The sequence below is a fragment of the Ambystoma mexicanum genome, chromosome 13 (genome assembly GCF_040938575.1).
Source record: "Ambystoma mexicanum isolate Mex_15411 chromosome 13, UKY_AmexF1_1, whole genome shotgun sequence".
NCBI classification, from domain to species: domain Eukaryota; kingdom Metazoa; phylum Chordata; class Amphibia; order Caudata; family Ambystomatidae; genus Ambystoma; species Ambystoma mexicanum.
Genome location: NC_090938.1, coordinates 715,882,977 through 716,027,155, shown reverse-complemented (window position 1 = coordinate 716,027,155; position 144,179 = coordinate 715,882,977). Strand labels below are relative to the sequence as shown.

Sequence of the window (144,179 nt, the reverse complement as noted above, 5' to 3'; positions counted from 1 at the left end):
GGTGTAAGTACTGGCCCTGAGCTCTGTATGTTAGAAATTGGAATGTCCTTCAGTCTTCGGCCTTGGTCTAGGTTCTCACTCTTACCACTACACTATCCGGTATACAGCACTCAATCAAACAATGCTCTTATGAAAAGGCACCTTACCCTAGGGCTGCCTCCACTCCCAGTTAGTGCCCAATTTGTAACTTATTTCTTATTGAAATGAAACCCAGATCTTCAATAAATACGAATAGTATTTTTAATATGTGCAAGAATATCCATGTTGAAGGCCAAAGCTGGATTATCTGTGGTATATAAATCTTGCAAGAAGTTGGTTGGTTCTTGGTTGCCCAGACCACCGGTAGGGCTGCTCCTGCTTCAGAGAGCGTGCCACTTGAATACTGGCTTGAAGATTGCCTGTTGCAATTTGTTTTATATTGCATGTTTTACGACTCCTTGGGGGGGCTGCCAAATTTTATGTTTTAATACTTATTTTAGCTGGGCTTTTAAGTTTGTTGATACCTCTTTGCCGCATACGGAAGTATTTCTTCTGTGTCTACTCGCCCCAGGTCCTCCTCGTGACTCTCTGCACTTATGTGCTGGAGTCAGTGGCCGCAAGATTAGACCACCGGTAAGGCTGCTCCTGCTTCAGAGAGCGTGCCGCTTGAATATCGGCTTATTTAAAGATTGCCTGTTGCGATTGTTTTATATTGCATATTTTAGGACACCTTGGGGGGCTGCCGCATTTTATGTTTTAATACTTATATTAGCTGGTCTTTTAAGTTTGTGGATATCTCTGCGCCGCAGACGGAAGTATTTCTTCCGTGTCTACTCGCCCCAGGCCCTTCTCCTCGTGACTCTCTGCACATATGTGCTGGAGTCAGTGGCTACGCAGTGCCACGATCCGTAGGATGCGTCCCTTTTGGACTTCCTGGTCCTTGACACAACGGGGCTTGTGCTCCTTAGTACTTCCAACATGGCCGTCTAACGTAGAACGCTTTCCACCAGCTTCCAAATCAGACGTAGCACATTCTATAAAGAGACCACGCCCCGCAGCCCCGCGCGTCTCAACGCTACCGCTTGCAGTGGCTAGACGTGTGCTCCGTAGTTCGCCGTAGCTAAACTCTTGTTTCCTGGTTCCCGGACCCTTGATTCCCCCCTCTTCCTTTCCTTCCTCCTTGTTCTACCTGGTATCCCGGATCTCGTGTACCGCCCCCGAGTACACCTCTTCGTTTCCTGGGCTTCCCAGAGATTCCAAGTATCCCTGGATGTAGAACGCTGAACGCACGCTGGAACCAGAAGACGCTCGCTCGGGGTTGTACAAAACCCAAACCGTACGCAAGAAGACTCCTTCCAAGAATTCCAGCAAACATCGAAGTCAGGTGAGAAAGGGGGAAATCTGTGACAGATTGAGACGCCAACCAACTGAAGTCGATACGGACATGGAGGCGGCCGTTCAAGATCTCATGCATGTTATGCAAGAATTAACGACTGAAGTACAGAATCTGAAAGCGGAGAATGCCACATTAAAACAATTAGTTTTGTCCCGTGATTCTGCTACAAAGGAAAGCGTACTATTGGGCGGCATAGTTGATAAATACGATGGGTCTGCAAAAACCCTTCGTGGATTCCTTGACTCCTGTTTAGACCATTTTACCTTTAAGCCCTACTACTTTTCTACCACCAGGGCCAAAGTGGGCTTTATAATTTCGCACCTTTCCGGGAATGCATTAACCTGGGCCACACCTTTAGTTAATTCCGGAGATGCCCTCCTGGATGACTACGATGGATTCATACATGCTCTTAAAACCATGTTTGACCACCCAGAACAGGTCTATAGCGCCCAGGAACGTCTACCTGATTTCCAACAAGGCTCTCAGGACATCCTCACATATGTAACATGCTTTAAACAATTGGCTAAAGAAGCGGATTGGTCCTCAGAAGCATGCTTTACTCTTTTTCGCAGAGGGCTAAATGAAGATATCAAAGATGAACTAGCCAGAGTGGCTCGCCCAGGTTCATTCAAGGCCCTTATGGATCTCGCTATGCAGATAGACTTTCGTATCCAGGAAAGGAAGGCAGAGAAGAAGAAAACCAAGATGCCCTTCCAGAAAATTCCTATAGAGACCTCCTCGAAGTCTGATCCTACTCCTGCCCCTGTTAATGAGCCAGAACCCATGCAACTAGGGGCTTTCCGTGGACCCATATCCCCGCAAGAAAGGATGCGAAGGATCCATACGGGGTTATGTATGTATTGTGCCTCGGATAAACATTTAGTGAGAGAGTCTCCTCTAGCCCCACCACGGCATTCGGGAAACGCCAGCTCCCGATCCTAGATGGAGCACGGCTTCGGGAGAGAGATGTTTGCTCCACATCTATTCCATCCTTGAACTCTCTGGGACAAAACAATCTAGTGATATTACAGGCCTTTCTATCGCCATCCAAGAATGAAACCTACCCCATTTTGGCTTTGTTGGATTGTGGAGCCATGGGGATATTCATAGATCAAGATTGGGTCTTTAACCATCACATTCCATATGAACCTCGAGGCATCATGCAACCTGTAGAGGCTATCGATGGAAGAACTCTCTCTTCAGGACCCATAACCCTACAAACCAAAGAGGTCTAGCTCTCGATAAACCATCATCGAGAGGTGATCAAATTTGACATCATAAAGTCAGCTCATTACCCAATGGTACTGGGTAAGCCCTGGCTACAGAAGCAGAAGCACAATCCATACATCAACTGGGCAGCAGGATCTTTGTTTCTTGGTTCAGAGCATTGCATGTCTCACTGTCTATCCCTGGATTCCTCATTGACATCTTCCGAAAGTACGCTGACAGACCAGCAAGGCCCATTCATGGTTTCAAATGTCATCCAGGTTCCTAGGGCCTATCAGGATTACACTGGCGTGTTTTCAACTGCCATAGTTCAGGCCCTACCCCCTCACAGACCTGAAGACTGCGCTATTGATACTGAACCCTCAGCAGTAATTCCTTTTGGAAGGATGTTCATTTTATCCGAATCAGAAAAAAGGGCCCTCCGAGAATACTTGGATACCAACCTTGAAAATGGCACCAAAAGACCATCCAAATCTCCAGCTGGACCTTTGTTGTTTTTTGTTCCCAAGAAAGATACTAAGGAGTTTAGGGCTTGTCTTGATTATCATGGTTTAAATCAATGCACCCTCAAGGACCGCTACCCATTGCCCTTAATCTCAGATATCCTGGAAGCGGTGAGAGGAGCTGCAGTTTTCACGAAATTGGATCTCAGGGGTGCCTCCCATCTGATCCGTATTAGGGAAGGTGACAAATGGAAAACAGCCTTTAGAACACCCTTTGGTCACTTTGAATACCTGGTCATGCCCTTCGGACTCGCTAATGCCCCAGCTGTCTTCCAACGTTTCATGGACCGGGTGTTTTCCGATATGCTGTTCCTCTTCGTCATAGTTTACCTGGACGATATTCTGATATACTCCAAGGACCATCTTAAGCATGAAGAACATGTTAAGGCAGTTTTACAACGGCTACATGAACACAAGCTCCTGGCTAAAACAGAGAAATGCCTTTTCCATGTCTCTACTGTTAACTATCTAGGATTTGTCCTTAGTCCAGAAGGAATTGGGATGGACCACTCAAAAGTAAAAGCCATACTATCCTGGCCTGTTCCAACTAACGTGAAACAGATTCAATCCTTCCTGGGACTTGCCAACTTTTACTGGAAATTATACCTTCCTTTTCTGAGATAGTTCAACTGATCATTACATTGCTGAAAAAAGATACTCCCTTTCTCTGGACAACAGCCCAAGATGAAGCGTTCCAACGATTGAAGGCAGAGTTTACACAAGCCCCCATCCTGGCTCAACCTGATATTAATCGACCTTTGCTAGTGGAGACGGATGCCTCTAACTACGCCATAGGAGCAGTTCTAAAGCAGGAATTCGAGGTCAACTTAGAACATCCCATTGCTTATCTTTCACGAACCCTGACTCCCAGCGAGACTCATTATTCCGTTTTGGAAAAGGAGCTGTTAGCCATCCGTCAAGCCTTCACAGAGTGGCGTCATCTACTCCTGGGAGCAAAACATCCTGTTCAGGTTCGTACGGACCATCGGAATGTGCACGTTTTACAATCTCTGGAATGTAGGAATAGTCGTCAAGCCCGTTGGGCCTTTTTCTTTGCCCAGTACCAGTTCCAGATCCATCATGTCCCTGGATCACAGAACATAATTGCTGATGCCTTATCCCGACGTCCCGACTACGAAACTCTTGAAGATCGGTCCTTTCCAAAGATGTTTCCCCACACAATTTTTGTAGCCCAAGCAATCAGCCTCCTGGAAGACATTCGGATGCAAACCCAGTCCTCCGAGATCTGGAAGGACTTTATGGGGAAGAATCGATGGAGTCTTAGAACAAAGGACAGGTATCTGTTCAAGGATAATGGCCTGGTCATTCCCACACAGAAACTACAACAACAGATTATAAATCTCTGTCACGATACACTTCACTCAGGACATCGTGGCATCACCAACACCTTCCGTCTAATACAAAGACAATTTTGGTGGCCAAAAATTTAAATTGACGTTCAACTATACATTCAAGCCTATGCAGTCTGCAATCAAAACAAGCATGATAACAAGAGACTGGCGGGTCTCCTACTTCAACCTACGCTACCGACAAGGCCCTGGGAATTCACCGCTACAGACTTTATTGTGGAATTACCACCTTCCAGAGGATACACGACTATCATGGTCACCATTGATTTATTCACTCATATGGCTCATTTTACACCATTGTACAATTTACCATCATCTTCAGAACTAACTGGCATCTTCCTGGAACACATATTTCAAATTCATGGACTCCCTTCCAAGATCATATCAGACAGAGGACCTCAATACATCTCTCAATTCTGGAAACATTTATGCCGTATACTAGGAATCCAACGTGCCCTCTGTTCAGGTTATCATCCACAGACTAACGGAGCTACTGAACGTGTGAACCAAACCCTGGAGCAATATCTTCACTGTTTCACCACCAAGGTACAGGACGATTGGTCACTGTTAATAACTGTGGCTGAGTTCACCTACAACAATTCTGATCACTCGGCTGTCAAGACCAGCCCTTTTTTTGCAGCCAAGGATTCCATCCTTTGGTTCTACCTTCCATTCTCCCACATCCTACACCAGTACCTACAGTCGACTCCTGGATTGAAACTCTCATCAACGTACACAAGGAAGCCAAAGAACACTTAGAAAGGGCCCGAATTAACACCAAGCATTATGCAGACTCCAAGAGAAGACCAGGACCTTCCTATGCAGTGGGTGATAAAGTCTGGCTGTCCTCAAAACTACTGCCTCGACATTTACGACCGAACAAGTTGGCTCCCCGGTACTATGGCCCCTTTTCCATAAAGGAAATCATAAACCCAGTGGCCTTCCGACTCAAACTACCAGAATCCTGGAAGAAGATTCATCCAGTTTTTCACACTTCTTTAATAAAACCTTACATCCAGTCCTCCCGGAAGTCCTTCAGACCCAACCCCATGGTTGTGGATGACCAACTGGAATATGAAGTATCCAGAATATGCGACACCAGGTATAAAGAGGGTCAACTTCAATACCTGGTTGAGTGGAAAGGATATCCTCCTAGTGAACGTACCTGGGAACCATTCTCAAATCTGAATACCCCCCGATTACTCAGAAGGTATCATCTCATACACCTGGGCAAACCTGGTGGGACAGGTTTTCGGAGGAGGCATGCTGTCATGATCCGTAGGACGCGTCCCTTTTGGACTTCCTGGTCCTTGACACAACGGGGCTTGCACTCCTTAGTACTTCCAACATGGCCGTCTAACGTAGAACGCTTTCCACCAGCCTCCAGGTCAGACGTAGCACATTCTATAAAGAGACCAGGCCCCTGCGGCCCGTGCGTCTCAGCGCTACCGCTTGCCGTGGCTAGACGTGTGCTCCGTAGTTCACCATAGCTAAACTCTTGTTTCCTGGTTTCCGGACCCTTGATTCCCCCTCTTCCTTTCCTTCCTCCTTATTGTACCTGGTATCCCAGATCTCGTGTACCGCCTCCGAGTACACCTCCTTTGTTTCCTGGGCTTCCCAGAGATTCCAAGTATTCCTGGACGTAGAACTCTGAATGCACGCTGGAACCAGAAGACGCTTGCTCGGGGTTGTACAAAACCCGAACTGTACGCAAGAAGACTCCTTCCAAGAATTCCAGCAAACATCGAAGTAAGGTGAGAAAGGGGGAAATCTGTGACAGGCAGCGGACGTGTGCAGCAGTCGTACGCAGCAGTCGTGCTGGCAACATGCCTAAGACAAGCCCGTCTGTGCCCATCCGGGCTCTGGTTGGCCCAACCATGTACAATATTGGCCACGCCTGGAGCAGATTCACGTGAAGCACTATGCACCTTGGTCTCCGGTAATACTCACTGGCCGGATAAATAGAGATTCCTTCCACCGGCCACTAACATGGCTTCTAAGCAAGAAACATCTCCCCTTATGGGGCTACTGAGCAATGCACGTTCTCTGGTACACGATACATTGGATGTATAGGATCTGCCTAGGGAAACAGCCCCAACATATTAGGCATTATGGAAACCTGCTCACGGCGAACTCGGTTCCTCGCATCTATCATGCTATTCCAGAAGCTTATTCTATTTTACATAAAGACAGGGACGCTGCTCACCAAGGGGGCAGTGTTGCTCTGGTCTTTAAGAAAACCTTGAAATATTTGCCCATACCCATTAAGCATAACTTGAAGATGGAGTCTCTGTTGTAGGACTCTCCTTCGCCTCCACAGTGACTATTGATACATAAATAATCTACCGGCCCCTTCTCTTATGATGCATCTTTTCCTGTACCCTACTCCAATTTCTCTGCAGCTTTACAACACCAGTACCCTCAGCTGATTGACCTAGGAGATTGTAACCTCTTGTTTGATGACCCACCTGATTTGCTTGCTGCCAACCTACTGGCCTTAATGTCTGATATTCACTTGGAACAGATGGCATCTGCTTCTACCTACTCCCATGGCCACACGTTGGACCTTATTCTTTCAGCCTCTGGGAGTGTTACTACTCACTCAGCCCGTCAAGTGGAATGGTCAGACCAACCATTCACGCTTTCTGTAGCATCAACTCAGATCATGCGGGACCACGCCGTAGACCCATTGCTTGCTTTTGACACTGCTTGTGCGGATGCTGCGGAGGATCTGGCGGCAGAAATAAATCACACTAAGTCAGCAAAGAGATCCGCCCCCTGGTTCTGCCCTGAGTTACATGAGATGAAACTTCCGTACAAGCAGGCTGAACGCCACTGGCGTCATGCAGAGGCGTTGCTAGGGGGGTGCTGAGGGGGCTTAGGGGACTATAGCCCTGGGTCTTTTGGTTGTAGCCTCGAATAGAAGCTCTGGGGCTACAACCAAAAGGCTATAGCTAGCCCTGAATCCCGCAAGTCCCGACATTAGTGTAGCCCCCTGATCTTTTCCAGACCTAGCAACACCCCTGGCGTCATGCCTACCTGGTAGAGGACAAAGTACGTCTCAAAGCAGCCAGACTCAAATATTACAAAGCTATAAAAAAAAGCAAAGGTTTATATTTTTCTAATCGCATCTCCACAGCAGGGAATTGTTCTAAAGAACTCTTTGCTGTAGTCTGTGAGCTCTCCTCTCCAGCAGCTGTTGCTTTAGCTATACCTGCATCGCAGCCCACATGTGATTCTTTATATATTTATAATAAGATTGTCATGATTAGTGCTAATATTTCTGCCTTCTCTGTGGACCCCATAGAGCAGGATGCTGTCCGAACCCCAGCTTTGTCTGGGGCAACCTCAGGTTTTTGGCTTTCTCGATTGCCACTGAGGACAAGGTCCTTAAGATTGTAATGCAAATGAAATCTTCTTCCCAGAGAGATCCTGTACCCCTAAAGATGATAAAGTGTGGTGAGCCACTTGCTCCGACTCTTACTGGGGCTGTGAAATTCTCTCTGTCTACGGCGTTTATCTCCCCTGCACTTAAGTGCGCCATGGTTTCCCCCCTGCTGTGCTGTCTCGTTTTTGGCCGTTCTCGTTGCTGGGCTTTCCTATGAAAGTGCTGGAGGCAATAGTAACTCCTCCACTGAGGGATTTTCTCGAACAATCAGATGTTCTAGATGTCTTTCAATCTGGCTTCCGTCCTTTAATGGGTACAGAATCTGCACTGATCTCTGTTTTGGATGACTTTTCCATGATCTTTGATCAGGGCAGCATAGGGCATCTGATCTTATTGGATCTCTCGGCAGGATTTGATACGATTGACCACGCTATACTATGTCGATGTCTTAAGGAGATCGGGATTAGTGGAGCTGCTCTTGACTGGTTTGGGTTGTTTCTGCAGGACAGAACGCACATTCTTCCCCTTCCCCCTTTTTCCGCTGCCTCTACCACTTTGACATGTGGGGTCCCACATAGCTCGGCTATCTCCCCTTTTGTTGTTTAATGTCTATGTCCTTCCACTGGTTAAACTCATTCACGCCTCTATGCATATGCAGATGACACACCGCTGATCCTCTGGATTGATCATAACTGTGATTCTGTGTCATCTCGTTTGAGAAATTGTCTCACGGCTATTGGGAATTGGATGAATGTCAATTGGCTCAAGTTAAACTCTGAAAAGACAGAAATTATGAATCTGATCAAATCCCCTACTGAGTCTTCCCTGGGGACAGATTACTTCTGGCCTATTTCAACCACAGTTTCAATCGCCAGTAACCTGGAAGTGAAAATCTCTTCTTCACTCTCCATGGTTCCGGAAGTCAGTGCCAGGTGTAGCACAGGCTTCTTTAAACTAAAAACCTTGAGGAGAATTCTTCCCTACATTCTTGAGAGTCTCAGGTGCCAGGTGGTTGCTGTTACCATATCTGGCACTCTGGACTACTGCAATGCGCTGTTCCTGTCTCAGCCAATTCAACATCTACAGGTCCTACAGAACTCTGCGGCCGGCCTGGCGTTGGACCTGCCCAAGTTTGTCCACACTTCCCAGGTGTTACGCGCGCTTCATTGGCTCCCTGTGGAAGCAAGAGTCAAATTTAAATCCATCTGCATTGTTCACAGGGTGTTCTATGGCTCTGGCGCTGTGTACTTGCAGGAAAAGTTTGTTAAGTATCTTCCATCTCGTAATCTTCGCTCAGCTGACTATCTGCTCCTGAGTGTTTTCCTCTAGTTGTCAGGAGCACTATTGGTGGGCAGGCTTTTTCTGTTGCTGCGTCAGCCCTTCGGCAGTCTCTCCCGCTCTCTTTAAGGACGACAGCTGACCACCTTTTTTTAGAAAAAGACTTAAGACTCCCTTATTTGTCCAGAGTGTGGACTACACGGCACCTCCCTCCAGCAGAAGGCTCCTTCCTGGTGATTAGTGGTTCTTCAGCACCAAGATGCCCTCTGGTCTTTGCTGCACTCTATAAAAATGTTTAACATTTTGGATGTGGAGGGTGAGGTGATCCGCCCAATTGCCTGGGCTGGCGTTGTTTTGGTCTTCAGTTCATCATTGATGGTGAAGGACCTGATCCATCAAAGAGATTGTACGATTTCCACTTCTTGTGTCAAACAAATTGAGTCGTGCTGTCGCCACTCTAGCGGGTGGGTGACTATCCTAGCTGGTTGGAGCCCAGGTGTGCAGGCCACCCTTGAAGGATTCCCTGGCCATAGGTGTTAAAGGGATCATCTATGTAGATGTTAATGTCTCTCTTGTGGAAGCGATTATAAAATGGAGTGTTCATGTCCTACTGGAAGGTCAAATTTTGGGGGGGGTGTGCTTTTAGACTGTGTGACATATGAAAGAGGAGAATGAACAGCTGATACATGTTACTCAGATATTTAAAAGTTTGCAATTGTGGCCGCGTTTTACACCACACGATAGCGTGTCAGCGAAAAGGAGTGCTATAGCACCAAATAGGCTCTTCAGTCATATCTGTTGTTACTAAGTTACTTGTGATTGTTTGAATGCATGCCTGCCTCACAGAAGCTTAAGAGTCTTCGATACAGGTTTCGGGGCCAGGAAATCAAGATGGTGGAGTTGCGCATGTGAGCAGCGTTTTGATGGCTAGTTTTGCATTTGATGAAGGCACACCGGTTTGATTTTCAATGCCTCAAATGGCTCTTGTAGGTAGTTGTTAGTGAGATAGTCAAGAGTAGTAAGGAGGCCATCTCGAGGGATCGAGGAATAGGGGTTGGACTGCCCAGGGTGGGATATGAATGTAAAAGTGGCAGACGATGGAGATAATGTGGCCTGATTGGGCTGAGTCCGTCAAAACCATGGTGATGCGCGGGATAGGCATAGTTGGCAGTTTTTCGTGTGACAAACATGCCTATTGGGTGTTCGTCAGATTTAAGGTGTAGTGGTCAGCAGGATGTACCATGATGGCTTTTAGATATTTCATACAGAGCAGTGTTTTTTTCATTGGGTGATTTTTTCAAAATTAATTTTGACCATCATACATATAGTTCAAGCCTGAAAGGTTGACCTAGTTTTACCATTGTTACAAAGGATGCCAACGGGAAGGGGTGCTCTGAGCCTGCTGATGTGGCTGCTAACTTGCTTCCAATGGGGATGAATTGTGGCAGGGAAAATGGGGGTGTTTGTCTGAACATCCAATCCTAGGAGGAGGCGTCAGTTGGGAAGAACAAGAGGTCAGTATTTGCTGTGCCATTTTTAGAATCTGCAAGTTTTGACTACCAAGGTATATGGTGTAGATTTCATATTTAATCTTGAAGTTTTTCCCTTTCTTTTTCAACATTGATGATGGCGCGCCGTTATTCCGGAATTAGCTAGACTAAATCTGATAAGTTATTGTTAAGGAAGGTGGGAGAGGCATGAGCCTGATCGGTGTGGAGGGGGTAGTACGGATCAGTGGATCGACAAAGGACTCAAGGTGGCAACAGTAAAGTGACAGAACTAGTAGGTTTTATAATCCTAGACAGATTGGTGTAGTAGCAACAAGTGAAAATCGTGTTCCTCCCCATGCTCCTCTCTACACTCTGCCCCACTCGTCCAAACTCCCATACTAGCCTCAGCGTGTGGTCCCTTTTATATTCAGGATGGTAGGTAATTAGTTGCACTAATGGTTGTATTGAATGCAACTAGGGGACTCAAATTTCTAGATCTGTGATTGGTCGGTCATTCGTCACCGCACTCTACCCAGGTACCATTAATGAGCTTCATATTGACACAACCGGATCAGTCAAAAACATAATTGTTGTTGCCTGATTCTAAAATGGTCTCCTCTCTTCTACCTCGGTACTGCTGACTGTTTGTGGGTGGATCCCCAGTTTAGTTGTCTGGGAGTTTGAGATAAGCAGTATGTCTGAGAAAGATAGTTTTCCTAAAGTCAACTGAAAAGAATTTCTGAAATCGCGAGAGAGGCACTATTCACAAATGTCCCAATTGCACATTTTGCTCGCTGCCTTGATGAAAACAGGATGCCTCTGTAAAATGCGAGGTGTAAATAAATGCACGTGTAGCTGAGCACATTTTCAACAGAGTTAAAATGAATCCCAAAAACTGAGACCATTCCTTAGGCCTTCCAATTGGATTTAGAGACGGGCTTGTCAGTGCTGAAGACATGCAGAGAATTGTGTGTATTTGGGTTGAAACATTCTACATATAAGCAAAAAGGCCCGATGTCATGCTTAAAAGAAACAAATGGAAATCACACTGTATTCAACTATTGCCTCATTAATAAGTAAACACATGTGGAAAATTGCATGGAAGTTGGAACTTTTGTCACATGTATAAAGGGAAAGCCCACAATTGTGTAATGTATTTACATCAAAAGGAATTTGACAGTCCTCAGAACATAACCCATCTATAAAGTTCTGGGATGTCATCACCGTGATGTCTTAGGTCCCAATCACAGAGAAATGAAATGACGTTTGTATATTATGAAACCTGTATTAATTTTCAATGACTGTAGGGCTTGATAGCTCAGAGGTAACTCTCTGTCTTGTAAAAAAGACTAAATTGAGCAGCACGGGTTCGGAGCCTAGTCCCGGTACTGCGCTTAGAGGCTGGAGTTCATCATGAAGCAAAATCTAAGAAACCGATTTCATTTTTTTTTGTACTTGCTATCTATTTTGTTTCATCAAAATAATATGAAGTGTAATGTAGAACTGAAGTCTCATTCATATTACTAGTGCCTTTTGCCATGTATTCACCTCACTCTGAGTAACACTATGGAATATTTAAACTCAAAGTGAAACATGCCTGAACATATTGCTGGATGAACCTTGGGGATAACTTGAACTGACTGAAAATTCACATTTCTAAAGCTGAACCCCAGTCAGGAATTCACATCACAAGGCATGAGGCCAAACAGCACTATTAGATTCACTGTCTATTAGATTTGTCTATTAGATTCATTGTTTATTAGATTAATTGTCTATTAGATTCATTGTCTATTAGATTAATCGTCTATTAGATTCATTGTCTATTAGATACATCGTCTATTAGATTCATTGGGCCTCATTCCGAGGTTGGTGCTAGTCCTGGCGCTATTAGCGCCATGACTAGCACCATTACCGGTACCGTGTCCTCCATGGTTCGATGGGGACTTACCGGTCTAGTCCGACCTTTGCGGGACCGGTAAGTCCCCAATGAAAATGTCAAATCCCATTCCCATTTGAGCCCCCATAGTGCTCAATGGGAATGGGGATGCGGCTAATAAGGGTCCCGTAAATTACGGTACCGTTATTAGCTCTGAAGTCCCTTTGCGGTTCCCGTCCATAACGCCTGGTAAAAGCAGGCGTTAAGGACGGGGCCGCAAAGGGACCTCGGAATAGGGCGCAAAGGGATTACCAGCACCGGTCTCCTTACCGGTACCGGTAATCACTTTGCGCCCACCTCGGAATGAGGCCCATTGTGTAGAAACTGGTTGTGAAACTTAGGCAAATAAAGCACTGCCAGGTGGCTTTAGAACGACAAACTTCAAAGGGGCCTATCACATTCATCATTTCAGACCCCCTCATAAAAACCACTAGCTGAAGTCATAGGACAGCTTAATTGACCTCCATGACATATATTCATATCAGCAAGGTGAAAGTGCAGGGGATGTATCAACAGTGACATATGTTGGCTGAAGTCAGCATTTCTTCAATTTCAAATCTGAATAGAACACTAATGGATGGAATTTTAAATCACAAATGTAATCATTAAAAAAATTATATTATCTCTATGATGAAAGGCCTGACCAGCCTGGCACCAACTCCAGTTTATAGCTAAAAAGTGTGTCTTTCATCCCATACAAAGTGTGCCTGGGACATGATGGAACATTCTGGAGATAAATGGGAAAGATGATTATGATCAAAGGTAAGCATGCACTGACCTGGTCTTCGCTTCAGGTTGTGTAGCACATACTGACAGCACAAAAAACGCTTGAGGCACTGGATAAAACAGAGACTCGAGAGCAACCCGGGATGTCAGCAAGGAAAAAACCCTCTTGGGGAAGAAAATACCCTTGTAGACGTAGGTGGCGTAGTCCTGGTGAATGTGGAAGACTTGCGTCGAGTAGATGCTTCAGGATGAGGTTTAGCCGGATAGCTCGAAGTTCTTCTGAGAAGGAAAACCGGCAGGTATTCTTGACGCAAACCAGTAGGCAGGAGTGATGACACGCTGCAGGAGCAGCGAAGCAAAAGGCACCAAGGAGACTGAGCAGGGGGGGAAATAGGAAGAGGAGAGCTGCAGGAGACTTGAGCGAACACCAACGGGATCCCGTAAGAAGACCCGAACTACGGAGGGCTAGCGATGGGTCTAAGCAAGGCGAGAGGGCTACCGGGTGCTAATAAAACTAACCATGCTGATCAAGCAGAGAGGGTAGGCACTGGCAAAAACAGCAGAGCCGAACGGAGACGGGAGCTTCTGAGACGGGAACTCAGAACACCAAGAGCAATGCAATATCGTAGTAGGAGGAGGGTCTCAGAACCGAGAAGAGACTTGGAAGTAGAGAAAACAAGGAAAAATAGAGAAACTGGAGTTAAACAGTGTCTATGCTTACAAGTGAGAAGCAACACATCTGCTTACTGTTTCACCGCTCCTGATATGCTGTCACTGCCTTCCGGAAGGCTGTGATCGGATACACCATCTTGGGGAAAGACTAGAGTATTGCTACCAGAATGGAATTGTGGTGTTGCAGAGCGCCAACTTGTAGAGGACAGAACAGCACAAACATGATACTTCTTCCACCTGTGCCACAGAGTCCATGAGGTGTAAGGCTGTTACCTGACAATGATCTTTGGAAATACTCAAGTCACAATGACATTCTGCGTCTTAAATTGTTCCTTCTAATTTAAAGATTATAGTTATATTCATTTTATGCAACTCACACGTTCACATCTAGAGTTATTTAGAATATGCGTAAAGAAAATATGAATGAATAATAGTGAAGAATACTTGGGAGACCACTGGAACTGTAGATGGCAGGGGTGAACTGAGACCTGTAGAAAGGACCCATTTTCAGAGATGAGCAGGCCAGAGGGAGACTGAATGTCAGGCAGCCAGATGTAAAAGGATGTTGCTAAATGCAACAGCTCCAGAATGGAGGGTCCAAGCTGATTTTCCCCAATTGAGAAGCCACATTTAATGAGTAAAGGCAACCGTTTGGGCTTTTGTATAGGCACAGGAAAGGCACTTGCCAGGCACTGTGATAATGATACTACCTATCCATAAGGCTGCAACAGCTCGAAATGCCATGAGTACCGGAGCATATGGTAGCAGTTCATGACTAATGCCTATACACAAGTCAAAGCTTCTGGTGTTGCCAATGCTTGTTATTAACAGTACTTCAGATTCTTGTTTTTAATAGGACTTCAGATGCAAAGACAAACCTACTGTTTATAAATCAAGTGGCCAATGGCACACCCGGTTAAGACATTTTTACTACACTAGTAGCACACTTAGAGCTTCAATTAAACCAATAACTAACAGAAGGCTCTCTTTAAATAACACTCATGATCAATATTATGGAGGGTTTGAAAAAAGCAATAAACTAGCCCTTCAACCTGCAATGTGATAGTAGAATAGGTAATTTCAGCTAAGGAGCCTTCCCACACATCCAAAGAACCATTGTAACTCATCACTGGACGTTCACGTCCAGATTCAAGCCACCCAGTAATGCACTACGGCTATGCAAATTTACTGAAAAACATGCTTTTTGTTTCATGTGACTAAATTGTGATTTTATTATAGGACAGTGCTATTTTATACATTGCTTTGTAACACAAGACTGACAGGTCTCAATGATTCAACAACCATCACATAATACTCACAGGCCCTCCACCAAACAAAGTCTAATATTACTGCTTGCTAGAGCCAGCTCCAAGAGATCCCATGTTTTGGGTGGGGATGGTCAGGAAATGAGAGGGACTGGCCATAAAGACTAGCATGGCCATGGATGGATTGATCACCAAACAGCACCAACAGGAGGTCAGTCATCTCACCTCTCTCTTATCTTCATTTCCCATGACAATAGTTTCAGCTTATAGAAAGCAGTTTCAGTGCCACCTAGTAGCCAAAAACAAAAAACAAAGAAAGTGTGGACTCGCTTGAGAATGGGTTTCCCAAAATCCTATGTATGTGAATAAGTGAACTGGAAAAACTCCACCACACAAGTGGAATAAAGAAAACTTCTGATATGAACGCAAGGTAGCTACTTAGGATCCTATTAGGGGGGCGCAGACTGCAGTCAAAGCAAAACACTAGTCAAAATGTGTTTAGATAATGGAAATAACCAAATGAATGTGTCTTGATGCAATAATATGCAGACATGTAAAATACAATGGACCTCATTTCGTGTATGGTGGTGATTTTTTGGTAAATCCACTGAATTGCTGCCATAATCGGTTATCGTTAGCACAGCTGGGTCCTGTGGGTTTACTGCAGGATTATAAGTGGGGCGATGTTAGTCCCCATTTCTGTAGTCCATTGGACTCCATGGGGATTTTGGTGGAAATGACCCCGGTTTTTGGCATGATGCTGGAGGAAAATCCTCGACTTCAACGTCAAACTCGGGATTTTGGTGGTGCAGTAGAAACAGCTGTAATTCCGTTACCATCAGGAAATGTGGCGGGTATGGAATTACCACCACTATTTTACGGCACCACCAAACTCGGAAAAAGGACCAATGTAAAAGAATTTACTATTTTTTTAAAAGATACCTCGGGGCATGCGACTAATAAACAGCGTGCATATTACTTGAGATGTCCAACATTTAAAAAGTGCACCTTTCAAGCAGTATATAAATCACTTGATTGGAAATGAAGCAGGAATTTGTTATATCAATATTGCAAACACACGCACTATTTAAATGAAAGGGGAAGATATTAAAATTGCATATTTAGTTGCTAAAAGGACTGTATTATATGTTGTGTCATCAAGAACACTTTCTGCTCTTCGGGCTCAAAATATTGTACTTCTCAATGGACACATTTAGTTAAGAAGTTAGCAAAGTTTGTTAAAGGGACCCTCTAGGGAAAACAAATCTTTGCAATGACCTGCAGTGTGATCATTGTGGAATGACCCTTTGATGAGGAACGGTTGCTTTTCTAGACACCTTCTGGCAGCCACTGGGTCCACACACAGGAGGGCGGAGACCGCTTCCAAGGTGAAGATACAATGAGCACCATTGCATTGGCACAATACCAAAATGTGTTCACATGCCAGTAAAGCCACAGCGGGGGAGAGCGCCATTTGAACGTGGCTTCAGCAGAGTTAAGCTGGTTGTCTTTTGACTTGGGCTCAGCATGTTCTGTCGAGATCAATAGGCTTTAGGGCTTTTGAGATATTCACAGCCATCATGCTGCACATCAGTGCCTATTTGTTGTTCCTAAACATCATACCCCACTGATTATTATTTTGCATTTGATGGTTGTGTCCATTCAAAAGGATGTTTCAAGACACACATGAATTGGCACCAAATGCAAAATGAAAATAATCAATGTTATGTATGTACTGACACTAGATAAGTCATTTAGCGGAATGCAGATTTAATGAGGCTATATTTGCTTCCTGGCCTGCTCTTGCAGCAGGTGTACCATCAACCACCAGGCTTAAGCGCAAAAGCACTGCTAAGTGAAGCTCTGTTTTTTGCATTTGTTTCAAATGAATACCAACAGCAAATAAACCTGTTATTTTTCTCTGTCTTTATATTTTATATAAATGTGCACACATACATAGGACTTCAGACGCTTGTTCCTAACAAGACTTCAGGTGCAAAGACACACACGGTTTATAAATCAAGTGGCTGAACAAGACTTGGTTAAGACATTTGTATGACACCAGTAAGCATTATCAGCTGCAATTAAGCCATTAACTCTCAGAATTCTGATTGCAATAATACTTGTAGGCCCTTCAAAGAACAAATTCTGATGTTACAGCTTGATAAAGCAGCTCAAAGAGATCCCCCCAGTGGGATGTGTTTTGGTCGGGAAGGGAACGTATTGGGTTGAAATGCCATAGGGATCAGCATGGCCAAAGGCAGTGAATGGGTGGGTAAATAACCAGACAACGCCCAAAGGTGGTGAGTCCCTCCTCACATGTCATCCCTCTCCTAACTTCACTTTCCATGACAATAGTTTCAGTTTGCAGGCAGTGCTTTCAGCGCCACCTAACAGCCCAAACTAAAAATGGATTATAAATAGAACTTGAGATAACCCAAATGGTCTGTATCTTATCCATGGTAAACCACTGGGAATCAAAGGGGCTGGGAATTAAAGGGAAATCCTAATTAGACAAAGATACAGGTGCAGTGTTAAATATGGTGCCCTGTGTCTCCATTTATATGGAGCATAAAGTGGGATGCCATTTTATTAAAAGCCGATGCATTATTGGATAGAAAAGCGCAGTTTAAAACTGATAGCATTTTGTGCTTTTAAATGCATGTTGCTTTTTTAAAATTATACTAAGTCAAAATAGAATCCTGGGCTGAAACCGGTGTATAATCATCACACTATTGTCTGATGTGATATCCTGCAAAAGTGTGGCTGCTGTGGATCTAGTCTTAAATTCGATGTTTGTGCAGCCAAAATTAGCACAGAGAATTCATTCTATTCATAAAAATGTATGCAAAGTGGTAAACCTCTGCAGTCTCTTATCTTGAAATGCACCGGTAGACCTAGGTGTAAGGGCCGAGGTGTTTTAACATGGTATCCGTTACTGGAGTATATTGCATATCCAGCCTACAACACGTGATTGAAAAGTGCCTATATATTGTGAGGAGTAAGAAATGCGAGACAGACACGTAGATGGAGTTTTCGCTCGTCACCATTTTATTTAAATAATAAAGGGTGAGATGAACGCCTATCTTTCCCTAGCCTAATAAGGGTTTCCCTACCTAACAAACCAAGGCTAAATGAAAATGCCTAATGTCCAAAAATAACTGTCCCTCACACTAATACACATAAAAAAAGCACACAGGAATCACTTGCCAATTTAAACTTCACAAAATAACATGTACATTCACACACAAAAGTTATAAACAGGAATCCTTGTGATCAGGGTTGGATCCCCTTTCCCCTGGATCAGTTCAGGTTTTTTCAAACCAACTGTTACGTTTGGGAAAGTTCTTTTCACTAGCCAAGTTCCACTCTGGATAGAATAAACAGTTCTAATATGTCTTTCACTTGGCAAAGTGACTAATTCAGTTCCAAAAAGGGTCCTTCATTCTTGAGCCAATTGTTAAAGCTTTCTGCTTGGCAAACCAAAGAGAATCTCTCTTCATAAATCAAGTCAAAATCTACGTAAATGTCCTTTGCTCTGAAGACCAACCACTTTTATATCACATTGCATTTCTTCTTCATAAAACAATATATTGTCAGGATGGTTATACAACACTTCATCAAATCACAGTAGTGGAATTATCACTTCATGTTTTATGGGTAGAAATACCGAAAATAAACAAATATGAGGATAACTAATATACATTTTAGTGTTGGGATTATTTACCTAATTTCCAGATGAGGTAAAGCAGCAAGGGTGCTATTTCTAAGTAGATCAAAAGGTTTTTCTTCTACGCATGATGCTTCTTCAAGACTTAAACTGTAAGCAAAAACATAAAACAAAGATGGCCGGGTCTAGTGTAACAAGTATCTATCAATTGTACATGGAATTTACAACCATTTTAAATAACAAATACCAAAAGAAAAAAAAGAAAAATCTGGTTAATAAAAGTTAAAGGGCAAAAACGTTTGGTGATTTGGGATTTATATGTTATGTTATGTTATGTTATTTTGCATTTATATAGCGCCTTATATACCATTGGTATGGTCGGAAGGCGCTGGTAGGTTGAACGCCCTTGGGAACCGAAGTTCGGGTCAGTAGAGAGAGTAGGGGGGAGTCAAAAAGTGCGTGTGCGCACTATGTATGTGTGCAGCTGGTGCGAAGACAAGTGGTAGCTGCTTCTTAGCTGTAGGTGTGGTGGTTGAGAGATCAGGAGTATGTGTTCGCTCTGGTCGGCTTTATCCGGAACGAGTGTGGCTGCGTTAGGCCTGAGAGGAACGCCTGGCTGGGTGGTGAGAAACCAGCAATGTTTACTTAGAGTGATGTGGAGTAAGCGGGAGATGTAGATATGAGAACAGTTATACCGAATGGTGTCATAGTATCTCTGTGTTCCAGATGAGTGGTGGTGTAAGGGAGAGAGTAAGCGTGGGGTGTGGCGTGATGTATGTTTTCAAGAATTTCCTTCATTCCAAGGCATGTTAAGTATCGTCCGTTGCATATAATCGCCCGTTCCTCATGCTCGACCGCTCCACACATTCGTCCAGTCCGCACCCTACGTTTGGTTCGCACCCTCGTCCAGACCGCACACTTCGTCAGGTCTAGACACTTGTCGAGACTATATGCTCGTGTAGTTTATTCACTCGTCCAGTCTATATACTGGTCGAGGTAGGACACTCGTTCAGTCCATAATCAGTCGTGCGCTCCCCACACTCATGCGCTCCCCACACTCATGCGTTCCCCACACTCATCTACTCTCAAAATCATCCGCTCTCCACTCTCATCCACTCTCACTCTCGTTCGCTCTCCACTGTCAAACCGCTCTCCGCACACTCACCCGATCTCCACTCTCACCCGGTCTCCACTCTCACCCGATCTCCACTCTCACCCGATCTCCGCTCTCACCCGATCTCCGCTCTCACCCGATCTCCGCTCTCACCCGATCTCCATACTTATCCGCTCTCCATAGTCCTCTGCTCACCACAGTCCTACGCTCTCTAGAGTTCTCCGTTCTCCACCCGCTCTCCACAGTCCTCCGCTCTCCACAGTCCTCCGCTCTCCACAGTCCTTCGCTCTTTTCGGTTCCTCATACTAAGCCGCTCAATACACTCAACCGTTTTCCGCACTCAACCGTACTCCGCGCTCAACCGCGCTCATCCGCTCCTCACAACTCGTCCGCTCACACACACTCATGCGCTCTCCACACTTATGCACTATCCGCACTCCCCACACTCATCCGCTCCCCAGACTCATCCGCTCCCCAGACTCATCCACTCTCCACGCTCATCCTCTCTTCACACTCACCCGCTCAACCACACTCACCCGCTCAACCACACTCACCACACTCGCCCGCTCTCTACACTCACCCGCTTTCCACACTCACCCACTCACCACACTCACCCGCTCACCACACTCACCACACTCACCCGCTCTCTACACTCACCCGCTATATAAACAAAACAGTTTGTGAGCACCCAGCATTTGTTAGGAAATATGTTCCTGAACTCATGTTCACAATGGTGGGAGAAAACAGACACCTAACTGCAAAATGTGATAATTTAGTATGGATTGGTGAGCATAAAATGGTGTGTGTCAGCTGTTTCTCCGTCATTGTTTGCTTCTATATTTTCTTGTCTCCGAAAGCCCTCCTTTTTAGTGCCAGGACATGTGGCTGTTGTAACTAAACATAGAATGTATACAATTATTGGGCTTAGTGACTACTGCTTAATTGCACACACTCCATGCTGCTAGTGCAGTAACATTGCTTAATATTAGAGACTAGCAATCAACAGCTGTTCTGGCAGGCAGGTGAGAACCAGTGGTCGAAGTGTACGAAAAGAAGTAGTGGAACTATGTTCCCTACTGACCTGCCCCAGTTCTCCAAAAAGCCCATTGCCACGTCCCCTCCCACGCACAATACAACACCCGAAACACATGCACCTGGTATTTAAGAGAACGTTCAGTGCAGTGCACTGAAAGTACATGTTTCAACTGCTTCCTGTACTTTTATTTTAAAACAAAACCATTCCGGAACAGTTTTGTTTTAAAATAAAACTATAGGAACAGCAAAACACAATAAAAAGAAGTAGAGGAGCACCGCTCCCAACCGCTTCCGCTCACTTCGACCACTGGTGAGAACTGAAGCTTAAGATCAACAGTATTCTGTGTTTCATATTTATATGAGACGACCGTCCGCGTTGTTGTTCCTCCGAGATACAAGTATGATATGATATGATAGTTTATTTATATAGCGCCTATACACAATGTGTTTCAAAGCGATTCAAGGCAAGGGAGGGAACAAGGGAAAATACAATGACATTCTTACAGGCCATGAACAGTAAGGATGTGAAATTAACTATCGTAAAAGAGCTAAGACATAGATAAGGAAGGGAGGGGGAGAGTGGGAAGGAAATGGAAACAGACAGGCGACTACTGTACTAGGGCTGACGACATTTCTGGTAGATCCGGAGAAAAACAAAAGGTGAGGGAGACGGGTGCAGAAAGGTAGGGGAGGAACAAAACAAGCGACTATCATACTAGGCCTGACGACATTTCAGATAGTGCTGGAGGGGGCGGTGGGGAGGAAAAAAACAGTATGGGGAGGGGGAGGAGACAGACAAGGCTGCTATCATACTAGGTCCAGGTGCAATTCTGATAGAGTAAGTGCATAGAAGAAAGTAAGGGGAGGAGATAGGAAAAGGGTGAAGGGAAAGGAGGAGAGAACAGAGAGTTAGCAGTCAAAAGAATGGAGAAGCAAGAGGGGAGAGTGAATAAAATTGCAGAAGTCAGTAGTAACACATAATGTTGCAAGCCAGGATACAAGATGAAGATGGGAATATCATAATTCAGGGCCACCAGTACAAGATGCAACGGAAGTTCAGCATGTGAGTTGAGAAAGGGTGACCCACCGTGAATGAATGAAGTCCATAAAAGTCAAATCCAGCATTGGCCACAAGACGGTGATGGTGAAACCAGAATTTATCAGGACAGACTCCTGCAGAAGTAGGCTTGAGGGGGTTCAGGGGTGAACAGGGTAGAAGAATCAAGCAAAACAGGCAACACATGTGTGCGGGAATGGTGAGGTCACAAGGGAACATCACGGGGGGACCAGAAGGGGTAGGGATGGCCTGTGGGGACAGAGGGAGTAACACATGTTGGTGCATGCTTACCTGCTGTCTGAGCAGGGCGTCGGACCCTGGGTCGTAGAGACTTGCATGTGCATAAATAATCTCTATTATTCAGATTTGGGGACACCATCTCCTGATATATTGCATCCGCCATGTTACAGCAGACATCTGCGATCATTGCTTGACCAAACAATGACAAACCTTTGGGCAAATCTCCAGGCAAATATTGAATGTATGGTTAATCCGTTCAAGTGGATGAAAGTTATGCAGAGTTTTGTAGGCTAACCACAGAGATTATATACATTTTGGGAATTCTAATGCCAATTTTGTTTCATGCCAGTCCTAATGGAGCAGCCAGTGGGGCGTATTGTAGGAAATTATTATTCCTAGCTCTAGCATTCTGGGTTATGTTCGTATTATTAATGCTGAAGAATGTGTAGACTGTGATTGTCAGAAGAATAAATAATGTCCATTTTACAGGTTCTAAAGTCACCATCTCCCTGTCTCCAATTTCATATTGCATCTACGATGTTCGATCGAGCATCAGAGCTAATTATTAATAGGGTAATGATAAAGACTTAAAATGAATTATCAAGTGCATATTTTCAGGTGGTGTTAGAAAGATGATGTGGAGAAAAGCGGTGCAAATTTGTTTCCCTCCAAACTTTGTAAAGAACTGCACCACGCAGAGGCCTCCCTCCAAACCTTGTGAATACGTGCTGTCGTCCATGATGGTTTCTATAGAAAAAGGGGCCTATTTAAGGGCACAATGTCCCAATGCAGGTCTGGCCATTTTATAGTTTTAAAACATCAATTTGAAGACCTATTTTTGCAGGGAGTGGATCTACAATACCAAAACAATAATACAAACAAAACACACATTGCTTTTGATATGTGTTATCACTTCACAAATACAGAACATAAATGAGAATGTTGTATTGTCATGGAAAGTCTTTGATCCCTCTCATAATATCGGAAGTATGTATCTGCAAATGTCTCAATTTCTTGAAAGTGATTTAGTCCACATACTATTGCTTGTAGCTTGTATATCCATCATAATTCTCATTATCTGGGTTATAAAGCCCTGTCACCACCTCCTCCACATGTTCAAAGTCCAGATGTTGATTTTGTTTAATCTACTTTCATGTGCCACAGATCCCAAAGCATGGCTGTGGCAGATCTGGTGACAACTGCATAAATGTGCTCCAGTATGCATTATTATAAAGGTCTCGTCTACGTCACAAAACCTTTTCTGCATTATATAAAAGAATGAATCGTGTACCTGAAAAGTGAGTTGAAGTTGAAAATCCTTTGCTTGTAAAGTATATTGGCATGCCCTGCACTTTCTGTATTTGTAGAATCTGTTTGGTGTGGTGTATAACCATGTTTCCTGGGTTTCACCTACACTTGTTACAAAGCTGGGCCTGTGATTGCAGCTGATGTTAGTTTGTGGAGATGCTTTGCAGTGCAGAGAGGCATCTGCCAGCAGGACACAGCTGCCAGAACTTCATCACGGCTTTGGGACAACCCTCCCCCAGAGGGTAGGCAGCATAACCCAGCCTCTTCCAAACAGCGTCCGCTTTCCTCCTACACCCCAAACTCCCTCCCATAATTAAGGAAGTAGGGGTAAACACTACCATCCACCACGTTTTTTTAACATTCACTACCGTCCGGTGCAATGGTGGAAGCAGTGGCCACCATTTCCCGAAAACTTAGCATACAGTGCAAGAACCTCCACTGACCTTTTTTCTGCCACTCAGCCAATGGGGCCAGCAACCAATATCCCATCCACCAGCAAAGACTGTGGTGTCTCTATTCTCATCCTCCGCCCCTCCCCCAATCTTCACCCAGAAAGTAAGCAGATACACTGTTCTTCTCCCATGATCACTAACCAAGCTGTGGGAGCACTCAAGAACCAGCTGCCTCTCCAATCAACTTCCACTCAAACTGTGAGGGCATAAGCGGTTTACCTCCTACCCCAACCTTCAGCAAGATTGAGCTAGCTTCCTACCCAGATTTAAAACCCCCATGAGGCGGACCTGATAGAATGGGAGATGGTGCCCTACCTGGGGGTATTTGTTGGTATGTTTTGTTTTTTGAAAATGAATAAAAAGAAGTTTAAAGAATAGAAAAGGACAATGCCCTCTCCCTTCTAAGTGCTAAGGGCGTGTATGTTCGTCCTGAATTCCCATAAGAAATCATTGTAGGCTCCACCCACTCCTGCAGTTAATCGTTCTGCCCCTTTGTACCTGCAGGTAGTCCCTGCCATTCTCAGTCCTGTCCAGTTCCAGTGAGGATCCGCAAGGCCCCTGAATTCATGCCTCCAGTGTTGAGTTGAGGACCAAAGAGAGGCCGCAGGGTGCAGGCGAAGGGTGCCCCTGAGAAGGTGAAGAGCAGAGCCCGGTCCTGCGCATCGTACACTGAAAGTCTGCCAGCCTCATAGTCCAGGAATAGGCCCAGGACCCTGGGCTTTGCCTGTAAGTTTAGAGGGGTCCGGGAGCAAGTGAGAGCCCAGTATTTACCATTCATGAGCCGCACCACCCAGAGGCCTCCCTCGGGTGATAGTGTGAGCTCCCCGTTCCTACTCACGGATTCATCACACGCCCCCAGGTCCCAGGCTGTCTTGCCCCCCACTTCCACCTCCCAGTAATGTCTTCCAGAGGTGAGTCTCTCCCTCCCCAGGGCCATAACATATTTAGTAAATCTCTGGAGCGTGTCTGGCAGATCCTGTTTATGGTCACCCAGGCTCACGCTTCTCCCGTCCCCAGACAGGATGAGCCAGGGATGGGCAGTGTCAGGATCCAGAGTCACCTCACCTACAAGATGGAGAGAAGCACAGCTCAGAAACCAGCCAATCACAATGCTCCAAAGCCAACCAATCACAGAACTCAAACCAGTCAATCACAGCAGCAATAACAGCACAGAAAGTAACAGCATTTCTCTGATGATGCGTATATAAATATATAATACATTGCAGACGGCAATACCCGTATAAAGCCTGCAAATAATGTTCTCATTGCAGGCTAGTTGGGGCATCACTACTGACCTGTAATAAGAAAATGACATCACCACTGCTCTGTAATAAGTTATTACAATTCAGCTGTGGTGTCACGTGGTCTGCTGCTTGAGCCAGCACTCAGCTGAATTCCAGCTGCCACTGCAGCACTCAATTAAAGCAATGGGAAATGTTTCAAATTCTTTCTGTGATACTTTATATCCATTACTTGATAAGAAACAATTTTTTGTAGTATGTTTTTTGTACTGATAAACTATGTATAGGTGTATGTTTTTTAACAAGAGAGTAATAATGTGCATGTTATCATTTTCAAGGACCAAATTAAATCTTTTTTAAATGCAGTTTTATTAAACTACTACAAATAATTTTCTCAAACTGGTATTTCTTGTAAAGTAATTGAAAATTATGTTTCATTTGTTGTTATTAATCTGTATTTGTTAAGCCTGTTTGTTTTCAAAAATAGTTTTTTATTCATCTTCATATTCATTTGTTTATATCGATGATATTGTAATTTTTAAGATTTATTGTTTTTTGTGAATTTTATATTGTATATGAGTAATTTTGTAAAGGTTTCTTTTTAACCATAAACAAATTAAAAAATATATTAGTTTAAAAAGAAAATCCAAACAGATTCTAAATTGATAACTTGTATCAGCAGCTGGAAGATCTCTTATGTTACAATAAGTAAGAGGCCGGGTATTAAAGGTGATGGCAGGGTATGGTTATGTATTATAAGGAATTCAATATCCCCTACCACATGGAAAAAGGATATTGCAATTCGCCAGCGGGTTCTGTGACCTTATAAAGGAACTTATCCTTCGGCCTCATTCTTCTATTTGGTCACGGAACTCCTCCGTAACTTGCAATATTACCTTGTAATGTAAGGTAGGGGGCCCTTTATTCGATGTATTTTGTATTTGTTTCACATAAAATACATTTTTAAATCTAAGTTTTTATTAATCAACAATGAAATTATATGCTGAAAACTACACTGTTTGTTCACATTTTCAAAATAATGTGTTTGGGGAACTCCTTTTCCATCCGCCCTCTGCTCCTGATGCTCCCTCCTTCACTTCTCCTCTCTCCTCCTCTCTTACTCCTCCTTGCACCTCCACTGATGTTTTGCTCACTCACTTTCTCCCTGCCGCATCCACCATGCACTAATCTCCAGCTCGCTATCCATACTCTTGACACGCAAATAGTCAGTCTGCTCTCCTATTATCCCCCCTGCGGTGTGTCTAATTGTTCAAGGGTGCAGAGCTGTGAAGGACACCTGAGCGTGCGTAGAGGTCACGCCTTCTCTTTTGGACCACAGGTTCTGCAGGTGTCTGTAATTGGTTAGTGACCTTCATCACGGTTCTGCTAGCCAGCCTAATGAAGCATACATCCGCCATCTTGGATTTATTGCCCTGGCAGCCAAGGCTTCGGCTGGCACTAGGGTTCTGAGTCTCAGGTACTCAGTACTCTGTATGTATGTGATGTTTCAGTTGGCTGTTATGTTTCGGTCCGCATGGGCGAAAGCCTGCAAGGACCGCAAACATCCCTGTGAGCAGCGCTCACCGACTTTATCTGTGCAGTAAACTAGGCATGTCCATCTGTACAGAAAGGTTTGTGGGGCCTCTGCAAACCACATAATCCTTTGCCATCTCTATATTGTGCTTCCCATGATACACCAACTTCCCACACTACCAGAGTGAACTCAGTGGTTGCTATTACGCTAGGGAGGAGCCTTTGGGTCAGGTGTGACAATACCAAGAAGTTTGTGTTGTTTGTTTGTCTTTTAGTCCTTTTGTTCTGTGCAAGGTTGGGGCCCAGGAACTGTTACTATGCAGGACTACACAAAACAGAGCTTCAAGGTGATCTTCTGGAATCTAAATGGGATTAACAATCCCAACAAAAGAGAGCACATTTCAGACCATCTTGATGAACTGAAAGCGGATGTCGCCATCCTACAGGAAACTCATTTATTGGATAAAGATGCTGACAAATGAAGGAGAGGATGGGTTGGGTTCCTGATGGCTTAGCATAAAATCAAAGCACATATTTGGGAACCTAAGAGTAACCATGCATCTTTATCATTGGGAAATATGGCAGTGATCAATTGTTATATGCTGGCGAAGGTAGAAACGAAAGGGATATAACCACACCAAAAGGGAAGAAGAAGTCTTCCGTGGTAGCCGATGGTGGATGGTCAAAATAAAACACGTGGCCTCTATCAAGAAGGACTGAGAGACAAAGCCCATATTCACGGGACTTTGCTGCATGGTATACCCGATGGCAGCGAACAGCAAGGGATGCCACCGGTCGGCAAGGGGAGCAACTGGAGGACCCCAACATACGGGACCATAAGGTATGGCCATATGGCAGAAGGTGGCAAATAACGGTAATACGCCGGGGGGGTGTATGTGGGGACACAGAAAAGCCTCCCCACAATAGCGCAAATCTGCAAAGAAGAGAGTTACAGCCAGTCCTGGCCAGGGGAGTGAACCCAGGCTGGTAGCAGCTTGTCAATACTGAGAGGGAGCGACTTGGGAGTAATAGGGGTAGTCGAAAATAATAGATAGCAGACACTCCTGGCCTGTGATGATGCAAACAGACCGGTTAGAAATATTTGAGAGGTCTTTTTCGTCCAGATTAGCTCCGGGAGAACAAAGCTGAGCACCTCTGAGATGATATCAAAGAAAGACTAAAACTATAAATGTACACCAGAAAGAAAGACCTGGGAAGAGGATTGTCCCCTTGGCAAACTGGGGTGGGTTTCTCACTGGGAAGAAAGATACTGCCAGGAAAGTGAAATTACCCAAAACGAAAGACAGGAAAGTCCAAGAAAGAGGATTGTCCCCTTGGCATCATAGAATAGGAATATCGCGGGATGGAAGACATCCCTTCAGGCACCACTGTGAACTATAAGGAGAGATTATGGAGGGATTACCTAAAGATAATCAATGCTCCCTTGGTTAAATTTAGTTAAGTTCTTGCATTGATACTGATCTTAAATGTGGATTCTTCTGCCCCTGATCTTACTTTGGCCATAACGATGCCAAGGACCGTCTGTGTGACCTCACACATATCCCTTTCTCCCCATAAGCCTAAATGCACCCTGATTTCTGCCTAGGATAACTTGTGTCCCCTCAGGTTTCTCGCTGTATGTAGAGCGTCTGTGAAAAGAATTTCACTCAAGAGTTTCAGTGTAATCTGATCTCTAACACCGACTCTGATCTCTAACACCGACACACTGTGTGACCTTGAACATGTCCTTTTCCACTTCTGGATTCAATTACAGCAGCTTGATTGATCAGCCTCTTTCCCGATTTCACATTACTCTGCTTCAATCCCGGATCTGTAGATGGTTTTCAGGTTAACCCCAGAAAACAACTGTTCCCCCGTGTTATCGAAACTTCTCCTTGCTCTGCCACTCACTGTGACCCTAGGTGTGTCATATCACCTCACCTACCTACCTGCCCCCCTGGCAAGTCATCCCACATCCCAGTGAATCTTTGTGACCGCCGCCCAAGGTGACTCCTGCCACCCAGTGAAACTGATGAACCCCAGGTAAGCAATGCCCTCTCTGGAGATGTCAGGGGAATCAGGTCACCGCCCTGTAGAGCTGTGTGCGCCCCTTACTGACTCATGTCCCCTTCATGTGGCCAAGTATGACCCCAGTGACACATATCCCCTTTCCATGACTAATCGAGTCGGGGAGAAGCAGCAGCCACCATGGTCCGTCCTTGGCTCTAAGAACAAAGTAGCGACAGAGACATTAACACAGCCGGTGAGTTGGGGAGACTGATACAAGACCGGTCTGTGTTGGAGATGTCAGGAGATGTCTCTCTGGAGATGTCAGGGGAATCAGGTCACCGCCCTGTAGAGCTGTGTGCGCCCCTTACTGATACAAGACCGGTCTGTGTTGGAGATGTCAGGAGATGTCTCTCTGGAGATGTCAGGGGAATCAGGTCACCGCCCTGTAGAGCTGTGTGCGCCCCTTACTGACTCATGTCCCCTTCATGTGGCCAAGTATGACCCCAGTGACACATATCCCCTTTCCATGACTCTTGAGTTCGAGGAAGCTCCAGGGCAGGTCAGAGTTTGGGATTGGTGACCTGGGTCACATGTACTCACGTTCACAGGATTTCACGTATCTCCACTCTGAAAGTAACAGGAAAATTGAGGGTTTGTAAAATCTAATGATCAAGCAAGACAATGAAGTAAGCTCAATAAAGATATTTAATACCATGAATCAAACTTACCCAGTTCTGCAGGAAATGTGTCTGTATCAAAACAAAAAAAAAGTACATCAGATTCCAAATGTTCTACTGTCAAGTCATAAATGCAATCTACTGTTGATTAAAACACATTTGTAACCCACACTCCCTGGCCTTCACCCCACACCTCCTCTTTGCCCTCCACCCCTTTACCACCAACAACTCGGGTGTCCAGTTGTGTTGTTTTGGCTCACGCCCCCCATGGGAGGATGCACACCCAATACACTTTCGGATCTTTACATTATCAGCATATAGAAGAGAGCTGTGGAAAAGATAAGCAGTACCAGTGGTTTGGGTATGTTTGACCGAATTCTATTTGGTCGTGGCAAACTGACCATGAATCAATTTGGTTGGTGCCCAATTTAAACACACATGCAATTTATTTGGCCCCCTGTCTCCATTTTAAGGAAGCGGGGAACACCTCTGCACCCCCAAAATGGCAAATTATCAACCCTGGATGGTGGGGGCACCCCCGCTCTCCAGGGTTGGTATTTTGCAATATATGCGACCAAATTGTCCTGAAGGCCAAATTACCCATGTAAAATTCGACCAAATTGGTCATTAGGTCAATTGTTTTTGGTCAGATAGGCTAATACCCTACCAGTAAGGGTCACTTTAAATCACATCCATGAAGCACTTCCGCCAAAATACCCATGATTCTACCTGAAGAAGCATATGATACTGATACTGTGAAGAAGAAAAATGAAAGAGTAATACAGATCACTCAACTGTCTGGAAAAGACATTGTGAAGAAGAAGAGTGAAAGAGTGATACAGATCACTCAACTATCTGGTATGGACAATACTGTGAAGAAGAATGAACGAGTGAATGAGAGCACTCAACTGAAAGAGACAGAGGTCTATAATCCTCTGCTGGGGAGTGCGAGAAACCAGAAGGTGTCTCAGCTACTAGTCCCCAGGGAGTTGTCATCCAGGTGGCCAGGACACGGCCATTACTTTTGGTGCAGAAGGATCACCTGGGTGAGGGGTCTTCGGAGGGTGGGAGTGGGACACCGGATGGGGAGACGCGGTATCCCCATCACTGTAACACCTTTACCACATCCTACCAGGTAGGATACATAGAAACTCTACCCTCCCCCCTTTTCCTACACAAACACGTTCACACAGACAGACTGCTCTGGAAAAAAACAGACTAACGCCTGAGCAGTATACAATGGTCAGGCAAGGTCAGGCAATTATTGACCATCACATACACCTGACTTCCATTGAGCATCCCCACACGGATAAAAAGCGGAACACTAAAGCACACTCTGAGCGAGGCAAACCCCACTTGGAAACAGCAGTTTAGAGACAGCAGCTGAATGAGGACCGAAAGACGGTGAACTACTAGGGGTTTGCAAGGAGGGAAATTCCCCTGAACTTTCCGGCAAGAAACCGTTACTTTCAAGGGACCTCGAGATTGGACAGCTTAAGGCCCGGAGACAAGTCTGAAGAATCCTGCATTATGTGTCGGAGGTACCTCCGCTCCACCTACATGACTAATCGAGTCGGGGAGAAGCAGCAGCCACCATGGTCCGTCCTTGGCTCTAAGAACAAAGTAGCGACAGAGACATTAACACAGCCGGTGAGTTGGGGAGACTGATACAAGACCGGTCTGTGTTGAAGCCAAGGTTTCAAAAGGCAACATTGTATAACAAGTGCTGGAACGAACATTGTTAAAATGCGTGTGATGAAAGACGTGAGAAAAGTTAACCTGCTGATGAATGCTTCATCTTTGAAAGGAAAAGATATGATACCGTTAACAGAGTGGGCCGGCACCGCGTGTGTCTCAATCAAAGGTCTATGTAAGGTATCCGGCCGAGAAGTGGCAGAAGTGAAAGTTAAAGAGTTGTAAGGAAAAACAGTTTGTGAATTGAAGTGGTCCTGCGACGGGTCAAGCAAAATCCTACTCACAGTCGAAAGTCTTCGATTTTTGATACAGAAAAGTAAAGATTGAAAAGGAGATAAAGTGGTCTGAGCCCGATAGAGGGAGACCAATTGAGAACATTGTGTTAAAGTGGGTCTGAGCCCGATGGAGTGGGACCCGGGGTGAACAGTGAATCAGCCGAAAAAGTGTACTAAAGGAGAATAAATAAGTGAGAATCAGCATTGGCATAATAATACTCGTCCCGGTGGCAGTGGGGAGTATAGAGCAAGTGATCTTTGTTGGAAGAATCCTGTATGTTGTGATACTAGAGAGAGTTTCAAGAAATTGAGAAGTTGGTTAAGAGTGTTGTTGTCTGGCCCAGTCCAGGAAAGAAAGTGGACACTATATGTCAAGAAAGAATAAAGAGTATATTGATTAAAGAGAGGCATTTCAAAAGGGAAAAACCAAGAGTTGAAGTCAAGCTTGAAGAGCTTGAAACCCCCATTTGGGAACTTTATGAACTCATTAAACTAGTGACCAGCTACGATTATTGAAGTAACTTTTGCTCAGAAGCAGAGTACAGGAGAAGGGAGTAAGTCTCCTCTACCTTTGTTGTTTTGAATAGTGGTTTGGACAGAGCAGATTAGAGTTAGACAGAAGATGGTTATTATTTTTGAGACTCAACGATGACAGACGCGCACCCAATTTAACTTTTCTTAGGTAGGGAAAAGACTTAGCTTAGGGATCCATTTAAATAAAGTCAGTAAAATGGTTGTACCTCGACCTGCCACACCTTCATACAAGTGATTTAAAATGAGTATTAGTGTCATAGATAGGTTGTCATATCTATGCCAGTAATGGTCACTTTAAATTATAGGCATGAAGTGCTTTAGCCTTTATGCATGTGATTTAAAGTGACCATTGGTGGTATAGAAAGGGTGTGGGAAGGGGTGGCTCGTCCATAACGGGCATAGGGGCCCCGAGCCACCAGAACCTTTGCCCATGGAGGATCTGCGCTAGCCCAGATTTGCTTCCTCAGATGCTTGTTGTGAGGTAGAGCTCCTGGGCTTGCTTAAACTGTCTAATTGAAACCCGGTTTCCCTTTGACTGTTCATTCCCCAGCTGCACATTCCAATGGGCCATGCAAGGCTGGGGGCTTTTTGCTTACCCAAAGGCAGGGAGGATAGCTCAGGGGCAATGTGTGTGTCTTGGAAGCAAGGTAACACATAGCAACACAGGTCTGAATCCCGGGCTCGCGCTTAGAAACTGGTCTCCAGTATTAAGTTTGTTATCAAAGTATAATTATATACATAATTGTATGGCCTTTTGGGGATGTGGGTTGGGGTACTGCATGTTTGTGCAAGGGTGTACTCCTGCACCTCCACATACAAACAAACGGCGCGGGCGCCAGGTCATCTGTTGTCCGGCTCCTGCATGCATGTGCAGGAACCAGGAAGCACATTTCTTCGTTCCTGTTCATATTGCGTGAGAATTGGGGATGCATGCAGGTAGTATTACGTGTGTCAATGAGTGAGCGTATGACGTATGGATGTGCCTGCAAATGTCTTGTGTTAATGTGTATGCACGTGTGTGTTTGTGCTAGGGGAGTGGATATCTGGGGTAGGGGCGCGTTAACAACACATTTTGTAAAGGGCAACTATCTTAGATGCAGAGTAAAAAATCATCATCCTTTTATCATCTAGCAGTTGCTAAAAGAAAGAATGTTGTGTTATTACTGGGCTAAACTGTCATTTTGGTGCAGGGTAAAGCAAACATGATACGTGTTAGTAAGTGTCTAGACTGGAATACATTGTGCAGCCAGTTTGGACATATTTTCTTATTGTGGCATGCTATTTTTAAAGACAAAGCCAACAGGAGTGTATTGTTTTGTTGGGATGTTGCCATAACTGGGCAGAGCGAGTGGTGACATGTTTTCTTACAGTGGCATTACTGGCAATATGTGCAAAGCAAACAGGAGTATGTTCTTATATAGGAATGCTGGAAAATATTGGTGCGTCCAGCATGCAAATGTATGGGCAGAGCCAGTGTGAACATGTTTTTTTTTTAACCAGTTATATTCAAGTACCAAGAAACTATTCACACTGTATACAATTCATCATCAAACACATAGAACATCATAGCACATTCCCATAGTGAAAACTGATAAAACAATTGGTCTCCTAGATAAACAAACCCCCCCAGTTTTCATCGCTAGACAGAGTCTGAGTACAATGTACACATTTGCCAATTAAATTGATGTACATAATCATTAATACCTGACATAGAGTAAGTAAATGCCTTGACATCTCTAAAACTGAGGATCGACATAGAAGCGTTCGCTCCTGGGGATACAGAGTCTAGGACCCACCACCATCAATGAAGGCAATTGATTACATTTCAATAAAGTGATCAAACCACACAATCTGTAATTACAGGTCGCTAAAAGATACCTTTGCGGTTGCAAAAGCAGAATTCATTTCTAGTGAACTCCATCAAAGATGTTTTAGTTGCAAGATAATCTGAGTTGGCGCCAGCTTTAATTAATTGTGGCTTTTCCAAAGGGCCAAACTGAGCACGAATTCAGTGTGAAAAGCTGTACAAGATTTAGCAAATAAGTTCAATATATTTTGGTTACATATCAGTTGTGTTAGCAAATTTTCCACTAAGCTTAATAACGTTTCACCAGAAGACCAGTACATCTTAGAATAGTGAACACTGTCTGATTTTCAGCATAGTATTTAGAGAACTCAAACCCAGTTCAAGTCTAATGACCTGGATTGGAAAGGTGTTTGAAGTACCCCTAAAGTTGTCCTCCACAGTTTCCCTTCTAGGATGTCCAAACATTTAAGGTTATTACTCATATATGTATCCAGGCTGCATAACATGCCAGGGACAATACTAGAGGTATAGATCTTAATAACGCCTTTTATTGAGACCCCACCAGAACTGCATAGACATTTTTTGCCTGCATACAAATTTACTGAGCGCTTTGCTGGTAATACCTTTGCACAAAAACAGGTCCTGTTTTTTACTGCAGATAAAAGCACCTAGGTAGTTGTAACTATTGCTACACTCAACTCAAGCCGCTGTCCATTTACAGAGCAGTTCCAAGAAGAGACGATAGGAAATTTGCCAAAAGACATCACTTTTGCAAGTTGATACGCAAATGATTAGCAACAGAATACAAATGGACGGCGTCAAGAAAACGTTGTGGGACTACTCCAGTACGGTGTCCAGACATTTGGTCGACCTAAAACTGGTCGAATGACATTTGGTCGATGCAATTTGGTCGAAAACCAAATGGTCGATTTTTTTTAAAAATTATATATTTATTTTTCGGGTTTTCGTTTTTTAAAAAAATGGGTTTTTAGAAAAAAAAGGTGGTTGCGGGGGGACCCCCCCAAAAAAAAAAAAAAAGGTGAAAATAAAAAAAAAAAAATTCGACTATTTGGTTTTCGACCAAATTGGTTCGACCATTTGTCTGGTCGACCGATTTTTTTCGACCAAATGTCTGGTAACCCTCCAGTACAACCTATGAAAACAATATCGTCCGCGTACCTTCACCATCCAATGTGAATATCACCCAACTTTGGTGGAAAGGAATGCGCGGCAGAGATGGTCTTATGTATATCAGCAATTTATAAATCAAATGACGGGGTGCACGTTTCTGGCCTCTGTGGAGCTACCCTACAAACCCCATTGCCAACTGGTTTGGCTTTTTACCCACATTTCCACAGAAAGTGTGCTGTGCAATGTACTATTTGAACCCACTATTATACCGTCTCCCCCAAACTCCCAGGGTTGGTACAGGCCCCCTCGCTATGCTTGGGGGCTCTGGCATATTTGTGGGAAATATTTACGCCTCTCCAATAAAAAAATTAACAAGCCCCCACTGGTTGTGACACTAGCTTCATGCGAGCACGCATGACGTCCTTCAACCTTTGTGTGTGTTTTAAAGTGACCGTTATTGGCATAGACTACTTGTCCTCCCTTACCTTTGGAAGTGAAGTGAAAAGAAGAGAGAACGCCCCACCATTTTCCTGACCCTGTGTGAACCCAAACAAAAATCCAGGTCCCATTCCTACATCTTACTTGGAAAGGTCGGGTAAGAGAAGGCCTCTGGGCCTCATCTCCTTGATATCATAGTGAGCGTAATAAAATATGAGACAAAATTCACATAAAGGAAGGCAGGGCCAGAAGCACAACCAGGACTGGACCAATGCTTTAGAGTGAAGGCTCTGTGCAAAGCAGTCTATGACCGATCCGGAGATCTCTTATGGCATCAGTGGGACAGGGCAAAAACAGAGGTACCCTAATGAAGCGGAAGCTTCTAGACATGCATGGGTGCACAAGGACGGATGAAGATGGCGGACGGGCTGCGGAGCCAACCCCAGATTAAAGGCATGAGGGAGACAATGCACTCAAGTCTGAATTCACATAGAACCAATGTAGATATAATTAACAATTACATCCTCCACAGTGTGTAATTTTAGGTACAGGTGTGCATTATGGTACAACTCAGTGCCCAGAATGTTAAAGAGTTAAGGAGCCTAAATAACAGAGAGCAGTGCGTGACCCTGCAACCCCGCAGAAAATACAAACAAATAGATCTTTTTGGATTGGATGGCAGAATTAAAAGCAGATAGAAATGGATTTTATTACTTACGTCTTGGGAGCGTCTGCTAAAAGCAATAACCAACCTGGCAGCAATGTTGAGATGTGGTGTACATGGGTACGGTTATCCTCCTAAAGCAGTGGTGGCCAATATGTCACCCCGCATCCCCCAGAGGGTTTGGCCTACACTTCCCATCATCCCCAGCATGCATAGTCAGTGGTGAGGGATTGTGGGAGATGTAGACCAAAACATGTGGAGAGTGTCAGGTTGGCTGCTCCTGTCCTAAACTATCAATCCCCTGGAAGCCCATTGGAACACCGTTCCACCCCCGCCCCACCCCCTATTCTTGTGACATGATGATCCCCTCATGTGCCTCTCTGCACCCTCAAACACAGATCACCACACCCCATAGTGTGGTTTTTCCTGAGGCCAACATGTAAGCACATCTCAGTAAACCTTTGATCCGCCTTCTTGATACAACACACTGTATGTGACACTCTCCCCTTATTCCTCTCCTCCATGTGTCCTCCTGATCAAATCCCTTCTAGTCCCCTGAAACACCACACAATGCACCCCCTGGACAGTTTACAGAGAACCTAAACACAACACAACTTTCCAAGCAAGCTTTAAAATGTAACCAACCTAGTAGTGAACCAAGAGCACATAACAATCCTTTGATGTCTGACTCGATCAGACCCCAACACACCCCCGCAAACTCTATCTGCCAACCAAGAAGCCACACACCCAAAAAATCTCAAAAGGAGCCACGCAGTTGGCATAAAATACAGCTGATGAGATCTTTTGCAATAAGGACCTGGTGATTACACCCTCCTCTGGCATATGTATGTGTGGCCACCTCCCATTCCGTTCAGTACCCGGGCACGAGAATGCACCAGCAATGCACCGAGGGCTTGAAAGTGCTGCAACTTGGATGAAGTCAAGGACACAATAGACAAAACCACACTAATCCCAGACCCCAAACATCAGATAGAGCCAAGAATGTGGGCTTCACACATTGCAACACCAGATGCTGACAGCCCTGGACAAGCGCATACTTCAGAGAAACCTCAAACCAATAGTGAAATGGTATGCGACAAGATAAGTGACTAGTGAGCTACATTCTCTAAAGAGAACAACATGAGACATGACTGAACCTGGAGGGAAAATTGCATCAAGAATGACAAAAAACAGGTACTGCAGGGCAATGGCACAGGGAGCAAAGAAGGAACCCTACGCAACATGCATAGCACAACCTGGTTTGAGAACCCAGGAGCCTGCAATAACACACCCATTCCATCTCCAAACCAATGCAAAACCATCACAAGACATTGGGGGTCATTCCGAGTATGGCGGTAGCCATGGAGCAATTAGCTCCATGGCTGCCTCCCATACCGGTACTGAGTCCGGTGTTGTTCAATGGGGACTTACCCGTCCATTCTGACCCTGGAGGGACCAGTAAATCCCCATTGAACAAACCATTCCCCATTCCCATTTGAGCCCACATAGGGCACAATGGGAATGGGGAGGGCGCAAATCGCGGACTCGCGAATGTGAAGCCCGTTATTTGCGCCCTGGTCCCTTAGCGGGACCCGTAAAGGACGTGTGGTCCGACCACACGTCCATTACGGTTCCCGCTAAGGGACCTCGGAATTGGGCGGTAGGGGATTACCGGCACCCGTCTCCTTATCGGTGCCCGGTATCCCCTACCGCCCAACTCGGAATGACCCCCATTGTGATTCCGAAGCAGGAATGACCCACTGCGACCTGGATCAAAAAACAACAGCCACGGAACCTTAAACAGGGGGGACCAAAGGACACCCACAGCAAAGACCCCATCAAGGAACATTTTCAAGCCGAACACCAGACCAGACCAGACTTTGCAAACCTTGTGATAAAAAGCAACCCAGTAGGGCCCGCTAGGGGATTGGCACCTCCTGGATACAAAACACCCTCTCGTGGAAAACTCCTGTAAGCAGGTTCAAGGATCTTCTTGCTCCGGCAAGGGATAGTACCCCTAGTTTTCAAGACAGGTTTCATCAAGCCCCTCAAGATGAACGTCAAGGGAAACCCAGAAAATCCAGCCAACCACTGACCTTTATCCAACATCCTCTGCCCAACCAACGTACTGGAGAGGGTGGGCTAGCATCAGCCTTTCAAGCACAAAGAAACAACCAAGATACTGGATCAAGCACGATATAATTCGGGCACATCGGAGGAATGGGCCCGGTCCTGCTTTCAATCTTTACTGACCAGAAGAAAAGTCCAGACACAGACAACCATTGTGCTCTCCTCCTCTTGGACATCTCAGTGGCATTTGATACAATTCCGGAAAGGATTAAGAAATGGGGCTGTCCAGCACAGCACTCCAGTGGATATCGTTCTGCGTCTGCGACGGGCAGAGATCACATGTTTGCCTCCTTTCCAATCAGCTCCACCCATCACCACCTGCAGAATCTCAAAAGGATCCAGCCTGTGCCCACTCCTGTTGAACACGGAATGGTGACGCTCACGAGAATCATTCGAGATCACAACCCGACATGCTACAACTTCAGAGATGACACCCACACCATTCCCAAGCTCACAGGTGGCAATCAGGATGCACACAAATAATTACACAGCTGTCTCACAGCAGTGGACGGCTGGATGACACGAAATAAGCTCACACTTGTTACCAACAAAACAGATGTAGTAATGTGGTTCACCAAAAAAAATCAAACCTCACAACCATCCGATGGCCAGGATAGATATGTACCTGCTGCCAGATGTCAAAAGTCGTTCAGAAGCTGGGAATGTCGACTGACACCCACCCCACACTGGAGCCTCAAATCAACGTGAGAAAGCTCTTCTTCTGCCTCAAACCATTTAGCCATACAATGCCTTTCCTCAACATTCCCACAAATGATGCTGGCCACCATCGACCTTTTCCCTCAAGCCTAGACTATGTAACATCATCCTGCTAGTTCTTTCAGAATACCTGTGAGATAGCTTCAAGAGGTACAAAACATTGTCGTGATTACACTACTACGATTGGACATGGGGGAACACACAGCACCAGAACTTTGTGCACTACAATGGCTTGCCGTCAGATGAAGGATCCCCTTTAAGGCAATATTTATATCCCAGGGTAAGAAGAAAACCCCAACATTAGGAACCAAGAAGCACACTGAGCCTCTCTAAGGCTGCCTGACTCCAGGTGCCATCATACAACAGAACAAGTCAAGGATGTTCCTCTTTGCTAAACTGTGGCTCTCCACAGCTGAGGATTTAGGCCACTCCCACTTCAGAACATCACTTAAAGGGCCTCATTACACGGAAGGCGGTGAGCCATGGTGCTATTAGCGCCATGGCTCATGCCGGTAAAATACCGGCACCGCCTTGGCGGAAAGGGGATTTACCGCCCCATTCCAAGGTTGGAGGGGCGGTAAATCCCCCTTCCGCCATTGCCCTTCCCCATTCCCATTTCTGCCCCATAGGGCTCTATGGGAATGGGGAAGGCGCTAATTACGGCACCGCAATTTTGCGGTGCCGTAATTAGCTCCGAGGTCCCTTAGCGGGTTGGTTTTTAACGCCTGCAAAAAGCAGGCGTTAAAGCACCAACCCGCTGAGGGACCTTGTAGTAAGGCGGTAATGGTTAACGGTCACCATTACCATTAACGGTGGCCGTTAACCATTACCGCCTTCCGTGTAATGAGGCCCAAAGTGTGTTATTCACAAGAGCAGCTAAAGACGCTAAAACCCCAAGGAGAAAATCCTAGCAGACGGCTCTGAACAAGGTGACATAATGGAAAACAAAATCGACCAATCAAGCCTAGAAAATCAGCTACAAGAAGCCCAACAGAGAAGCATAGGCTGCACAGCACTGCACTTATGCCAATATCCAAAACACCAACAGACACAGCTCCTTACACCGCAAGGGATTACCCCGGTGCCCGAGACACACATCTAGACACTGATTACACCACCATCAATCCAAAAGAGCACAGCCTGGACACTGCAGACACCAGGGCCCCCATGTACCCTCTGCACACAAATGTAGTGCTTTAGTGTAAATAGATCTGATGCACCATAATACCAACACTAACACCATAAAGGACACAGCTGCTTAACCTGGGAACAATCCACCTAAGACAAACTCCATCCCCTTCATCGCCACAAGCACGACACTAACCAATCACTCACTTCTCCCCCAACCCAACCTTCTACCTACTGCCACCACCCAGAAAAACTGAGCAACAACCAGCAACACTCCCTGTAAGGATCCACTGTCAAACACCTCCCATGATCTGCAGTAAACAAACACTATGCCACATTCTAAGTTATGCGCTGCCTTAATTGCAGATGCTATGCCACGCTGCACTGTTTGTTATACCAAGCTATGCTGCAATATGAATCACGGTGTGTCGCGGACAAGCACACTGACCAAACACCTATGCGTGGTGAGAAGCTAGCATCCCAGGCTGTGCTATTCAAGGTATGCCTCTTTACTCTATGGTAAATATCTAACTCCCAACCTTCTGTCCTCCCTCCAAACCCCTCTACACTAGCACACTCCCCCAAATTTCCATCCACATGCAACATGTTTCACACACATCAAGCCCTCACCAATGACAACTCCTGGCATCCAACATCTGACTCCCAGCCTGCCCCACACAGCGAAACACATATACACTTGTGTGTTGCCCCTCTGTAGCGGCTCCATGCCTGCTGCAATCTCTTGATCTCACTCTACACTCTTTCACCCTACATGTCCCTAATGATCACTCCCAATAGTGGGTGCATTTAGGTGCATCGGGAGGATAGCTCAAGGGGCAACGTGCTCCTCTTGGAAGCAAGACGACACGGAGCACCACAGGTTCGATCCCCGGGACCACGCTTAGAAACCTCTGGGTATGAAGCGCGTTATAAATAACCTATCATATCATATCAATAGATTGATAACAGCACTCATGCCCACCTTCCTCCACCATGGACCATTCTTAATTACCTAGACACGATCCCACAATCCGAGGGCTGCTTTTACCTTTTAATTCCAGGAGCTTGTCCTGTAGGTAGGTGTGCGATCCCACCCTCTGTGGGCAATGCCCCATTCCAACAGCATCTTCATATGGCGTCAGAAACTTTGCATGTGCACACCTGAAAATTAGACAATAATTTTAGATGCAAATTAGGGGAAAAACAAAGAGGAACAAATGCCCTTCACACCTCCCTTGGCCCTTAGTAAAGATATAAAGGGAAGTTTCCAAACTGATACACATGCGAGGAGTGAGGGGTGCGTCTCCAGGAGCGCAGGGGGAGCAGAGTGTCACCCGGGTGAGATACATGTGAATGAGACATCACCAGAAGCAGAGATGGGCACAGGGGAGCATGCTGTGTGCTGTTTGATGGGAGTGAGTCATCTCTCAAGGGGTAAGAATAGTTGTGAGACAGGCATGGTATCAAGAGATGACACAGACAACAGATGTAACAGTTTTGGAAACCTTTATTAAAATGTCAGGATGAGTGTCACGCCTAACTTGCCCTATGGCTATGGTGGGGATTACCCTACCTAACAAAACTAAGGAAAGTCTATGCCCAGAAGTCGAAAACAAAAGTCTGTCTGTGTCAAAACCCTTGCTTGCCCTCACGGCTAATACCTAAATGTAGTGCATAGGATATTCTAACTCAAAATAGTGTCCAATTTAAAGTCTGGAGCAATCTCTAGTTCGCTTCCTCGAGTTCAGGATACAGTTCAAATAGATAATGTTCTCAAAAGAAGCTTGGGGGTCTTTCCCCAAGCTGCAGGTACTAGCTCATCAAAACAAAGTTCCAATGGAGCTTGGGGTTCCATTCCCCAAGCTTTAAGCATGGATTCATAACACAATGTTCAGAAGGTGGTGTTCTCAAGAAGCTCAGGATCCCCTTGCCCAAGCTTCAAGCACTGGTCACAACACAATGTTCCAAAAAGGGCTCAGGGTTCCTCCCCCAAGTATGTAACCTTGCTTCACCAATATTCTCACAGAGTTCAGTAGGATCTTAGGTTTCTCTTTTTTTTAAATATGGATTTGCAACACAATGTTCTCAAGGTGGTGTTCTCAGGAAGCTCAGGATTCCCTTGACAAAGCTTCAAGCACTGGGCACAACACAACGTTCCAAGAAGAGGTCAGGGTTCCTCCCTAAACTTGTAATCTGGCTTCAAACGCAATATTCCGCTCTTTCTAGTTTCTCGGTTGATTGCACAGTTCCTTTTTTATTGGTTGGGGCTTGCTGGTCTAGGCGCAGTTGGCAAACCACACGGTTCACCCACTAGAGGTCATGCAACCAGTGGCCCTTACTCTGGCACTTTATCCCCGTAATTTAGGATTGTGGGGTTATGAACACTTGGAAGATTTAAATGCAGCTTAAGCTTTCAATTCAATATTTTGCTCACACTTCACTGCTCTCGTCGGCTGCTCACTTGCAGAAAACTATTTCTTATGATTTCACCAGCTTGTGTTGTTTTACAATTGCCCTTTAATTGTTCAGAGTCTTCTGAACACTTATTCTTCCTTAAACGTAACCACTCTGAAACATTGTTATTCATTAGCCCACTGTTGGCCTTGCATTCATCTATTTCACCATTCGGTTTTCATCAGAGGCTTTGGAGAACGTGCTGCCCGCACGCGACCCCGCCGATACAATGAAGCTTCACTACTCTTCAAACGCGCACCAGGTTTCTTCCACTCAATGACACTGACCGGTCGCGTAACGCTTCTTTCCCAGCTTCTTGGTTCACACGACCAATATCTATCTGCCTGCCCCGCAGATACCCTTAGTCTGTTGCCTCCTGTCGGGGAACAAGCAGCATTCGGCCACAGCATAGGGACTGCCTTCTTCCACGGCTCTCCTTCTCTTGCGTTTCTCAGCTCCTTGGAGACATGGCTCCCTCGCCACGTAATGACACTCTGCTGTACTGTGCCTTTCTCCAGCGTCTTGTTCTCCTCCGGTTTCCCGTGGGATGTGCTGGCCTTCCTGCTCCTCCCTCAGGCCACAGGCTTCTCGCTCTCTCCTTGCACCGGCTTCTCCTTCCTCTTCTGTTTGTGGACTTGACCTTTTATACACCTGTGAGTCTTTAACAGGCTGCAGGTGTTAAGTCCCAGGTTCAATTGCCTGACCACAGTCAGCACAATTAACAGGACATGCCTGGCCTTCAGTTCTCTAGCCTTCAGGCACCCTATTCTTCGTCTCAGTACTATAGTGATGTTTCGGTAGTCTTCATTACTCATGGGGCTAGTTTCTTTTTCTCAGTACTTGATCTAACTTCAGGGGGAAACGTAGGATCTGAATAGCAATATCCTATAAAGGCTGAGGGAGGGTAAAATGAATCACTGTCAGGAAATGGGGGATACTGTGTCTCGCCCTCTGGCTCCCTCTCCCCAATCTCCAAGGACCCACTGCCCAGTGATCCTCCTTCGCTAGTCCACCGCTAGGGTCGGGATCCAAAAGCGATGGCCCTTCCCTGGCCACCTGAACAGAAGATCCCTGGGGCGTAGGTGTGAGAGTGCCTTCAGGTTTCTCACATAGTCCAGGGACCCTGTACTGCAATGTGGCACCTCCCAGGGGGAGGAATTTGGGATCCCATCTGCCGCATGCAGTGTTATCTGTGTGTGGTGCACCGATCTGCATTAGTACCTCTCACCATCCTTTTCTTGTTCAACCTTTCATTTTCCCATTTCCCTTTCAATGTTATTGTGATCTCAAGGCCCTGATACTCAGCAACCAGTTGTTCCCCACATGCCATGCTCTTTTGGGAGAGAGTGCGTGTGCGTGTGTGTGATAGCTTCCTCAATTGGAGGTTGTGGTGTGGATGCTAATGTCTAAATGACTGGGGATTGCGCTACTCCAACACCACTCCAGACTTTACTGTAGGGTGACTCCTGGGGACAGATGCCTGGCCTCTTCTTTCTGAGATTGTGCCCTATTATGAAAGGGACCAACCACTGAAGAGTCTTCATCCGAGATGGATTTCCTGAGCTTGTGACTTTGATACGCCTGCTCGTGCATTGTGTATTTTGTAAGGATAGGTTTGGAGTCTATACTGAGAAGTAAAAAAGAAGAGCAAAAGACATTACAGCATAAGGATGGGTCTAGAGTTCATAGTTAGACCTCCAAGGGTACGGATGGGACAGGGAGTATCCTACGGGGTCTGGACGTGGGGAATGACCCCTACTCTGAGTAACATAATGGAGTAGGACACATTACTTGCGTTAAAGATAAAACATGATTACTATTTATAATAATTCACAAGACCAAGAAACCTCCCAGGAGTGAACACAGAGCGGGGTCTCTAACGTAACATACATGTGAGGAATGGAAGCCCTCTCAGGGGATAAGTCTGGGTACATGAGTGTAGAAGGGGAACATACCGGACCAAAACGCTCTTCACATCCTATGGAGAGAAAGAAAAAGGAAAAGGTCACTATTCACCCCTCATCATTCTAAGTCTTGCTTTCCATTCTAAGGAGGCCCTGGCATGTGATTGGAGAATGTTATATGTGCATTTCCAGAGCTTGGAATCAGATGGTCCCCTGGAAATCGCCAAATCTTGCACAGACAGTCTCCAGTCAGTCATTGACCCGCCAGCGACATGGGTCTTTTGACAGATGGAAGTATAGTCTTGCCCCATTATAGCGGAATTGCAAGGCAGTCAAAGAGGTGACACTAGAGGTGACTGTAAACAGATGGGCTGCCTGATCTATAAACCTAGTTGCCATTAATACCCGGCGAGGGGGGTGTGGTGGCCTCCCAGCCAATCAGGAGACTCAGAATGGGGGCTTTACCACACAGGAAAATCCCTGCTCCGAGCCACCTCGGAGCTGGAGGTCGCCATCTTCCCTCACTGGGAATCAGGTAAGTGCGCTCCCCCGCTACCCCTTCCCCTCACCCCCCTTTTACACATCTCCAATCCCCCCACCCCACTTACCTTGCACTGCCTTGTCCCTCGCCGGCACCGGGAACACTAGTGTACATGATGGTAACCGTCAAATAAAGTTTTTAAAAAACAACTCTGCTGTAGTACCATCATGTTGCAAAATCTGACAATGCTTAGCAATAACTTGTTTAAATCAATTACTCTGCCTAGAGTATGTGTAGACATACACCAATTGATTCTGTTCGGTTTTACGTTGCTCTTGTAATAAATGACATCTCTGAAGACTGTGGGCCTCATTACGAGTATGGAGGCAGCCATGCCCTTAACAAGGGCATGGCTGCCTCCATACCGGGTTCCAGTACCGGGTTCCTCCAATGAGGATTTACCGGGCTATTCCAACCTTGGTGGACCTGGTAAATCCTCATTGGAAAAACCCTTCCCCATTCCCATTTGAGCCCCCACAAGGCTCAATGGGAATGGGGAGGGAGCTAATAACGGGCCCATTAATAACGGGCCCGTTATTAGCTCCCTGGTCCCCACGCGGGAACTGCTAAGGACGCCTGGTTTTACTGGGCATCCTTCCCGGGTCCCGCAAAGGGAACCTCGTAATAGGGCATCCCGTAATGAAGGGTGCCGGTCCCGGCCCACACCCTTCATTACGGGAGCACCAGCCTCGTAATGAGGCCATGTCTGCTTTATTTTTAGCCAACTGTAAAGTTGATGCATCGTGATGTCTCACTTTGAACTTTTGTAGCATAGTCTGGCATTGTCTTTCGTACTCTATTGGATCTGAGATAATCCGTCGTAGACTAACCAATTGACTAAAGGGTAGTCCTTTGATCCTACTACGCGAATGAAAACCTTTAGCATGTAGGGAGCTGTTTTTATCTGTTGGTTTTGTAAACAGGTTGGTGACACTTCCATAAATATTTTTATATTAATTGAACATTTGTGAATTGGAAGTTATTGGAATTTACGAGTGCAGTCCCCATTTGCCCATTTCTAGCCTCCCACAATGCTCCAGGGGACACAGTGATTTGTACACTTTGCTGAGAATCTCCTTTTCATTTCATCACTTCCCCTTTCCTTCCTTGGCTCCTGCCAGGGAGGCAGGCGGGTTAGTCATGAATGTATTGGAGGTGGCCATGGTGGAGAAGTAGGGTTACAAGTACTGTATGGAAGGCTTCCTTTTCTTTCATTTAATGCTCATTTATATTAGTAAGCATTGAAATGAATAGACCAGAGAGGGTAGACTACGAAGGAAAAACAAGTCAAGGAGAATTACTTAAGCAGGTCCCTCAGAGAGGCCTTTCCCAGTTGGGCATCTGCAAGACCTTCTCAATCCAGGCGATAATGAGCTGCTCAGGTGTGGACTGGCCTCCACGGGGCGGCTTTATGTATTTCTGAAATGTTTCTTTCTTTATTCATCTTTTGTAGCATCTTATATGCAAGCATTGCAGATGGTGAGGTATGGAATACAGAATGTGTAGGGAGAATGTGGAATCTGGAAGGTTGAGGTAGAGAGTTATGTTATGAGCAGTTGGAAGGAGGAAGTGTAGCAGACCTGTGGGGCATGATTAGATCTGGAGATATATGTAATAAAATATATTACAACTACAATCAGCGTGTTGGAGAATCTTAGATCTTTATTCGGCCAAAGGCTGTAAAAGCAGTCCATACGTAAGTACAATAAGTAGAAAATAACATACATTAGTATCCGGCACGCGCCGTGCACCGGGAATAAGTATGGATTGGCTCTTTTCCGAGCCATTACACACGGTATTCCCGTGTATGTTAGTGCGTGCCGGGTACTCTGTTCCTGGCGAGGTGTGTGGCAGCCCCTTAGCCAATGAAGAGGCTCGAAACAGGGCAATCCCTGCTCCGAGCCTCCCCATGGCTGGAGGCTGCCTTTGTCCCCCGCCGGGGACTCAGGTACATTTTTTCCCCCACCCCCCCTGCAAACTATCCCCTCCCCACCCTCCCAACCCCACTTACCTTCTTTTTTCTTCTTTTCTTGGGAGCAAACGTGCTGGAAACACTTGTTGCCAGCGTGTCCGCTCCGGATGGCCGCCATGGAAAGGTAAAACAGACTACGTGGCCGGGGTACTAATGGCTATAAGACACTCGGCGTCGGGCCAATACCACCCACGGTAATGCCCCTGGGGCTCCGTTAAGGCCCTCGCTACGCTCGGGCATGTAACTACGTCCCCGGGGGCATTACCTGGGGCAGTATTGGCCCGCCGCCTTGCGTCTTATTGCCACAATATTTCTTATATTACAACAAAAGGCTATTGTTTCCTTTTGCTGTCATGTGCCTGTACTAAGATGGAAAGTTCTCCCACTATCTGGATAAACATTCCAGATGGCCTCTCGTTTTGCTATCATGGGCCAAGTCATTGGGCCTCATTACAGGTCTGGGGGTAACCCTGCCGGTGTTAGTGGCGGGTTGCCGTTGGGCCCATAAATATTTACCAGCACCAGACTTCCCATTGCCACCGGGAGATTACAACCCTGGTGGCCCGGAAAGTCAGGCGCCAGTAAAATGTAAGTCCCCATTCCCATAGAGTCCCGTAACGGTGCTGGTGTTTCTGTGACCAGTCTGCCTACCGTGGTCGCTGTGCCCGGCAGGATCAGACCTGTCGGGCAGGCCGGCTCCGGCAGGCAGACCTGTAATATGCCGGACCGGAAACAAGGGTGCGGGTAAGCTTACCGGCACCCTTGTTTCCGGACCGGCAGGATCATAATGAGGTCCACTGTCTTTAGCATTCATTGACCAGCACTATTTAAGGGAAGGGCAGAGGTTAAACTCCAATGCAGCTTCAGGCACTAGTCATGGGTCCTGCGTCACTAACATGATTGACAGTATTTACAAACGGTCATGGATGTTCAGACAGAAGGCCGGAACTCTCTGCTCTAGTGCATTCGTTGTATCATCAGAGAGCTAAAGCTCTTTACAGCCAGACCTTAAAACATAGCTTTCTTTTAACATCAAGTGGTGTGGCCCTTCCAACTTTGGCGATTATCGGGAGTAGAGTTCTGAGTGGGCCTGTGATGTGTAGCATCTCTGCAAATACATGGATTGCGCCTGGATTTCCAGCCCACGCAAACACCATGCACAGTCCATGTCATTACATACAGCAGGGCTCAACACTGGCACACGCCACTGGCAAGTGATCATTCACTCTTGGCAAGAAAGTATTTGTGGCAAGGGGCAAGTGATGCCTGGCTAGTAGACTTCACCCTGGCATGGAGAAAGCAGTAGCGGGGGGTTGCAGAGGTCTGCTGTGTGCCTAAGCAGAGATCATGTTTGTAATAAGCAACTGATGCGTCTCCACCAGTCCTGGAGATGGACCGCAATGGACTGAAAGAGCCTGCACAAGCAGAGTAGTAGCATACCACATTTCCCTATACTTCAAATGCACCACTGGACCACAAAGGTTCAAAACAGCACCGAGGGCACTGCCAACCAAACAAGCAGTTCTTCTGAAAGGAGTGTGCATATTTGCTACAGTCATTGGTTCAGGAGCCTCAGAATGGTGGTGTGACGTCACTGTACAGCATGCCCACTGTGAAAAGTGATCCCTCACCACTGATCCCACAGCCGTGACAGGGCTGCAGAGCTGTCTGGGTGTTGGCCGATGTTTGGGAGGGGGCTGGCTGTGCTGTCACTTGCTGTGTGCTGCCAGATCCTGTGATGTACTGTACCATTGATTGCTCTTTTGCTGTACTCACTCCTCACTCTGTGCTTAGACTCTATCCCCAATTGTATCATCTTCCTATGCGAATGTGTTGTACATTGAAATGCTGTTTCTTTTGTGTTGCTTTTTAGCTGGTGGTGTTGAAATGTCTCTCTCTTTCTTTTGAAAGGTGAAAGTGATGCTCCAAATGTCGTCTCTCCCTATTGTGTATGTATGTATGTATGATTGTATGTATGTATTGTGAGAAACCTGAATGCAATCTCACACCTACGCCCCAGGGGTCTTCTGTTCAGGTGGCCTGGGAAGGGCCATCATTTTTGGATCCCGACCCTTGGGGTGGACTAGCGAGGGAGGATCACCTGAGCAGAGGGTCCTTTGGGATTGGGGAGAGGGTGCCAGAGGGTGAAACATAGTATCCCCCCTTTTCTGACATTGACTCACCCTCCCTCAGCCGTTGCGGGATATTGTTGTCCATATCCTAATATCCCCCCTGAAATTACCCACAACTAAGAGGAGGAAGATGCCTCAAAGAGTAATGCAGATTACCTATAGGAAACACCAGGGACGAAGAAGTGGAATCAAACCAGGCAAAGGTGCCACATCTGAATCCCCTTGGTAGGGTTCGGGTGTATAAACGGTGGAGTAAAAGTGAGCAAGAGAGGAACAGGAAGGCCAGCACAGCGTGCGAGAAGCCGCAGGAGAACGGCATGCCAAGACGCTGAAGGAAGGTGCAGTGTAGTAGAGTGTCATTGCGTGGCGAGGGAGCTGTGTCTCCATGGAGTCGGAGAAGGCGGGAGAAGGGAGTGTGGTCCCTTCACCGTGGTCTAGAGGCACTCATTCCCCTGAATGGAAGAGCCATCCAGGGGTGTCTGAGGAGCAGGCGGTGAGACCCTGACCTCAATTCTCAGAAGGTAGCTGAATAAAGAAACTGAAGAAAGGAACACTGCGACCGGTAAGTTTCATAGAAATGCAAGGAAACCTGCTGAGTGTATGAAATTGAAGGGATTACGTTGTATCGGAGTGTTCGCGTGCAATCAGCATGCTCTCGAAAGCCTCCGATTGAAATGGAAGAGTGAACTGAAATGAAGGCAAGGTTTGAAAAGAACTTTGAAGAAACATTATTTCAGACTGGTCACGTTTAAGCGGTACGTCCTCAAAAGTCTTTGATTTGCCCTGAACATTAAGAACGTAAAATTAATGGATTTCTGTGAATAAAAAGCTGAAAGCTGTGAATGAGCAGCCAAGGGGATACAGCGAAGTATGAGCAAAATACTGAATGGGCAAAACGACATTAATAAGCAGAGTGAAGGCTTTACAGGAAAGCCGCCAAAGTAAATTAGAGAAAAGAAAGCCTGAGATGAACTTGCAAATCTGTGTGGATCGCAAAGATGGCAGAAAGCTGGACAAGGGCTACTGGTTGCGTGACCTGTAATGGGTGGGCCGTGCAGCCTGTTAACTGTGCCTAGAACAGGAGAAGGGTGAAAGTAAATCCTGAAACAAGATTAAGTTGAACATTGTGAGACTGTTGTGTGATCCAACGCTTGAAGCTTGGGGAAGGGAACCCCAAGCTCCTTTGGAACGTTGTTTTGTGAACCAGTGCTTGAAGATTGGGGAAAGGAACCCCAAGCTCCTTTGTAACGTTGTTTTGTGAACCACTGCTTGAAGCTTGGGGAAGGGAACCCCGAGCTCCTTTGGAATGTTGTTTTGTGAACCAGTGCTTGAAGCTTGGGGAAGGGAACCCCGAGCTCCTTTGGAACGTTGTTTTGTGAACCAGTGCTTGAAGCTTGGGGAAGGGAACCCCGAGCTCCTTTGGAACATTGTTTTGTGGACCAGTGCTTGAAGCTTCGGTAAGGGAACCCCGAGCTCCTTTGGAATGTTGTTTTGTGAACCAATGCTTGGAGCTTGGGGAAGGGAACCCTGAGCTCCTTTTGAACATTGTTTTGTGAATCAGTGCTTGAATCTTGGGGAAGGGCCCTGAGCTTTTTTGGAACATTTGAAACCTATAATTATTGGAACTGAATCCTGAACTTGCGAAGGGAGCTAGAGGCTGCTCCAGACTTTATTTTGAACACTATTTGATTTAGAATATCCCTATGCTACATTTCTGTATTAGACGTGAGGGCACGCATAGGTTCTGAAACAGATAGACTCTTGATTTGGACTTACAGACGTAGGGGGTCATTCCGAGTTTGGAGGTAGCCATGGTGCTATTAGCACCATGGCTGTCTCCAAACCCGGGTCCAGTGTCTCTGAATGGGGATTTACCGGGTCATTCAACCTTGGAGGACCTGGTAAGTCCCCATTCAGAAAACCTTTTCCCATTCCCATTTGAGCCCCCGTCAGACCAGCCGTTCCTGGTGGGACCTGCTAAGGGACCTCGGAATAGGGTGGTAGGGGGTTACCGGCACCGGTAAGGATGCCCTTACCGCCCAACTCGGAATGACCCCCATAGACTTTCCTACTTAATCTTACTTAATAAACATTCCATTGTTGAAGTCACACTCCGTTCTCTGAGCCATCTCTTTATACCAGGCCTGTCACACAGTATCTATGGGATTTATAGAGTGCAAACCTAGCTGGGAAGCAGTGGAGCACTGTACAGAGGGGACACACCCAGGGGTTACAGGTGAGGTCCATGGGTGGAAGTAGGGTTGGGATGGATAGGGCAGCAGGGGAAAAGGGGAGACTCCAGAGTGGAGAAAGGGTTGAATGGGGCTGTCAGTGATTGGTGAGATGTTCTTTGAAGAGTAGGGACTACAGGTTCTTCCTGAAGTGTAGGATGGAGTGTACAGTCTTATCTGACTTGATAACATGTTCAGGAGACAGTGTGCATAGCAGGAAAAGGACTGTTTCCTGATTTTATTCTCTCTTGAAGTTCTTTGTTTCCATCCTGGCGATGTTATGGCTTCTGGTGGTAAATCGGCCCCAGGAGATGGTGCCTTTCTCGATGTTGAGGTGTTGGCAGATGGTGTTGGGATGAGGTCTTTGATCTCCTCAAGAAAGGCCTTGTTGGTTTGGGATGTTCTATAGATCAGGTGGAACATAGCTGTCTGAGCGTGGGTGAGTGGGACGTGGCAAGTGAGGAGTGTCACGGAAGCAGGCGTGGTGAGCTCGGGCATGTGGATAAGAGTAAGCCCTCCACCAGTGTTCAATTGGCAGGCCTTGTTTTGGATGCTGTAACCCGTGTGGATGAGGACATCCAGGATGTATGTAGAGGTTGGAAGTGAACCGTATCTCCCTGATAAAGAGCGCATCTAGGTTGTGAGTGGTGAGGTCAGCAATGTCCGCTGCATGCAGTACTGCTGAGCGAGCATTGATGAGTATGAGGGTGTGTGTGTTTGAGTTGGCATGTGAGTGTTAATGAGAGGGATGTGGATGAGGTTTTGTGGGTTGGAAGAGCGTGGGAGCAGGATGTGAAATGAGTTTGCACTTGGGCAGTGGCTAGTGCGGTGTTATGCATATAATAATAATAATTTGTTTTTTTTTTAAACGTGTTTATTTTAACAGGCAGGTTATAACAGTACAGAGCTTAATCATTGTGACATGGAGCATAAAATAATACATTTGTCACCCTTCCCTCCCTTCCCCCCGAGTCTTAAGTTCCTTCTTCCCGTCCCCGCTGGGGATCCCCCCATCTTGTACAGTTCTTGTAGCTAATTGGGGCTTGTATGCCAGGGCTGGAAAGTTGTGGTCAAAGTCTAAGACCGGGCCCCAAATGTTGTGAAAGTGGTGTAGGAGGCCTGCCCCAGCAGCTGTCACCCTCTCAGCGATCAAGATGTCCCAGAGTTTCACCCACCAGAATGGCATAAGGGGGCCTTCCGCCATTTTCCAGGTACGGCCTATCACATCCCTGCCCGCCAGTAAGCATTGAGATAATAGTTTGGCTTTGGGTCCAGACTTTGGGTAGATTCCAGGAATCGGAGCTCCAAGAAGAATGGGTTCGGGGTCTACGAGCAGCCACATCTGGGTAATGTCTGCAATCGTCGCTAGGCATTGTTTCCAAAAGGTTTGAGCCTTAGGGCAGGACCACCACATATGAAGGAAGGGCCCTATTTGGCCGCATTGTCTCCAGCATTTTGGGTCGAGTGTGGGATTCATATGATGAACTCTTAGGGGAGGGTAATACCAACGGAGGAGGATCTTGTAGGCGCATTCCCTATTCGTGATGCAAGATGAGGAGGTGTGGGCCCGGGACCAGATATCAACCCATAGTTGGTCCTCAATAGGGTGGCCCAGGTCCACTTCCCATTGGGCCATATACCGGGTCTTGGAGATTAAGAAATCCTTTTGGAGGCGTTTGTATAGAGTAGAGATTCTCCCTCGGACCAGGCGCTCATTAAGGGTCAGTTCAATAGCTGTGGGGGGGGGCGGGTAGCTGCTTGGCGGGTCTGTGGGTGAGTGCACCAGTGGCGAAGCTGGATGTATGTGAATCTATCCTGTTCCTGAATCTTGAAGAGTTCTTTACATCGCTCAAAGGTACAGGGTTGGCCCCCTTCGAAGAGTTGTCCCAGGGTCTCCAGGCCTCCCGCAATCCAGGGCCTAAAGTTCCGGGTGGACAGTCCAGGTGAAAAAGTAGGGTTCATGAACACTGGGGAGAAGGGGCTGAGTCCCACCGGGATCCTCTTTTGTTTCAGCGCTTTGTCCCAGACAGAGATGGTATGTTTGGTGGTCGCCAGAAGTTCCTGCCACTGTCGCCGTTCCGGCGGAGGGATATGTGAGAGAAAGCGTAGCGGGAGAGGTAGCTGCGCCTGTTCAAGATCCACCCATCTGGGGCGGTTAGTGTGTATCTGCCATGATTGGATACAGGCCAGCTGAGCCGCCATCTGATATTTCTGTAGATCTGGGACCCTGAGGTCCCCGAGCTTTCCGTTGCCCAGCATCGTGGCCTATGGGATTCTAGCTTTTTCTCCCCTCCAAATGAACTGCAACATTTTCTTCTGTAAGTTTTGGAGGGCTGGCGCCGGAATTGGTACCGGAAGTGAGGAGCAGGCATATAGAAATCTCGGCAGCAAGTTCATTTTACAGGCCGTGATACGGCCCATCAGCGAGATCTCTTGTGCTGCCCAACGCTTTAAGTCTGCCTCCAGGTCCGTGAATAGTGGAGGAAAGTTTGCCCGATAGACCTCGCTTGGGTTCGCTGGGATCTGGACTCCTAAGTAGTTGATTCCCCTGGTCATCCATTGTACTGGGCATAGCGGAGTCAGGGCCTCTCGGTCCTCCGGGGATAGACCCACCCCCATGGCAGCCGACTTCCGGAAGCTGATGGCAAAGCCCATGACCTTTCCATAGCTCACTATCTCAGCCAGGACCTGAGGGAGGGAGGTACGGGGCTCCGTGTTGGTCAGAAGGACATTGTCTGGATAGAGGGCCAATTTATGGTGCGCTGTGCCCGATTGAAAGCCTCTGATTGCAGGGTTCAGCCTGATCCGTTGGGCGAACGGTTCTATAATTAGTGCGAAGAGGAGCGGTGACAAACGACATCCTTGCCTAGTTCTGCAGGTTAGGTTGATAGGGGAGGAAAGGGTGCCATTAACTCTGAGAAGGGTTTTGGGCGCTTTATAATTAGCCAGAGTCATAGTGCAGAATTTCCGGGCCAAATCCAAAGGCCTCGAGGGTGAGCCTCATAAAGGTCCAGTCCACTCTGTCGAATGCCTTGATTGTGTCCAGGGCCAGAAGCACCAACTCCCGGGTGTCTCGGGAGGCAAGTTCCACCAGGTTCAGAGCTCTATGGATGTTGTCGGCCGTGGAGAGGTGTTTGAGGAAGCCACTCTGATCAGTGCCGATTATCTCCGGCAAAAACTGGGACAGTCATGTTGCTAGAATTTTAGAGTATATATTAACATATATATTGAGCAGGGTGATGGGTCTATATGATGCAGGGTTCTTCGGGTCGCCTCCAGGTTTAGGCAGCAAGACCGTAATGGACTCTTGCATGGACGGAGTTATAGTGCCCGTGGACCTGAATGAGTTAAACAGCTGTACCAGAGGCGCCAATAATTGGGGTTTGAAAATCTTATAGAACCTGGTTGTGTATCCATCCGGGGCGGGTATCAGGATTTAAGGGCTTTTATCGCCTCATCCACTTCCTCGTCGGTAATTGGCACCTCCAGAGAGTCACGGGCTGCTTTCTTTAGTCAGGGAAGCGCTGCTTTCCGTAGGTATTCCCTCTGTTCCTTCATGTCTCGTACCGGAGCGGTCATCACCTGGGTTAGGTGGGCCGTCGCGAGCCGTAGTTTATCTTGGTCAGCGTATTGGGTTTTGCCATGCTGATCCCGCAGGCCCACGATCGTATTATTCTTTTTCGTCTTGGCAAGTTTGGCCACCAGTAGTTTGTTTGCTTTTTATTCTTAGCATAGTAAAACTGTTTAGCTTTTACAATTTGGTGGGCCGTATGTTCGGCATAGTGGGCCTCGATCTTCTTTTACGCTATCCGGATAGCTCGCTGTGTTTTAGGGGTCCAGCCCTTTTCCTTATGGATCCTTTCTGCTTTCTCGAGTTCCTCCTCAAGGCTCTGACGAGTTTGTCGTTTATGCCTGTGATAGGCCATTCCTTGGACGATAAGTTCCCCCCGCACCACTGCCTTCATTGCGTCCCAGTTGTTGGCGGAGGAGGTGTCTTCGCTAGGGTTTTCCCTATAGAAATTTCTGATCGTGGTTGCGATCGCGTCTCTGAGTGGCATCTCGTTAAGGATCGGGTCATATAGCGTCCATCTGCGTTGTTGGGGATTGGGAGGTCCCTGCACTTGGATTGCCAGGGTCACCGGGGCATGGTCGGACAGGATTCTGGAGCCAATTGTCACATCATTGGTGAATGTAAAGATTTGTGGAGATACTAGGAGAAGATCTATTCTGGAGAACGTTCTGTGGACATAAGAATAGAAAGAAAAGTATTTTTCGGACGGGTGAAGTATCCTCCATGAGTCCACTACCCCTAGAGTTCTGAATAATTGCAGGAGAGCCAGGGCTGTAGTGAGGTCTCCGGCAGAGGGTGGGTGCGACTGGTCTTTCACGGGGTCCGGGACTCCATTAAAATCACTGCCAATTACTATCTGGCCCTCCAGGAAGTGAGAGAGAGTCGTACTTAGCGACTCATAAAAGAGTGCTTGGCCCGAGTTTGGGGCGTATACTGAGACTATGGAGTATAATTGCCCCAGCAGCAGAAATTTCACTGCTATGAACCGCCCCTCCGGGCAGCTAATGGAGTCTAGAATTTGAGGGTTCAGCCCCTTCCTGAATAGAATTGCCGTACCGCCCCTCTTGGAGTTCCCAGATGCGAAGAGTTGCTTCGGAAAGTTTCGGGAGCGTAGGCGGCCGAGGTCCGCCAGCAGTAGGTGGGTCTCCTGTAGCAAAGCCACTGCCGCATTGTCATTCTGATGTTTCTGTAGGATTGACTTGCGTTTAGCTGGTGAATTCAGTCCCTTAACATTCAGGGAGACGAACCTCAGAGTCTGATGTTCCGGGGCCAGGTCTGGAGTCGCCAAGAAGGTCTGAGGAAGGGGGGAGATGCAGACGGATCAGCCATCATGTCGTGGGATGCATGACCATTTATTAACCTGCCTTTGGGGTTTGTGCTCGGGCTGCCAACGGGACGTCCGAGATTTAACTGGGGGTTGCGGATCTTTTGCGGGTCTACAACCCCTCCTGGCCAACGGGGCCATAGAACAGTGTGTAGCCAACATGGCCAAAATTACAAACATTCTTGGTGGATCGCTCCAAGGACTCATAGGTGGATTGTGCCTTGGAACTGGGCATGGGCCGTGAGGTAAGGCCCGCTGCATTAGCCATGGAGCTCATCTGTGTTCCTGTAGGTGATAGTCGGCTCCAGGGAGCCCGGCTGGCGAGCCGGAAGTGCCGGCGACTCCATCATGGAACCGTGCCCGGCTATTTCCTCTTCCGGAATCTCGGAACCCTCGACCACGGGTTTTGTTTGGGTTTAGGGGAGGCCATAGGGTCTGAGTCAGCCGCCGCCTCAGTGGTTGGTGGAGGCAAAGACCTAGAGGCCTCTGGGTGCATAATGTTTTCAGCATCATCCAGGTGGCTAATTTTCCTTGGTGTGCCCTTGTAGGAAACTTGCAAGGCTGTGGGGAAGAGCTTTTATATAGCGCTTTAATCTAAAGCACTTTACATAGGACATATTTACATACATTACTGTTATTACCCAATCGAAATTAGTACTCATTTATTGACCTCAGAAGGATAAAAGGCTGAGTTGGCTTTGCTGGGATCCCAACCTGCGACCTGCAGATTGCACACAGATCACAGCAACAAACGTTGAACTGGCTGGGCCATTTTACCGGCCCACAGGGCCCATCTTACCCGCCATGCTGCTGGTCATGGCTTTACAGACCCTAACTCAATTTGCCTTTTTCTTCTTCTGCCCTATTAAAAGGTGAACGTGTTGCTCCAAACACGTGCTCTCTCGTTCTCTCTCCAGGCTCCAAATGCTACATCTCTGTTCTGCTTCTGAATTTTCACAGTGTTGCTCCAAACAACATCTCTTATGTGCGTATGACGGAGTAGGACATTTCGGCACAGGCAGTTTGGCACAGGCCGAGCAGGACATTTCGGCACAGGCAGTTTGGTACAGGCCGAGCAGGACATTTCGGCACGGGCAGTTTGGCACAGGTCGAGCAGGACATTTCGGCACGGGCAGTTTGGTACGGGCCGATTTGGCACGGCTAGTTTGCTGCAGGAGCCGGTTTGGCACAGACGGTTTGGCATGGCCGGTTCGGCGTGATTTCTCACTGAAACAGTGTCAGTGTAGCATCCGGTGCAATTTCTGCGACCATGCTTACTGCTATTGTTTGCATACTTTCAAATGTGTACTTTCCATTAAGATCGAGCAGGATAATTGTACCAATTGCACCACACAAGGAGATCAACCAAGCCATGTATAAATAGGGATGAGAATTGTTACGCATAATCTGGGGAGTCCAAGTTTCCGAAATGTCACAATCTCAACAAACGAGACTCGCGTTTTTTTTGTAGCATTGTTATACGCGCTGACTGTTGCCTTTTTAAAGCACCTACCAATAAAATTATTAGCATTTTGTTATTTTTCAGATACTTTCATAATAAAATGAACCTGCGATTGTACTTTTACCTGGGTTATATCGGGGTATTTTAGATATACGCATTACTTCCTCAGTTGAGATTGTGGCCGCTTCGCCTGCAGTGTGGGATGTTTCATGGGGAAGTTCTACGCTTGCAATTCAATGGTCGACATGAGACACGCAACATATTTGCTGCTGTCATTTTATTCACAACTGCCCACTGAGCAGCAGAAACCTTTATCACGTGTGCCCATGGGCAGGAATGTACCGCCGAAACACGCTGGCGCCAAAACATCCCTGCGCCGAACTGGCCACCAGATCGGCCCGCGTCGAAATGGGGTGTACCATGCGTTTGATGCTCGCTAGCGGTGGGGTGCTACTTTGCTGCCATCTAGTGGCAAAAGTCTGAAATGACTTTGCACGAACATCCCAGATCATATGTACAAGATTATATCGTTTTAGAAGGTGCCTTATTTTCCAATACAACACAGGAAAATGGGCGAAGATTGAAGGCTGGCGTTGTGATGCTACTTTTCTGTCATCTAGTGGCAAAAGTCTGAAATGACTTTGCACGAACATCCCAGATCATATGTACAAGATGATATCGTTTTAGAAGGTGCCTTATTTTCCAATACAACACAGGAAAATGGGCGAAGATTGAAGGCTGGCGTTGTGATGCTACTTTTCTGCCATCGAGTGGCAAAAGTCTGAAATGACTTTGCACGAACATCCCAGATCATATGTACAAGATTATATCGTTTTAGAAGGTGCCTTATTTTCCAATACAACACAGGAAAATGGGCGAAGATTGAAGGCTGGCGTTGTGATGCTACTTTTCTGCCATCTAGTGGCAAAAGTCTGAAATGACTTTGCACGAACATCCCAGATCATATGTACAAGATTATATCGTTTTAGAAGGTGCCTTATTTTCCAATACAACACAGGAAAATGGGCGAAGATTGAAGGCTGGCGTTGTGATGCTACTTTTCTGCCATCTAGTGGCAAAAGTCTGAAATGACTTTGCACGAACATCCCAGATCATATGTACAAGATGATATCGTTTTAGAAGGTGCCTTATTTTCCAATACAACACAGGAAAATGGGCGAAGATTGAAGGCTGGCGTTGTGATGCTACTTTTCTGCCATCTAGTGGCAAAAGTCTGAAATGACTTTGCACGAACATCCCAGATCATATGTACAAGATTATATGTCTTAGAAGGTGCCTTATTTTCCAATACAGCACAGGACAATGGGTGCAGAAGGCTGGAGTTGTGCTGCTACTTTGCTGCCATCTAGTGGCAAAAGTCTGAAATTACTTTGCACGAACATCCCAGATCATGTGCGCCACATCTAGATAGAACTGTGAATGTTAGAAAGCACCATACTTGGATGAAACTGTAAATGTTAGCATGTGCCACACTTAGAATTGAGAACATTAGCCTGTGCCGTATCTAGATAGGATTATGAATGTTAGCGTGAGCCACACTTAGACGGAATTCCTAACTTTAGCCTGCGTCTCATCTAGATAGAATTGTGAATGTTAGCATATGCCACACCTAGATGGAACTTGAATGTTAGCATGTGCCACACTTAGAATTGAGAACATTAGCCTGTGCCGTATCTAGATAGGATTATGAATGTTAGCATGAGCCACACTTAGACGGAATTCCTAACTTTAGCCTGCGTCTCATCTAGATAGAATTGTGAATGTTAGCATATGCCACACCTAGATGGAACTTGAATGTTAGCATGTGCCACACTTAGAATTGAGAACATTAGCCTGCACCGTACCTAGATAGGATTGTGAAGGTTAGCGAGTGCCACACTTAGACGGAATTCCTAACTTTAGCCTGCGTCTCATCTAGATAGAATTGTGAATGTTAGCATATGCCACACCTAGATGGAACTTGAATGTTAGCATGTGCCACACTTAGAATTGAGAACATTAGCCTGCACCGTACCTAGATAGGATTGTGAAGGTTAGCGAGTGCCACACTTAGACAGAACTGTGAATGCTTAAATGTTAAATGTCATATAATCCACTAACCAATATAAACTCAAACTCCCTGCATATTCATCTAAAAAACAAAACTCACACAACCATCTCTCGCACAACAAGCAGCACACACTTCACCACACTGCAAGAACACATAAGCCTCATCAACAGCACACGCGGACTGACACCGAGACAATACTTGCACCAAAGCTGTGCACCCGGTGTCTACCGAGTTGAAGCTGCCAACAGTACACCACTCCTCTCACTATCCTACTCCCTCTTCACCTTACTAACCTATCCCACCTTCTCGTTTACAGATCCGCCAGAGCGCCTGGGGACCAATTCCATTGGTGACGGTGCGCTATATAAGTACCTTTAACATAACATAACATAACATAACATATGTACAAGATGATATTGTCTTAGAAGGTGCCTTATTTTCCAATACAACACAGGACAATGGGCGCAGAAGGCTAGTGTTGTGGTGCTACTTTGCTGCCATCTAGTGACAAACGTCTGAAATGACTTTGCACGAACATCCCACATCATATATACAAGATGATATTGTTATTGTTATTGTTATTTTGCACTTATATAGCGCCTTATATACCATTGGTATGGTCTGAAGGCGCTGGTAGGTTGAGCGCCCTTGGGAACCGAAGTTCAGATCAGTAGAGAGAGTAGGGAGAGTCAAAAGGTGCGTGTGAGCACCGGATATGTGTGCAGCTTGTGCGGTACACGTGTAATAGCTGCTTCTTATCGGTAGGTGTGGTGGTTGAGAGATCAGGAGAATGTGTTCGTTCTGGCAGGATTTATCCGGAACGGATGTGGCTGCGTTAGGCCTGAGGAAAACGCCTGGCTGGGGATGTGGGACCAGCAGTGTTTACATAGAGTGATGTGGAGTAAGCGGTGGATGTTCGTATGAGAACAGTTCTACCGAATGGTGTCATAGTATCTCTGTGTTCTAGTTGAGTGGTGATGTAAGGAGAGAGAAAGCGTGGGGTGTGGTGTGATGGGTTATATGCTCTTTCAGTGTGCAAACTTCTAAAAGCAACTTTCCCAGAGAGGGAACTGGGCGAACTTCTAAGTACAATTTTCCATACAGAGTCTATTGGGAACAGTTCTAAAATCATTTCATCAGAGAGGGTATTGGACTCGTATCCGCAGTCATCCGCCCTCCGCAGCCATCCGCCCTCCGCGGCCATCCGCCCTCTGCAGCCATCCGCCCTCCGCAGCCATCCGCCCTCTGCAGCCGTCCGCCCTCCGCAGCCGTCCGCCCTCCGCAGCCGTCCGCCCTCCGCAGCCGTCCGCCCTCCGCAGCCGTCCGCTCTCTACAGTCGTCCGCCCTCTACAGTCGTCCGCCCTCCATAGTCGTCCGCTTTCACGGTCAGCCGCCATCCACACTCATCTTCCAAAGGTATCCGCCCTCCACAGACAACCGCCCACCACAGACAACCGCCCACCACAGACATCCGCCTTGGACAGTCATCCGCCTTGCACCGTCATCCGCCTTGCACAGTCATCCGCCCTCTATGGTCATCCGCCTTCCACACTCATCTTCCACAGGCATCCGCCCTCCACACACATCTTTCCCAGGCAACCGCTCTCCACAGTCTTCCTCCATCCATACCCCTTTTCCAAAGGCATTCGCCCTTCACAGTCGTCCGCCTTCCCAGTTATCTGTCTTCCATGGTCATCCGCCCTCCACAGTCATCCGCCCTCCACCGTCATCCGCCCTCCACCGTCATCCGCCCTCCACCATCATCCGCCCTCCACCGTCATCCGCTCTCCACAGATTACCGCTTTCCAGCGGACATCCGCCCTCCACAGTCATCTTCCACAGGCATACACCCTCCACAGGCACACACCCTCCGCAGTCGTCCGCCCTGCCCAGTCGTCCGCCCTACCCAGTCATCCGCCCTACCCAGTCATCCGCCCTACCCAGTCATCCGCCCTACCCAGTCATCCGCCCTACCCAGTCATCCGCCCTCCACGGTCATCCGCCCTCCACGGTCATCCGCCCTCCATGGTCATCCGCCCTCCACGGTCATCCGCCCTCCACGGTCATCCGCCCTCCACAGTTATCCGCCTTCCACAGTTATCCGCCTTCCACAGTCATCCGCCTTCCACAGTCATCCGCCTACCACAGTCATCCGCCTTCCACAGTCATCCGCCTTCCACAGTCATCCGCCATTCCATAGTCATCCGCCCTCCGTAATCATCTGTCAGCAGCATTCATCTTCCACGCGCATTCCACTCGTCGGTGCTCAGTCGGTCTCCCACTTCCGGCCTCTCACCCTACACATTCCTGTGCTTTCGACATTCTTCCGCTCTTCCACACCCTGTCGCTCCCCCATTTAGTCGCCGATACTTTTCTCTATTCATTGTGCGCATCTGCTCTAGACGTTCTTCTGCTCTGTATGCTCTCTTCGATCAACAAGCTCTTTCGCTCTGTATGCTCTTCCAATTCTCCACCTTCCTCCACTTTCTACACATAGCCGTCTTAGAAGGTTCCTTATTTTCCAATACAACACAGGACAATGGGCGCAGAAGGCTGGTGTTGTGGTGCTACTTTGTTGCCATCTAGTGGCAAAAGTCTGAAATGACTTTGCACGAACATCCCAGATCATATGTACAAGATGATATCGTTTTAGAAGGTGCCTTATTTTCCAATACAACACAGGAAAATGGGCGAAGATTGAAGGCTGGCGTTGTGATGCTACTTTTCTGCCATCTAGTGGCAAAAGTCTGAAATGACTTTGCACGAACATCCCAGATCATATGTACAAGATGATATCGTTTTAGAAGGTGCCTTATTTTCCAATACAACACAGGAAAATGGGCGAAGATTGAAGGCTGGCGTTGTGATGCTACTTTTCTGCCATCTAGTGGCAAAAGTCTGAAATGACTTTGCACGAACATCCCAGATCATATGTACAAGATTATATGTCTTAGAAGGTGCCTTATTTTCCAATACAGCACAGGACAATGGGTGCAGAAGGCTGGAGTTGTGCTGCTACTTTGCTGCCATCTAGTGGCAAAAGTCTGAAATTACTTTGCACGAACATCCCAGATCATGTGCGCCACATCTAGATAGAATTGTGAATGTTAGCAAGCAGCATACTTAGATGAAACTGTAAATTTTAGCACGTGCAACAGTTAGACAGAGTTCCTAACTTTGGCCTGCGCCACATCTAGATAGAACTGTGAATGTTAGAAAGCACCATACTTGGATGAAACTGTAAATGTTAGCATGTGCCACACTTAGAATTGAGAACATTAGCCTGTGCCGTATCTAGATAGGATTATGAATGTTAGCGTGAGCCACACTTAGACGGAATTCCTAACTTTAGCCTGCGTCTCATCTAGATAGAATTGTGAATGTAAGCATATGCCACACCTAGATGGAACTTGAATGTTAGCATGTGCCACACTTAGAATTGAGAACATTAGCCTGCGCCGTACCTAGATAGGATTGTGAAGGTTAGCGAGTGCCACACTTAGACAGAACTGTGAATGCTTAAATGTTAAATGTCATATAATCCACTAACCAATATAAACTCAAACTCCCTGCATATTCATCTAAAAAACAAAACTCACACAACCATCTCTCGCACAACAAGCAGCACACACTTCACGACACTGCAAGAACACATAAGCCTCATCAACAGCACACGCGGACTGGCACCGAGACAATACTTGCACCAAAGCTGTGCCCCCGGTGTCTACCGAGTTGAAGCTGCCAACAGTACACCACTCCTCTCACGATCCTACTCCCTCTTCACCTTACTAACCCATCCCACCTTCTCGTTTACAGATCCGCCAGAGCGCCTGGGGACCAATTCCATTGGTGACGGTGCGCTATATAAGTACCTTTAACATAACATAACATAACATAACATACCATAACATAACATAACATATGTACAAGATGATATTGTCTTAGAAGGTGCCTTATTTTCCAATACAACACAGGACAATGGGCGCAGAAGGCTAGTGTTGTGGTGCTACTTTGCTGCCATCTAGTGACAAACGTCTGAAATGACTTTGCACGAACATCCCACATCATATATACAAGATGATATCGTCTTAGAAGGTGCCTTATTTTCCAATACAACACAGGACAATGGGCGCAGAAGGCTGGTGTTGTGGTGCTACTTTGTTGCCATCTAGTGGCAAAAGTCTGAAATGACTTTGCACGAACATCCCAGATCATATGTACAAGATGATATCGTTTTAGAAGGTGCCTTATTTTCCAATACAACACAGGAAAATGGGCGAAGATTGAACGCTGGCGTTGTGATGCTACTTTTCTGCCATCTAGTGGCAAAAGTCTGAAATGACTTTGCACGAACATCCCAGATCATATGTACAAGATTATATGTCTTAGAAGGTGCCTTATTTTCCAATACAGCACAGGACAATGGGTGCAGAAGGCTGGAGTTGTGCTGCTACTTTGCTGCCATCTAGTGGCAAAAGTCTGAAATTACGTTGCACGAACATCCCAGATCATTTGCGCCACATCTAGATAGAATTGTGAATGTTAGCACGCACCATACTTGGATGAAACTGTAAATGTTAGCATGTGTCACACTTAGAATTGAGGACATTAGCCTGTGCCATATCTAGATAGGATTATGAATGTTAGCGTGAGCCACACTTAGACGGAATTCCTAACTTTAGCCTGCGTCTCATCTAGATAGAATTGTGAATGTTAGCATATGCCACACCTAGATGGAACTTGAATGTTAGCATGTGCCACACTTAGAATTGAGAACATTAGCCTGTGCCGTATCTAGATAGGATTATGAATGTTAGCGTGAGCCACACTTAGACGGAATTCCTAACTTTAGCCTGCGTCTCATCTAGATAGAATTGTGAATGTTAGCATATGCCATACCTAGATGGAACTTGAATGTTAGCATGTGCCACACTTAGAATTGAGAACATTAGTCTGCGCCGTACCTAGATAGGATTGTGAAGGTTAGCGAGTGCCACACTTAGACAAAACTGTGAATGCTTAAATGTTAAATGTCATATAATCCACTAACCAATATAAACTCAAACTCCCTGCATATTCATCTAAAAAACAAAACTCACACAACCATCTCTTGCACAACAAGCAGCACACACTTCACCACACTGCAAGAACACATAAGCCTCATCAACAGCACACGCGGACTGACACCGAGACAATACTTGCACCAAAGCTGTGCACCCGGTGTCTACCGAGTTGAAGCTGCCAACAGTACACCACTCCTCTCACTATCCTACTCCCTCTTCACCTTACTAACCCATCCCACTTTCTCGTTTACAGATCCGCCAGAGCGCCTGGGGACCAATTCCATTGGTGACGGTGCGCTATATAAGTACCTTTAACATAACATAACATAACATAACATAACATAACATAACATAACATAACATAACATAACATATGTACAAGATGATATTGTCTTAGAAGGTGCCTTATTTTCCAATACAACACAGGACAATGGGCGCAGAAGGCTAGTGTTGTGGTGCTACTTTGCTGCCATCTAGTGACAAACATCTGAAATGACTTTGCACGAACATCCCACATCATATATACAAGATGATATCGTCTTAGAAGGTGCCTTATTTTCCAATACAACACAGGACAATGGGCGAAGATTGAAGGCTGGCGTTGTGATGCTACTTTTCTGCCATCTAGTGGCAAAAGTCTGAAATGACTTTGCACGAACATCTCAGATCATATGTACAAGATGATATCGTTTTAGAAGGTGCCTTATTTTCCAATACAACACAGGAAAATGGGCGAAGATTGAAGGCTGGCGTTGTGATGCTACTTTTCTGCCATCTAGTGGCAAAAGTCTGAAATGACTTTGCACGAACATCCCAGATCATATGTACAAGATTATATCGTTTTAGAAGGTGCCTTATTTTCCAATACAACACAGGAAAATGGGCGAAGATTGAAGGCTGGCGTTGTGATGCTACTTTTCTGCCATCTAGTGGCAAAAGTCTGAAATGACTTTGCACGAACATCCCAGATCATATGTACAAGATGATATCGTTTTAGAAGGTGCCTTATTTTCCAATACAACACAGGAAAATGGGCGAAGATTGAAGGCTGGCGTTGTGATGCTACTTTTCTGCCATCTAGTGGCAAAAGTCTGAAATGACTTTGCACGAACATCCCAGATCATATGTACAAGATTATATGTCTTAGAAGGTGCCTTATTTTCCAATACAGCACAGGACAATGGGTGCAGAAGGCTGGAGTTGTGCTGCTACTTTGCTGCCATCTAGTGGCAAAAGTCTGAAATTACTTTGCACGAACATCCCAGATCATGTGCGCCACATCTAGATAGAACTGTGAATGTTAGAAAGCACCATACTTGGATGAAACTGTAAATGTTAGCATGTGCCACACTTAGAATTGAGAACATTAGCCTGTGCCGTATCTAGATAGGATTATGAATGTTAGCGTGAGCCACACTTAGACGGAATTCCTAACTTTAGCCTGCGTCTCATCTAGATAGAATTGTGAATGTTAGCATATGCCACACCTAGATGGAACTTGAATGTTAGCATGTGCCACACTTAGAATTGAGAACATTAGCCTGTGCCGTATCTAGATAGGATTATGAATGTTAGCGTGAGCCACACTTAGACGGAATTCCTAACTTTAGCCTGCGTCTCATCTAGATAGAATTGTGAATGTTAGCATATGCCACACCTAGATGGAACTTGAATGTTAGCATGTGCCACACTTAGAATTGAGAACATTAGCCTGCACCGTACCTAGATAGGATTGTGAAGGTTAGCGAGTGCCACACTTAGACAGAACTGTGAATGCTTAAATGTTAAATGTCATATAATCCACTAACCAATATAAACTCAAACTCCCTGCATATTCATCTAAAAAACAAAACTCACAAACCATCTCTCGCACAACAAGCAGCACACACTTCACCACACTGCAAGAACACATAAGCCTCATCAACAGCACACGCGGACTGACACCGAGACAATATATGCACCAAAGCTGTGCACCCGGTGTCTACCGAGTTGAAGCTGCCAACAGTACACCACTCCTCTCACTATCCTACTCCCTCTTCACCTTACTAACCCATCCCACCTTCTCGTTTACAGATCTGCCAGAGCGCCTGGGGACCAATTCCATTGGTGACGGTGCGCTATATAAGTACCTTTAACATAACATAACATAACATAACATAACATAACATAACATAACATAACATAACATAACATATGTACAAGATGATATTGTCTTAGAAGGTGCCTTATTTTCCAATACAACACAGGACAATGGGCGCAGAAGGCTAGTGTTGTGGTGCTACTTTGTTGCCATCTAGTGGCAAAAGTCTGAAATGACTTTGCACGAACATCCCAGATCATATGTACAAGATTATATGTCTTAGAAGGTGCCTTATTTTCCAATACAGCACAGGACAATGGGTGCAGAAGGCTGGAGTTGTGCTGCTACTTTGCTGCCATCTAGTGGCAAAAGTCTGAAATGACTTTGCACGAACATCCCAGATCATGTGCGCCACATCTAGATAGAATTGTGAATGTTAGCAAGCAGCATACTTAGATGAAACTGTAAATTTTAGCACGTGCAACAGTTAGACAGAGTTCCTAACTTTGGCCTGCGCCACATCTAGATAGAACTGTGAATGTTAGAAAGCACCATACTTGGATGAAACTGTAAATGTTAGCATGTGCCACACTTAGAATTGAGAACATTAGCCTGTGCCGTATCTAGATAGGATTATGAATGTTAGCGTGAGCCACACTTAGACGGAATTCCTAACTTTAGCCTGCGTCTCATCTAGATAGAATTGTGAATGTTAGCATATGCCACACCTAGATGGAACTTGAATGTTAGCATGTGCCACACTTAGAATTGAGAACATTAGCCTGCGCCGTACCTAGATAGGATTGTGAAGGTTAGCGAGTGCCACACTTAGACAAAACTGTGAATGCTTAAATGTTAAATGTCATATAATCCACTAACCAATATAAACTCAAACTCCCTGCATATTCATCTAAAAAACAAAACTCACACAACCATCTCTCGCACAACAAGCAGCACACACTTCACCACACTGCAAGAACACATAAGCCTCATCAACAGCACACGCGGACTGACACCGAGACAATACTTGCACCAAAGCTGTGCACCCGGTGTCTACCGAGTTGAAGCTGCCAACAGTACACCACTCCTCTCACTATCCTACTCCCTCTTCACCTTACTAACCCATCCCACCTTCTCGTTTACAGATCCGCCAGAGCGCCTGGGGACCAATTCCATTGGTGATGGTGCGCTATATAAGTACCTTTAACATAACATAACATAACATAACATAACATAACATAACATAACATAACATAACATAACATAACATAACATAACATATGTACAAGATGATATTGTCTTAGAAGGTGCCTTATTTTCCAATACAACACAGGACAATGGGCGCAGAAGGCTAGTGTTGTGGTGCTACTTTGCTGCCATCTAGTGACAAACATCTGAAATGACTTTGCACGAACATCCCACATCATATATACAAGATGATATCGTCTTAGAAGGTGCCTTATTTTCCAATACAACACAGGACAATGGGCGCAGAAGGCTGGTGTTGTGGTGCTACTTTGTTGCCATCTAGTGGCAAAAGTCTGAAATGACTTTGCACGAACATCCCAGATCATATGTACAAGATGATATCGTTTTAGAAGGTGCCTTATTTTCCAATACAACACAGGAAAATGGGCGAAGATTGAAGGCTGGCGTTGTGATGCTACTTTTCTGCCATCTAGTGGCAAAAGTCTGAAATGACTTTGCACGAACATCCCAGATCATATGTACAAGATTATATGTCTTAGAAGGTGCCTTATTTTCCAATACAGCACAGGACAATGGGTGCAGAAGGCTGGAGTTGTGCTGCTACTTTGCTGCCATCTAGTGGCAAAAGTCTGAAATTACGTTGCACGAACATCCCAGATCATTTGCGCCACATCTAGATAGAATTGTGAATGTTAGCACGCACCATACTTGGATGAAACTGTAAATGTTAGCATGTGTCACACTTAGAATTGAGGACATTAGCCTGTGCCATATCTAGATAGGATTATGAATGTTAGCGTGAGCCACACTTAGACGGAATTCCTAACTTTAGCCTGCGTCTCATCTAGATAGAATTGTGAATGTTAGCATATGCCACACCTAGATGGAACTTGAATGTTAGCATGTGCCACACTTAGAATTGAGAACATTAGCCTGTGCCGTATCTAGATAGGATTATGAATGTTAGCGTGAGCCACACTTAGACGGAATTCCTAACTTTAGCCTGCGTCTCATCTAGATAGAATTGTGAATGTTAGCATATGCCATACCTAGATGGAACTTGAATGTTAGCATGTGCCACACTTAGAATTGAGAACATTAGTCTGCGCCGTACCTAGATAGGATTGTGAAGGTTAGCGAGTGCCACACTTAGACAAAACTGTGAATGCTTAAATGTTAAATGTCATATAATCCACTAACCAATATAAACTCAAACTCCCTGCATATTCATCTAAAAAACAAAACTCACACAACCATCTCTCGCACAACAAGCAGCACACACTTCACCACACTGCAAGAACACATAAGCCGCATCAACAGCACACGCGGACTGACACCGAGACAATACTTGCACCAAAGCTGTGCACCCGGTGTCTACCGAGTTGAAGCTGCCAACAGTACACCACTCCTCTCACTATCCTACTCCCTCTTCACCTTACTAACCCATCCCACCTTCTCGTTTACAGATCCGCCAGAGCGCCTGGGGACCAATTCCATTGGTGACGGTGCGCTATATAAGTACTTTTAACATAACATAACATAACATAACATAACATAACATAACATAACATAACATAACATAACATAACATAACATATGTACTTGATGATATTGTCTTAGAAGGTGCCTTATTTTCGAATACAACACAGGACAATGGGCGCAGAAGGCTAGTGTTGTGGTGCTACTTTGCTGCCATCTAGTGACAAACGTCTGAAATGACTTTGCACGAACATCCCACATCATATATACAAGATGATATCGTCTTAGAAGGTGCCTTATTTTCCAATACAACACAGGACAATGGGCGAAGATTGAAGGCTGGCGTTGTGATGCTACTTTTCTGCCATCTAGTGGCAAAAGTCTGAAATGACTTTGCACGAACATCCCAGATCATATGTACAAGATTATATGGTTTTAGAAGGTGCCTTATTTTCCAATACAACACAGGAAAATGGGCGAAGATTGAAGGCTGGCGTTGTGATGCTACTTTTCTGCCATCTAGTGGCAAAAGTCTGAAATGACTTTGCACGAACATCCCAGATCATATGTACAAGATGATATCGTTTTAGAAGGTGCCTTATTTTCCAATACAACACAGGAAAATGGGCGAAGATTGAAGGCTGGCGTTGTGATGCTACTTTTCTGCCATCTAGTGGCAAAAGTCTGAAATGACTTTGCACGAACATCCCAGATCATATGTACAAGATTATATGTCTTAGAAGGTGCCTTATTTTCCAATACAGCACAGGACAATGGGTGCAGAAGGCTGGAGTTGTGCTGCTACTTTGCTGCCATCTAGTGGCAAAAGTCTGAAATTACTTTGCACGAACATCCCAGATCATGTGCGCCACATCTAGATAGAACTGTGAATGTTAGAAAGCACCATACTTGGATGAAACTGTAAATGTTAGCATGTGCCACACTTAGAATTGAGAACATTAGCCTGTGCCGTATCTAGATAGGATTATGAATGTTAGCGTGAGCCACACTTAGACGGAATTCCTAACTTTAGCCTGCGTCTCATCTAGATAGAATTGTGAATGTTAGCATATGCCACACCTAGATGGAACTTGAATGTTAGCATGTGCCACACTTAGAATTGAGAACATTAGCCTGTGCCGTATCTAGATAGGATTATGAATGTTAGCGTGAGCCACACTTAGACGGAATTCCTAACTTTAGCCTGCGTCTCATCTAGATAGAATTGTGAATGTTAGCATATGCCATACCTAGATGGAACTTGAATGTTAGCATGTGCCACACTTAGAATTGAGAACATTAGTCTGCGCCGTACCTAGATAGGATTGTGAAGGTTAGCGAGTGACACACTTAGACAAAACTGTGAATGCTTAAATGTTAAATGTCATATAATCCACTAACCAATATAAACTCAAACTCCCTGCATATTCATCTAAAAAACAAAACTCACACAACCATCTCTCGCACAACAAGCAGCACACACTTCACCACACTGCAAGAACACATAAGCCTCATCAACAGCACACGCGGACTGACACCGAGACAATACTTGCACCAAAGCTGTGCACCCGGTGTCTACCGAGTTGAAGCTGCCAACAGTACACCACTCCTCTCACTATCCTACTCCCTCTTCACCTTACTAACCCATCCCACCTTCTCGTTTACAGATCCGCCAGAGCGCCTGGGGACCAATTCCATTGGTGACGGTGCGCTATATAAGTACCTTTAACATAACATAACATAACATAACATAACATAACATAACATAACATAACATAACATAACATATGTACTTGATGATATTGTCTTAGAAGGTGCCTTATTTTCGAATACAACACAGGACAATGGGCGCAGAAGGCTAGTGTTGTGGTGCTACTTTGCTGCCATCTAGTGACAAACATCTGAAATTACTTTGCACGAACATCCCACATCATATATACAAGATGATATCGTCTTAGAAGGTGCCTTATTTTCCAATACAACACAGGACAATGGGCGAAGATTGAAGGCTGGCGTTGTGATGCTACTTTTCTGCCATCTAGTGGCAAAAGTCTGAAATGACTTTGCACGAACATCCCAGATCATATGTACAAGATGATATCGTTTTAGAAGGTGCCTTATTTTCCAATACAACACAGGAAAATGGGCGAAGATTGAAGGCTGGCGTTGTGATGCTACTTTTCTGCCATCTAGTGGCAAAAGTCTGAAATGACTTTGCACGAACATCCCAGATCATATGTACAAGATTATATGGTTTTAGAAGGTGCCTTATTTTCCAATACAACACAGGAAAATGGGCGAAGATTGAAGGCTGGCGTTGTGATGCTACTTTTCTGCCATCTAGTGGCAAAAGTCTGAAATGACTTTGCACGAACATCCCAGATCATATGTACAAGATGATATCGTTTTAGAAGGTGCCTTATTTTCCAATACAACACAGGAAAATGGGCGAAGATTGAAGGCTGGCGTTGTGATGCTACTTTTCTGCCATCTAGTGGCAAAAGTCTGAAATGACTTTGCACGAACATCCCAGATCATATGTACAAGATTATATGTCTTAGAAGGTGCCTTATTTTCCAATACAGCACAGGACAATGGGTGCAGAAGGCTGGAGTTGTGCTGCTACTTTGCTGCCATCTAGTGGCAAAAGTCTGAAATTACTTTGCACGAACATCCCAGATCATGTGCGCCACATCTAGATAGAACTGTGAATGTTAGAAAGCACCATACTTGGATGAAACTGTAAATGTTAGCATGTGCCACACTTAGAATTGAGAACATTAGCCTGTGCCGTATCTAGATAGGATTATGAATGTTAGCGTGAGCCACACTTAGACGGAATTCCTAACTTTAGCCTGCGTCTCATCTAGATAGAATTGTGAATGTTAGCATATGCCACACCTAGATGGAACTTGAATGTTAGCATGTGCCACACTTAGAATTGAGAACATTAGCCTGTGCCGTATCTAGATAGGATTATGAATGTTAGCGTGAGCCACGCTTAGACGGAATTCCTAACTTTAGCCTGCGTCTCATCTAGATAGAATTGTGAATGTTAGCATATGCCACACCTAGATGGAACTTGAATGTTAGCATGTGCCACACTTAGAATTGAGAACATTAGCCTGCACCGTACCTAGATAGGATTGTGAAGGTTAGCGAGTGCCACACTTAGACAGAACTGTGAATGCTTAAATGTTAAATGTCATATAATCCACTAACCAATATAAACTCAAACTCCCTGCATATTCATCTAAAAAACAAAACTCACACAACCATCTCTCGCACAACAAGCAGCACACACTTCACCACACTGCAAGAACACATAAGCCTCATCAACAGCACACGCGGACTGACACCGAGACAATACTTGCACCAAAGCTGTGCACCCGGTGTCTACCGAGTTGAAGCTGCCAACAGTACACCACTCCTCTCACTATCCTACTCCCTCTTCACCTTACTAACCCATCCCACCTTCTCGTTTACAGATCTGCCAGAGCGCCTGGGGACCAATTCCATTGGTGACGGTGCGCTATATAAGTACCTTTAACATAACATAACATAACATAACATAACATAACATAACATAACATAACATAACATAACATAACATAACATAACATAACATAACATAACATAACATAACATAACATATGTACAAGATGATATTGTCTTAGAAGGTGCCTTATTTTCCAATACAACACAGGACAATGGGCGCAGAAGGCTAGTGTTGTGGTGCTACTTTGTTGCCATCTAGTGGCAAAAGTCTGAAATGACTTTGCACGAACATCCCAGATCATATGTACAAGATTATATGTCTTAGAAGGTGCCTTATTTTCCAATACAGCACAGGACAATGGGTGCAGAAGGCTGGAGTTGTGCTGCTACTTTGCTGCCATCTAGTGGCAAAAGTCTGAAATGACTTTGCACGAACATCCCAGATCATGTGCGCCACATCTAGATAGAATTGTGAATGTTAGCAAGCAGCATACTTAGATGAAACTGTAAATTTTAGCACGTGCAACAGTTAGACAGAGTTCCTAACATTGGCCTGCGCCACATCTAGATAGAACTGTGAATGTTAGAAAGCACCATACTTGGATGAAACTGTAAATGTTAGCATGTGCCACACTTAGAATTGAGAACATTAGCCTGTGCCGTATCTAGATAGGATTATGAATGTTAGCGTGAGCCACACTTAGACGGAATTCCTAACTTTAGCCTGCGTCTCATCTAGATAGAATTGTGAATGTTAGCATATGCCACACCTAGATGGAACTTGAATGTTAGCATGTGCCACACTTAGAATTGAGAACATTAGCCTGCGCCGTACCTAGATAGGATTGTGAAGGTTAGCGAGTGCCACACTTAGACAAAACTGTGAATGCTTAAATGTTAAATGTCGTATAATCCACTAACCAATATAAACTCAAACTCCCTGCATATTCATCTAAAAAACAAAACTCACACAACCATCTCTCGCACAACAAGCAGCACACACTTCACCACACTGCAAGAACACATAAGCCTCATCAACAGCACACGCGGACTGACACCGAGACAATACTTGCACCAAAGCTGTGCACCCGGTGTCTACCGAGTTGAAGCTGCCAACAGTACACCACTCCTCTCACTATCCTACTCCCTCTTCACCTTACTAACCCATCCCACCTTCTCGTTTACAGATCCGCCAGAGCGCCTGGGGACCAATTCCATTCGTGACGGTGCGCTATATAAGTACCTTTAACATAACATAACATAACATAACATAACATAACATATGTACAAGATGATATTGTCTTAGAAGGTGCCTTATTTTCCAATACAACACAGGACAATGGGCGCAGAAGGCTAGTGTTGTGGTGCTACTTTGCTGCTATCTAGTGACAAACGTCTGAAATGACTTTGCACGAACATCCCACATCATATATACAAGATGATATCATCTTAGAAGGTGCCTTATTTTCCAATACAACACAGGACAATGGGCACAGAAGGCTGGTGTTGTGGTGCTACTTTGTTGCCATCTAGTGGCAAAAGTCTGAAATGACTTTGCACGAACATCCCAGATCATATGTACAAGATGATATCGTTTTAGAAGGTGCCTTATTTTCCAATACAACACAGGAAAATGGGCGAAGATTGAAGGCTGGCGTTGTGATGCTACTTTTCTGCCATCTAGTGGCAAAAGTCTGAAATGACTTTGCACGAACATCCCAGATCATATGTACAAGATGATATCGTTTTAGAAGGTGCCTTATTTTCCAATACAACACAGGAAAATGGGCGAAGATTGAAGGCTGGCGTTGTGATGCTACTTTTCTGCCATCTAGTGGCAAAAGTCTGAAATGACTTTGCACGAACATCCCAGATCATATGTACAAGATTATATGTCTTAGAAGGTGCCTTATTTTCCAATACAGCACGGGACAATGGGTGCAGAAGGCTGGAGTTGTGCTGCTACTTTGCTGCCATCTAGTAGCAAAAGTCTGAAATTACTTTGCACGAACATCCCAGATCATGTGCGCCACATCTAGATAGAATTGTGAATGTTAGCAAGCAGCATACTTAGATGAAACTGTACATTTTAGCACGTGCAACAGTTAGACAGAGTTCCTAACTTTGGCCTGCACCACATCTAGATAGAACTGTGAATGTTAGAAAGCACCATACTTGGATGAAACTGTAAATGTTAGCATGTGCCACACTTAGAATTGAGAACATTAGCCTGTGCCGTATCTAGATAGGATTATGAATGTTAGCGTGAGCCACACTTAGACGGAATTCCTAACTTTAGCCTGCGTCTCATCTAGATAGAATTGTGAATGTTAGCATATGCCACACCTAGATGGAACTTGAATGTTAGCATGTGCCACACTTAGAATTGAGAACATTAGCCTGCGCCGTACCTAGATAGGATTGTGAAGGTTAGCGAGTGCCACACTTAGACAAAACTGTGAATGCTTAAATGTTAAATGTCATATAATCCACTAACCAATATAAACGCAAACTCCCTGCATATTCATCTAAAAAACAAAACTCACACAACCATCTCTCGCACAACAAGCAGCACACACTTCACCACACTGCAAGAACACATAAGCCTCATCAACAGCACACGCGGACTGACACCGAGACAATACTTGCACCAAAGCTGTGCACCCGGTGTCTACCGAGTTGAAGCTGCCAACAGTACACCACTCCTCTCACTATCCTACTCCCTCTTCACCTTACTAACCCATCCCACCTTCTCGTTTACAGATCCGCCAGAGCGCCTGGGGACCAATTCCATTGGTGACGGTGCGCTATATAAGTACCTTTAACATAACATAACATTACATAACATAACATAACATAACATAACATAACATAACATAACATAACATAACATAACATAACATATGTACAAGATGATATTGTCTTAGAAGGTGCCTTATTTTCCAATACAACACAGGACAATGGGCGCAGAAGGCTAGTGTTGTGGTGCTACTTTGCTGCCATCTAGTGACAAACGTCTGAAATGACTTTGCACGAACATCCCACATCATATATACAAGATGATATCGTCTTAGAAGGTGCCTTATTTTCCAATACAACACAGGACAATGGGCACAGAAGGCTGGTGTTGTGGTGCTACTTTGTTGCCATCTAGTGGCAAAAGTCTGAAATAACTTTGCACGAACATCCCAGATCATATGTACAAGATGATATCGTTTTAGAAGGTGCCTTATTTTCCAATACAACACAGGAAAATGGGCGAAGATTGAAGGCTGGCGTTGTGATGCTACTTTTCTGCCATCTAGTGGCAAAAGTCTGAAATGACTTTGCACGAACATCCCAGATCATATGTACAAGATGATATCGTTTTAGAAGGTGCCTTATTTTCCAATACAACACAGGAAAATGGGCGAAGATTGAAGGCTGGCGTTGTGATGCTACTTTTCTGCCATCTAGTGGCAAAAGTCTGAAATGACTTTGCACGAACATCCCAGATCATATGTACAAGATTATATGTCTTAGAAGGTGCCTTATTTTCCAATACAGCACAGGACAATGGGTGCAGAAGGCTGGAGTTGTGCTGCTACTTTGCTGCCATCTAGTGGCAAAAGTCTGAAATGACTTTGCACGAACATCCCAGATCATGTGCGCCACATCTAGATAGAATTGTGAATGTTAGCAAGCAGCATACTTAGATGAAACTGTAAATTTTAGCACGTGCAACAGTTAGACAGAGTTCCTAACTTTGGCCTGCGCCACATCTAGATAGAACTGTGAATGTTAGAAAGCACCATACTTGGATGAAACTGTAAATGTTAGCATGTGCCACACTTAGAATTGAGAACATTAGCCTGTGCCGTATCTAGATAGGATTATGAATGTTAGCGTGAGCCACACTTAGATGGAATTCCTAACTTTAGCCTGCGTCTCATCTAGATAGAATTGTGAATGTTAGCATATGCCACACCTAGATGGAACTTGAATGTTAGCATGTGCCACACTTAGAATTGAGAACATTAGCCTGCGCCGTACCTAGATAGGATTGTGAAGGTTAGCGAGTGCCACACTTAGACAGAACTGTGAATGCTTAAATGTTAAATGTCATATAATCCACTAACCAATATAAACTCAAACTCCCTGCATATTCATCCAAAAAAAAAACCTCACACAACCATCTCTCGCACAACAAGCAGCACACACTTCACCACACTGCAAGAACACATAAGCCTCATCAACAGCACACGCGGACTGACACCGAGACAATACTTGCACCAAAGCTGTGCACCCGGTGTCTACCGAGTTGAAGCTGCCAACAGTACACCACTCCTCTCACTATCCTACTCCCTCTTCACCTTACTAACCCATCCCACCTTCTCGTTTACAGATCCGCCAGAGCGCCTGGGGACCAATTGCATTGGTGACGGTGCGCTATATAAGTACCTTTAACATAACATAACATAACATAACATAACATAACATAACATAACATAACATAACATATGTACAAGATGATATTGTCTTAGAAGGTGCCTTATTTTCCAATACAACACAGGACAATGGGCGCAGAAGGCTAGTGTTGTGGTGCTACTTTGCTGCCATCTAGTGACAAACGTCTGAAATGACTTTGCACGAACATCCCCCATCATATATACAAGATGATATCGTCTTAGAAGGTGCCTTATTTTCCAATACAACACAGGACAATGGGCGCAGAAGGCTGGTGTTGTGGTGCTACTTTGTTGCCATCTAGTGGCAAAAGTCTGAAATGACTTTGCACGAACATCCCAGATCATATGTACAAGATGATATCGTTTTAGAAGGTGCCTTATTTTCCAATACAACACAGGAAAATGGGCGAAGATTGAAGGCTGGCGTTGTGATGCTACTTTTCTGCCATCTAGTGGCAAAAGTCTGAAATGACTTTGCACGAACATCCCAGATCATATGTACAAGATGATATCGTTTTAGAAGGTGCCTTATTTTCCAATACAACACAGGAAAATGGGCGAAGATTGAAGGCTGGCGTTGTGATGCTACTTTTCTGCCATCTAGTGGCAAAAGTCTGAAATGACTTTGCACGAACATCCCAGATCATATGTACAAGATTATATGTCTTAGAAGGTGCCTTATTTTCCAATACAGCACAGGACAATGGGTGCAGAAGGCTGGAGTTGTGCTGCTACTTTGCTGCAATCTAGTGGCAAAAGTCTGAAATGACTTTGCACGAACATCCCAGATCATGTGCGCCACATCTAGATAGAATTGTTAATGTTAGCAAGCAGCATACTTAGATGAAACTGTAAATTTTAGCACGTGCAACAGTTAGACAGAGTTCCTAACTTTGGCCTGCGCCACATCTAGATAGAACTGTGAATGTTAGAAAGCACCATACTTGGATGAAACTGTAAATGTTAGCATGTGCCACACTTAGAATTGAGAACATTAGCCTGTGCCGTATCTAGATAGGATTATGAATGTTAGCGTGAGCCACACTTAGACGGAATTCCTAACTTTAGCCTGCGTCTCATCTAGATAGAATTGTGAATGTTAGCATATGCCACACCTAGATGGAACTTGAATGTTAGCATGTGCCACACTTAGAATTAAGAACATTAGCCTGCGCCGTACCTAGATAGGATTGTGAAGGTTAGCGAGTGCCACACTTAGACAGAACTGTGCATGCTTAAATGTTAAATGTCACATAATCCACTAACCAATATAAACTCAAACTCCCTGCATATTCATCTAAAAAAAAAAACTCACACAACCATCTCTCGCACAACAAGCAGCACACACTTCACCACACTGCAAGAACACATAAGCCTCATCAACAGCACACGCGGACTGACACCGAGACAATAGTTGCACCAAAGCTGTGCACCCGGTGTCTACCGAGTTGAAGCTGCCAACAGTACACCACTCCTCTCACTATCCTACTCCCTCTTCACCTTACTAACCCATCCCACCTTCTCGTTTACAGATCCGCCAGAGCGCCTGGGGACCAATTCCATTGGTGACGGTGCGCTATATAAGTACCTTTAACATAACATAACATAACATAACATAACATAACATAACATAACATATGTACAAGATGATATTGTCTTAGAAGGTGCCTTATTTTCCAATACAACACAGGACAATGGGCGCAGAAGGCTAGTGTTGTGGTGCTACTTTGCTGCCATCTAGTGACAAACGTCTGAAATGACTTTGCACGAACATCCCACATCATATATACAAGATGATATCGTCTTAGAAGGTGCCTTATTTTCCAATACAACACAGGACAATGGGCGCAGAAGGCTGGTGTTGTGGTGCTACTTTGTTGCCATCTAGTGGCAAAAGTCTGAAATGACTTTGCACGAACATCCCAGATCATATGTACAAGATGATATCGTTTTAGAAGGTGCCTTATTTTCCAATACAACACAGGAAAATGGGCAAAGATTGAAGGCTGGCGTTGTGATGCTACTTTTCTGCCATCTAGTGGCAAAAGTCTGAAATGACTTTGCACGAACATCCCAGATCATATGTACAAGATGATATCGTTTTAGAAGGTGCCTTATTTTCCAATACAACACAGGAAAATGGGCGAAGATTGAAGGCTGGCGTTGTGATGCTACTTTTCTGCCATCTAGTGGCAAAAGTCTGAAATGACTTTGCACGAACATCCCAGATCATATGTACAAGATTATATGTCTTAGAAGGTGCCTTATTTTCCAATACAGCACAGGACAATGGGTGCAGAAGGCTGGAGTTGTGCTGCTACTTTGCTGCCATCTAGTGGCAAAAGTCTGAAATTACTTTGCACGAACATCCCAGATCATGTGCGCCACATCTAGATAGAATTGTGAATGTTAGCAAGCAGCATACTTAGATGAAACTGTAAATTTTAGCACGTGCAACAGTTAGACAGAGTTCCTAACTTTGGCCTGCGCCACATCTAGATAGAACTGTGAATGTTAGAAAGCACCATACTTGGATGAAACTGTAAATGTTAGCATGTGCCACACTTAGAATTGAGAACATTAGCCTGTGCCGTATCTAGATAGGATTATGAATGTTAGCCTGAGCCACACTTAGACGGAATTCCTAACTTTAGCCTGCGTCTCATCTAGATAGAATTGTGAATGTTAGCATATGCCACACCTAGATGGAACTTGAATGTTAGCATGTGCCACACTTAGAATTGAGAACATTAGCCTGCGCCGTACCTAGATAGGATTGTGAAGGTTAGCGAGTGCCACACTTAGACAAAACTGTGAATGCTTAAATGTTCAATGTCATATAATCCACTAACCAATATAAACTCAAACTCCCTGCATATTCATCTAAAAAACAAAACTCACACAACCATCTCTCGCACAACAAGCAGCACACACTTCACCACACTGCAAGAACACATAAGCCTCATCAACAGCACACGCGGACTGACACCGAGACAATACTTGCACCAAAGCTGTGCACCCGGTGTCTACCGAGTTGAAGCTGCCAACAGTACACCACTCCTCTCACTATCCTACTCCCTCTTCACCTTACTAACCCATCCCACCTTCTCGTTTACAGATCCGCCAGAGCGCCTGGGGACCAATTCCATTGGTGACGGTGCGCTATATAAGTACCTTTAACATAACATAACATAACATAACATAACATAACATAACATAACATAACATAACATATGTACAAGATGATATTGTCTTAGAAGGTTTCTTATTTTCCAATACAACACAGGACAATGGGCGCAGAAGGCTAGTGTTGTGGTGCTACTTTGCTGCCATCTAGTGACAAACGTCTGAAATGACTTTGCACGAACATCCCACATCATATATACAAGATGATATCGTCTTAGAAGGTGCCTTATTTTCCAATACAACACAGGACAATGGGCACAGAAGGCTGGTGTTGTGGTGCTACTTTGTTGCCATCTAGTGGCAAAAGTCTGAAATGACTTTGCACGAACATCCCAGATCATATGTACAAGATGATATCGTTTTAGAAGGTGCCTTATTTTCCAATACAACACAGGAAAATGGGCGAAGATTGAAGGCTTGCGTTGTGATGCTACTTTTCTGCCATCTAGTGGCAAAAGTCTGAAATGACATTGCACGAACATCCCAGATCATATGTACAAGATGATATCGTTTTAGAAGGTGCCTTATTTTCCAATACAACACAGGAAAATGGGCGAAGATTGAAGGCTGGCGTTGTGATGCTACTTTTCTGCCATCTAGTGGCAAAAGTCTGAAATGACTTTGCACGAACATCCCAGATCATATGTACAAGATTATATGTCTTAGAAGGTGCCTTATTTTCCAATACAGCACAGGACAATGGGTGCAGAAGGCTGGAGTTGTGCTGCTACTTTGCTGCCATCTAGTGGCAAAAGTCTGAAATGACTTTGCACGAACATCCCAGATCATGTGCGCCACATCTAGATAGAATTGTGAATGTTAGCAAGCAGCATACTTAGATGAAACTGTAAATTTTAGCACGTGCAACAGTTAGACAGAGTTCCTAACTTTGGCCTGCGCCACATCTAGATAGAACTGTGAATGTTAGAAAGCACCATACTTGGATGAAACTGTAAATGTTAGCATGTGCCACACTTAGAATTGAGAACATTAGCCTGTGCCGTATCTAGATAGGATTATGAATGTTAGCGTGAGCCACACTTAGACGGAATTCCTAACTTTAGCCTGCGTCTCATCTAGATAGAATTGTGAATGTTAGCATATGCCACACCTAGATGGAACTTGAATGTTAGCATGTGCCACACTTAGAATTGAGAACATTAGCCTGCGCCGTACCTAGATAGGATTGTGAAGGTTAGCGAGTGCCACACTTAGACAAAACTGTGAATGCTTAAATGTTAAATGTCATATAATCCACTAACCAATATAAACTCAAACTCCCTGCATATTCATCTAAAAATAAAAACTCACACAACCATCTCTCGCACAACAAGCAGCACACACTTCACCACACTGCAAGAACACATAAGCCTCATCAACAGCACACGCGGACTGACACCGAGACAATACTTGCACCAAAGCTGTGCACCCGGTGTCTACCGAGTTGAAGCTGCCAACAGTACACCACTCCTCTCACTATCCTACTCCCTCTTCACCTTACTAACCCATTCCACCTTCTCGTTTACAGATCCGCCAGAGCGCCTGGGGACCAATTGCATTGGTGACGGTGCGCTATATAAGTACCTTTAACATAACATAACATAACATAACATAACATATGTACAAGATGATATTGTCTTAGAAGGTGCCTTATTTTCCAATACAACACAGGACAATGGGCGCAGAAGGCTAGTGTTGTGGTGCTACTTTGCTGCCATCTAGTGACAAACGTCTGAAATGACTTTGCACGAACATCCCACATCATATATACAAGATGATATCGTCTTAGAAGGTGCCTTATTTTCCAATACAACACAGGACAATGGGCGCAGAAGGCTGGTGTTGTGGTGCTACTTTGTTGCCATCTAGTGGCAAAAGTCTGAAATGACTTTGCACGAACATCCCAGATCATATGTACAAGATGATATCGTTTTAGAAGGTGCCTTATTTTCCAATACAACACAGGAAAATGGGCGAAGATTGAAGGCTGGCGTTGTGATGCTACTTTTCTGCCATCTAGTGGCAAAAGTCTGAAATGACTTTGCACGAACATCCCAGATCATATGTACAAGATGATATCGTTTTAGAAGGTGCCTTATTTTCCAATACAACACAGGAAAATGGGCGAAGATTGAAGGCTGGCGTTGTGATGCTACTTTTCTGCCATCTAGTGGCAAAAGTCTGAAATGACTTTGCACGAACATCCCAGATCATATGTACAAGATTATATGTCTTAGAAGGTGCCTTATTTTCCAATACAGCACAGGACAATGGGTGCAGAAGGCTGGAGTTGTGCTGCTACTTTGCTGCCATCTAGTGGCAAAAGTCTGAAATTACTTTGCACGAACATCCCAGATCATGTGCGCCACATCTAGATAGAATTGTGAATGTTAGCAAGCAGCATACTTAGATGAAACTGTAAATTTTAGCACATGCAACAGTTAGACAGAGTTCCTAACTTTGGCCTGCGCCACATCTAGATAGAACTGTGAATGTTAGAAAGCACCATACTTGGATGAAACTGTAAATGTTAGCATGTGCCACACTTAGAATTGAGAACATTAGCCTGTGCCGTATCTAGATAGGATTATGAATGTTAGCGTGAGCCACACTTAGACGGAATTCCTAACTTTAGCCTGCGTCTCATCTAGATAGAATTGTGAATGTTAGCATATGCCACACCTAGATGGAACTTGAATGTTAGCATGTGCCACACTTAGAATTGAGAACATTAGCCTGCGCCGTACCTAGATAGGATTGTGAAGGTTAGCGAGTGCCACACTTAGACAAAACTGTGAATGCTTAAATGTTAAATGTCATATAATCCACTAACCAATATAAACTCAAACTCCCTGCATATTCATCTAAAAAACAAAACTCACACAACCATCTCTCGCACAACAAGCAGCACACACTTCACCACACTGCAAGAACACATAAGCCTCATCAACAGCACACGCGGACTGACACCGAGACAATACTTGCACCAAAGCTGTGCACCCGGTGTCTACCGAGTTGAAGCTGCCAACAGTACACCACTCCTCTCACTATCCTACTCCCTCTTCACCTTACTAACCCATCCCACCTTCTCGTTTACAGATCCGCCAGAGCGCCTGGGGACCAATTCCATTGGTGATGGTGCGCTATATAAGTACCTTTAACATAACATAACATAACATAACATAACATAACATAACATAACATAACATATGTACAAGATGATATTGTCTTAGAAGGTGCCTTATTTTCCAATACAACACAGGACAATGGGCGCAGAAGGCTAGTGTTGTGGTGCTACTTTGCTGCCATCTAGTGACAAACATCTGAAATGACTTTGCACGAACATCCCACATCATATATACAAGATGATATCGTCTTAGAAGGTGCCTTATTTTCCAATACAACACAGGACAATGGGCGCAGAAGGCTGGTGTTGTGGTGCTACTTTGTTGCCATCTAGTGGCAAAAGTCTGAAATGACTTTGCACGAACATCCCAGATCATATGTACAAGATGATATCGTTTTAGAAGGTGCCTTATTTTCCAATACAACACAGGAAAATGGGCGAAGATTGAAGGCTGGCGTTGTGATGCTACTTTTCTGCCATCTAGTGGCAAAAGTCTGAAATGACTTTGCACGAACATCCCAGATCATATGTACAAGATGATATCGTTTTAGACGGTGCCTTATTTTCCAATACAACACAGGAAAATGGGCGAAGATTGAAGGCTGGCGTTGTGATGCTACTTTTCTGCCATCTAGTGGCAAAAGTCTGAAATGACTTTGCACGAACATCCCAGATCATATGTACAAGATTATATGTCTTAGAAGGTGCCTTATTTTCCAATACAGCACAGGACAATGGGTGCAGAAGGCTGGAGTTGTGCTGCTACTTTGCTGCCATCTAGTGGCAAAAGTCTGAAATTACTTTGCACGAACATCCCAGATCATTTGCGCCACATCTAGATAGAATTGTGAATGTTAGCAAGCAGCATACTTAGATGAAACTGTAAATTTTAGCATGTGCAACAGTTAGACAGAGTTCCTAACTTTGGCCTGCGCCACATCTAGATAGAACTGTGAATGTTAGAAAGCACCATACTTGGATGAAACTGTAAATGTTAGCATGTGTCACACTTAGAATTGAGAACATTAGCCTGTGCCGTATCTAGATAGGATTATGAATGTTAGCGTGAGCCACACTTAGACGGAATTCCTAACTTTAGCCTGCGTCTCATCTAGATAGAATTGTGAATGTTAGCATATGCCACACCTAGATGGAACTTGAATGTTAGCATGTGCCACACTTAGAATTGAGAACATTAGCCTGTGCCGTATCTAGATAGGATTATGAATGTTAGCGTGAGCCACACTTAGACGGAATTCCTAACTTTAGCCTGCGTCTCATCTAGATAGAATTGTGAATGTTAGCATATGCCATACCTAGATGGAACTTGAATGTTAGCATGTGCCACACTTAGAATTGAGAACATTAGTCTGCGCCGTACCTAGATAGGATTGTGAAGGTTAGCGAGTGCCACACTTAGACAAAACTGTGAATGCTTAAATGTTAAATGTCATATAATCCACTAACCAATATAAACTCAAACTCCCTGCATATTCATCTAAAAAACAAAACTCACACAACCATCTCTCGCACAACAAGCAGCACACACTTCACCACACTGCAAGAACACATAAGCCTCATCAACAGCACACGCGGACTGACACCGAGACAATACTTGCACCAAAGCTGTGCACCCGGTGTCTACCGAGTTGAAGCTGCCAACAGTACACCACTCCTCTCACTATCCTACTCCCTCTTCACCTTACTAACCCATCCCACCTTCTCGTTTACAGATCCGCCAGAGCGCCTGGGGACCAATTCCATTGGTGACGGTGCGCTATATAAGTACTTTTAACATAACATAACATAACATAACATAACATAACATAACATAACATAACATAACATAACATAACATAACATATGTACTTGATGATATTGTCTTAGAAGGTGCCTTATTTTCGAATACAACACAGGACAATGGGCGCAGAAGGCTAGTGTTGTGGTGCTACTTTGCTGCCATCTAGTGACAAACGTCTGAAATGACTTTGCACGAACATCCCACATCATATATACAAGATGATATCGTCTTAGAAGGTGCCTTATTTTCCAATACAACACAGGACAATGGGCGAAGATTGAAGGCTGGCGTTGTGATGCTACTTTTCTGCCATCTAGTGGCAAAAGTCTGAAATGACTTTGCACGAACATCCCAGATCATATGTACAAGATGATATCGTTTTAGAAGGTGCCTTATTTTCCAATACAACACAGGAAAATGGGCGAAGATTGAAGGCTGGCGTTGTGATGCTACTTTTCTGCCATCTAGTGGCAAAAGTCTGAAATGACTTTGCACGAACATCCCAGATCATATGTACAAGATTATATGGTTTTAGAAGGTGCCTTATTTTCCAATACAACACAGGAAAATGGGCGAAGATTGAAGGCTGGCGTTGTGATGCTACTTTTCTGCCATCTAGTGGCAAAAGTCTGAAATGACTTTGCACGAACATCCCAGATCATATGTACAAGATGATATCGTTTTAGAAGGTGCCTTATTTTCCAATACAACACAGGAAAATGGGCGAAGATTGAAGGCTGGCGTTGTGATGCTACTTTTCTGCCATCTAGTGGCAAAAGTCTGAAATGACTTTGCACGAACATCCCAGATCATATGTACAAGATTATATGTCTTAGAAGGTGCCTTATTTTCCAATACAGCACAGGACAATGGGTGCAGAAGGCTGGAGTTGTGCTGCTACTTTGCTGCCATCTAGTGGCAAAAGTCTGAAATTACTTTGCACGAACATCCCAGATCATGTGCGCCACATCTAGATAGAACTGTGAATGTTAGAAAGCACCATACTTGGATGAAACTGTAAATGTTAGCATGTGCCACACTTAGAATTGAGAACATTAGCCTGTGCCGTATCTAGATAGGATTATGAATGTTAGCGTGAGCCACACTTAGACGGAATTCCTAACTTTAGCCTGCGTCTCATCTAGATAGAATTGTGAATGTTAGCATATGCCACACCTAGATGGAACTTGAATGTTAGCATGTGCCACACTTAGAATTGAGAACATTAGCCTGTGCCGTATCTAGATAGGATTATGAATGTTAGCGTGAGCCACACTTAGACGGAATTCCTAACTTTAGCCTGCGTCTCATCTAGATAGAATTGTGAATGTTAGCATATGCCATACCTAGATGGAACTTGAATGTTAGCATGTGCCACACTTAGAATTGAGAACATTAGTCTGCGCCGTACCTAGATAGGATTGTGAAGGTTAGCGAGTGCCACACTTAGACAAAACTGTGAATGCTTAAATGTTAAATGTCATATAATCCACTAACCAATATAAACTCAAACTCCCTGCATATTCATCTAAAAAACAAAACTCACACAACCATCTCTCGCACAACAAGCAGCACACACTTCACCACACTGCAAGAACACATAAGCCTCATCAACAGCACACGCGGACTGACACCGAGACAATACTTGCACCAAAGCTGTGCACCCGGTGTCTACCGAGTTGAAGCTGCCAACAGTACACCACTCCTCTCACTATCCTACTCCCTCTTCACCTTACTAACCCATCCCACCTTCTCGTTTACAGATCCGCCAGAGCGCCTGGGGACCAATTCCATTGGTGACGGTGCGCTATATAAGTACCTTTAACATAACATAACATAACATAACATAACATAACATAACATAACATAACATAACATAACATATGTACTTGATGATATTGTCTTAGAAGGTGCCTTATTTTCGAATACAACACAGGACAATGGGCGCAGAAGGCTAGTGTTGTGGTGCTACTTTGCTGCCATCTAGTGACAAACATCTGAAATGACTTTGCACGAACATCCCACATCATATATACAAGATGATATCGTCTTAGAAGGTGCCTTATTTTCCAATACAACACAGGACAATGGGCGAAGATTGAAGGCTGGCGTTGTGATGCTACTTTTCTGCCATCTAGTGGCAAAAGTCTGAAATGACTTTGCACGAACATCCCAGATCATATGTACAAGATGATATCGTTTTAGAAGGTGCCTTATTTTCCAATACAACACAGGAAAATGGGCGAAGATTGAAGGCTGGCGTTGTGATGCTACTTTTCTGCCATCTAGTGGCAAAAGTCTGAAATGACTTTGCACGAACATCCCAGATCATATGTACAAGATTATATGGTTTTAGAAGGTGCCTTATTTTCCAATACAACACAGGAAAATGGGCGAAGATTGAAGGCTGGCGTTGTGATGCTACTTTTCTGCCATCTAGTGGCAAAAGTCTGAAATGACTTTGCACGAACATCCCAGATCATATGTACAAGATGATATCGTTTTAGAAGGTGCCTTATTTTCCAATACAACACAGGAAAATGGGCGAAGATTGAAGGCTGGCGTTGTGATGCTACTTTTCTGCCATCTAGTGGCAAAAGTCTGAAATGACTTTGCACGAACATCCCAGATCATATGTACAAGATTATATGTCTTAGAAGGTGCCTTATTTTCCAATACAGCACAGGACAATGGGTGCAGAAGGCTGGAGTTGTGCTGCTACTTTGCTGCCATCTAGTGGCAAAAGTCTGAAATTACTTTGCACGAACATCCCAGATCATGTGCGCCACATCTAGATAGAACTGTGAATGTTAGAAAGCACCATACTTGGATGAAACTGTAAATGTTAGCATGTGCCACACTTAGAATTGAGAACATTAGCCTGTGCCGTATCTAGATAGGATTATGAATGTTAGCGTGAGCCACACTTAGACGGAATTCCTAACTTTAGCCTGCGTCTCATCTAGATAGAATTGTGAATGTTAGCATATGCCACACCTAGATGGAACTTGAATGTTAGCATGTGCCACACTTAGAATTGAGAACATTAGCCTGTGCCGTATCTAGATAGGATTATGAATGTTAGCGTGAGCCACACTTAGACGGAATTCCTAACTTTAGCCTGCGTCTCATCTAGATAGAATTGTGAATGTTAGCATATGCCACACCTAGATGGAACTTGAATGTTAGCATGTGCCACACTTAGAATTGAGAACATTAGCCTGCACCGTACCTAGATAGGATTGTGAAGGTTAGCGAGTGCCACACTTAGACAGAACTGTGAATGCTTAAATGTTAAATGTCATATAATCCACTAACCAATATAAACTCAAACTCCCTGCATATTCATCTAAAAAACAAAACTCACACAACCATCTCTCGCACAACAAGCAGCACACACTTCACCACACTGCAAGAACACATAAGCCTCATCAACAGCACACGCGGACTGACACCGAGACAATACTTGCACCAAAGCTGTGCACCCGGTGTCTACCGAGTTGAAGCTGCCAACAGTACACCACTCCTCTCACTATCCTACTCCCTCTTCACCTTACTAACCCATCCCACCTTCTCGTTTACAGATCTGCCAGAGCGCCTGGGGACCAATTCCATTGGTGACGGTGCGCTATATAAGTACCTTTAACATAACATAACATAACATAACATAACATAACATAACATAACATAACATAACATAACATATGTACAAGATGATATTGTCTTAGAAGGTGCCTTATTTTCCAATACAACACAGGACAATGGGCGCAGAAGGCTAGTGTTGTGGTGCTACTTTGTTGCCATCTAGTGGCAAAAGTCTGAAATGACTTTGCACGAACATCCCAGATCATATGTACAAGATTATATGTCTTAGAAGGTGCCTTATTTTCCAATACAGCACAGGACAATGGGTGCAGAAGGCTGGAGTTGTGCTGCTACTTTGCTGCCATCTAGTGGCAAAAGTCTGAAATGACTTTGCACGAACATCCCAGATCATGTGCGCCACATCTAGATAGAATTGTGAATGTTAGCAAGCAGCATACTTAGATGAAACTGTAAATTTTAGCACGTGCAACAGTTAGACACAACATCCTAACATTGGCCTGCGCCACATCTAGATAGAACTGTGAATGTTAGAAAGCACCATACTTGGATGAAACTGTAAATGTTAGCATGTGCCACACTTAGAATTGAGAACATTAGCCTGTGCCGTATCTAGATAGGATTATGAATGTTAGCGTGAGCCACACTTAGACGGAATTCCTAACTTTAGCCTGCGTCTCATCTAGATAGAATTGTGAATGTTAGCATATGCCACACCTAGATGGAACTTGAATGTTAGCATGTGCCACACTTAGAATTGAGAACATTAGCCTGCGCCGTACCTAGATAGGATTGTGAAGGTTAGCGAGTGCCACACTTAGACAAAACTGTGAATGCTTAAATGTTAAATGTCATATAATCCACTAACCAATATAAACTCAAACTCCCTGCATATTCATCTAAAAGACAAAACTCACACAACCATCTCTCGCACAACAAGCAGCACACACTTCACCACACTGCAAGAACACATAAGCCTCATCAACAGCACACGCGGACTGACACCGAGACAATACTTGCACCAAAGCTGTGCACCCGGTGTCTACCGAGTTGAAGCTGCCAACAGTACACCACTCCTCTCACTATCCTACTCCCTCTTCACCTTACTAACCCATCCCACCTTCTCGTTTACAGATCCGCCAGAGCGCCTGGGGACCAATTCCATTGGTGACGGTGCGCTATATAAGTACCTTTAACATAACATAACATAACATAACATAACATAACATAACATAACATATGTACAAGATGATATTGTTTAGAAGGTGCCTTATTTTCCAATACAACACAGGACAATGGGCGCAGAAGGCTAGTGTTGTGGTGCTACTTTGCTGCTATCTAGTGACAAACGTCTGAAATGACTTTGCACGAACATCCCACATCATATATACAAGATGATATCATCTTAGAAGGTGCCTTATTTTCCAATACAACACAGGACAATGGGCACAGAAGGCTGGTGTTGTGGTGCTACTTTGTTGCCATCTAGTGGCAAAAGTCTGAAATGACTTTGCACGAACATCCCAGATCATATGTACAAGATGATATCGTTTTAGAAGGTGCCTTATTTTCCAATACAACACAGGAAAATGGGCGAAGATTGAAGGCTGGCGTTGTGATGCTACTTTTCTGCCATCTAGTGGCAAAAGTCTGAAATGACTTTGCACGAACATCCCAGATCATATGTACAAGATGATATCGTTTTAGAAGGTGCCTTATTTTCCAATACAACACAGGAAAATGGGCGAAGATTGAAGGCTGGCGTTGTGATGCTACTTTTCTGCCATCTAGTGGCAAAAGTCTGAAATGACTTTGCACGAACATCCCAGATCATATGTACAAGATTATATGTCTTAGAAGGTGCCTTATTTTCCAATACAGCACGGGACAATGGGTGCAGAAGGCTGGAGTTGTGCTGCTACTTTGCTGCCATCTAGTAGCAAAAGTCTGAAATTACTTTGCACGAACATCCCAGATCATGTGCGCCACATCTAGATAGAATTGTGAATGTTAGCAAGCAGCATACTTAGATGAAACTGTACATTTTAGCACGTGCAACAGTTAGACAGAGTTCCTAACTTTGGCCTGCACCACATCTAGATAGAACTGTGAATGTTAGAAAGCACCATACTTGGATGAAACTGTAAATGTTAGCATGTGCCACACTTAGAATTGAGAACATTAGCCTGTGCCGTATCTAGATAGGATTATGAATGTTAGCGTGAGCCACACTTAGACGGAATTCCTAACTTTAGCCTGCGTCTCATCTAGATAGAATTGTGAATGTTAGCATATGCCACACCTAGATGGAACTTGAATGTTAGCATGTGCCACACTTAGAATTGAGAACATTAGCCTGCGCCGTACCTAGATAGGATTGTGAAGGTTAGCGAGTGCCACACTTAGACAAAACTGTGAATGCTTAAATGTTAAATGTCATATAATCCACTAACCAATATAAACTCAAACTCCCTGCATATTCATCTAAAAAACAAAACTCACACAACCATCTCTCGCACAACAAGCAGCACACACTTCACCACACTGCAAGAACACATAAGCCTCATCAACAGCACACGCGGACTGACACCGAGACAATACTTGCACCAAAGCTGTGCACCCGGTGTCTACCGAGTTGAAGCTGCCAACAGTACACCACTCCTCTCACTATCCTACTCCCTCTTCACCTTACTAACCCATCCCACCTTCTCGTTTACAGATCCGCCAGAGCGCCTGGGGACCAATTCCATTGGTGACGGTGCGCTATATAAGTACCTTTAACATAACATAACATTACATAACATAACATAACATAACATAACATAACATAACATAACATATGTACAAGATGATATTGTCTTAGAAGGTGCCTTATTTTCCAATACAACACAGGACAATGGGCGCAGAAGGCTAGTGTTGTGGTGCTACTTTGCTGCCATCTAGTGACAAACGTCTGAAATGACTTTGCACGAACATCCCACATCATATATACAAGATGATATCGTCTTAGAAGGTGCCTTATTTTCCAATACAACACAGGACAATGGGCACAGAAGGCTGGTGTTGTGGTGCTACTTTGTTGCCATCTAGTGGCAAAAGTCTGAAATAACTTTGCACGAACATCCCAGATCATATGTACAAGATGATATCGTTTTAGAAGGTGCCTTATTTTCCAATACAACACAGGAAAATGGGCGAAGATTGAAGGCTGGCGTTGTGATGCTACTTTTCTGCCATCTAGTGGCAAAAGTCTGAAATGACTTTGCACGAACATCCCAGATCATATGTACAAGATGATATCGTTTTAGAAGGTGCCTTATTTTCCAATACAACACAGGAAAATGGGCGAAGATTGAAGGCTGGCGTTGTGATGCTACTTTTCTGCCATCTAGTGGCAAAAGTCTGAAATGACTTTGCACGAACATCCCAGATCATATGTACAAGATTATATGTCTTAGAAGGTGCCTTATTTTCCAATACAGCACAGGACAATGGGTGCAGAAGGCTGGAGTTGTGCTGCTACTTTGCTGCCATCTAGTGGCAAAAGTCTGAAATGACTTTGCACGAACATCCCAGATCATGTGCGCCACATCTAGATAGAATTGTGAATGTTAGCAAGCAGCATACTTAGATGAAACTGTAAATTTTAGCACGTGCAACAGTTAGACAGAGTTCCTAACTTTGGCCTGCGCCACATCTAGATAGAACTGTGAATGTTAGAAAGCACCATACTTGGATGAAACTGTAAATGTTAGCATGTGCCACACTTAGAATTGAGAACATTAGCCTGTGCCGTATCTAGATAGGATTATGAATGTTAGCGTGAGCCACACTTAGATGGAATTCCTAACTTTAGCCTGCGTCTCATCTAGATAGAATTGTGAATGTTAGCATATGCCACACCTAGATGGAACTTGAATGTTAGCATGTGCCACACTTAGAATTGAGAACATTAGCCTGCGCCGTACCTAGATAGGATTGTGAAGGTTAGCGAGTGCCACACTTAGACAGAACTGTGAATGCTTAAATGTTAAATGTCATATAATCCACTAACCAATATAAACTCAAACTCCCTGCATATTCATCCAAAAAAAAAACCTCACACAACCATCTCTCGCACAACAAGCAGCACACACTTCACCACACTGCAAGAACACATAAGCCTCATCAACAGCACACGCGGACTGACACCGAGACAATACTTGCACCAAAGCTGTGCACCCGGTGTCTACCGAGTTGAAGCTGCCAACAGTACACCACTCCTCTCACTATCCTACTCCCTCTTCACCTTACTAACCCATCCCACCTTCTCGTTTACAGATCCGCCAGAGCGCCTGGGGACCAATTGCATTGGTGACGGTGCGCTATATAAGTACCTTTAACATAACATAACATAACATAACATAACATAACATAACATATGTACAAGATGATATTGTCTTAGAAGGTGCCTTATTTTCCAATACAACACAGGACAATGGGCGCAGAAGGCTAGTGTTGTGGTGCTACTTTGCTGCCATCTAGTGACAAACGTCTGAAATGACTTTGCACGAACATCCCCCATCATATATACAAGATGATATCGTCTTAGAAGGTGCCTTATTTTCCAATACAACACAGGACAATGGGCGCAGAAGGCTGGTGTTGTGGTGCTACTTTGTTGCCATCTAGTGGCAAAAGTCTGAAATGACTTTGCACAAACATCCCAGATCATATGTACAAGATGATATCGTTTTAGAAGGTGCCTTATTTTCCAATACAACACAGGAAAATGGGCGAAGATTGAAGGCTGGCGTTGTGATGCTACTTTTCTGCCATCTAGTGGCAAAAGTCTGAAATGACTTTGCACGAACATCCCAGATCATATGTACAAGATGATATCGTTTTAGAAGGTGCCTTATTTTCCAATACAACACAGGAAAATGGGCGAAGATTGAAGGCTGGCGTTGTGATGCTACTTTTCTGCCATCTAGTGGCAAAAGTCTGAAATGACTTTGCACGAACATCCCAGATCATATGTACAAGATTATATGTCTTAGAAGGTGCCTTATTTTCCAATACAGCACAGGACAATGGGTGCAGAAGGCTGGAGTTGTGCTGCTACTTTGCTGCAATCTAGTGGCAAAAGTCTGAAATGACTTTGCACGAACATCCCAGATCATGTGCGCCACATCTAGATAGAATTGTTAATGTTAGCAAGCAGCATACTTAGATGAAACTGTAAATTTTAGCACGTGCAACAGTTAGACAGAGTTCCTAACTTTGGCCTGCGCCACATCTAGATAGAACTGTGAATGTTAGAAAGCACCATACTTGGATGAAACTGTAAATGTTAGCATGTGCCACACTTAGAATTGAGAACATTAGCCTGTGCCGTATCTAGATAGGATTATGAATGTTAGCGTGAGCCACACTTAGACGGAATTCCTAACTTTAGCCTGCGTCTCATCTAGATAGAATTGTGAATGTTAGCATATGCCACACCTAGATGGAACTTGAATGTTAGCATGTGCCACACTTAGAATTAAGAACATTAGCCTGCGCCGTACCTAGATAGGATTGTGAAGGTTAGCGAGTGCCACACTTAGACAGAACTGTGCATGCTTAAATGTTAAATGTCACATAATCCACTAACCAATATAAACTCAAACTCCCTGCATATTCATCTAAAAAAAAAAACCTCACACAACCATCTCTCGCACAACAAGCAGCACACACTTCACCACACTGCAAGAACACATAAGCCTCATCAACAGCACACGCGGACTGACACCGAGACAATAGTTGCACCAAAGCTGTGCACCCGGTGTCTACCGAGTTGAAGCTGCCAACAGTACACCACTCCTCTCACTATCCTACTCCCTCTTCACCTTACTAACCCATCCCACCTTCTCGTTTACAGATCCGCCAGAGCGCCTGGGGACCAATTCCATTGGTGACGGTGCGCTATATAAGTACCTTTAACATAACATAACATAACATAACATAACATAACATAACATAACATATGTACAAGATGATATTGTCTTAGAAGGTGCCTTATTTTCCAATACAACACAGGACAATGGGCGCAGAAGGCTAGTGTTGTGGTGCTACTTTGCTGCCATCTAGTGACAAACGTCTGAAATGACTTTGCACGAACATCCCACATCATATATACAAGATGATATCGTCTTAGAAGGTGCCTTATTTTCCAATACAACACAGGACAATGGGCGCAGAAGGCTGGTGTTGTGGTGCTACTTTGTTGCCATCTAGTGGCAAAAGTCTGAAATGACTTTGCACGAACATCCCAGATCATATGTACAAGATGATATCGTTTTAGAAGGTGCCTTATTTTCCAATACAACACAGGTAAATGGGCAAAGATTGAAGGCTGGCGTTGTGATGCTACTTTTCTGCCATCTAGTGGCAAAAGTCTGAAATGACTTTGCACGAACATCCCAGATCATATGTACAAGATGATATCGTTTTAGAAGGTGCCTTATTTTCCAATACAACACAGGAAAATGGGCGAAGATTGAAGGCTGGCGTTGTGATGCTACTTTTCTGCCATCTAGTGGCAAAAGTCTGAAATGACTTTGCACGAACATCCCAGATCATATGTACAAGATTATATGTCTTAGAAGGTGCCTTATTTTCCAATACAGCACAGGACAATGGGTGCAGAAGGCTGGAGTTGTGCTGCTACTTTGCTGCCATCTAGTGGCAAAAGTCTGAAATTACTTTGCACGAACATCCCAGATCATGTGCGCCACATCTAGATAGAATTGTGAATGTTAGCAAGCAGCATACTTAGATGAAACTGTAAATTTTAGCACGTGCAACAGTTAGACAGAGTTCCTAACTTTGGCCTGCGCCACATCTAGATAGAACTGTGAATGTTAGAAAGCACCATACTTGGATGAAACTGTAAATGTTAGCATGTGCCACACTTAGAATTGAGAACATTAGCCTGTGCCGTATCTAGATAGGATTATGAATGTTAGCCTGAGCCACACTTAGACGGAATTCCTAACTTTAGCCTGCGTCTCATCTAGATAGAATTGTGAATGTTAGCATATGCCACACCTAGATGGAACTTGAATGTTAGCATGTGCCACACTTAGAATTGAGAACATTAGCCTGCGCCGTACCTAGATAGGATTGTGAAGGTTAGCGTGTGCCAGACTTAGACAAAACTGTGAATGCTTAAATGTTCAATGTCATATAATCCACTAACCAATATAAACTCAAACTCCCTGCATATTCATCTAAAAAACAAAACTCACACAACCATCTCTCGCACAACAAGCAGCACACACTTCACCACACTGCAAGAACACATAAGCCTCATCAACAGCACACGCGGACTGACACCGAGACAATACTTGCACCAAAGCTGTGCACCCGGTGTCTACCGAGTTGAAGCTGCCAACAGTACACCACTCCTCTCACTATCCTACTCCCTCTTCACCTTACTAACCCATCCCACCTTCTCGTTTACAGATCCGCCAGAGCGCCTGGAGACCAATTCCATTGGTGACGGTGCGCTATATAAGTACCTTTAACATAACATAACATAACATAACATAACATAACATAACATATGTACAAGATGATATTGTCTTAGAAGGTTTCTTATTTTCCAATACAACACAGGACAATGGGCGCAGAAGGCTAGTGTTGTGGTGCTACTTTGCTGCCATCTAGTGACAAACGTCTGAAATGACTTTGCACGAACATCCCACATCATATATACAAGATGATATCGTCTTAGAAGGTGCCTTATTTTCCAATACAACACAGGACAATGGGCACAGAAGGCTGGTGTTGTGGTGCTACTTTGTTGCCATCTAGTGGCAAAAGTCTGAAATGACTTTGCACGAACATCCCAGATCATATGTACAAGATGATATCGTTTTAGAAGGTGCCTTATTTTCCAATACAACACAGGAAAATGGGCGAAGATTGAAGGCTGGCGTTGTGATGCTACTTTTCTGCCATCTAGTGGCAAAAGTCTGAAATGACATTGCACGAACATCCCAGATCATATGTACAAGATGATATCGTTTTAGAAGGTGCCTTATTTTCCAATACAACACAGGAAAATGGGCGAAGATTGAAGGCTGGCGTTGTGATGCTACTTTTCTGCCATCTAGTGGCAAAAGTCTGAAATGACTTTGCACGAACATCCCAGATCATATGTACAAGATTATATGTCTTAGAAGGTGCCTTATTTTCCAATACAGCACAGGACAATGGGTGCAGAAGGCTGGAGTTGTGCTGCTACTTTGCTGCCATCTAGTGGCAAAAGTCTGAAATGACTTTGCACGAACATCCCAGATCATGTGCGCCACATCTAGATAGAATTGTGAATGTTAGCAAGCAGCATACTTAGATGAAACTGTAAATTTTAGCACGTGCAACAGTTAGACAGAGTTCCTAACTTTGGCCTGCGCCACATCTAGATAGAACTGTGAATGTTAGAAAGCACCATACTTGGATGAAACTGTAAATGTTAGCATGTGCCACACTTAGAATTGAGAACATTAGCCTGTGCCGTATCTAGATAGGATTATGAATGTTAGCGTGAGCCACACTTAGACAGAATTCCTAACTTTAGCCTGCGTCTCATCTAGATAGAATTGTGAATGTTAGCATATGCCACACCTAGATGGAACTTGAATGTTAGCATGTGCCACACTTAGAATTGAGAACATTAGCCTGCGCCGTACCTAGATAGGATTGTGAAGGTTAGCGAGTGCCACACTTAGACAAAACTGTGAATGCTTAAATGTTAAATGTCATATAATCCACTAACCAATATAAACTCAAACTCCCTGCATATTCATCTAAAAATAAAAACTCACACAACCATCTCTCGCACAACAAGCAGCACACACTTCACCACACTGCAAGAACACATAAGCCTCATCAACAGCACACGCGGACTGACACCGAGACAATACTTGCACCAAAGCTGTGCACCCGGTGTCTACCGAGTTGAAGCTGCCAACAGTACACCACTCCTCTCACTATCCTACTCCCTCTTCACCTTACTAACCCATTCCACCTTCTCGTTTACAGATCCGCCAGAGCGCCTGGGGACCAATTGCATTGGTGACGGTGCGCTATATAAGTACCTTTAACATAACATAACATAACATAACATAACATAACATAACATATGTACAAGATGATATTGTCTTAGAAGGTGCCTTATTTTCCAATACAACACAGGACAATGGGCGCAGAAGGCTAGTGTTGTGGTGCTACTTTGCTGCCATCTAGTGACAAACGTCTGAAATGACTTTGCACGAACATCCCACATCATATATACAAGATGATATCGTCTTAGAAGGTGCCTTATTTTCCAATACAACACAGGACAATGGGCGCAGAAGGCTGGTGTTGTGGTGCTACTTTGTTGCCATCTAGTGGCAAAAGTCTGAAATGACTTTGCACGAACATCCCAGATCATATGTACAAGATGATATCGTTTTAGAAGGTGCCTTATTTTCCAATACAACACAGGAAAATGGGCGAAGATTGAAGGCTGGCGTTGTGATGCTACTTTTCTGCCATCTAGTGGCAAAAGTCTGAAATGACTTTGCACGAACATCCCAGATCATATGTACAAGATGATATCGTTTTAGAAGGTGCCTTATTTTCCAATACAACACAGGAAAATGGGCGAAGATTGAAGGCTGGCGTTGTGATGCTACTTTTCTGCCATCTAGTGGCAAAAGTCTGAAATGACTTTGCACGAACATCCCAGATCATATGTACAAGATTATATGTCTTAGAAGGTGCCTTATTTTCCAATACAGCACAGGACAATGGGTGCAGAAGGCTGGAGTTGTGCTGCTACTTTGCTGCCATCTAGTGGCAAAAGTCTGAAATTACTTTGCACGAACATCCCAGATCATGTGCGCCACATCTAGATAGAATTGTGAATGTTAGCAAGCAGCATACTTAGATGAAACTGTAAATTTTAGCACATGCAACAGTTAGACAGAGTTCCTAACTTTGGCCTGCGCCACATCTAGATAGAACTGTGAATGTTAGAAAGCACCATACTTGGATGAAACTGTAAATGTTAGCATGTGCCACACTTAGAATTGAGAACATTAGCCTGTGCCGTATCTAGATAGGATTATGAATGTTAGCGTGAGCCACACTTAGACGGAATTCCTAACTTTAGCCTGCGTCTCATCTAGATAGAATTGTGAATGTTAGCATATGCCACACCTAGATGGAACTTGAATGTTAGCATGTGCCACACTTAGAATTAAGAACATTAGCCTGCGCCGTACCTAGATAGGATTGTGAAGGTTAGCGAGTGCCACACTTAGACAGAACTGTGCATGCTTAAATGTTAAATGTCACGTAATCCACTAACCAATATAAACTCAAACTCCCTGCATATTCATCTAAAAAAAAAAACTCACACAACCATCTCTCGCACAACAAGCAGCACACACTTCACCACACTGCAAGAACACATAAACCTCATCAACAGCACACGCGGACTGACACCGAGACAATAGTTGCACCAAAGCTGTGCACCCGGTGTCTACCGAGTTGAAGCTGCCAACAGTACACCACTCCTCTCACTATCCTACTCCCTCTTCAACTTACTAACCCATCCCACCTTCTCGTTTACAGATCCGCCAGAGCGCCTGGGGACCAATTCCATTGGTGACGGTGCGCTATATAAGTACCTTTAACATAACATAACATAACATAACATATGTGCAAGATGATATTGTCTTAGAAGGTGCCTTATTTTCCAATACAACACAGGACAATGGGCGCAGAAGGCTAGTGTTGTGGTGCTACTTTGCTGCCATCTAGTGACAAACGTCTGAAATGACTTTGCACGAACATCCCACATCATATATACAAGATGATATCGTCTTAGAAGGTGCCTTATTTTCCAATACAACACAGGACAATGGGCGCAGAAGGCTGGTGTTGTGGTGCTACTTTGTTGCCATCTAGTGGCAAAAGTCTGAAATGACTTTGCACGAACATCCCAGATCATATGTACAAGATGATATCGTTTTAGAAGGTGCCTTATTTTCCAATACAACACAGGAAAATGGGCGAAGATTGAAGGCTGGCGTTGTGATGCTACTTTTCTGCCATCTAGTGGCAAAAGTCTGAAATGACTTTGCACGAACATCCAAGATCATATGTACAAGATGATATCGTTTTAGAAGGTGCCTTATTTTCCAATACAACACAGGAAAATGGGCGAAGATTGAAGGCTGGCGTTGTGATGCTACTTTTCTGCCATCTAGTGGCAAAAGTCTGAAATGACTTTGCACGAACATCCCAGATCATATGTACAAGATTATATGTCTTAGAAGGTGCCTTATTTTCCAATACAGCACAGGACAATGGGTGCAGAAGGCTGGAGTTGTGCTGCTACTTTGCTGCCATCTAGTGGCAAAAGTCTGAAATTACTTTGCACGAACATCCCAGATCATGTGCGCCACATCTAGATAGAATTGTGAATGTTAGCAAGCAGCATACTTAGATGAAACTGTAAATTTTAGCACGTGCAACAGTTAGACAGAGTTCCTAACTTTGGCCTGCGCCACATCTAGATAGAACTGTGAATGTTAGAAAGCACCATACTTGGATGAAACTGTAAATGTTAGCATGTGCCACACTTAGAATTGAGAACATTAGCCTGTGCCGTATCTAGATAGGATTATGAATGTTAGCGTGAGCCACACTTAGACGGAATTCCTAACTTTAGCCTGCGTCTCATCTAGATAGAATTGTGAATGTTAGCATATGCCACACCTAGATGGAACTTGAATGTTAGCATGTGCCACACTTAGAATTGAGAACATTAGCCTGCGCCGTACCTAGATAGGATTGTGAAGGTTAGCGAGTGCCACACTTAGACAAAACTGTGAATGCTTAAATGTTCAATGTCATATAATCCACTAACCAATATAAACTCAAACTCCCTGCATATTCATCTAAAAAACAAAACTCACACAACCATCTCTCGCACAACAAGCAGCACACACTTCACCACACTGCAAGAACACATAAGCCTCATCAACAGCACACGCGGACTGACACCGAGACAATACTTGCACCAAAGCTGTGCACCCGGTGTCTACCGAGTTGAAGCTGCCAACAGTACACCACTCCTCTCACTATCCTACTCCCTCTTCACCTTACTAACCCATCCCACCTTCTCGTTTACAGATCCGCCAGAGCGCCTGGGGACCAATTCCATTGGTGACGGTGCGCTATGTAAGTACCTTTAACATAACATAACATAACATAACATAACATAACATAACATAACATATGTACAAGATGATATTGTCTTAGAAGGTTTCTTATTTTCCAATACAACACAGGACAATGGGCGCAGAAGGCTAGTGTTGTGGTGCTACTTTGCTGCCATCTAGTGACAAACGTCTGAAATGACTTTGCACGAACATCCCACATCATATATACAAGATGATATCGTCTTAGAAGGTGCCTTATTTTCCAATACAACACAGGACAATGGGCACAGAAGGCTGGTGTTGTGGTGCTACTTTGTTGCCATCTAGTGGCAAAAGTCTGAAATGACTTTGCACGAACATCCCAGATCATATGTACAAGATGATATCGTTTTAGAAGGTGCCTTATTTTCCAATACAACACAGGAAAATGGGCGAAGATTGAAGGCTGGCGTTGTGATGCTACTTTTCTGCCATCTAGTGGCAAAAGTCTGAAATGACATTGCACGAACATCCCAGATCATATGTACAAGATGATATTGTTTTAGAAGGTGCCTTATTTTCCAATACAACACAGGAAAATGGGCGAAGATTGAAGGCTGGCGTTGTGATGCTACTTTTCTGCCATCTAGTGGCAAAAGTCTGAAATGACTTTGCACGAACATCCCAGATCATATGTACAAGATTATATATCTTAGAAGGTGCCTTATTTTCCAATACAGCACAGGACAATGGGTGCAGAAGGCTGGAGTTGTGCTGCTACTTTGCTGCCATCTAGTGGCAAAAGTCTGAAATGACTTTGCACGAACATCCCAGATCATGTGCGCCACATCTAGATAGAATTGTGAATGTTAGCAAGCAGCATACTTAGATGAAACTGTAAATTTTAGCACGTGCAACAGTTAGACAGAGTTCCTAACTTTGGCCTGCGCCACATCTAGATAGAACTGTGAATGTTAGAAAGCACCATGCTTGGATGAAACTGTAAATGTTAGCATGTGCCACACTTAGAATTGAGAACATTAGCCTGTGCCGTATCTAGATAGGATTATGAATGTTAGCGTGAGCCACACTTAGACGGAATTCCTAACTTTAGCCTGCGTCTCATCTAGATAGAATTGTGAATGTTAGCATATGCCACACCTAGATGGAACTTGAATGTTAGCATGTGCCACACTTAGAATTGAGAACATTAGCCTGCGCCGTACCTAGATAGGATTGTGAAGGTTAGCGAGTGCCACACTTAGACAAAACTGTGAATGCTTAAATGTTAAATGTCATATAATCCACTAACCAATATAAACTCAAACTCCCTGCATATTCATCTAAAAAAAAAAACTCACACAACCATCTCTCGCACAACAAGCAGCACACACTTCACCACACTGCAAGAACACATAAGCCTCATCAACAGCACACGCGGACTGACACCGAGACAATACTTGCACCAAAGCTGTGCACCCGGTGTCTACCGAGTTGAAGCTGCCAACAGTACACCACTCCTCTCACTATCCTACTCCCTCTTCACCTTACTAACCCATTCCACCTTCTCGTTTACAGATCCGCCAGAGCGCCTGGGGACCAATTGCATTGGTGACGGTGCGCTATATAAGTACCTTTAACATAACATAACATAACATAACATAACATAACATAACATAACATATGTACAAGATGATATTGTCTTAGAAGGTGCCTTATTTTCCAATACAACACAGGACAATGGGCGCAGAAGGCTAGTGTTGTGGTGCTACTTTGCTGCCATCTAGTGACAAACGTCTGAAATGACTTTGCACGAACATCCCACATCATATATACAAGATGATATCGTCTTAGAAGGTGCCTTATTTTCCAATACAACACAGGACAATGGGCGCAGAAGGCTGGTGTTGTGGTGCTACTTTGTTGCCATCTAGTGGCAAAAGTCTGAAATGACTTTGCACGAACATCCCAGATCATATGTACAAGATGATATCGTTTTAGAAGGTGCCTTATTTTCCAATACAACACAGGAAAATGGGCGAAGATTGAAGGCTGGCGTTGTGATGCTACTTTTCTGCCATCTAGTGGCAAAAGTCTGAAATGACTTTGCACGAACATCCCAGATCATATGTACAAGATGATATCGTTTTAGAAGGTGCCTTATTTTCCAATACAACACAGGAAAATGGGCGAAGATTGAAGGCTGGCGTTGTGATGCTACTTTTCTGCCATCTAGTGGCAAAAGTCTGAAATGACTTTGCACGAACATCCCAGATCATATGTACAAGATTATATGTCTTAGAAGGTGCCTTATTTTCCAATACAGCACAGGACAATGGGTGCAGAAGGCTGGAGTTGTGCTGCTACTTTGCTGCCATCTAGTGGCAAAAGTCTGAAATTACTTTGCACGAACATCCCAGATCATGTGCGCCACATCTAGATAGAATTGTGAATGTTAGCAAGCAGCATACTTAGATGAAACTGTAAATTTTAGCACATGCAACAGTTAGACAGAGTTCCTAACTTTGGCCTGCGCCACATCTAGATAGAACTGTGAATGTTAGAAAGCATCATACTTGGATGAAACTGTAAATGTTAGCATGTGCCACACTTAGAATTGAGAACATTAGCCTGTGCCGTATCTAGATAGGATTATGAATGTTAGCATGAGCCACACTTAGACGGAATTCCTAACTTTAGCCTGCGTCTCATCTAGATAGAATTGTGAATGTTAGCATATGCCACACCTAGATGGAACTTGAATGTTAGCATGTGCCACACTTAGAATTGAGAACATTAGCCTGCGCTGTACCTAGATAGGATTGTGAAGGTTAGCGAGTGCCACACTTAGACAGAACTGTGAATGCTTAAATGTTAAATGTCATATAATCCACTAACCAATATAAACTCAAACTCCCTGCATATTCATCTAAAAAACAAAACTCACACAACCATCTCTCGCACAACAAGCAGCACACACTTCACCACACTGCAAGAACACATAAGCCTCATCAACAGCACACGCGGACTGACACCGAGACAATACTTGCACCAAAGCTGTGCACCCGGTGTCTACCGAGTTGAAGCTGCCAACAGTACACCACTCCTCTCACTATCCTACTCCCTCTTCACCTTACTAACCCATCCCACCTTCTCGTTTACAGATCCGCCAGAGCGCCTGGGGACCAATTCCATTGGTGACGGTGCGCTATATAAGTACCTTTAACATAACATAACATAACATAACATAACATAACATAACATAACATATGTACAAGATGATATTGTCTTAGAAGGTGCCTTATTTTCCAATACAACACAGGACAATGGGCGCAGAAGGCTAGTGTTGTGGTGCTACTTTGCTGCCATCTAGTGACAAACGTCTGAAATGACTTTGCACGAACATCCCACATCATATATACAAGATGATATTGTCTTAGAAGGTGCCTTATTTTCCAATACAACACAGGACAATGGGCGCAGAAGGCTGGTGTTGTGGTGCTACTTTGTTGCCATCTAGTGGCAAAAGTCTGAAATGACTTTGCACGAACATCCCAGATCATATGTACAAGATGATATCGTTTTAGAAGGTGCCTTATTTTCCAATACAACACAGGAAAATGGGCGAAGATTGAAGGCTGGCGTTGTGATGCTACTTTTCTGCCATCTAGTGGCAAAAGTCTGAAATGACTTTGCACGAACATCCAAGATCATATGTACAAGATGATATCGTTTTAGAAGGTGCCTTATTTTCCAATACAACACAGGAAAATGGGCGAAGATTGAAGGCTGGCGTTGTGATGCTACTTTTCTGCCATCTAGTGGCAAAAGTCTGAAATGACTTTGCACGAACATCCCAGATCATATGTACAAGATTATATGTCTTAGAAGGTGCCTTATTTTCCAATACAGCACAGGACAATGGGTGCAGAAGGCTGGAGTTGTGCTGCTACTTTGCTGCCATCTAGTGGCAAAAGTCTGAAATTACTTTGCACGAACATCCCAGATCATGTGCGCCACATCTAGATAGAATTGTGAATGTTAGCAAGCAGCATACTTAGATGAAACTGTAAATTTTAGCACGTGCAACAGTTAGACAGAGTTCCTAACTTTGGCCTGCGCCACATCTAGATAGAACTGTGAATGTTAGAAAGCACCATACTTGGATGAAACTGTAAATGTTAGCATGTGCCACACTTAGAATTGAGAACATTAGCCTGTGCCGTATCTAGATAGAATTATGAATGTTAGCGTGAGCCACACTTAGACGGAATTCCTAACTTTAGCCTGCGTCTCATCTAGATAGAATTGTGAATGTTAGCATATGCCACACCTAGATGGAACTTGAATGTTAGCATGTGCCCCACTTAGAATTGAGAACATTAGCCTGCGCCGTACCTAGATAGGATTGTGAAGGTTAGCGAGTGCCACGCTTAGACAGAACTGTGAATGCTTAAATGTTAAATGTCATATAATCCACTAACCAATATAAACTCAAACTCCCTGCATATTCATCTAAAAAAAAAAACTCACACAACCATCTCTCGCACAACAAGCAGCACACACTTCACCACACTGCAAGAACACATAAGCCTCATCAACAGCACACGCGATCTGACACCGAGACAATACTTGCACCAAAGCTGTGCACCCGGTGTCTACCGAGTTGAAGCTGCCAACAGTACACCACTCCTCTCACTATCCTACTCCCTCTTCACCTTACTAACCCATCCCACCTTCTCGTTTACAGATCCGCCAGAGCGCCTGGGGACCAATTCCATTGGTGACGGTGCGCTATATAAGTACCTTTAACATAACATAACATAACATAACATAACATAACATAACATAACATAACATAACATAACATAACATAACATAACATATGTACAAGATGATATTGTCTTAGAAGGTGCCTTATTTTCCAATACAACACAGGACAATGGGCGCAGAAGGCTAGTGTTGTGGTGCTACTTTGCTGCCATCTAGTGACAAACGTCTGAAATGACTTTGCACGAACATCCCACATCATATATACAAGATGATATCGTCTTAGAAGGTGCCTTATTTTCCAATACAACACAGGACAATGGGCGCAGAAGGCTGGTGTTGTGGTGCTACTTTGTTGCCATCTAGTGGCAAAAGTCTGAAATGACTTTGCACGAACATCCCAGATCATATGTACAAGATGATATCATTTTAGAAGGTGCCTTATTTTCCAATACAACACAGGAAAATGGGCGAAGATTGAAGGCTGGTGTTGTGATGCTACTTTTCTGCCATCTAGTGGCAAAAGTCTGAAATGACTTTGCACGAACATCCCAGATCATATGTACAAGATTATATGTCTTAGAAGGTGCCTTATTTTCCAATACAGCACAGGACAATGGGTGCAGAAGGCTGGAGTTGTGCTGCTACTTTGCTGCCATCTAGTGGCAAAAGTCTGAAATGACTTTGTACGAACATCCCAGATCATGTGCGGCACATCTAGATAGAATTGTGAATGTTAGCAAGCAGCATACTTAGATGAAACTGTAAATTTTAGCACGTGCAACAGTTAGACAGAGTTCCTAACTTTGGCCTGCGCCACATCTAGATAGAACTGTGAATGTTAGAAAGCACCATACTTGGATGAAACTGTAAATGTTAGCATGTGCCACACTTAGAATTGAGAACATTAGCCTGTGCCGTATCTAGATAGGATTATGAATGTTAGCGTGAGCCACACTTAGACGGAATTCCTAACTTTAGCCTGCGTCTCATCTAGATAGAATTGTGAATGTTAGCATATGCCACACCTAGATGGAACTTGAATGTTAGCATGTGCCACACTTAGAATTGAGAACATTAGCCTGCGCCGTACCTAGATAGGATTGTGAAGGTTAGCGAGTGCCACACTTAGACAAAACTGTGAATGCTTAAATGTTCAATGTCATATAATCCACTAACCAATATAAACTCAAACTCCCTGCATATTCATCTAAAAAACAAAACTCACACAACCATTTCTCGCACAACAAGCAGCACACACTTCACCACACTACAAGGACACATAAGCCTCATCAACAGCACACGCGGACTGACACCGAGACAATACTTGCACCAAAGCTGTGCACCCGGTGTCTACCGAGTTGAAGCTGCCAACAGTACACCACTCCTCTCACTATCCTACTCCCTCTTCACCTTACTAACCCATCCCACCTTCTCGTTTACAGATCCGCCAGAGCGCCTGGGGACCAATTCCATTGGTGACGGTGCGCTATATAAGTACCTTTAACATAACATAACATAACATAACATAACATAACATAACATATGTACAAGATGATATTGTCTTAGAAGGTGCCTTATTTTCCAATACAACACAGGACAATGGGCGCAGAAGGCTAGTGTTGTGGTGCTACTTTGCTGCCATCTAGTGACAAACGTCTGAAATGACTTTGCACGAACATCCCACATCATATATACAAGATGATATCGTCTTAGAAGGTGCCTTATTTTCCAATACAACACAGGACAATGGGCACAGAAGGCTGGTGTTGTGGTGCTACTTTGTTGCCATCTAGTGGCAAAAGTCTGAAATGACTTTGCACGAACATCCCAGATCATATGTACAAGATGATATCGTTTTAGAAGGTGCCTTATTTTCCAATACAACACAGGAAAATGGGCGAAGATTGAAGGCTGGCGTTGTGATGCTACTTTTCTGCCATCTAGTGGCAAAAGTCTGAAATGACTTTGCACAAAAATCCCAGATCATATGTACAAGATGATATCGTTTTAGAAGGTGCCTTATTTTCCAATACAACACAGGAAAATGGGCGAAGATTGAAGGCTGGCATTGTGATGCTACTTTTCTGCCATCTAGTGGCAAAAGTCTGAAATGACTTTGCACGAACATCCCAGATCATATGTACAAGATTATATGTCTTAGAAGGTGCCTTATTTTCCAATACAGCACAGGACAATGGGTGCAGAAGGCTGGAGTTGTGCTGCTACTTTGCTGCCATCTAGTGGCAAAAGTCTGAAATGACTTTGCACGAACATCCCAGATCATGTGCGCCACATCTAGATAGAATTGTGAATGTTAGCAAGCAGCATACTTAGATGAAACTGTAAATTTTAGCATGTGCAACAGTTAGACAGAGTTCCTAACTTTGGCCTGCGCCACATCTAGATAGAACTGTGAATGTTAGAAAGCACCATACTTGGATGAAACTGTAAATGTTAGCATGTGCCACACTTAGAATTGAGAACATTAGCCTGTGCCGTATCTAGATAGGATTATGAATGTTAGCGTGAGCCACACTTAGACGGAATTCCTAACTTTAGCCTGCGTCTCATCTAGATAGAATTGTGAATGTTAGCATATGCCACACCTAGATGGAACTTGAATGTTAGCATGTGCCACACTTAGAATTGAGAACATTAGCCTGCGCCGTACCTAGATAGGATTGTGAAGGTTAGCGAGTGCCACACTTAGACAGAACTGTGAATGCTCAAATGTTAAATGTCATATAATCCACTAACCAATATAAACTCAAACTCCCTGCATATTCATCTAAAAAAAAAAAACTCACACAACCATCTCTCGCACAACAAGCAGCACACACTTCACCACACTGCAAGAACACATAAGCCTCATCAACAGCACACGCAGACTGACACCAAGACAATACTTGCACCAAAGCTGTGCACCCGGTGTCCACCGAGTTGAAGCTGCCAACAGTACACCACTCCTCTCACTATCCTACTCCCTCTTCACCTTACTAACCCATCCCACCTTCTCGTTTACAGATCCGCCAGAGCGCCTGGGGACCAATTCCAATGGTGACGGTGCGCTATATAATTACCTTTAACATAACATAACATAACATAACATAACATAACATAACATAACATAACATAACATAACACAACATATGTACAAGATGATATTGTCTTAGAAGGTGCCTTATTTTCCAATACAACACAGGACAATGGGCTCAGAAGGCTGGTGTTGTGGTGCTACTTTGTTGCCATCTAGTGGCAAAAGTCTGAAATGACTTTGCACGAACATCCCAGATCATATGTACAAGATTATATCGTTTTAGAAGGTGCCTTATTTTCCAATACAACACAGGAAAATGGGTGCAGAAGGCTGGAGTTGTGCTGCTACTTTGCTGCCATCTAGTGGCAAAAGTCTGAAATGACTTTGCACGAACATCCCAGATCATGTGCGCCACATCTAGATAGAATTGTGAATGTTAGCAAGCACCACACTTAGATGAAACTGTAAATTTTAGCATGTGCAACAGTTAGACAGAGTTCCTAACTTTGGCCTGCGCCACATCTAGATAGAACTGTGAATGTTAGAAAGCACCATACTTGGATGAAACTGTAAATGTTAGCATGTGTCACACTTAGAATTGAGAACATTAGCCTGCGCCGTACCTAGATAGGATTGTGAAGGTTAGCGAGTGCCACACTTAGACAGAACTGTGAATGCTTAAATGTTAAATGTCATATAATCCACTAACCAATATAAACTCAAACTCCCTGCATATTCATCTAAAAAAAACTCACACAACCATCTCTCGCACAACAAGCAGCACACACTTCACCACACTGCAAGAACACATAAGCCTCATCAACAGCACACGCGGACTGACACCGAGACAATACTTGCACCAAAGCTGTGCACCCGGTGTCTACCGAGTTGAAGCTGCCAACAGTACACCACTCCTCTCACTATCCTACTCCCTCTTCACCTTACTAACCCATCCCACCTTCTCGTTTACAGATCCGCCAGAGCGCCTGGGGACCAATTCCATTGGTGACGGTGCGCTATATAAGTACCTTTAACATAACATAACATAACATAACATAACATAACATAACATAACATAACATAACATAACATAACATAACATAACATATGCACAAGATGATATTGTCTTAGAAGGTGCCTTATTTTCCGATACAACACAGGACAATGGGCGCAGAAGGCTGGTGTTGTGGTGCTACTTTGCTGCCATCTAGTGACAAACGTCTGAAATGACTTTGCACGAACATCCCACATCATATATACAAGATGATATCGTCTTAGAAGGTGCCTTATTTTCCAATACAACACAGGACAATGGGCGCAGAAGGCTGGTGTTGTGGTGCTACTTTGTTGCCATCTAGTGGCAAAAGTCTGAAATGACTTTGCACGAACATCCCAGATCATAAGTACAAGATTATATCGTCTTAGAAAGTGCCTTATTTTCCAATACAACACAGGACAATGGGCGTCGGAGCAGGACGATTTGGCGCGGCCATTTCGGCACGGGCCGATTCGCCGCGCCCGCTTCCGCGCAGGAGACAATTGGCACGCCCATTTTGGCGCGCCCAGTTCGGCGTTGGGACGTTTAGACGCGAGGGATCTTTTGGCGCGAGGGAGGGATAGTGTCATTATTTTTTGACCCAGTGACTTGAGATGGGCAGATAAATCCTTCAGCACTAGAAGCACGCAGTACATGCAACGTCCCAAGACCAGAGCAACATCGCTGCTGGGAGCCTTCTCACTGCAACCGAATAAGAGAAGCAACAGATGGCTTATAAGCCATGAAACAAAAAAACCACCCAGTGGTGGATGTCAATAGTGTGTGCATTGGAACAGGCAGCAGAAAACAAGGCTTAATTCTTGAATCATCTATATGCTGCTGTTATTCTTCGAGAAAGTGTGATAGCTCAGTGGGGTAATGCACCCGTTTAAGAGAACTATGTGAAAACATATGCTGCATCAATTTCTTGCACGCAAATCTCCTGACTCTGTGTTAAGTACAATACACTTTACACGCATGGCAGCATTGCACAGGAACATGACTTCAAACATCGTGTGTGTATGTGTGTGTGCACATAACTTACACAGAAATAACGACCACACAATATTCTGCTCACGCAGCATGAACCAACCGTCAAGATAGATTGGACACACATACACGACCAGACGTGATGGCAGTCACGCTGAATGCACTTCATGTACACACGCAGCATGGTCATGGGCTGTGCAGGGTTAGAGCCAGGCTGTCACCCGCCATGTCATAGCTTCTATGCACGATGCGTGTGCCTGCCATGCAGCGGATAAAGCACACAGCTGCATCGTACACCCCAACAACTAAAACAAATACAGCGAGGCATGCACCCGAGAAGCCCCAAATCGGGATGCAAAGGTTGTGTACGATGTGTGGTAGATTAAACATTTGAGGCCTCTAATCAGGTCCTGCCCCTCTTATCCACGCCAGTGGGGGCGAGCCGAATAGGCGATGCATAAGGGAGTGGCAGGCAGCCCCCCCACCCAGCACAATGATGCTGCCCCCAGACTTTGGCACATCTGAAACCTTGCATACTCCCTCCTGGCCCCATCCCCCGCAGCCATGAATGCCCTTTCCCTCCATGTGTCACTGCAATGTAACCGGCCAATATTGGTTCTGTTAGCAGGCCCTCCGGGGGAGCCAGTGGGAATGGGCACCCCCCACTATGTCGTCTGAGAGTTACTGCCCACTGCCAGGCGCAGGAGGGACTGTGCAGACTTTGGAGAGCAGGACGCCAAGAGCTGGGGAGCAGCGGGCTTGGACTGGCCTATAGGGCAATACCCAAACCAAAAACGCAGTTCTGGCAAGTGTTACCAAATAAATATTCTTTATAATCCACAATTTGCATCACATTTGATCAAAAACGTCCCCTGGGGTACTACTCAAACAGTTCTGTCACAAAAAGAATTAATAGCCATTTGAAACTCTGGGCCAGTTTTTCATTGGTTCGCGAGACAATTTGATACCCAGTCCGACCCTGGGATCAGGCGCTGCGTCACGCGTGTAAAGCTTGAACCAGTGCCAGTATAGGGGTACGGGTCGGTGCGCAGCATGGAGGAGAGTGCAAGGGCTCTGGAAGTGCTGAAGAAGAGGTGAGTTGCGAGTTTGTGTGCGCGGTGGTCGGTGCAGGGAATGGTCATCGGTGAGCAGCAAGAGACGCCAACACTGATGGGCAGAGCGCAAAGCTGCCAGGGTAGATGCGCTGGGACGACTGAGCAGAGAGAAACTAATGGCAATGTCGGCCATGCGGGAAGCTGGCGGTGCCATTGGGGACTTCAAGCTCCTATCTGCCAAGTCCTGACCCGAACCGAATCCGCGCACCTGAGGTGACTGGGATTGCAGTGTTTGCTACACAAGGAAGCCCGCAGACCACAACAACATTATCTCAGAGAGAAAAGAGCCTACAAGGATCTTTGCGGCTGTGTATAGCACTTACAGTCGCAGGCTCTTCGCCGCGGGTGGGAGTGAAGGAGGGCAGTAGCAGGCAACCCTTGCACAGCACGCCGCCATTACGGGTAGACAAGGGGAAAAAGATAAAGGGGGGAGTACAAAGTTTAAACCAAATCCACACGCACAATTCTATCCGAATGCAACGCGTGAACGGGCACAGTACCTGTCAAAATGCATTTGAAAAGAATTATGCTTTTGAATTTGGCATGAGGGAGTTTAGACGTGACTGCAATGTCCCTCGCGCCAAATCGGCGTCTCCAGAAAGGCTTCTGCGCCGAAATGGGCGCGCCAAACGGGCCACCGCACCAAAGTGGTCACGCCAAACCGGCCCGCGCTGAATCGGCGGCACCAAAAAGTGGTGTACCGATTGGGCGCAGAAGGCTGGTGTTGTGGTGCTACTTTACTGCCATCTCGTGGCAAAAGTCTGAAATGACTTTGCACGAGCATCCCAGATCATACGTGCCAGATTATATCGTCTTAAAAAAGTGCTTTATTTTCCAATACAACACAAAACAATGGGCGCAGAAGGCTGGATGAAAAGCAGCTTGAAATGGTGACATGATTTGTATCAGGTGGTTGCATGTTACGTCATGCATCAAAGGGGAGTCATGGCAGATCATACCAAAGCCTGGGGCAGGATAAGCGAGAATAACATGGTAAACCTGTTGCCTATAGAATTATATTATGGGGGTGGGGGGGATGTGAGAGGTATTAGTTGAGCGATGAGTGAGAGTGTGCGTTGTTATCAGGGGTGAAGCAGCCTAGCTGGAGCAGTTTGGTTTGGATAGGGGTGCACAGCTGATATTGCTGGAGGACTACACAAGTCCCATAACTCAGGGCGGGACTGGGGGTGGTAGTGGCGTCGGTGCATGACTTTGACAGCCAAGTAAAACGTGTTTTGAAGGGTCATTTGTAGGTATTGCTCTATTTTTAACTGTAACCTTAGCACTTTGATTTATTTGCATTGTGAGACTGAATTCATGTGTTAAATAGAATTAAAACAGCAGGTATCAGGATGGAAAGAGGCCAGGCCTCACTTCATCATGGAACTCGTGTGACTTGGGGGAGGGGGGCCATAAACAATGCTCTGAGGGGCTGCATCTGGCCCACAGGCCGCATGTTGAGCACCTCTGGTTTACAGGGTGTATGAACAGTGCAGGGCATGGTGTGCAGAGGGTGATTGGCATAGGTGCAAAGAATCTATTTTGTGAATTATAACACGGATCAGTATACTGTTAGCAGAGGTTGTTGTTGTTCTACAGCTTTATGTCTGTTATTTGTTTGAGAACCCGCCCTGAAGAAGGATCCAGAGTCGGAAATGCATTGGCCAGGGCTTCTGCTAATCACTTTTTGAATAAAGACAATCTAATCGTTTATGATTTTGGATAATTTGAAGACTATTGCAGTTTCATTTCTTCAACTAAAAACACAATGACTAACTATTGACCATTTTTGAAGCCGTATTTACTTCGGATCAGGCGTCTGCATGCTCAGTGAGAGTTTCACTGAGCAACTCTCCACAATCCGAGCAGTGTCAGGTGCATTTGTGTGCATTGCCGAGGGGCTGGTGGGTACATCATTGGGGAGTACTTTGCGGTCTTTGGTGTCAGATGTGAAGATTAATTTGGTGCGCTCGTCCTCATCCTGGGCAGGTTTTTCTACCCAGTTTCTGCTCTGTTAAGTCTCTTGTAGATAATTGCACGTTTGCCCCAGATTTCCATTTATTTAATGTTAATAACTCGCCTAATACAGTACCTGTGTTCGGTTTCTAAGCGCGGATCCAGGATTCGGACCTCTGTTGCTCCGCGTGGTCTTGCTTCCAAGACCAGCGCGTTGCCCCTGTGCTGTTGTCTTAGTATCGACTTTTCAGAGAGCTAGGCTGCTATTGCATCTCTGGGTTGCCCGGGATTCTAGCCTTCGACTGCTCTTGTAAATAGACCGGGGTTTAAGGCTTTTCTGAAGCAGAAGGTGCTTCTGCAGTGCTCAGAAGCTCACATATGTGGAGCGTTGCTAGGGTTTAGGCACCATGACAGCCCCACGGGATCCTGCGTGATGCTTTCTTGTGTCGGGCAGCCTTGGCACACCTCAGTGTCATTGGTTCTTAGAGCTGGATTTTCTTCTAGATGGAATTCCACTCATCATCCTGGATGACACCTCGGGCTCTACATGATGCTTTGGACTGAATCCTGCATGTGCATGGACGCCAGGGCGTGCACCAGCTTTGCTCCAGCGCTTTGTACTCTCTGAAGCCATCTCAAGACGTATGGGAGCAGTCCCAGAATGATAACGTTTGTTTGCATAGTCCAGCCTTGAGAGGACGAAGGAAATGGCTGCTGGCATCTTTTGCCGACCTGTACAAATGGATTTACATGTTGTTTAATTAACTGAACTGAATAGTTCTGGCAGACCTGTACAAATGCATTTACATTTTGTTTAATTAATTAACTGAACTGAATAGTTCTGGCAGACTTGTACAAATGGATTTACATGTTGTTTAATTAACTGAACTGAATAGTTCTGGCAGACCTGTACAAATGCATTTACATTTTGTTTAATTAATTAACTGAACTGAATAGTTCTGGCAGACTTGTACAAATGGATTTACATGTTGTTTAATTAACTGAACTGAATAGTTCTGGCAGACCTGTACAAATGGATTTACATTTTGTTTAATTAATTAACTGAACTGAATAGTTCTGGCAGACTTGTACAAATGGATTTACATTTTGTTTAATTAATTAACTGAACTGAATAGTTCTTTCTCTTTTTTTCCTTCTTCTTTTTGCTTTATACAACGTTTCTGGTCTTCATTCAAACAGTCAACCAGCAGATTTATTAAATGAAATAGTTTCTTGTGTTTTTTGCTAAATTCATGTATTTGTTAAAAGCAATTAATTTAATGCATTTGTCAAATATACTCACTTTTGTGAAATAAAAATTAGTGAGTACAATTCTTGAAAAAAGACATTTTCATTGTGGCATTACATTGCTCTATGCTTCTCATGGCTACCTTGGGCTACTTTAAGTCAGAATAATCAGGATATCCTGTATCGGATACCATGTGAATTGCAACTATAATTTTCTAAATTGAGTTTTTACAGCTTTTGAAACCCTCTGTTGTATGAATATTTGAGACCCCCTCATTAGCTCTACCACTTTTGGGGCGATCCCCTTTCATGTGTATATCTTTTGCCGGAAGGTCAGGAAAAGGCTTATTTCTCTCATTTGTGATGGAAGAAGCATTTCGATTGGACAACAAACACACCATAGTAGCAAATGAGGGTGGGGACGGAGCAACACTGCTGCATGAAATAGCCACGGATTGAGGAGCAAGGAGAGAGGGGAGCAAAAAGAGGACTAGGGAGGAGAGAGAAGGAACACAAAAGTAAAGGAGAGATAATGGAAAGACTTGGAGGAGTAAACGAAAGGGAAAAGAGGACATGTAGGAGAAGAAACCTGGAGAACGGTGGTGGACACCTGGAGTCCGCGTGCTGCAATTATACCTCATCGCTCTTCTCTCCTGTGGAAAGAATGGTCCTCAATACAAGTTTGAAGGTATTTTGCAGTAAATCCATCAAAATACTGCCAAACGGATTTACTGTTACTGCCACTAGGTCCAGCGGGATTACAGGTGGTAGTAGACGGTGTAAATCCGCATTTTGTGAAGACTATAGGACTCCATGGGGATTTTAAGCAGATTTACCTCCAGCAAAAATTCCGCCGACTTTTAGCAGTTACTTAGCAGATTTCCGTGCAGGTTTTTGCAGGAGGAAAATCCTCCACACCGCCGCCAAACCTGTAGTACCGCGTTGCGGTAATGCAGCAGTAACTGAACTACTGCCACGTTATTGCCATTTTCTTACCGCACTGCTGTACTTGTAATGAGGTCCAATGTGTTTAAACAAGTTAGAGGGGGTGCACCTCCTTCTTGTTATCTCTTCAAGAGTCTCCTCACCCTTTTTAACTCCACGTCCTGCTGCTGACACTTTTCTCCAACTCTGATCAGGTACATTTGGGTGGACTGCTCCTCTTACAGGTCTGTAGATCACTAATTCCCATCTCACCTTCAGTAGATCCACATCCTGCTGCGGACACCTCCTCCCTAGTTCTGTGATCAGGTCCCTGTGGGTGGAATACGACACTAGACCTATGGACTTCTCATCCCTGCTTACCTTCAGTAACTCCCTGTCATGCTGCTGGCACTTCTCTGATACTTTTGCAATCAGGCTCCTGTGGGTGGATTGCTGATCTAGTTCTATAGGTTTCTGATCCCCTCTCTCTTTCGGTAGACCCACATCCTACTGCTGGGACTTCCTATGTGATCAGGCCCCTGTGGGCAGATTGCTGCTCTAGTTCTATAGATCCCAGATCCCCGCTCTCCTTCAGTAGGTCCACATCCTGCTGCTGAACCTTCCTCTCTATCTATGATCAGGCCCCTGAGGGTGGATTGCTGCTCTAGTTATTTAGGTTTCTGATCTCCACTCACCGTCAGTAACTCAACATCCTGCTGCTGACACTTCCTCTCCAGCTCTGTGATCAGGTCTATGTGGCTGGATTGATCTCTCTCCAGTTGGGTCAGTTTCCTCTTCATCTTCTTCATGTTCTCCTCTTGCTCCTTCTCCAGTCTGCTGAGCAGCTGCTGTTTCTCCTCCTCCAGAAACTGCTTCAGGTGCTCAAATGTACTTAGAATTTTCTCTGTCTGGTTCTTGACGTTTGCCTTGAAATGAGATTTAAACAAAAAAAGCCCATTGACTTTCATTATTACACTACAGCAGCATGCAATCACTTACATGTAACACTGTTTCCCGCTCAATCATATACTCAGAAGTATAAAGCCAACCAACGGGGATTTGACACAATGGCACTGTTTATCCAGTGGAAGGTTAATGCTCTCCTCATATGACCTTCATTGCTGTGATCTGTTGTGTACCTCAGATGCCCCTTTGTGTACTTAAGCAATAAGCCCCGAGCCGCGGGCCATTACCGAGTCATGTAATGCCCCGCGGCCCATAGTCGGAGGCCCGAGCGAAGCCCGAGAGAAGCGAGGGCCTTAACGAAGGACTGGGGCGAGACCCGCGGCGAGAGGCTTATTGCTATTAGTACCCCCGCCTGCAAGACAGGGGTACTAATAGCATGTTTTTTCTGTTCCGAAATGCTGCAGTGTTTCGGAACAGAAACAAAATGTCAAAAAAATGGCCGCCGGATAAGGGAAAACGGAGTCCATTTTCCCTTTCCGCTTCCGCTCTCAAAAACTGAACAAAAACAAGGTAAGTGAGGTTGGGAGGGCGAGGAGGGGATTGTTTGGGCGGGTGGGGGCGGGAGTAGCAAAACCACTTATCTGAATCCCAGTGGGGGGTGGAGGATGGCAGCCTTCAGCCCTGCGGAGGCTCGGAGCGGGGATTTCCATGTTCTACTTCCTCAACATCCCACAATGTGCCGCTTCACCAAACTGTAAGCAGAGCACCTGACCCCGTTTCCTCTTCTAGGGAGGCTGCCTGGACTACTGCTTAAGGTACGTAACCACCTGTTCCCATTGGACTTGTAATTTTGGCACCGTAATCTGTACTGACATTACGTTTTCGTGCTGCAACCTGGGGTTGAATCTTTGGCTTAAGACCCCTCTACCTTTTTCTTTCTTTTTGGGGTGTATGTAATTTCCCAAACATTGTCACAGATGGCTCAAAGAATACTCCAATGCTCTGAGATGTCCCAAAGAATAGTCCAATACTCTGAGATGGTCCAAAGAATACTCCAATGCTCTGAGATGGCTCAAAGAATACTCCAATGCTCTGGGATGGCCCAAAGAATACTCGAATGCTCTGAGATGGTCCAAAGAATACTCCAATGCTCTGAGATGGCTCAAAGAATACTCCAATGCTCTGGGATGGCCCAAAGAATACTCGAATGCTCTGAGATGGCCAAAGAATACTCCAATGCTCTGAGATGGCCAAAGAATACTCCAATGCTCTGAGATGGCTCAAGGGTTTTTATTGAGATGGCTATGGGTCCTATGGCCGCCGTCTCTCTGCCCCAACTCTATCCAGTGCTTAGTTTTCTAAAGGGATATGATACTGTGCCTTACAGCCACTTTACTCCACTCAGTCTCCTTTCTATCATGCCGACATTTTCCCTTCCCTCTTTCTACCGCTCACTACTCCCCCTCCAAATCCACCCACCTCTACTCCATTCTCCCTTCTCTTCTGTCCTTCTGATGTCTCTCGTTCCTTCTAGGTTTCACCTCCACCCTTTGATGTTACCACTCCCATCACTACTCTACTACTCTCTCCTTCAGACTAGCACTCCCTCGTCCACACTCTTATTTCCTCTTCCACACTTCTACCCCTCCACCACACTACTCCCACCTCCACACTCCCATACCCCCTCCACAACACTACCCTTCCCACGCTTTTTCAGACAACCGCCTTCTACACTCACAACTTCACATACACACTCTACACTTTCTTTCCTAGTCAGACTTGTTTCTCTCACACACTCACAACGGAGCACCCTTACACTCATTACCAATACCCCACCTTCTCCAGAAATTGCCTCCACACTCTGCTTCTCCGTACTTCCTCCTGCTTGTCTTTTGGTCTGCCACCTCCTCCTTCTCCGACCTCACCCGAACAACCCACAACTTCTTGCTTCCTGTTACCCTCTTTACACTCCCACTCCACTCCTCCTGCCATTGGTGCACTTGCACTTTCCCTGGCCAATCTGGCCCGGTCTTCCCCTCCGTGGAGGTGTAAATAGTGGGCTAATCCATGCCCCTTTTATCTGCATGAGCCCGCCACAGAATATAGCTCATGTGTCACTCACCTCCACATTGGAGTTTCTTTTGACACTCAGAGGATCCCTTATGCTGTGGAAACAGAGAAATTGATATGAGGCCGGGAAGCCCAAAGGAAACACACCAACACAGGTTACAAAGAACATACAAAGTGCTTTATTCAAAAGCTACAACAATTACCAAAACTCAATTCACAAACGGATAGCTATTCGGCTCTCAGAATAACAGAACGAACTTTCAATGGTAGTTCGCTGCATTAGTGTGAGAGACCGTACATTGGGATACTCAGGTTTTTATACTTTTTATCCAGCTCTGGCCAACCCCCTCGCGGGTTAACCATTCTTAGAACCCGGCTTAGAGTTCGTTGCCAGGTCTATCCCATAATGTATGCATTTTGATCAGTTCCGCTGATACAGTTGTTCATTTACACATAGGTCAGGGATGGGACAAGGTCTCAGTTCGCGACCCCAACAAGTGGCCTGCAGGCATATTACTTATTCATGTGTGCGGAGGTCACAACGGCCAGAATCCCACTCGAAACGTCATTCGGCCTCCATTTTGATGTTCAGGGTGACTTCCAGACTACAAGAGAACCTAAAATGGCGGCTAAATCCAAGATGGCGATTTACACAGTACATTAAGGTCAAGACCTTGCCGCGGAATCTATTTACACAATGTTTTAGACAACTTGGCGTAGGCCAACACACATTCAAACAATGCGATAGGAGGTATAATATTATTTCGATTCCGACAGACCCTCCTTTTGGCCTATGCCAAGTGCTAAACATTATTCCTAATACCTTTGAAAATAGCTCCATGTGCTATCGTCCATAGATTCCGCATCATTGTCTGTTATGTCTATAGCCATAAGGTCGTTCATAAAAACCTCTTATAACATGAATTCTTTAGATGCTGTATCTGGGGCATATATTTTATGCCCTATTGTGCTCACTGCTTGGGCACAACATCCCCCTAACATTCCACATATACTTGGGAGGCATTGAAAACAGCAACAAAGGAATAGCAAGATCCCTAAAATAACCAGAATAACGGAAAGCACTTTCCAACCCCAAGATCGTAAGGAATCCCAGAACCAAGTGCTAAGATTCCAGTCTCCTACAGGGATATGTACTTCAGAACTGAGAGTATGTAAGTTCTGAATTGCTTTAAAAATTGTTGGTGAGGAGTCTGGTGCGAAAACACAACAAGACGACCACACTAATTTGCATACTCCACCTCGTTCCGCCAAAATGACATCTAATGCCATCCGATTTTGAAGTGCTACCAATCTTATTGCTTTTTGCTCTAAGGTCATATTGTAGAGTATGTCCGTGGTCCGGTTGATCGTTCTCTCCAGTACCCTTGCTAATCCCCTAATGTTCTCTGAATTTGTTATTTGTCCCCAAAAGGGCACAACTTATTTCGCTATGTCTCCCAATACTTGCCCAGGGGTATCTCCGTTCTCGTCTCGCCGTGGGCGAGCCTTTGAAACCTCCAATGTACTAGCTACAAATACCCTGGGTAACAATATTCCTAAATAACAGGTTCCCTGCCAATCCTTAGGCAACCAGGGAAATGCTAAACTACCACAAACAAAATAAACAGGCCCCCCTACATACAGAGGCCTGTTTTCCCCAGTCAAATTTACAACGTTTTTACAAGCTTCAAAATCTCCCATTGGCCTAGTGCCATTTCTCTGTACACATAAGGGAACCGAGTCAGGACTGTGATTTATAGAATAAGAAGGAGGTACAGCATCCTTATTGCCTATCGGAGCCATTTTAAAGGAAATCAGAGTTTGAAAAGGAAGAGATAGTTTGTCAGACGGCCTAATAGAAGCGACGTTAGGTTTACTTCTATTTGCAAAAAGCGAGCATCCCAGGGGAGTCAATTCGCATTTCTCGAAATCATTCAGATTAGTTCCATCAAAGTTCCCTGAGATGCTATCATTCCATCGGCCAAAGAATAATGCTCTAAGAGAGGCATAGCAAGCAGTCGTTAAAGGTAGAGGATGTATATACCATCCCAGTCCCTTGTTCCCATGTTGCGGTAAATGAGTACAAATGCAACAATTACTCTTATTAAAAATGGCATGAGTAGCATTCATTACTATCATCAGAGTGTTATTATGATACTTTTGTCTATGTTGGGAGTCTCTAGGGGACAGAGTGTGAAGGTGTACAGAAGGGGTCAAAACAGTTGGTACAATCTCGTCGGTAATAAAGGTTTCAGAGGATAGATTTCTTCGAAATACCAAAGTCCTACAGCAGCAGTTGCAAAAATAACAATAATCATTATCAAAACACAACAGTACGTTTTCGGGGCCCAGGCACATTGTTCATTGTTCGATTTGGTCACCCCCTTATTTACAAGTCCAGTGCGGGGAGCAGCGGCGAAGGTGGCAGGCATTGTGGTTTCTCAATCGACGGCCCCAAATGTTAGTGGTGCCCAGATATAAAAAGAGCACAGCAGGCGGCTCCAGCTTCCCGGTCATAGCTGCTCAAACCTGGAACAGACTCCCCCTTGACCTCAGAATGGACCTACCCTACACTAGCTTCAGGCGGAAAGTCCTCACCTGGATTCGCTCCATCGACACCTAGCCTGACCACCTTACCGCCACCTATTCTAGAGACTGCGGATGAGTATAACTAGATTACTGGTCTCTAGACAACCTGCTCTATCTGCATTTCTGTATTTCTGTACTGCCTGTATATGCTTTCTTCTCATCTGTACAACCGTTTCTTGTTTCTTGTACTGTAACTAAGTTCTCAAGTATCCTTGTACTGCCTGCGCCCAGCTACCCTCGCGGGTTTGGTCTCTGCGCTATACCAAATAAACAAACAAACAAACAAACAAACAATGTTCGTTGCTGGCGACACTACGGTCGCGTGATTTCTTAGTCCTTCCCAACCCTAGCCAGCAGAATCCCTTTTTGTTCAACAAAACTTTCTCATAACAAGACAACTTTCCAATCACTTCCTTTTTCCAGATGCACGAAACTCGTGCCGTAGTTCTATTTCCTTGGTTGAAGGTTGTACCTGATGGTACCCAAAATTGTCTGGTCCGGAAGCAAAGTATCGTCACTTCCTGAGGGAAGCGACGTGTCGGTGGCGACGGAAGTCGCAGAGCTCGAAACAGTGTTTTCCGGAAGTGATTTTTCAAGAGAGTGCGGAGATGAAATGGACTGTTCCCCAAGCTCCTCAGGCTCAGAGAACTTCTCCGATGCACTCACAGCGCTGTTTGCTACTCCAAGATCAGAGACTGTAGCATCAGCGAGGGGTTCTGCTTCTTCTGTAACGTGTGGCGTCGGGTGAGGAAGTTTCTTGACGTGCGTCGCGTGAATCCAGTTCTTCTTTCCAGCCACCCGCACTGCTGTCCTGGTGACCAACAACACCTGATGGGGTCCCCGCCAGCGAGGCGCGAGACAGGAAGACCTCTCGTAGGCCTTCATTAGGACCCAACTTCCAGGCTGTATATCGTGTCCTGGGCCCGTGAACCGTACAGGTAAAGCTGAGTAAACCTGGTGATAAATGAAATACAGGTTTTTAGTTAACTGGTTACAGTAGTCTACAAGCAATACATTTTCCACCTCCTCAGGGCTTTAGGTTTCGGGAGACCCCAAATGTTAGCAGGTCTCCCCATTACTACTTCAAATGGAGAAAGCCCAGTTCTAGTCTGAGGTGTGGTACGCATAGCTAATAACACAATAGGTAAGGCATCTGGCCATTTTAGTTTGGTATCAGCACATGTTTTTGCAAGTTTATTCTTTAAAATACCATTGTGTCTTTCCACCAACCCAGCGCTTTGAGGATGTCTAGCTGAATGAAATCGTTTCTCAATACATAGGGCTGTGCATATTTGAAAAATTACTGCTGCGATAAAGTGAGGGCCATTATCCGACCAGATTATCCTCGGGAGCCCAAATCGAGGAAAGAATTCTTTTACCATAATCTTTGCAGTGGTCATGGCGGTAGCATCTTTGACGGGGAAAGCCTCGACCCATTTACTGAAGGCACAAATAATTACAAGAACATATTTTAGATTATTACATCGTTCCATCTCAATAAAATCAAAGTGAATAACCTCAAAGGGAACAGAAGGGGGCCCAAAGCTTCCCCTTGGAGTCACTGTCCCCTTACCCACATTGTGCTGTAGGCAGATCATACAGTTCTGGAGGTGCCTCTTTGCAGTTTCCAGAATCTTGTCATTTACCCAAACCTGTTCTAACATTTTCGTGATCTGCTGGGCACACACATGCGTAGGACCGTGTGCCATCGTAACCATTGCCAATACATAAGAATCAGGAAGCAACCATTTCCCTTCGGATGTATCCACCCAACACCCTTCGTCATCCAGTTTCCCCATTCCTTCAGCCCACTTTTTAGATTCTTCCATTGTGGCATCAGTTTGAATATCTCGCACAGACCCAATACCTTCATCCATTATGCAAGCATCTCTCATTTCCCTCGAGGCATACATGTCCGTGCTAAGGTCTGTGGCCGTTTGTCTGGCTATCAAGTCTGCAAAAGCGTTTCCTTTGCCCACATCATCTATGACCTTGCGATGTGCTGCACATTTCATGATCGCTAACTGTTTAGGGAGTGAGAGTGCCGAAAGTAATTGCACTATCAAGGGGCCATGCTGGATCTTGGTCTCATGTGAGGTCAGGAACCCTCTTTCCGACCAAAGCTTTCCAAAGTTGTGAGCCACCCCAAATGGGTACTGACTATCAGTATATATATTTACTCTACGCCCTTGGAAAAGTTCACAAGCTCGGGTCAACGCTATAATCTCTGCGGCCTGTGCAGAGTTATGCGAAATTCTCTTAGTTTCGACAACTTTACTCAATGTAGTAACTGCATAAGCAGCTGTAGATGTACCATCCGAAAGTTTGAAGCAGGAGCCATTGCAAAACAGCTCCCCTTCTGCATTATCCAAAGGAGTATCTATGAGATCTATCCTGCCCTTCGTTTCTTGTTCAGTGGCAAACAGGCAGTCATGTAATTCTTCGTCACCGCAAACAGTGTTTTGCGGGAAAGGTAAGAGTTCAGCCGGATTAAGAACACAACACCTCTTAATTTGGATGTGAGGGGCAAACAGAATTAGTTCATACCTTGTTAACCGCGCAGAGGTGAGGTGTTGCGTTTGGGTTTTGTTCAATAGAATATCAACAGAGAGAGGTACCATCAAAATCAAATCATGGCCTAGGACCATTCCCTCACTCTGTTTTACAGACGCGGCAGCAGCAGCGACAGCGCGCAAACATCTTGGCAAAGCGCATGCGACAGGATCAAGGGCGGAGGAGTAGTAGCCGCACGGCCTATTCTTCCCTCCGTGTTCCTGTGTTAACACAGCCAAAGCACATCCATCACTATCATGCACAAACAACACAAAGGCCTTGTCATAATTTGGAGTACCCAGAACCGGTGCCGAAAATAGCGCGGTTTTGAGAAGCTCAAATGATCGTTGATGTTCCGATTCCCATGGCAGTGGCAGAGAAATGCCCTTCTTCGTCAGAGCCAACATCGGTTTTATCACTAGTGAGAAGTTCGGGATCCACAACCTACAGTAAGAAGCCATACCTATCAGGGCTCTGACTTCCTTCTGTGTATTTGGAACAGACATGCCAGAAATGTGTTTTATTCTTTCAGGTGTCAATCTTCTCCCCTCCTTTGACAGGAGGTAGCCTAAATAGGCAACCTCCTGACAACAATATTGAAATTTTTTAAGCGAAGCTTTGTGACCATTTTTAGCTAGATGAACGAGCAACAGTACAGTGCCTTCTTTACAGGCACTCTCAGAGTCTGCAGCCAAAAGCAAATCGTCAACATATTGAAGCAGCGTACAAGTAGGTGGCAATTCAAGGGTGTCGAGCTGCTCTTTCAAAGCTCTACTATAAATACTGGGACTTTCAGTATACCCTTGAGGTGCCCTTGTAAATGTAAATGAGCGTCCCGCCAAGGTGAACGCAAACAGATATCTGCTTTCTTTATGTATAGGGATACTAAAGAAAGCGTTTTTTAAATCCACAACGCTGAAGTGCGTAGCCGTAGCAGGGATCATTGTCAATATCGTCGTCACATCAGGCACAATTGGAAATTGTGGGGCGACCACTCGGTTAATAGCACGAAGATGAATTATGAACCGGTGTGGAATTGCATTGTCGCCTTTCTTATATACGGGCAAGATCGGACTGTTACACAAACTACCTGTAATCTCCTCGATCACCCCACGATGTACAAAATCGGAGACAATGCATTTCAAAGCACGTTCGCCTTCGACTGATATTTTATACTGCGGGATGTGTGGCAGTTTCACCCCATGTTTCAGAACTATTTTAACGGGCTCAATCTGTAACACTCCGACATCATTGTCGTCCACCGCCCACAAACATTCCGGGACAATGCTGAACTCGGGAGGTAAACATCGAATCAAGAACTGAGAATTAGGAAGTTGCTGTGGTGAAACCGTTAGCCGTACTCCATCCAAAGAACAATGAATTACTGCGTTAAATTTCTATAACAAATTCAACCCCAGCAAATTCTCTCCACAGTTCGAAGTGAGAAGAAAAGGACAATGGTCCGTGAAGGGACCCAAAGAAACGGATACCGGTGCAGAAACCGGACAGACAGTTGGTACACCAGAAAACCCTACGGAAACATTTGTTTGCCCTGACAGTGGGATGTTTGGAACCCGAGAATGATCAATGGAGCACTTCTGTGCTCCAGTGTCAATCAAAAACTCGTGTTTCCTATTCCCTACTAATAATTCAACGTAGGGGCCTTTCTGATTAACGGGAATGGGTGAAGGTTCCAAACCCTGCTTCGGGCAATCCTAATGAAATAGAGCCTCGTCAGAAGGAAGCTCTTCAGAAAGGTAGGCAGCAGAAGGGTGATCAAATATGTTCCTCGAGTCCATACACGAGGTCTGATTTTCCCGTGAAAAAGGTTGCTGAGAATCTTCTAAAAGCTGACCTCTGTCAGGGCCCCCTGCTCCAGGGCGGCCCCTGGGTCGTCTACCCATACCCCCAAACGCAAAGTTTGACCTCTGGCGAAGGACAGGGCACTGTGCTCGCCAATGACCTTCCTGGCGGCAATAAGCACATTGATTAATATTCACAGGACTCAAAGGAGCATTTCCTTTTGGGACGTACTGACCTCTAGTCTGTGTCGTGCCACCTCTGGGGTTTCTAACAATTTGCTGTTATAATACTTTGGTTTTCAAATCTCCCTTTCTCTTTTCATTTTTTTCCTTCTCATTATTAACACGGTTCTCATAATACTGAGCCATGTGCAAAACCTCAGATTGAGATTTTGCCTGCCAAGCGCTCTCAGAGGACATAATCTGCGACTGGATGTCAGGTAACAATCCACGTACAAATTTGTCCACGAACAACCTCTTCCCCGACTCTGTATCTAAATCCTGTCCACTGAAGTCAGAAAATACCTGCTCGAATCTATTAAAAAATTGGGTGGCGCCTTCAGTTTTCCCTTGGACACAGGCCGTAAGCTTTCCCAAATAATCCTTTTCTCTGGAATTATAGTTTTTAGTTTTGTAACAATTCTATCAGGCAAAGTAAGTATTACCTGTGGTGGTTTCTCACCAGCTGGCCTTTCTTCATCAATTCTAATCATATTAGCCCACGTATCTCCCAACCCCGGCACATCGTCTATTGTCCGAACCTGTTTCCATACATCTACCGGTAGGAGTACAGGGAATAACAAGTCAATGTCACTCAAGGTGAACACAGAGGACTGTAAAACGGACTCTATTTCTTTGTAAAACCCCGTCGGGTTTTTCCTGATATCGGGGACTGATTGTCTAATTGTATTCACTTCCTGTCGTGAAAACGGGACGTGAACAAATTGCGATACATAATGTGCAGGGATATCCACAGCAGGGGCACCAGTCCCAGGGTTGGCGGGGATCTCAACTTTTGGGACAAAGGTCGGAGGAACCTCTCTCATAGGCAACTGAGATATAGGTACCTCCAGCCGCTTACTAAGCAACAGGGCCAGGTCGAGCGCTAAGGCAGCTGTAGAAGTATCGGGCAAAAAAACCCTTTTACAAATCCCCAATAATTCTATAGGGCAGCTTACCCTTTTTCTTACACATTCTTCTTGCAGGTGCTGTACCATCACCTGAATTACCTTTCTTTGCATTTCTACTGTATACTGACTATACGTGTCATATACTTCATCTGGCGGAATCGATGAATCCGAGATCCATCGAACCGCATCTTTGGTACAAATTCGTACTTCTTCAGGTGCCGATCTACGGCACGGAAGGAACCGTTTCTGTACATATATTCTATCGTCTTCATCATCCTCATCTCGTGATTTTTTGAAGTCTTTCCTAAACTCAAACAATCTTTCAACATGCCCATCTACTTTCTGCTCTATGTCCCTCGAAAGTGCCAAAGCATTCAGATCTCTCACCCCTTGTGGAAGATCCGAATTTTGTAATCTACCCCACATCACACACAAATGAGTCCCCAAACCTTCGATAAAAACATTTTTCTCGGGAAAACTATTCAAATTAGATAATGTGGAAAAAACATTAGATTGATCACCTTTCTCCATGCAATGCTTAGCCCATGCAAACAATTCCTGTTTCTTATCTGCAGAAACAGTACTACGAGTCACAATCTTTGATCCTGCACCTGGATCGACTTCAGTCAATACGGGGCCACTCGGGAGCGGATGTATAGGTAAATTTAATAAAGGTGTAACTATCGGTGCAGAGGGAAGGGGCGGTGCAATAGGCGGAGGAACAACAACCAAAGGACTAGGAACAATAGGTTGTATAGGGGGAACAGGAATAACAACAGGAGCAACAGCAGGAATGGGCAGAGAGCCAAAAATAGGAGCATACGGAGGTGGCGCTGAGGCATCAGGCCTGCGTTCATTTAATAACTTCTCGATAAATTCTTCAGAAACATGGAAATCTTTAGAGGGGTAAATTTTCTGGATCCCGAGTGAAAAGGCTCTATCCATATTTTTAACTGATTCTGATCGCTTTTCTTTATCATATAATAATGCTTTTTCAGCGTTTGTTTTATGACGACGTGCATGTTTATCCCTACTTTTAAGCTGCTGTAATGCTTCTTTCTTCCAATTCTGTAACACATCAAAGGCTGCTGGTCTAGCCTTTTTCTTTAACAAGATCGATTCTAAGTATTCAATACGGGGGATCTCAAAACTACCGTTGATTGGCCACTGAAATTCGGAGGCATGTCTGGTCTGTCTGTGCCAAATATCATTAAATACTATGCTTCCAATGCCATACTTACGGTACATAGTTGTGAAGAAGACCGGTAGGGGGTGTCTGTACTTCTGCTCTCTATATGGTAGAAGAGAGGCACAGAAGACCCCAGCCAAGATTCTCTATTACGGTAGCAATGGACGAGCAATCAAGGCCTAGCTTCTCAGGAGGTGATGCAGGCTGGTTCTTAAGTACAGTGTAGTCCCCAAGCCCCCACAAAGGAATGTCCACACACTGTATTGGTTAGAACACAGTCTTTATATAATCAATATTCAAGGTTATATACACTTATCATAATAACTCACTTTGTACTTAGGAAAATCAACAATGGCAAATATATACAATTCTAAAGTGGTACCACCCTTTGTATTAGATCTCATTAAAGTGCATCAACAATACTGTAACAATGTCACACAGATCAATAGAGTGAAACCAGCAATAGAGAGAGGAGAGAAAATAAGATGGTTGAGCAATAGGCAGAATACTGGCCCCTACCACTAGACACAGTTCTGTGTGGAGATCCCCCCACCTGGGCAACCTGTAAAATAAAGATATAGCACAAGCCCAGTCCATATATTGTTCTGCAAGTCTTATTCCCTCCTATAATGTTTTTACCCCCCCAATGTACCTGGTGGAGTCGAGTTCTTCGAAGAGGCGTCGACAGATCCTTCTTGAGCGACCCCCTTTCAAGCGGGAGTCACGGATCGTCGAGAGGCATCGAGAAGCGTCGAGGAACTCGGTGTTCAGCGACGGGAAATCGACGGCCCTTCTTGAATGCCTTCCCTTTCAAGCGGGAGACACGGGGCGTCGAACGTCCGTCGACAAACAGGGTAGAACGGCGTCGATGAGGCGGCAGCTTCGTCCGAGCGGTGCTCGTCGGCGTCGCAGTGTTGGCGTCCTGCAAGGCAGAGGCGTGCGGGGCACCTCGGTGACAATAGTTCTGGACCGCAAAGATTGTGGAGACGGAGGCCCAGCAAGTGCGTCGAGTCGTTCAAGTCTTTGTGGTTTTCGGGTGGCGGGAAACCCACCGGCAGGTTTCTCCTCAGCGCGTTGGTCGTTCTCGACTTTCTCCGGCAGGATAAAGCGGTCGACGATGCGGACGAGGGAGTCCTTTGATTCGAATGTTCTTAGGCAAAGGAGCGGACGGCTCCGGTCGTCGGCGGCACGGCGTCAAGTGGTTCCCACGGCTGGGCAACACAACTTCGACGGGCCTCCAGCGGTTACACAAACCTGCGAACCCTGGTCGACGGCAATGGACTTCGACGGCAGCGATGTCCGGGTGCTTCACTTCGATCTCCTCGGCGGTCCCGTCTCGGGTCGGCAGCCTTTCGAGGGTCTGTCTTCCAGGGCGCTTCGGCGAAGATGGAGCGGTGCTCGATGGTCCCTCGGAGCACGGGAAGAGGGCGCCTTACCAGGTCCTCTCTCGGGTCAGTCTTCGACGATTTCGGCAGCCTTCGGATCGGTCGAAGCAAATGCAACAGCAAGTCTTCTTCTTCTTCCAGCTGGACGTCGAGGATCAGCAGTTCCAGTTACTCTTAGAGTGGAGACTCAGCTCCAGAATGCTTCTGAACGCTTCTGAACGTTCCCTGAACCCATTACCAGTGGTGAGAGGTCCCCAGATATACTATTCTGTCTCTCATCCACACTGCAGTCAGTCAGCCAATCAGGCACACAGTGCATTCAGGCCACACTCCTCCCTTTCAGACACTCACAACAAGGAATGTGGATTGGGACAAGTACCCAGCCATTCAACACTACACACTGCATTCAGGCCAGTTTCGGGCAGGGCTGTCTCAGTCTTTGTCTCTCATGCCAGAAACCAGACAACCACAACAAGGAGTGTATATTGGTCACACACTCCATTCACCCAGGTCCCACCCAGAGGAGGTACCCACAACATACAGTCACTGGGAAGGCTCCAGTCAGTCTAGCTGGGCCTTCACAACAACACCATATATGGAACTTCCACCCAACAGCCAGTCAGGGGGAAGGGACAGAGTCAGGGCTTCCCAGGACTTTGGGAAAACAAGGTAACAGGCAATAGAAAGCAAGAGGCCACAGGGGCCATCTTGTTTCCTATCAGGAATCAACTGATCCCAATGGCAGGGCCTGGGTATCCCAAAATGGAGGACACCCAGAGCACCTGTCAAATTCAGCATGGAGCTGCCACCAGCCCATACCCTGCTCTGTGGGCCAACCACAGGTGCCCAAAAACATACACTAGGGGCACAGGGTTGTACCCCTACCCATGGGTGCCATAAGGGTATCCCATGGGTCTGTTCACCAAACCAAAAGAGAGAGCTGCACTGCCAGGAGTCCCTCATGGACTCCTGGGCAGAAAACATGACAGAACACACGATAAAAAGCAGTAAAGGACAAGGATTCAGAGACCCTGTCCCTCTGATGCATTTCCAGCATCACAATAGTACACGCCGGCGACCCCTCCTGTGGTGCCCGGTGGCTAAATTCCAAGGATTGTTGATCGCTGCGGAACAGAGCCCTAAAGCAGCTAGACAATTTCCCAGGCATTTCACAAAAAATTGGTGTTACCTGGTCAATAATTGTGTCTGCAGATACAATACGCCAAATTCAAATTGTCAGGGTTAAATTAAGAGCCGGGTCACGACTGCACCTGACCAAACCTAAGGAGGACCGTACGGTTTACCAAAGAACTTACCTAAAGAATTTTACCTTGTGTTTGGTGGTTTCGGCAAATCTGGCCGCCTCAAAATTGGACCCTCGTCAAGATGCCGTGTCAGACCACACGACTATCGTCCAAGGTTCGGATCGTGCAGCGCTGCCGAGGTATCGCGTCTCGATCGGTCGGGCCCGCAGAATCACACCGTCCGATCCCGGTTTGATAGTCTGCGTCAACCTTCAATGATCCGCCATCAATCTTGAGGGTCCCTATTCGGGCGCCAACTGTGGAAACAGAGAAATTGATAGGAGGCCGGGAAGCCCAAAGGAAACACACCAACACAGGTTACAAAGAACATACAAAGTGCTTTATTCAAAAGCTACAACAATTACCAAAAGTCAATTGACAAACGGATAGCTATTCGGCTCTCAGAATAACAGAACGAACTTTCAACGGTAGTTCGCTGCATTAGTGTGAGAGACCGTACATTGGGATACTCAGGTTTTTATACTTTTTATCCAGCTCTGGCCAACCCCCTCGCGGGTTAACCATTCTTAGAACCAGGCCTAGAGTTCGTTGCCAGGTCGATCCCATAATGTATGCATTTTGATCAGTTCCGCTGATACAGTTGCTCATTTACACATAGGTCAGGGATAGGACAAGGTCTCAGTTCGCGACCCCAACAAGTGGCCTGCAGGCGTATTACTTATTCATGTGTGCAGAGGTCACAACGGCCAGAATCCCACTCGAAATACCATTCGGCCTCCATTTTGATGTTCAGGGTGACTTCCACACTACAAGAGAACCTAAAATGGCGGCTAAATCCAAGATGGCGATTTACACAGTACATTAAGGTCAAGACCTTGCTGCGGAATCTATTTACACAATATTTTAGACAACTTGGCGTAGACCAACACACATTCAAACAATGCGATAGGAGGTATAATATTATTTCGATTCCGACAATGCCTCACCTCCAGCTCTGACCCTTGTGACTCTCAGAGAAACCTTCATGCCTCTCACCTCTCGATCTGTCCTATGGGATGACTCTGTGGGGATCTCTCGTGCCTGTCACCTCCAGCTTTGACGCTTCTGGGATCTCTTTAACCTCTCACTTTCACCTCTGAGATGGTGGTGACAGACCTCAAACCTTACCTCTCCCCTATACTCATTAGATCCCTTCGATGTCTCTTTGTGTCACTCAGGGCGTTTCACGTCTCCTTCCCCCAGTTGCTTCTTGCACTTGGAAAGACGCCCTGGTGTTGCTCTTCCAGGCCTGGACAGGCCCAGCGGGACACCGGGACTTTCCCCGGTAGGCCTCGGGGACATGGGCCTATTTTGTTGGGGGAAGGATACATACATATCAATCTCATGCATCCAGCCTCTGTCTGCCCCTTTGTGTACATATTTAGAAGGCACCATTCCTCTTACCACTAGCTCTGATGCAGTCCTGTTTTCTTCGGCTGCCCACTTCTGCAAGTTCCCCAGCATGTTTGTCAGTTGTCCCAAGTGTCTGTAAATTTGTTCCTGAAATATATAGACAATTCCTGCATCAGAAATCTATAATGCAAATCAATGTTGTGCTCATCTTTCAAAGAACAAGAAAGAATGGCTCTTCAGTCTGTCTATTGGCATTCCCACAGCTTATAACTAATGCTCTCTGGGGCGGTGTAAGCGCTCCCATAGACTGGTTCACAGCCAATGGACAAGCTTTCTTTCGCTGCCTAGCCATTCCCTAGTCTAGTTGACAGGCCACAACACTGCCTTCCAATTCTTCCTAGCTGCACACTAGGCTGGTTTACAATCTCTAACGCCTGACTCCCAGGACATATTCTGTACAGGGCAACTCAAGGGCAAAGTGCCCAATGCTGTGAGACATGGGCAAGTGCCTCGGTCAAGCCAACTGAGCCCTTGATCCTCTTGAGGTCGATAAATCGAGTACCAGTAGAGGGGTAATTAAGGGGACTCCGATTACTACAAAGCTTACCATCTGGAAGTAGCTAGTATGAAGCACTTTATAAACCACCAAAATATTACAACTGGGTCATGAGTTCAACAAATCCTTTAGGCACAACTCCCCAGACAAAAATGGATGTGGAATCCAACAGTTAAATGAATTGGCAATGGAGGGGGCCCACCACGCACCGGGAGATGCATTTTACAGGTCATGTCTGTCATATTTTGCTCTTTGAGGCCCAAACATGTCTTGGGGTGCGTGTGGTCTTGTGCAGAAGGTATGTGACTAAGCAGTTCATGCTGGACTGCCACTTTTGGGGTGGGACCAAGTCTGATTTGCACAGGGTCTTTGTCCTTTTGTAATAGCTTGGCAGGTAAAGAAGGACGGTCTGGAGTATTGACCAGAGCAGTACCAGAGGTTAAGACTAATTCTAAACCTTCCAGCCATCACCTCTTTTGTTTTGCTATAGTCACCCAAGTGGGACGGGTATGCGCAGACGTGGGTTACGCCCCTGCTGGGCCTAGAGACCCAAGCTACTCCTCACTGATGAGTCCCAAATAGGCTGAAACATATCTGAGGATGCTTGTGGTCTTGTGCAGAAGGGATGTGACCTAGCAGTTCGGGCTGGACTACCCCTTTTGGGGTGGGATCAAGCTTGATTTGCAAATGGTCTTTCCCCTTTTGTAATGGCTTGGCAGGTAAATAATGATGGTCTGGAGGGTTGCCCAGAGCAATGCCAGAGGTTAAGATTAATTCTAAACCTTGCATCTAATCACCTCTTTTGTTTTGTTATATATTGCTCAATATGGATGAGGCATTACTGGCATACTTTGGGCAAGATGAGCATTACAAAGTTGTACTGGGGCATTACTGGCATATCTTGGTCACAGAGAGCAGAGAGCATGAAACTTCTGGACATTAATGGCATAGTTTGGGCCAGGAAAGCACTGCAATGTTTTACAGCAGCATTACTGGCATGTGTTGGGCAAAGAAAGCAGGAACATATTTAGCAGGGACCTTATTGGCATACTTTTCGAAAAGAGGGCAAGAAAATGTTTTAAAGTGGCAATTCTGGCATATGTTTGTCACCTATGGCAATGCTTTACAGGGGTACTACTGTTATTTTAGGCAAAGAGTATGACAATGTTCAACAAAACACAATGTACACTTTTAGCCAAAGGGAGATCCCAGGAAGTGAATGGTGGCCTGATCTTGGTCCAAAAATCTCAAAGCTCTTCCGGGGTGGGTGGCATATAACTTAGTCCCTAAGATGCTAGTCCCGGGTTCTTGAAAGACCAGCTAGTTGGACCCCTTTAGGAGACAACCAACAGGTACACGTTATAACCATTATGGAGAAAATTGAAAATAATTAGTAGATCTCAGGACAAAGGAACCAAGTCATTCCTGGAACAGCATCTGGAGAATGAAGTCAAGTGACAAGGATATGTCCTGATGGTGAAAGGTCTCTTGAAGCTACCGCTACTGTAATATCTCTCTTGTAGACCCCTCCCTTCAGACATCATGCAGACGAATTGAGTCTGAGCCGAATCTGTTGCTGCAGATTTGGCCAAGTAAGTGGCTAGTGTGAAAGAGGGACAATTATTTCCGGGAAACAAGGCGTGAAGGAGGAGAACTAAACTCTTCCTCCAGCAAAGGGATGAGTATCACCCTTGCTTTTCCCAAATGGACCTTCTGCAGGAGCTTCATGAGATGAGGAATGAGAGGAAAGGCAAGTGATAGAGGCCCTCTGAAGGAGATTGCATATTTCTCTGCATGGGGGATATAAGCCGAGATGGAATACTTGAGTCGAAGGCACGACACAAAGGAAGTCTATCTTGGCCAAGCCAAAATGGGCACAAAACGTCTAAAAAACTTGGATCAAGGAACAGTTCAGTCAAAATCCTGCTTGGGTTGTCTCCTGGGATGTTTTCTACCCCTGGGATTTGGGGTACCACATCAAGCGAACCTGGCATTTCACCCAGGTAATCAGCTATGAGGCTAGCTCTTCAAGGGAGAAGGATCTGGTACCACCTGTGTCTATTCACATAGAACAGTGTCTTCATTCAGACCGCAGACCCCTCTAGTAAGGGATGGAAGTGTTAGACCGCCCTCACTATCTCTGTCAGTTTCATCCAATTTAAATGCCTGTCCAACTCCAGAAGAAACAAGATTAATTATGGAGAGACGCTAGGGTTCATATTGAAGGGCTACCCCTAGACAATAACTTAAAACATACATACACAACCCATCCATTTGCTCAACCCAGGAGGTCCCAGTCACAAAATACACATTTATTGTTTTTATCGCATTAAAGCCTTCATAGAAAAATACATAGAGTTGGTCTATGTGAAACTACTCGATAGCTAAACGGAACTCTAACTATCTAATACATTATTCATACAAATATATGTCTTTATTGATTTGTATTTAATTTTACATGTATAGGAGCGCGCTGAGCCCACAGGCACCGAGGCACTGGTTGCACGACAGAGACAGAGATTTTAGGTCAAGGGGCAAAAGCCCAAAATAAAGAGACATGTTTTCAGGTGTTTTCCAAAGGTGCAAATCGCAGGGCAGGTGGCATGGAATTCCAGAGCTTGTCGTCAATGACCGAGAAGCTGGCCCCACCGGGTCTGAGGCATCTAAATCTGGTAATGATGAGATGGTGGGCGTAGGCGAAGCATATCAGTCTTCTGGAATGAACTTTCTCTGATTTTTGTGTTATTCACAAAATAATTTTTAATTCTTTCCACACCTTCTATAAACACATTTACAATGTAAACATATCCAATTAGTAGTCTTACTTTACTCAGGACCTATTTACAATACAAGCCAATATTTTATCTTGAGCTATATAACACGTTTTCTCAAGCATTGAAATTGGTTAATTATTGTCATCTGTTTCTCAACAACAATGATTAATTAATTATATATCACAACCTAACATGTTTCATTCCTTCAATCAACATATTTCATTTGAAATTCTTCATGAGACCAGAACTAATGAGATTGTCCACTACACACTATTTACATATGCAACGACTCTTTTTAAATGTAAGAGTTCTATAGTTCCCAAAAGGTACTAGGTACTCAATTAATGAGTCCTTCCAGTCCTTGAAATTACGATGATGTTTTATGACATCTGTGACGAATTGAGGGTATACAGCCCTTCTTCCCAAGTGGGAGTCTCTCCCTTTGAGGCTAGGGAGGTGAGCCCACCCCACAAGACCCTCCCCCGGAGTCTGGGCTAGGGGCAACTCACTGGGATAGAATCCCTCTTTGGGGACAAGTAGTCCAGTTCCTGTGAGGAACTCCCTCAGACCATCCAGCATCGTAGAATATATGGGACTATCAAATGTGAGGAACATTATAAGATCCAGAGAAGTGGCTGAAGACAAAACTAAAATACCTCATTATGTGCAAGGACAAGGATATGTCTCTTTAAGGAGAGATGTGCATATGACAGATGAGTAGACTGAAGCATGCAGAGGAGAGGCGAAGCACAGGTAGAGAGAGGTGTCCGGTCAAAGGGTCGACTACAAAGGGTCGAATGGTCAAAGGATCGACACCAAAGAACTGAAAACAAAAGGATCACATTTTTTTTTAAATTACATTTTTTTGGGGGTTTTCGTTTATGGAAAAAAGTGTTTTTTACCACAAAAAAACGGGGGTTGGAGGGGACCCCCCCAAAAAAAATGTAAAAAAAAAACAAAAAAAAATTAAATCCTTTTGTTTTCGGGCCTTTGGTGTCGACCCTTTGACCATTCGATCCTTTGGTTGTCGATCCTTTGACCTACAACCCTAGAGAGAGAAGAACGTAAGCAGGGAAGCCCCTGGACAATGTGACATCTGCTAGAGGCAAAGCCGAGATGAGCCGTATAGGCTGCGACTATCAGAGAAGTCCTGAATGCCAGAGGGAACTGTTCTTGTACCTGTTGTTCATAACAGTGGCAAGGGAGAGCTCAGATCCTCTCCTTTCAGAAGGATGGTGGAGCTTAGCCACCACCATACAGTTCTACTGATCTGTAGTGATACTGGGACATTTACCAATTCGTTTCTGAAGTCTGAGTACTGGCGTCTAACCAAGGGATCCTGGTGTGCATTTGTCCATGGGACCAGAAAAACAACAGGCACTATCTACCGCGGCACCTGTATCCACTGCTGACCTGGATTCAAAGAGATCTCCAATCGTTCCCTTATGCAGGTTTGGAGTTTCATGGCCCTCTTATCTGGTAGGAAGACATTCCCCGACCTGTGTAGAAGTATGTCCTGATGTTTTCCAGCTGTGCACAAGGAATCAGTGAAGACTTATTGTAATTCAAGAAACCTCCGTCCTCCAGGAGCCGAGCACCGGCTCTCTGGATGCTCTATCGCCCCGGACAGTAGACTGTGAGTGGATAAGACAATCTTCCTAGTAGAAGTGGACTGGAATCCCATCTGCATGTAAGAGCCTGATTTTATTTTTAAACCTTTATTTTTGTTTTTTTACATAACACCAACTCAGTAAACACAATGCATAGGTTGCGTCCCCGCTCCCCCTTGGCCACCCGCCACCCCCGGCACCTCCTCTCCAGTCATGTAGCTGTCAGTTCCGCCAAGGAGCGATTCAGTTCATTTTTCTCAGACCACGATTCTGTTGGTTTAGCATTCTTGAGGAGCAGGCTCTGGGGACGGGCTTCTCGATGAGTTAGAGTCAGCGGTAGACATCAGATATGCAATGTATGGGGCCCAGATGTCTGGTGGCTTTGCGTGGAGTGGCAGGGTCTTTATGAAGTTTGTCTCCACGTCCTGACTATAAGTCACGTCTTTCAGCCAGTCTTGCAGGTTAGGAGGTGGTCCTCGACCCCAGTTCATTGCGACTCTTCTTCTTGCTAGGACTAGTAGTAGGTCTGTCAGCTTACGGCCGACGGGCAGGAGGTGTTTAGTTAGACCTAGTAGTGCCAGGACCGGGTCCAACTCCAACCGGGTTCCAAGGATTGCAGAGATTTTCTCCAGTACTAGTTCCCAGAAGAGCGCTATGCTTGGGCACGTCCATGCTAAGTGGAGGAAGTCTGCCACTGGAGCTTTACATCTGTCACATGTTGCTGGGGGTCGCTGGCCGTTGCAAATGTAGTTTTGCCGGTGTGCAGTATATTTGGTGAATAAAGTTGAAGTGTATTTGTCTATACCGTGTATTCAGCGAGACCTTTTGTGTTTCATGAGCGATGTACGACCAATCTTCATCTGTTATTGTGATTTGTATGGTTCTTTCCAATCTCTTTTTTGGTGCTTGGGGGGTGGGCGCTATGTCATTCAGTAGTGTTCTATAAATTTCCGATACCAGCCTTCCATTGCCTTGTGATTGGATTACTCTGTGGAGCAGTTGCCACGTCGGTGGCTGTCGAGTGAACATGGGCAGCGTGCTTTGTAGTGTGTGGCGGAGTCTAAAGTATATGAATAAGTCCAGGGCATTATTGTCTCCTTTTTCTCTGGCTTGTTGTGGGGTGATGAATGTGCTCTCGACAAAGAGATCTTCGAGTGTTTTTCTTTGCAGCTTGTCTGTCCAGTTCAGGTAGGTTCTCTCTGTGGTTAGGGGGAGTCCTGTTATGAATCTCGCTGGAATTAAGAGAGAAACCTCGTCTGGATGTTGCTTCTTAATGCGATCCTTTTCCAGATAGTGTATGTAACCTGGACAATGTTAAGCGTATTGTGGGGCACGTGGAGGTTACCCAGAATTAGCGTTCTGAGGAGAAAGGGCATTGCCAGCGCCCGTTCGATCTGAACGTGAGGTCTGATGAAGTCTGTAGCATACCAGTGTACCAGGAATTGGGCTTGGGCGGCCCAGTAGTATCGCTCCGGATAGGGTAATGCCAGGCCTCCCTTCCTCACAGGTTGTATGAGTATAGAGTATGCTACTCTCGCCACTTTGCCGGCCCACACCAAGTCGAGTATTAAGCTTCGGATGCGTTTTAGAAATTGCTGTGGTAGTAGAATAGGGATATTTGTGAAGAGGTATAAAAGCTTGGGAAGGATCACCATCTTCACTAGTGAAACGCGGCCCCACAGTGTGAGTGGGAGGAGTTTCCATCTATCCACTTTACTTTGCAGCATTCCCATCGTTGTTCCGTAGTTGTCCTGCATGACGTCCGCGTGGGATCTGGATAGTGAGATACCGAGGTATCTGACTTTCGATGATTGCCAGTTGAATCCAAAGTCGTCTGCAAATGTTGTTGTGGCCTCAGTTAGGGGGAATATAATGGATTTGGAGAGGTTGATCTTCAGTCCTGAAAAATTGCTGAACTTGATTATTGCTCGCATGATTGGGTTTAAGTTGTCTGCCGGATTGTGTACGAAGAGGGCGATATCATCCGCGTAGAGGGAGACCACCAACCTATGGGGTCTGATTGAGAGGCCTCTCTGTAGATGGCGGGGTCTGACGCCAGGGGTTCCATCACTAACGCAAAGAGGACTGCTGATAGTGGGCAACCTTGTCTGGTTCCTCTTTCTAGTTGTATTTCTAGGGATTTGGTGTTTCCCATGTTGATGATGGAGGTCGGGTCTTTGTACAGCAGTGCTACGAGTTTAAGGTAGTAGGTGCCTAGTCCCATGCGGCGTAGATCCTCAAATAGGAAGGGCCATTCGATCGAGTCGAACGCTTTTTCTGCGTCCAACAATGCAGCTATTGCCTGCGTCTCGGGGTCGAGTGCCGTCATTGCTCCAAACATTCTCCTAATCCCAAAGGAGGTGTTGCGTCCGGGTATGAAGCCATTTTGGTCTGCTATGACTAGGCCTGGCATCAGCGGGAGGAGTCTGGCGGTTAGAATTTTGGCAAGTATTTTATTGTCTAAATTTATCAGAGAGATCGACCTGTATGAGCTGCAGTCTTTGCGTGGCTTTCCTGTTTTGTGCAGCAGGATCATGGTTGATTGCCACAGGGTTGGGGGCAGTGTTCCGGATTCCATTGCCTCCTTGTACATTTGTAGGAGCAGCGGGGCTAGGAGGTGAGCATGGGCCTTGTAGAATTCGCCAGTCAGGCCGTCGGGTCCAGGAGCCTTCGTGTTGGGGAGGTTTTTAATTGCCGTGAGGATTTCCTCAAGGCAGATAGGGGCGTTCAATATCTCTCTCAGCTCGTTGTCTGTCCAATATAGTTCAATATCGTCTAGGTACTGGGAGAGTTCTGCCTGGTTTGCGGTGTATTTGGTGCAGTATAGCTCTTGGTAATATGTGTGAAATTTTTTGATGATTCCTTCTTCTGTGTGGACTAATTCTCCTTGTTGGTTTCTTATCCTTTCCACTAGGGTGGGTTTCCTCTCTGCTGCGATTAGTCGTGCTATTAGGGCGCCAGGTTTCTGGCCTTCACCGTATTGCCGGATTTTGTGGCCTCGGGACAGAAACTTTATTTCTATTTCTGCTGTTGCCCTGAAGTTGTCGAGTTCCCTTTTAAGGGCGGCCAGGGAACTAGGGTCTCTCGATTGGATGTATTTTAGTTCCCATTCTTTCAGTTTGGTTTCGCTGGAGGTTAGTTCCCTACGGATAAGTTTCAATTTGCCCTGTTCTTTCGCTAGGCATACCCCTCTAATGTAGCATTTCATGGTCTCCCAAAGTATGCCAGGGGATGTGACTGATGGTTGATTTATTTCCAGGAAGGCGGTCAGCTCTTTGCGCAATTCATCTGCGAAGACTTGATCTTGTAGGGATCCGGGTTTAAATCTCCATTGTAGTCTGCTTTTCCTGCGGGTGTCTGGGTTGCATTCGAGAGTCACAGTAGAGTGGTCTGATAAGGTCCTCGGGAGGATCCGGCATGGGCCCCATTGGAAGTGTGCCTGGGATGATACTACGAAGTAGTCCAGGCGTGAGTCTGTGTTGTGTACCCATGAGTGGAAAGAGAAGTCTCTGGTTTCCCAGTGGGTGTGTCGCCAGATATCGATCAGATTGTAAGCGTCACAGATTGCTCGAATTTGGAGACTGGCTTTGGACGGCGGAGCCTTGGCACTCTGTGATTTATCTTTGTGGGAGTCAAGTGGTGTGTTGAGGTCGCCTCCCCAGATGATTGTGGCCGACCCCGCGGACTCGAGGTGCGTCATAACCCAGTTGAAATTGTTAGCGCTATCAGTGTTTGGCCATAGGAGTTGACAAGGGCGACTTCTTTTCCTTCCAGTATTCCACGTACGAGAAGTGCTCTACCCTCTGAGTCTTTTTCTGAGGAGATGAATCTAAACTTTACCCTCTTACTTATTAGGATAGCGACTCCCCTCGCGAATGAGGAGTATTATGAGTAGTACCTGTGGCATCCCCAGTCGCGGGCCCAATTGTTCTCATAGCTGGGAAGGAGATGAGTTTCTTGAATCATGGCCACATCTATCTGGTGTCTTCAGAGGTACTGTGATTCTTTTTGAGTTTTATCAGGTTGGTTGCCCCCTTTGATATTCCACATAGCTAGATTAACCATAAATATGTGGTAGTTTCATCCTTCCGGATTTGTTCCTGCTTTTTTGGTGGTTGTGAGTGCTCCAGTCTTTCTGTCTTTTTGTTCAGTGGAGATTGATAGACAGTTTCGTGGCGGAGCTTGGAGTGGCTGGAGCAGGGGCGTTGCTAGGGGGGGGCTAAGGGGGCTATAGCCCCTGATCTTTTGGTTGTAGCCCCGGATAGAATCTCAGGAGCTACAGCCAAAAGACTAGCTAGCCCCGAGTCCCAACAGTTCTGACATCAGCTTAGCCCGGGTCCTTTTCAGACCTAGAAACTCCCCTGGGCTGGAGTCGTATAACCAGAGGTGGCGGCCGGGGGTGATCGGACTTGCTTCCTGTGCTTCTCCATAACTATGTATAATTCCCCTCCCTCAAACGGGCAACCCCCAACTCACCCATAGATGAACCCCCCCTGTTTAATGGTCCCCTTCCCTTCCTTGACGTCCCTTTCTGGGCAACCCCCAACATGCCCGTGTAACTTTGCCCTGGTGATGGGCTTTAACTATGAACTGAACAGTGCTGTGCTAGGGGTGCAGGTGCCTGCCAAGGGCGGGAGCCCCTTTTCATTCATGGGCTGTGTGGAACCATATGTTAATTAAGGCGGCAGTTCTGGGAGAATGGCAGCGTCTATGGTGTCGGGGGTTCGTTCCTGCCCCATCCTCCCCCTCTTGGACCCGGCCGATCGCACAGGGGCTGGCAGCCGATGTTGTCAAGGAATGAGTTTGCATCTTCTGGGGAGGTGAAAAACTGGGTCTTTTCTACATGTAGGATCCTCAGTTTAGCTGGGAATAGCATGGAGTACGGGATATGCTCTGCACGCAGGCGGCGTTTCACACCGGTGAATGCTCTTCTTGCCGCTTTGACCGAGGGTGAGAAGTCGGGAAAAAATTGGATTTTGTCCCCGTCATATTGGAGGTCGCCCTTCTCCCTGGCCAGTTTAAGAATCGTGTTGCATTCTTTAAGGTTCAGAAGTTTCGCAATGATGGGGCGGTGTGGTGCTCCAGGGCTCGGGTGAATGGCTGGGATCCTGTGTGCCCTTTTGACGACAAAGATCTGGGAGAGAGCTGTGGTTCCGAAAAGGTCCCTGCACAATTGTTCGACAAATTCCTCCACCTTTGACGTAGCCTGTTCTCTTATGCCCACTAAGCGGATATTGCTGCGGCGAGCCCGACCCTCCAAATCTTCGTTCTTAGCCACTACCTCTCTCATTTGTCATTCTAGCGCCACTACTTTGGTGGTTAGTGTGGACGTATTATCGTCCAGATCAGAGACCCTTTGTTCTACTGTGTCTAAGCACTCGCCGTGCGTGTCCAGCCTTTGTTGTAGTAGATTTACTTTGGATGATAGAGTGTCCAGCTTGGCGTCGAGATTTCCAATCCCAGTCTTGAGATCCAGGAGGATTTCACGTATGTCGAAGGCTGGAGGTGGTGTTTGGTCGTCTTCAGAAATTGGGTTGGAGGGCTGGGATGCCGGTTGGCCCTCTTGCCTGGGAGTCTTTACTGTTGATCGGTTTCAAATGTCAGATTTCTCTGTGCCTTATCTGATTTACCCATGATGCGTGCTGAGGAGTTGGTGGTTCTTTGAGCGTGGTGTGCGCGGTCGCTGGGGCTCGGGCTGATGGTTTTGGCCAGCGGTAGCTGTCGCTCCAGGGGAGCAGGAGTCGGAGGTAGGGTTAGGTTAGTGTGCCGTGGTTGGATAGCGTTCTTGGACTTGTGGGCCCCTGACCTGTGATTATGCTGCTGAGTGGGCTGTCTCCACGTGTTGCCCAGTACACCGACAGTAGTCGTGATGGGTTTGGGTGCAGCGGGAGTAGCAGGCTGGTCTGTCCCAATGTGTGTGGTTGTGCTCCGTTAGGCGTACTTTACTGGACGTTGCCACCCCCAGGCATGCAGCTAGATAGTATGGTGCTGTTCCAACGTGTCAGGCTCTCTTACCTTATTAGCCTGGGGTGCTACATTGATTCCTGGGTCTGGAGCGGGAAGTTATGAGCGTATTGTGCCTGGGTGGGTTGCCTGGAGAAGGGCTTGCGGTCTGGACGTAACAGCGACTGTGTTGGAGAGGCTGTCTTGCCTCGTGCTGTTCCTCAAACAGAGTCGAGCCAGGTCAGCTCTGTCTGCTGATCATCTGTTTCAGGTGCAGGTATGAAGGGTGGATGAATGGCCGTTGCGGCCGAGTTCTACCCGCTCGGCGAGGTGATACTATGACCGTAGCACAGGGGGTCAGGGAGTTCCCCCTGCTATGGAGGCAGTTCGGCGCTGTTACGGGTGGCCTGTGGCATGAGGGGGTGATCGAGGCAGTGTCCGGGGTGTGCCAATGTTGTTGTAGAGGCTGG

General features: G+C 45.2%; 1 protein-coding gene across 1 annotated transcript; it reads right to left on the bottom strand.

The window, feature by feature from the left end:
• Positions 1 to 24,488: 24,488 nt before the first annotated feature.
• On the bottom strand, positions 24,489 to 139,700 carry LOC138520507 (E3 ubiquitin-protein ligase TRIM39-like). Its single transcript, XM_069632862.1, has 6 exons — positions 139,569 to 139,700; positions 117,241 to 117,471; positions 44,496 to 44,518; positions 43,994 to 44,167; positions 41,135 to 41,247; positions 24,489 to 25,171 (listed from the first exon to the last, which is right to left on the bottom strand). Exons 1-6 carry the CDS (start codon positions 139,698 to 139,700, stop codon positions 24,627 to 24,629), a joined length of 1,218 nt encoding a protein of 405 aa, XP_069488963.1. The 3' UTR covers positions 24,489 to 24,626.
• Positions 139,701 to 144,179: the final 4,479 nt, after the last annotated feature.

What these genes read in the sequence shown, in the direction of transcription:
- LOC138520507 (XM_069632862.1), bottom strand. Translation starts at nt 139,700, where the DNA reads ATGCGAGCAATAATCAAGTTCAGCAATTTTTCAGGACTGAAGATCAAC. An exon ending in TCCCCAGGAGTCACCCTACA is followed by an intron (nt 41,248 to 43,993) that starts GTAAAGTCTGGA and finishes TCTAATTTTCAG; the next exon opens with GTGTGCACATGCAAAGTTTC. An exon ending in CAAGCTCCTGGAATTAAAAG is followed by an intron (nt 25,172 to 41,134) that starts GTAAAAGCAGCC and finishes TCCATCTTGTAG; the next exon opens with GTGAGGTGACTCTGGATCCT.